Source organism: Phyllostomus discolor, chromosome 13 (genome assembly GCF_004126475.2).
Source record: "Phyllostomus discolor isolate MPI-MPIP mPhyDis1 chromosome 13, mPhyDis1.pri.v3, whole genome shotgun sequence".
NCBI classification, from domain to species: domain Eukaryota; kingdom Metazoa; phylum Chordata; class Mammalia; order Chiroptera; family Phyllostomidae; genus Phyllostomus; species Phyllostomus discolor.
Genome location: NC_040915.2, coordinates 29,044,903 through 29,189,081, shown reverse-complemented (window position 1 = coordinate 29,189,081; position 144,179 = coordinate 29,044,903). Strand labels below are relative to the sequence as shown.

At 38.7% G+C, this 144,179-nt stretch overlaps 1 protein-coding gene across 2 annotated transcripts; it reads right to left on the bottom strand.

Annotated features, from left to right (window-relative positions):
* Positions 1 to 38,679: 38,679 nt before the first annotated feature.
* On the bottom strand, positions 38,680 to 117,863 carry GABRG2 (gamma-aminobutyric acid type A receptor subunit gamma2). 2 transcript variants are annotated; one of them, XM_028527818.2, is made up of 10 exons: positions 117,158 to 117,863; positions 93,394 to 93,545; positions 92,089 to 92,156; positions 89,759 to 89,979; positions 86,628 to 86,710; positions 83,756 to 83,893; positions 47,342 to 47,494; positions 45,021 to 45,226; positions 42,610 to 42,633; positions 38,680 to 41,120 (listed from the first exon to the last, which is right to left on the bottom strand). In XM_028527818.2, the coding sequence occupies exons 1-10, from the start codon at positions 117,262 to 117,264 to the stop codon at positions 40,845 to 40,847; spliced, it is 1,428 nt and encodes a 475-aa protein (XP_028383619.1). In that variant the 5' UTR covers positions 117,265 to 117,863; the 3' UTR covers positions 38,680 to 40,844. The 2 variants fall into 2 exon arrangements, with proteins under 2 accessions (XP_028383619.1, XP_028383620.1); XM_028527819.2 differs by lacking the exon at positions 42,610 to 42,633 and having other exon boundaries at positions 117,158 to 117,795.
* Positions 117,864 to 144,179: the final 26,316 nt, after the last annotated feature.

The window sequence follows — 144,179 nt, the reverse complement described above, 5'->3', positions numbered from 1 at the left end:
ACGTTGGTGCAGCCAGGATAGTCTGTTGTGATTACAGATACACAATATTGCAGACAGGACTTCCTTGTTTCTTTAAACAAGACATCCTTGGTCATTGGCACTAGGCCCAATTCAGGTTGAACGTTGACTATAAGAATGCTCTAGTATTTGAGGGTCATATTGCAACTGAAAATGTAGTAAAGTGTTCAAATATTAGTACTGGGGATACGATGGCCTCAAGAAATAGAACATAAGAAAAGAAAAAAAAAGAACTATTCTGTACATTCATCAACAATTGTGACATTTCTCATTCCTCAACTCCTTGAACAAGTAGTATAAATATGAGCAAATGATATAAATTCTTGGCTAACTCAGCTCCTAAGAATGTTGGCATGTCCTGAGGTTATGAATGTTCCATTATTTCCTTTGATCGCCAATTCCAAGAGATCCTCCAGGTGTTACCCAAAAGCCACCCCCTCTGTGGTGGGCACCACGGATGATGTCTGTGGTACTTTGGTTCCATGTGGAGATCATCACGTGCTTTAGGATAACTATGGTATTCGATCAGAAACACTGACCTTAAGAGACAATAGGCTCAGAATTTCATCCATCCCAAAGTGTTAACTATTTCTCCTTTCATTAGTGTAAATATTGTTATAACAATTTAATTCTGACCATCACCTTGACCCCACCCTGTGATGGGTAGGATGCCTTGGCCTCACCAGGGAGGATGTCGACTATGGGTAAATGTTAAAGAGAAATGTTAAAACATCACCCTTCTTAAGTAGTGAAATTTCTATATCTATCAAGAATTGCCTGAGAATGGGGGAAATTACTATTTAAGGTTACTCTTTCCAGGCAGAGATAAAAAGGAGATACATTCGGGGAGAAAATGGGGGGCATGTAAATGTCGCTATTTATTTTTTTAATATGGCCTAATGCAGCCAAGTGATTAGGAAATCCATAACTCCAGAAATCATCACATCTCATGCTAGATGTTGCTATTAAATGTGAATTCTCAAAAGAAAATGTTGTCAGACTATTAGCAAGCTGGGCTTATAACTATGTTTATTAATGTAAAGCACTATGTATTGGGGAACTGGTAATGAATTGAGAGGTCTCCAGGGCAGGATCGGTGTGGAGAGGAAAGGATGCATTGGAAGGGGGGTCAGGTGTCCACGGGAAGACAGCACCAAAGAGCTGCTGTTCAGGCAGTTAAAGAACTTTGCTTACCCCACAATTGGGAGCAAAGCCAACTCTGCACCTAATTTCAAGATTTTGAGCAGTAACCTTCCTGCTGTTGTGAGAAAATGCTCAGGAGCAAGATTCTTCCTCCAGAGAAATGGAGCCAAGGGGCCATCTGATAAGAACTGGAGAATACAAGCCCGTGGGTTGGCAGGAGCAGAACAGGTACCATCCCATTTTCCGCCAGAGCCAACCGAGCTGTAGCTTGCTGCATCCTCTCTCTGCGTCCCTCTGTGTCAGCGCCACAAGGCCTGTCTGCGGAGCCTGAGGCTGGATGTTCTTTACCCTCTGCTGCCCTTCAGCTAGAAGGTAGCTTTCCCTGTTGAAATTACTGGGGTGAGACAGGTTCCAGACGTGCTAGGAACTTGTATGCGAGGAACTCGTTTCCTAGGGTGCTGGTTCCACAGAGATGCGGCAATTCAACCGAGAAGGGGGCAAGAAAGGATACCAAAGGCAAAGCTGGTGTTCAATTTCAGGAGGCTCCATCATCCTCTGATGGCAGTAGTAACTAAGCTGTACTGAATGCTTAAATAGTAGGCACTGAGCACTGTACTAGGAACTTTACATTTGTGAGATAGAGATTTTCACCAGTTCACAGAGTAGGACCAAGTTCACAGAGCCAGGGCCTTGGAGACTACATTCAAACACAAATCCATGTGAACCCAGGGCAAGGGGTCTGTCAATCACGGTATTCGCTCTTGGAGTTCTCCCTGTTCTCTCTAATCTCAGGGGTCGTGACTCTTTTTCTTCCTTTCCCTTTCCAGCAAATGATACAAGTAGTAGTGAATCCACTCTATGAAGCCCTTTGAAATGTACACATATATATAATTTGAAATACGTATCTCAAATTATGTATTTAATATATAAACATACATATATCAATTTTTTTCTGTCATGGCATTTTTAGGAGCAAGAGGTAGGAAAGCCACAGCAACAAGAACAGATGTGGCTTTGATGACCTGGGAAAGCCAGTTCGTTTAGTTCACACCTAGTACACTTCTTCAGGACGACCCCGTTCCAGACCGTGTTCATATGATGACACAAATCCTTGCTCAGGCATTTAATCATCAAAGGTTGAATTTCATTTTGATGAGACTACATGGTTTGTGAAGATTTTCAATCATAACTATTGAAAGCAAGACATTTATAGTGATATCTTCAATACTCTTATAATCTAATTGCCACACTCTATTTCCAAACCATTCTAGAAAAATTAAAATATTACTGTATATAATTTGAATGATGTGTTTAAAAGTCTCTGCCATCAAATAAAAGGTTCTTTTATTGGTGCGTGGATACACACACATATGTGCATGTATGACTACATCTGTCTGCGTATGTAATAACTAGGAGATCCAGCTCTGGAGACCATCAGATCTCAGCATGAACCCCAGCTCTACCACTTACTTAAATGTAAATTTTGGAAATTGCTTAAACCATGTAAGCCTCACTTTCTCAAAGCTGTTAGAGTTGCTGGAGGAATCAAATAAAGTAACTGCCTGCAAAGCCCCAAGCATAGTGCCCAGCTCTTAATGAGCAAACCCTGATGGCTATTATTACTCTTTGTACTTTTCCCCCGGATTCACATTCTGCTCTACTGGTCCATCTTATTCATCTTATAAGAAGCTGGAAAGGAGTACAAGGGTTTCTGAACCTTGGTGGGGGGGGTTAATTTCATTTGTGATGGTATCATTTCTCATTTTCTTCCTTCTCTGTCATCTGAATGGTCTTCATCCCTCTGCCTGTAGTACTAATGACTTTGGTATTGAGCATGAAGAAAAAAAATATGTATGAGCAGATGAACCACATCTTTTATTTTCTGTGTTGGATGCCTTGGCATCCAGGTCCTGGTTGACTCTGGGGGCACTGCCCGGCCCAGGGTTAGACAATCCCTAGAGATAACCAACGGCTTGTCCAGGAGCCTGCTTTCCCGTGCACGCCAACCATCCAGAGCCCACTCCCTCCACCACATTCTCTATGAAGCTCCCACACTCTGGGCCACTGTGCATTTACCCTTGTTACCTCGGGGCCAGGCTCCAGACAACCAGGGACAGTCCCTGTGCCCTGGAGACCACTAAAGTCATCCACATTATCCAGTATTAAGCATATTCGCTCTGCCTCTCCCATTCCTTCCCTCAAAAACCACTGTGGAGTGTCTTGCCCACATTTCCCCCTCCTCCCTCTGCCCCCTGACCTATCCCACCCAGTGCTTCCCTATGTGGTCTCCGGTGGTGGGACATTTTCATCCTCATGGGACCTTTGAATACGACAAACTATATGTTTTCAGTGACATTGTCTCACCATACCTAAATAACACTAAACCTGTATTTGAAAACAATGAGTGGTTTCAGTCAAGCAACAACTATAGCTGTCTCTTCCAATTGACTGTAGGGACCTTGAGTCCAGGGACCAGACTCAGTAAATATTTGTTGAATGAATGCATTTCCTGCATACCTAAAGTGCCCTGGCATGTTTCTTTATTTGGAGGGCATCTCTGCATTTTTAAAGTTGAATAAATATATACTCTCAGTTTGTATGTCTCCTAGCATGTTCCTTAACAGGTATTTGTTTGGCTATAGAAATGTGTATAAACATGGTAATGAGATATACCAATGCAGATAAGGACAATTCTGGAACTCCAGAAAACTGCTAACGTAGGCTGAAGAAAGGGTTCAAGGTTAGGTGACACTAACTTTTTGATGGAGGACAGAAAGTACATCATATTCTATCAGCCACCTAACGCTGCTGGCGTGCTTCCTGAGGCTGCTTTTTACTAAGGTGTAATTGTGTTTTCTCCAACAATTTGCATGCTATTAGAAAGCTTCTTTGGCAAGAGGCAAGTATTCCAGATGAACCCTCAGCTCAAGGAGTACCGAGGACTTAAGGAGAGGGTAGAACTCGTGCTTTTGGAGTAGCAAACCGTGTGGAAAGACTCGTGTTGGAGAATAACCACAAGGGACCCTTTGAAAGATGAGAGACTAAACCCGATACATCTTTCTTTTTATCTAGCATCTGCTCTGACAGGCTGAAAAATAATATTAGATGAAATTATTTTGCTCAGGCTAATTCTGTTTGCTCTTTGAAGAAACTTGGGCTCAACAAATATATATGTTAACACATGGATCTATCTTTGGATGTGAGGAAGAACAGAGTTTGCCACCCCAAAATATGCCCTGTTTAAGGATATTAGTTTAAGCTGGTTATTTCTAAGGAACAAAAGACTCAGGGAGAACCTTTTTGACCTTGCCCCAACTGCCTAAAAGAATTTAGATAGAGGTCTGCTCTAGGAAGGGAGCTATTACAGATAACTGCTTTCCTAGGAATAGGTGTCATAGGGAAGAACCTAACAGGGATAGGATCGAAGTCCTCTCTATGTCCTACTGTTAAAGCTGGCCCAGCAAACATGTGTTTACCAAATATTTGCTTTATTTAAATCTCCATGCGAATTACCTGAATACCAAACCACTACCCCAACCCTTTCTCCTTGGCCCAAGATGGCATATAAGCCTCAACTGCTCAATCTGCCCTCAGGCCCCATATTCTCATGGAAGCCTAGAATGTACATATGCAGTACAGTTTGGTTATTTCCTCCTGTTCATCTGTCTCATGTCAATTTGATTAGTAGACCAGCCAGAAGAACCAAAAGAGAAAAGAGGAGACATTTTTCCCTCCCTTACAGATGCAGTTCTTCTAGGAAAGTCAACTAAAATAATACTTGATGCATTCATCTTTTTTGCTAAGGAATTGAAATGTTTCTGAAGAAGCAAAACTTACATTAAATGCATTTCTAAAAACATAGGTGCATGAGGACATATCCATAAAATGATCAGCTTCATTTAAAATTAAATTCTACTAGATAAGGACAGATTTGATGTAGACTAGAAAAAAACATAAAGTAGGAATTCAGACGAACCTGTGTTAAGAATCACTGCTGTATTATTAACTGCGTTGTGTTTGTCAAATCAACTCTCTGGCCTCCCTTTTCCCATCTAAAAATGGAGATGATGAAAACAATATCTGTTAGATTTGGATTAAATAAAATAATGTAGGTACTTAACAAATTAGATTCTAATACAGGGAAAAATTATGAAAGACTCTGAATGGACCAAAAAGATTACTGAGTGCCCTGTCTAGTGCTCCTCTCCAGGTTGGATCTAGCTTCTCACTGTTTTTGAGCTATTTTACATTTCTGTCCGTTGTAGGAGACTGCTAATTATGCAAAGACCATTGTCCGTAACAATGTAAATTTTTCCAGGGGAGATTCAGTTGGCGGAATCCCTGAGGAGACTGACCAGTTTTGCCAATTCTGCATCTATTGAAGCACATTAATTTCAGCATTTCTGATAGCCCAGTACAGTCACCTTCCCTTTAGATTTTTCTTTGAGAATCAAAACTAATATATTACTGGTCCTCTCCTCAATTAAAGAGTTAAATGCAAGCTTTGACGTGTTTATTTTATATCTATGTGGTTTTTGTAAATGTATCTTTTGAAAATATATCTTTTAACCCTGGCTGGCCTAGCTCAGTGGATTGAGTGCGGGCTGTGAACCAAAGTGTCGCAGGTTCGATTCCCAGTCAGGGTACATGCCTGGGTTGTGGGCCATGACCCCCAGCAGCCGCACATTGATGTTTCTCTCTCTCTCTCTCTATCTCTCTCCCTTCCCTCTCTAAAAATAAATAAATAAAATCTTTAAAAAAAGGAAAATGTATCTTTTAAACACTAGTAGTATAAAAAAGAGGAGAAAAGAGAGTCCCCGGGGAGGAGATTAGAGAAATAACAAAGGCATGTCCCTTAGGACTCATGCCTGTCTAAATGACTAAGGTGGTGGAGTCACGGACTCTCCTAAGACTCAACTCAGGAGAGTTTCCTGGTACTACACAGTAAAGCTTTTCCATTCTTACAAGAGACGTTAATTACTTCCTCAACAGTTTCCTTCTGAAGGACTCCCTGGAGCTAAGCCCCGTATAGCTTCCTCCCCAGGCTGCAGCATCTCTTTGGTGTCCCTTAAACCACTTCCTCCCAACCATTTGAACAGCTCCTGCAATTACCTTGCATTTAGAGGAGCCCACCTAAAAACATAATGCACTGCATTGCATTGCTTTGTGCACAGCAACACCCTTTAACACTTCAGCAGGTAAGGCAATAATTACCAAATCAATTCCTCCAGCATATTAGTTTCAGAGACGGAACACAGTGGCTTTGTTTCTACTTTTTATAGAGTCTTTTGAATTGCTGTTATATTCCACTCAATTGTGCTCCTCAGCGCCTATGACGATCTTTAATGCTTTATGAAGTGGTTCATTATGTGTTGAATGAAATTTGAAATCTGTTCTAAACAACTTCACAACAGAGTTGCCTGACTGCCTGAAACACGGACAAATATCCCTGTCCTTAGCTTGTACAGCAGGTAATCACCTAGACAGCCACCTCTAGGTAGGATAACCTATATTTCCCTAAAATACAATGTGCTTTTTCCTTAAAAGGACTCAAATAATTGAAAAAAAAAATGAAAACTGACCAGGCTAAGAAAGAGAAGTAACAATGACTTTGGACATGATACGCCAAATAATGCAATATGTTTATTATATTCTGGTTGTGAGTTAGTAGGTTTTGACCTTAGGCCATCTTAGATTTAGTTTATAAGCCCTCTATTTAGTAGCTGTGAAATAATGATAAATTTCTAACTACTTTAAGCATCAGATTCTTCATCTGTAAAATCAAGATAAAATATTAATTCATGAAGTTTTATGAGGGTGAATTTAAGGCACAAAGTGCTTAATAGAGTGTTGACATATACTAAATGTGTAATAACACTAGCTATTTTTATTTTATGTATTAATTAAAAATTCAGATCTTAAAGCTTCTGTGATTAGGTATCTCCTTCGATTTCCAATGCCTAGTCCAATGCCAGTACGGAGGAGACAATCAATAGTATTTCTTGGCTGAATGAATGACTTACTCCATTCCTGAATATAAGGATACATTTTATTCCTGAGTATAAAGAGGTGAAGAAATGTTAGTGAATGAGATTAAAGACAAGAGAAAGTGACGCAAAGTACAGTAGTCCTAAATGTTCTATCCCTTTAATCAAAACTATGTGTAATGAAACCAATTTTACCATAGGCTAACTGATAGAAATCAGAGTTAATTTCCTGTGGCATCTCATTAACTTTATGACAAAACACCTTGAAGGAAGCTTTCCTCAAGGACTTGCTGTACACGTGTGAGAAGCAATCCAATAGGTTCCTACTGGAGCTGGGGGTTAAATTTCCCAAATTATCATCTGAGCGTAATCGCATGTGTCAAAAAGAGTGCCTTCAGAGAGAAGATATAAATATGAGTAAGAAGTGGGTGAAAGAGAAGAAGGAACAAAAATACAAAGCATTTCTACTTTGGGGGGTGAAACACTAAAATAGACAGAAAATGACTAATTAAATTCTTCTAGACTATAATTGGAGCAAACTTCATGGTTTATAAATAAGGCTTGGGTAAACGAGTCCTGTGCATGAGAGCTGACAGAGTTAACAACTATCTGAGAATCTTTCTCCTGCAGTTTAGATTGGTTCAGTGCTGGTCTCATTTCCATCCTCAACAGAACACACAGGTTGGACTCTAAATAGAATGTGAACAAAGAAAGCAAAAGGGTCAGAAGCAAAAGACTTAGGTATAAAGGAATCAGAACTTTGTGCTATGAAAAAAAGTTGATAAAAGATATTTAGCTTGAAAAACAAAAGGTCCAGAATAAAATATCTAAACACTTGAAGTTATTGATGAGTAAACATTGGTTATACTTATTCAATGAGACTCACGAGGAAATTGAAAACCACGGCTGCAGTTGAGGAACAGAAGAATTTATATGAATGAATGTTACTCAGCACTGTAATAAACCTGCCCAGGGCTTAATGGATTTCTCCCTCCCCCCGTCAGAGAGATTCAAACAGAAACTAACTGGACCATCATATCTCAGGGATATCACAGGACTGGAATAGACAATTTTGGAAGGTCCTTGTAACTCCAAGACTCTGTGTCCTGTGATTGCTTAGCTCTAGCCAAGGTGGCCAGATTTTCAGATTCTAAGCTGGTTCCGCATACATCAGTCCAGATTTTCTCCTGTTTGTTCAATAAGACAACAGAATACGTGGTCCCAACATATATTCTCATTTATTTCATGTTTCACAACTAAAACCAAGTTAGGAGAAAGTGCTTGCCTATTACCCTGTCTGAACCCTTTTTGAGAAATTCTCATCCCACTGGGGCCCTTTCTGAATAGGGAAAATCTTACTCTATCATGAAAAACTGAATTTTCCTTTCTCTGTTCCCTCAAATCACAATGACTTTGTTCCTGTAATTATTATTGGTTCTCCTAGAGAGATTCACTCTGCATATCCTCATGCAGCCCTTTCCCTTTTCCCCATGTGTGATATTATTCAATTTTTACATTTAGACACATTCCACACTTCATTTTAGAAGTCTCTGAGCTCTGGTAACAAGAAGAGGTACCAGGCATTAACTGGGGAGGGGGAATAAGAGCCGAACCAAGGGCAATTGATAAAATACAGGGCGATAGATGCCAGATAGAGCCCCGAACCCAGCCATTTGAAAAAGCTTAGTGTCAGACACTTCCAATTTCCTAAACTTCAGCTTATGTCTCTGTAACATGGGATTATTAATCATCTTTGCCCTGTTTTTCTTAATGAATGGTTCGATTCTTAAATAAACCAGTACATTTGAAAACTTCCTGTAAAATATAAATTATTAATAAATATGGATGACAAAGATAATGATAGTTCAGAATATCAAATTAGTTCATGAATTCTTCTGTATAGTATACATACAATATTCCTCAAAGTTATATATGCTTAGTATACTTGTTGCTTCTTTGAGTTGGGATTGTTAAGGGGTTTGCATTAGAACTGCACTCAAATTCCAGGTCTGATTCTCTATGATGTTGGGAGAATTTCTTACCTTTATCAGAGCCTTAGTTTTCTTAACTGTAATAAGAAGAGATTTGGTGGTATCCTGCACAATTTTTGTAACCACTAAGAAAGTCAGTAATGTGAAAGCATTTAGCACAGTACCTGGCATATAATAAGCACTCAGAAAACAATGGTTAAACTTGAACTTGGAATTTTAACATCAGTAGATATAATTTGTAGTAGTGGTTGGCTTACCTCCTTTAAAAACATTTTTTTTCACTGTTAGAGGTGAGATAAAACTATTCTCCCCTGAGGTCACTAGGTTCCTGATGTTTTCCACTACAGTATTGTGGTCGGCTGATAAATGGTAAGATAATTTCCCTAGAAGCACTGTTAGCTTGGTAGCTTGCGTTAGCAGTTTCCAGAAGACAGGGACGCTAATTTGTAATGTAGATAAGTCTCCTCTAACCCCTCCTCATTTATACCTCTTTTTTAGGATTATTTATTTATTTTAGAGAGTGGGGAAGGGAGGGAGAGAAACATGAGTGTGAGAAAGAAGCACTGATGGCTTGCCTCTTCTGTGCACCCCGAATGGTGGCCGAACCTGCAACCCAGGCCTGTGCCCTGATTGGGAATCAAACTGGCGACCTTTCACTTTGCAGGGTGGCACCCAACCCACTGAGCCATACTGGTCAGGGCCCCCAGTTGTACCTTTTCATATGCCTTTGATTTCAGGGAAGACCCTGGCAAGAATCAGGCTCTAGAAAACAACAATAAAGGGAAACCATAGCTATAAAAATATTGGTGGGAAGTAAAACCGCATACCTCTGTGTGGATGGAGGGGATGGCTGACCTCTTGTTTCCTCCACTTTGCCTGTTTAAAGATTCTCACAGCAGAAAGAGACTTTCAGTGCTAATAACGATGGCATTACCACTTCCTTGAGTCCTTGAGATGTGTTAGTACTTTGCATTTCCTCCTCTCTCTCTCTCTCTCTCCCTCTCTCTCTCTCTCTCTCTCCCTCTCTCTCTCCCCCACCCCCACGCCAAACAAAGTGGCCTATTTGGTTCTCTATTATATTTCCATTGCCCACGCCTCGGCCCTAGTAGAAATGCAATTTTTATTGAACGAATGAATGGAATGAATAAAATGGCAGCGCATTGTCTCAAAGCAGATGCTGCACCAAGCAGGAAACCTGTTCCCAAAGGGCTTCAGTAGCTCCTGTTTGTTCACGATGAGTACAGTATCGCTGAGTGGAGCTTCCTGTCAGATCCTTTCCGCAGAAGGGAAGCATAGGGCCTGTGAAAAGAGATTTATCTCCACCCACAACAAGAGGAATTTCCTGAACATGCAGAGGAAAACTTTTTTCTGAAAATGAGTCTTGTTAAAAAACAAAACGGGATTACAAACTTTGAAATTAAAGCAAGCAGATGTGAAGTGGGGGTGAATCTAAAGTCAGAAAAATACATGTGACGAACAACGAAATCGCTAAATTACAAATAAAGATAAAGTCAAGCAAGGAGAGAAGACAAAAACTGAGATATTTACTGAGACCCACAAGATAAAAATAAAGTATATAGTAGTAGAAAGACATTAGCAGACGTAGGAGATCCAGTTTCTGTGTATGAGGATGACCTTATTTGGGCTGGGAGACAGTGTTGGCAAGAATGATCAGAGAAGGACAAATACTCAGTTAAGTGATAATTAATATTAATAATAATAATTACATTTATTCTGAAAGGAAGATTTAAATACAGATTTAAAAAGTCCACAAAATTCAGGCCTAAATATTAAATTCAAGAATAAAATGAATATAACATTTACATATCAACAAAAAGGACAAAAACTGCATACGGGGAAAATAGCGCTCCTAGACGTTTCCTGTGTGGTCTGAAACACCAGAAGGCAATGCGACGAAGCTGACAGTTTTGAAGAAAAAAGAATTGTAACTCAAGAAGTCTATGCTGATTTAAGCTGTCATCTATATGCAAATATAGATGTATACATACATATATGTGTAATATGTAAAGCATGCGTACGTGTTTTTTGTCAGAAATCTTAAAAGTAAACTAAAAGAAAGCCAAAAACCCTTTATCTGTTATAATCCTTTGTAATGGAAATGCACACACGTGCATTTGCAGCTGTCTGAAAGATGAATTTAAAAATCCAAGGTTAGGTAAGTGACAGTACAAAAGGGTTGATAACTTTTTTTGAAGCTACTTATTCAAAGTATAGTGTTCTAAATCTGAATCTTCTCTGGATACAACTGCTGTAAATTCAAGAGGGGAATGGAGGAGGAAGCCTTCTTTCCACTTCAAGCTGAAGCCGCCATTTCCAGCCTTTGCTGAGAGAGTTAGAGAGTGCCGTTCTAGATTAATAGAGTCAAGCCACCTTTCCCATTTGCGTGTCCGTTCTTGAGCATACTCTCTCCTGCTTCAACAGTCCCAGGGAGCAGACGGACTAAGTGCTGACCCTCTTCACCACAAGCACACACCTGCAATGGGGCTGTTCTCCTGGAAACACCAGTGCACCGTCACTACTGCATCAAACCCCTCTCCCTTTCGCTTTCAATGTTAAGAATGAACCAACTTTTTTCTTTCAAAAATTGAGCTTTAAATTATGCGTTTGTAAAATATAGCCTTCCCAGTTTCCCTATAACTCTAGGGGTCTTGCCATGACAAAGGACGCTTGTGGTGGGGAGGAGACGTTGCAAATGCTGCAGTGACCCCGCTCTGGGAGCTCTGTGAAAAGAGAAATAGCCACAAGAGTGCTGTATGGCAAGGGCTTTAAACGTTTATCGAAAGTAAGAGATTGCTATGGAAAAAGAGCTCGTTCACTCCGTACTTCTTAACAGGGACATGCGTTACAAACTTAACCCAGTAGCTTTTCTAAACGTTCTGCATTCGTGGTGGCACCATATGAGGCTACAGAGTGAGAGATTTCAGTCTTCCTTGGTTGAACAGAGAATTTCTGGTTATTTTCAAAGAGCTAAATAAATAGGAGGTACACTCATTTCAGAATCCGGAGAAGGCCATTCCCGCAAAGCTTTTGGCTTTTTAGAGAATTGCTTTTTGAAAAAGATGCCGAGAGAAAGGGAGAGGAAGCAGGGGAAGGAGGAGAAAGGTGTTGAGAAAATAATGATGAGTCCTGTTGGTAAAGGTATATATCTCTTTAATTTATTACCAGACTATGCTGGGTAAAAACCCAGGAAGGAAATATTTTAAAGCTGGGTTTTATTGAACACTATGAAAGTCAAAATTCACTCTAACAGAATACACTAAAAAATGTGAATGGAGGATAATTACACTTCATTTCATGTAATTAATCTTGTTAGTTTTAAAGACAATTCTGAGAATCTTATTCGTAAGTCTTATAAACAAGGTCATCGCTTTCCAACATTTCTTAGCATCTGCTAGATTCAGTTATAGTTGGGCAACACTAAACTCATTGGCAAATAATGTTGGTATATCATGTGCTGTGTCGAATGATGATATTGACCTTCAACCTTTGACATCCATAAAGGTTTTGTGTGCATGTTCATGACGTGACTTTTGCAAAGCACCTAAGGATGGGAGTTGGTGGCCAGGAGAACCAACAATGTGATTAGAGGGTTGAAACTTTCAGTCCCTACCACAGCCCCCAACTCTGGGGAGGGGAGAAGATCTGGAGAATGAGTTCAACTGCCAATGGCTAATGATTCCACCTGTTGTGCCTATGTAATGAAGCTCCATAAAAACCCAAGAGGACAGGGTTCAGAGAGCTTCTGTGTTGGTGGACATGAGACCTGGGGAGAGTGGTGCACCTTGAGAGGTAGCAGAAGCTCCCTGCCCTTTCCCCACACCTGTCCCTGTGCACCTCCCCCATCTGGCTATTCCTAAGTTATATCCTTTTATAATACATTGGAAATCTAGTAAGTGAAATGTTTCTCTGAGTTCTGTGAGCCATTCTAGCAAATGAATCAAATCCAAGAAGAGAGTCGTGGAGACCTTTGATTTATTGCTGATTTGTCAAAAGCACAAGTAACAGCTGGGCTTGCAACCGGCATCCGAACTGGCAGAAAGAGAGCGGGGTACCATCTTGTAGGACTGAACACTTAACCTGTGGTATCCGATGCTATCTCTGGGGGATAGTGTCCAAGAATTGCTTGGTGGTTTGGGGAACCCCCCTCCCACTTTGGAATTTAGAGATAAGGAAACTGAAAGACTCTCCAACAAAGTAAAGAGAACACTTCTCCTTTAGGTTAAGCTTTATTTACTTTATCATGGTGGAAAGAAGACAAGATATGGTAAAGATATAAGAGTAGAAGATGAGCAGGATATGTATAAGGAGGGGCAAATTTAAACTTTGCTATATAATAACAATTAATAATGCTTATTTTGTATTTATTATATGTCAGGGATAATACACTCAAGTGAGCTCCTGGCCTGGACAGGAAATAACTCCCCAGTCTGGACGATGGGACTGTTGGCCACCTTCTGTTACAATAACCAGAATATCCCTTCAAAGTCAGTTCCTATGGTTAGTATTTCCTAAAACCAAAGGGAGAGTGTCTGACATGTTTGTTGCAATCTGTCAATGGCTCTTTAATGTGGGACGGGCACTACGTACCTTGACATTGAACTAGGAACCAACAGATGACGATCAGATTTAGAACATCCAAGTTATCCCATAGAAAATTGTTGCTGGCTCTCGTACTAGTATTTTTCTTGGCATTTATTATTCCTCAAACATGGAATGTCTCCATTTAAAACTGCCTGGCTTTAGTCCATAGGTTGTGAATATGTAATACCTAGTAATAATACCAACTGTGCCAGATCAGTTTTATAGGGCTATAAAACATTTCCTGGTGGTTAATTTTATTGTTTGGTAAGGTCTACAGCATTTTTGCTAAGACATGATAATCCTACAGAAGAGATGAAAATGGACTCAGCTCATCCAATGATGTCCCTGGTGGTGATGAACAGATCAGCTACGTGGCCTGTAATATGGGCTCAGAAGAATTAGACAGGCATGATTGAACCCCCTCACCATACACACACAGAATTCTTTAATAATTGCAGTTCCTGCATAACACTTTTTGTAAAGAATTTGATAAGCAGTGAGGTATGAAAGGTTAGAAGATAACTAAGTGGATGCATGTGAATTGGTCCCCTTTCTGACCCATGAATTACACTGTGCTGGGTAGCTTTCTCACGCCCTCCAGGGCATCTGTGCTGCTGCCCTGTGCTCTGCCTCCCAAAGGCTGACCTTTAAGAATCTCTTTCTCTTTCCCTTTGGGCAGACAACTGGATAGACAGAGAGGTCACTCAGGGTATTTGTTCTCGCCACTGTATGGTTTCTCCTTGGCCTGGCTTCATCCTTTAGCTACAGGTCAAATCTCCTCTCCAGGTGGCCATATCCACATGACTCTCTTTAAGAATATCTATAAATGCTCTGCTTACTCACCCCTTCAGGGGTGCAAACAGCCCCGGTTTTGACCTGACCACATCTTTGTAAATAGTCCCTTTAGTAAACTCCCTTGAGTCATCCTCATTTGAATGTGCCATCTGCTTCTGGCTGGCACCCTGACTAAAATACACAACCTCAGACACAAACTATAGTTTGGTGATTTCCAGAAGGAAAGGGGGGTGGTGGAGGTAGAAGAGGGTAAAAGGGGATAAATGGTGATGGAAGGAGACTTGACTCTGGGTAACACACAATACAATATGCAGATGATGCATTATAGAATTGTATACCTGAAACCTATATGATTTTATTAACCGATGTCATCCCAATAAATTCAATAAAAATGTTTAGAAAGAAAATTCCATCATAGAAAGTTAAAAAATAAAGCTGTATTAAATGAAGTTATGTGTTAAAGGATAAAAAGTAAAGTCTAAGTTATTGGGCATTTTTTTCTGGGTGAGGAAAGTGCTTTGTAAATCAATATATGTATTTATCTCTCTCCAAACAAGATTGAATAGCTGTGTTTGAATAATTCATAAACTAGCTGCAAAAGGTTCCTTCTGTTTCATAGGTCTCAGCTAGTACAGCAAGGATCTGCTGGAACCACTGAATTGCTTTTCCAGTTACATACTAACATCACAGTCCCTTTTACACGGTTTCTGAAAATACTCCTTTTGCAAAAGAATTGAGCAGACTCCTTCATGACTTCTTGTACCATCCGTAGGCCGCAAACACCAACCTTCACAATTTCACTTCCTTCTCTCCTTATTTCAAATTGGTTTCAGTGTCCTCACCTCTGAAAAACCATGCCAGATAGCACAATATTGGGATCTGTGGGACTTTTCTGTGTGTCTTTAATACCTTATATTTGCTTTAGTACAGAATGTATTTTAAAATATTGAAATTACCAATTTAATTGCTACTCATATCCATATATTTATAGGAGATTCTTGAAGACAAGAACCCTATCTTATTTATTTGTGCATCCTTTATATTTATCCTAGTGCCAGCACATAGTAGACACTCAATACTGGGGGTGGATCCGTGAACATAATACATTTGGATTGGGTTCACCTAGCATTATACCTAGAACCCTAGCTATTTCCCTTTATTTCAGAAGACATAATAGGGATTATAGAACACCCCAATCTTATTAAGTACTCTCTCAGACTCCTCATGCCTTATGCAATCATGAAATATTAAATAGTGTGATACCTATGTGTTGAGGGTTCAAGGTAAATACCATGAATAGAGTTCATTGAGGTTTGTCGAAGTAACAGGGAAAGTACTGTATAAAGATTGAGTGACTTCTTTTTATAAGATAGTAATTCTGCTATGATTCCAAAATGTGTATCAGACTCTTATATTTTTCACACACCAATATTTCATAGGGGCTATATTTTATTTTCAATCTCTACATAAGTTTTAGAATACAGGGGTAGATAAAAGTAAGTACAGTTGTACCTAAGGAAAACAATACAATAATTAATACATCATAATACAAGAGTAAACTCTGTGTTTTGCATACTTTAAGCCAAATCCTGTATGTTTAATCCTTAATGGAAGGACTTCCTTCAATATCTCAACAGTTTATTCTGGCACACACTTGTAAAATCTCCTTCTTTTATTTAATTCACTTCAGGAGAAAGCAAAAAAGCATGTATTCTAAGATAAATAGCATTTTGCATTTAGTTAGTCCATTTTAAGAAATAGCTTATAGTGTTGACCTTGAATTTATCCATGAGTAAGTTCCTATGTACCTAAGACATGCTTTAAAAATACATAAATATGTGAATGCAATGGAAGAAAACATATATAAATGTAACGAATGAATATATAAGTTTAGAGATGAGAAATTTGAAGCAGCAGAATCACAGCAAATTGGCATCATGTCATTTGCCAGATCATACAGGAAAAGAGTGAGACAATGAAATACTCTTTCTCATGAATGTTTAGATACCTCTTGAATTGGCTATACTATACATCACGATGATGCCATACCTTCTAAATATTTCCAGCTAAAGGTAACCTAGAAAAAGTTGGCAATTTATAGTGTTTTCTAAGACGATAGAAATTATAACAGTCCTATGCTCACATTTACATTGAGTAAAGACAAGGGAGTACAGCAGGTATTGTGTTGTACAGAGATAGAAAGACACTCATACTCTTAACGTGGAATACTCGTACCTGATAAATAACAGCGTTTTAAGAAATACTTTTTGAATGAATGAATAAAAATGCAAAGAATTATCATTAATAACTAAAATATTTTAATCACTCCTATGGGACTAGCTTTATACATATTTGCCTCATTTTTATTCTTAGAAATTTAAGTAGGCATTTACATTTTAGTTCTAGCAATTAGGAAGCCAGAATTAAGGAGTTCAATAATTCCATTCCAGGCCTAAAGATTGGAAGCCATAGCACCATGGTTTGAACGTGGAGCCTCAGAGCTCGAAGCCTGTGTATTTTCCATGATCTAAGTTGCCTCTAGAGTGCTAGGAAGGGACCATTATAATGGATAGGTCTTGATACCTAACCAAACAACAGGCACACATAATTGTTAACCAAAGGACAGATGTCCTACTATTTGACAGCTGAGTGTGGTGAGAGGACAGGACTTAGAGATGTAAAAGCAAGAATAATGATGAGAACCAGCTAACTGCCTCCGACTCTCTCAGTATCGCCAGGATATTAGGTCCACTGTTGAGAATTCAGCTTGATCCCAGTTGTAAAAATAGAACTAATGACAAAGATCAATGCTACCCATACTCTTCCAGCTGAGTACAGCATAGGAGATTGATTTTAAAGGAATCAAGTTTACATTAATATTAATGCCTTCACTTGTCTCAGCAGAAACGTATCTTCCTTTCATAATAAAGAGTAATGCATGAAGCCACCGAGGTGGGTAATGCCCCAGTGCAGTTCGGGTGCAATAGGGTAGGACTTCACTGATGGATTTGTATGTTACTAGGGCATGGTCAAGGGAGGGTAGGAAGAGAACTAATGGCAAGGGTCAACTTGATCACATTGGTGCATCTGATCACTTGGGTAGAGCACTTATGCCTGCTTGTGGGGATGTTGAGGCATCAGGAAGCAAAAGAAAATAATGATTTAAAAACTTTACAATATAAAGTTTATAATTCTACCACCTTGTTTTATTAACCCCTCTCATATATTTTTCCCAATTCTTGTTACAAATTCTGAGAAGAAACAAGAAGTCACATAAAATTATATCTGCACTCTAACATAGCAGACAGATCCAAATGGAAGATCAATAAGGCAATAGAGGACTTAAACAGCACAGCGGACAAAAATGAACCTAATAGACATAATCAGAGCATTCTACCCAACAATAGCAGAATAAACACTTTTCTTTAGTGAATATGGTCCGTTCTCCAGGGTACACCACATGTTAGGCTGTCAAGAAAATCTTAAGAAATTTTAAAAGGTAGAGATTATATTAAGTATCTTTCTGACCTTAATAGAATGAAAATTAAAATCAATTGCAAAAGAAAAACTGGAAAATACACAAATATGTGAAAATTAAACAATATACTTTTAGACAACCATTGGGTCAAAGAATAAATTGCAAGGTAAATTTAAGAATATCTTGAGACAATGAAAATGAAAACAGCACATACTAAAATTTGTGGAACGCAGCAAAAGCAGTGGCAAAAGGGAAATTTATAGCCCTAAATACTTTCATTGAAAAAAGATCACATATCAACAGCCCAACTTTACACCTTAAAAGAAACTAGAAAAGAATAACAAATTGAACCCAAAGCTAGCAGAAAGAAGAAAATAAAGATTAGAGAGGAGATGAACAAAATAGAGAATAGAAAAAGAAAATCAACAAACCCAGAGTTAGATTTTTGAAAGCATTAACAAAATTGGAAAACCTTCAGCTAAAGTAACTAAGGGGGAAAAAGAGAGGATAAAATTAACATAACTGAAATCAGAAATTAAAAAGAGATTCCTATTGATTTTACAGACATAAAAAATTATTATAAGTGCGTCCTATCATGTGAACATGGCCTCCCTGTAGGGACAGGCTTTAGTTATACTTCAAGAAAAAGCCTTTATCACTACCAAGGATACAGTTTATACGGGACATAAACTCTATGAAGTCTAGTTACTTAGTTATAGAACGATAGTAGTGACTTCAGTAGTTATTGTTGATCAGGCAGTAGTATGATGGTTAACCATTAGAAGCCACTGTCATAGACAATTATTTGGAAAAAATAGAAGTTGCGGATGTTTTGATAGGAGGAATGATAGTAGTAGTAAGCGTAACTCATACTTATTAAATGTTTATTGTGTATGCTCCATGCTGGGGTCTAGGAAGCAACTCTAAGACAGAGATCGGTGTGGCAAACATCGGTACAAATCGATACTTATGGGAGGGAAAACAGCAGTTGTGAGTAGATGAAGAGGTTGAGATATGACATAGGTTCAGCACATGCCTCAGCCAGCTCTGGATGCCTCCCTAGAGTGGGGGATGGCTCTTTGGAGTCACCCCTGTATTGGGACAAGGGATTTGGCCCGGATACCCAGTGTCGATCAGTCAATGGTGCAGATTGCCCTTGAGTAAGACATGACCTTGGGTGAGGCAGTCGGCTTCCACTGAGGCAACCCATTAAGAGGCCTGAAAGCACTGTTAGCAGGGAAGAGAGTAAATTCATTCTTTCCTCTTGAAGGTGCTCCTTGGAGCTTCTACTGCAATATACCAGGATCTGGGCTTATCACCTAATGAGCATTTCCTTGTTTACATTTTCACAGTATAGCAAGAGGTAGGTGTTCTTTTCCCTGCTTTACAGATGTAATTAGGGCCTAGAGAGGTTTCATAAATTGCCCAGGAAAAACTTAGCATGATCCATTTTTATATACAATACATATATTAAAAATAAATATACATATATTAATTACATATAGCAGTAATATTAAGGCTTGGAACATACACCACTGCTTTGGCTCAGTTTTCTATGTAATTCTCTGCTTGTTTATCCAATGTAGTTATTACTAGTACCAACTGCACTCTGAAAAGCACCCCAGTTTACACAATGAAATAAAAGGTCGGTAGGGCCAGCGTGGAAGGCATCAGAGGCAATGCACAGAGACTGGATAGGTCTGAAGTCAGACCCCAGACCAACAGCCTCAGCATCCCCTGAGAAGCTGTTAGAAGTGTGGATTCCTGAGCTCCACCCCCCACCCCGTGAATCACACAGCCTGCTGCTGGGCTACTTCCCCATCGCCAGTTTGTGTTTTAAAAACCCTTCACATGATCCTGATGCCTTCTGTTTCAAGTCTGAGAATTACCGTACTGGGATACATTCATGGACTGGTTTGGTCAAAGTGTTTCGAACTAATTTGTTTTTGTTTTGTAATGCTTTTTGACTGTAATCAAGAAGGACTCATTTCCCAGAAAGTAGAGAAGTTTCAGGAAGAAATGCAAGTTTTAAGGCTCAAAATTTTCCATGGTGTTGTGACTCACCAAGCCCTAAAAAACCTTCAGTTTCTTTCTCTTGTTTCAAGTAGGAGCTCTGTGTTCACTCAGAGTCAGCCGTGTGGCTCTGGAAGCCTGGGCTTTCCTGTGGGCTTCATCAGCTTATCAGGCACCTGCTGTGACAGAGTAGCTGCTCTCTCTCTCTCTCTGTCTCTCTCTCTCTCCCCCCCACCCCATCTTCCTCCCTCTCTCCCTCCCTTCTTCACTCCTCTCTATCTCTCTCTCAACACTAACCTATTCTAAAATATCTTTCAGTTGTCAGTTAAATAAAATAAGTTCTCATGAAATAACTGCTTGTCCCCATTTATGTATAGATGGAAGGGTTAATGTTATTTTACCTCCCCCATAGTCCTTCATGGAGCTGGAATAAAATCACATACACAGTTATTTGCAAGCGAAGTGCTATGCAATGGTGGGTAGAGTGGTAGTATGATACCCTCTCTCTTTTTTAAAGATTTTGTTCATTTACTCTTTGGAAAAGAGGGGAAGAGGGGGAGAAAGAGAGTGATAGGAACATCAGTATGTGGTTGCCTCTTGCATGACCCCTACTGGGGACATGGCCTGCTACTCGGGCATGTACCCTGACTGGGAATTGAACCAGCGACCCTTTGGTTTGCAGGCCAGCACTCAATCCACTGAGCCACACTAGCCAGGGCTGTAGTATGATTCTTAACCAGACTTTTCTTGAGCTCCTCAAAAGCACAACTTTGCTGGACCAATCCATATGTCACACTGTAAGGAGAACTCATTGAAATAATACTTTCTACTTTGAATGTTTTCACATATTAAGAGAAAAAGACAGAGAATAAGATATTACAAAAAGGGAAGAGGCATTCTATTCTTATTTAATAAATTTACTTTCCCTCTGGCCATGAAAATGGAAGCTGAAGCTGTAACAAATATTTAACTGGGAAAAAAATGTCTATGGTGTCTGTTTCTTTCTGGGCACAATATCAGTTTCCTCTGGGGCATTCAAACAACACCAGTTGAGAAAGGGCAGAATGAATAAATAAAAAACTGGAAAACAGTCTAATCATATTTTTATATTGCATGATTGTTAGTGAAATCATCCAAGAAAATGAAAACTGTTCTCTATGAGCTCTTACATCCATCTCAGTCCTCACAGGGCAATCAAAGAGGCTTACTTAGCTGCTGGGTACTGGGACACATATTTCAACAACATGAACTGAGTCAGAATATAACCTAACCTGGTCCTAGCAAGCGGAGGAGTAAGGGACAGTTAGTTACTGCCAGTGGCAGAACTGTGACCCTGACTCCCCACCCTCCCAGAGCTCAGCCCACCTGTGATAGTTTATGTTATCTGAATCATCTAGCTCGCCCATGCACTTTTGGAAACCAGAGTCATTTTACGGATACCTGATCGAAGACCAGGTCCAGCTGAAAGTGGCGGAGGGAGAAAGTCCTCACCATTGGAATCAGTGAGAAGTGTGGCTTCCGGGAGAATATGCTTTTCACTTCTCAAGTGTTGTCTGCAGATGGTATAGAGCAGCAACACTTTGACTTTTTAACGTTTCCTTGACAAAAAAGCTATTTCAGAAATCATCTCAATGCCGCTTCCTCAATCATTCACGCCAGCCAGGAATTCTGTCAGAACATGTCACTGTTATTTAAGCAAGACCCTGACATAGAGCAGCTTTATTCCAATCATGCTCACATTCCATCTGACAGTTTCAGAGTATCTTGTAAGTCCATTGTACACACTCAGCTGGATAATTTACCACCAAACATTTCGCTTTTGGCAATCTGATAGATTCTCACCTTCTTTTAGCTCAGTTTCTGGGGAGCAAAAAAGCCTACATTAAAAATATCACTGTTTTTCGTGTCTCTGTGGGTAGTGTGAGAAGACATATTATAGAGACAAGCACAATTTATTTCATAGAAGTGGGAAAAAGCCAACGGGATGTAGCACAAAAAGATGTTACTGCTCCCAGGGAGTCGAGTCCTGAGCTTTTTGATTTTCAGTTTGAATCTGATTTATTCAAAGGAACAGATTACATTCGCCCAGTTGGTTATTTGGAGTACACAAGACATGTTAAAGTGCAATTTTTAAGTGTCATATTAATATTGAAGGGTTATATGTAAACTGAATCTTCTAACAATATCTAGCATACTAAAAACTAGAGGTCAGCGAAGGACACTACTGAATAATTTGCTTCATTGGTGTTCCATTATCTCTGTAATGCTATTAGCACTTCTCATTTTTTGAATAGGTATTTGGCTCAAATACTCAATTTGTTTTAGATACATTATTTCATAGATACCTCACATCCACCGAGTAGGCATCATCTCTCTTTGTTGAAGAGGCAAATGGACCTCAGAGAAATCAACATCTCCAATGGGTTAGCATTCAAAGATGAAACACTGGGATGGTGACTAGGTTGTGAGGATGGAGCCCTCATGAATGGGAACAGTGCCTTTATAATGGGGGTCCCAGAGCCCTCCCTCGCCCATTTGCCATAAGAGGGTACAGTGGAACGATGGCCAGCTATCAGCCAGGAAGAGGGTGCTCGCCAGACGGCAGATCTGCGGGCACCATCTCCCAGGCTCTAACACTGTGAGAAGCACATTCTGTTGTTTATAAACCACCTAGTCCACGGGATTTTGTTATAGCAGCCCCAACAGGCTAACACGCCAACAATAATTGTAACAGTCTTGACATTGATTTGGGTTGGTCAATATGTTGATTGAAAACTCTCTAAAATGTTAATGAGAAAGTAAAATCTCAAAAAAAAAAGAGGAAAAGTAAAACATAATTCCAGGTATCTCATTTATATATATAGTAATATACATATATAAAATAAATGAAAGATATTTGCATTAAGCCTATGAGACATCATCCTTTCATCCCCAGTTGCCTTTTTCATGGACACAAATCCTTACTCAGCAAAGTTTCAAGGAATCATTTTTGACTTGCTGGAAATGGCACCTGAGGTGTGTAGTGGATTGAATGGACTCGCATTCAATGAGCCTCCAATATAAGTCCATATTCTGGAATCTGTGAATGTGATCATTTTGGAAATAATGGGCCATGTAAAAATGAAAAAAATTAAAGATCTCAAGATGAGATTATTTTAAAATATGTAGGAGGGACTAGAATCTGATAAGAAGTGTCCTTATAAGAGACACATAAAGGAGAGACACATGGGCAAAGCAGAAGCCGCGTGAAGGCAGAGTCGGAGACTGGAGTGGTGCAGCCCCAAGTCAAGGAATCCTCAGAGCCACCAAAAGCTGTAAGAGAATTCTTCTCTGGATCTGTGGAGGGACCATAGGCTTGTTGACAGCTTGATTTTCAGTGTTTGTCCTTGTGAACTGTGAGATAATTAATTACTGTTGGTTAAGCCATCAGGTTGGTGGCAATTTTGTGACAGACCTAGGGAACACTAATACAATGTGGAAACAGCTTCACTTCCGGTGGCCAGGGTCTCGTAAGTGATTAGTGTAAGTGTCTGGACAGGAAGTCTGTGCCTTAGATGCTGGTTAACTTTGCTTCATCCCATAGTAACCAGTCCCATGCATCTGTAGGCAACTAACCCTGACAAACTTATCTACCATGTAAGTGACCATTTACAGCCAGAATAGATTCTAGAAACTCCATATAAATCAGTGAGGTATTTTGGTAAGCGCACTTGGAAGTTCTATGTTAATCATAATTTATCAATGACTAACTTTGCAACTTAAATCAGGTTATTTAAATCTGTGGGTCTCCATTTCTTCATCTGTAATATATAGAGGTGATAGAAGGAAGAACAAATTACAGCAGAAAGCAAGTGAATTAGAACTGTTATGTTGAAAAATCTCTTTGTTTCTGTGGTTTTGTTTATTCACCCATACCAACAAATTTGCTTGGTGAAGTCTGAATTACCTTAAATCTCAAAACCATTGTAGTCAATTACTCCTTGCTAAACTACATGAAAACAGAACCAAATAAAATAAAAACATTCATTGGAGAAGCACGGCTTTCAGTTATGTCACTGCTTACTCTATTCAGTGGTGACATTTACAAATCTTATTGCTCCCCATCACTTACTGGTGAATTAAACATCTGACTTACATCTTTCTCCTCATCCTAAGTCCTTAAAAAAATTCTGTTTCTTCAACATCTGTACGGATCACACAGAGCTTCAGTCCTTTGAACATGGTAATTCTAATGACCTTTGACCACAGTCAATGCCAGTAATCTGCACCTAGTGATTATCGGGAACTATTTCCTCTAATCTTTCCGATCTATTCTTTGATACCAACTAGGTGACTGCCTTTCAAATCCTTCTTCACAAACTGGATCGAGTACTTTTATTTCATAAAAATTACTTGGAAGTTTGTTCAAAGCACAATTTTGGGTCCAGTATTCGGAGAGTCTGATTCTGTAGACCTGGATTGGTGCCTGGGAATCTGCATAATTGAGATTTATTCTGTGACTTTGAACTGCAACCATCCCCATCAGTATTTATTGCCTCCACTCTCCTTCCTAGATCCGTCACTTCCATTATTGTCTTCTTAACAAACTACCTTCACATCTCATCACATCTGCACCAGTTTCTTTTACTCTTCCTTGAGTTATGATATTAAAGGTGATGTTTGTTCCTCCACCGTGCGCAGGAACCCAGTGCAGTCCGTCTCCTGAACAGTCTGGGTCATTAGAGATACAGCTTCTTTTCTCTGCCTTCAACCTTTTTTTCTCTGACTCCTTCTCGACAGCACTTTAGACTCTGAAATTCTCTCCTATCTTTGAAAGGTAAATATTTTCCTTCGCTTCCTTTACAACCCCTTGAGCTGTTTTCTTCTCTCTCTTCTTTTTCTTCAGTACCAAGTGTGCTAAAGGGGTTGTCTACAATTGTTGTCTCTGCTTTTTCACCTTCCATTTGTGCTTCAGACGGCTACAGTCTGACTTCTGTCGCCTCCACTCAGCTGAAATGGTCGTCGATAAAATCACCATTGACTTCTTTGCTACTAGATTCAGTGGAAACTTCTCAATCCTAGTTTTAGTTAACCTTTGTGTGGAACTTGAATTGTTTGTGAAGTTCTCCCTGCAATGCACTCTATTTCGGAGGAGATAGGTAGGGGTGCTGTGACTTTCTGAACCTCCTTGTTGGAATTTCCTCATAGTTACATTCTTTTCCTCTCTCTCATTCTAAACACTTCCCCTCGGTAATTCTATCCATTTTCTGATCATCATGTACTATTTTATATCCTAATCATTGTGGTGAAAAATAGGTTCTACAGAAAGTAACCTCACAGGGTGATCTGATCATAAATTTCCAACTGGCCAGGTCTTGGTGGGTGGTCTTGTCCCAGGGATGTAACTTCTTTAGTAAAAGATTTATCTTTGCCTTAAGCAAATCCTGTCCATTGTTTTTGTGCATCTAGGGTAACACACCTTTGAAATAAGCTAACTGTCCTCAAGAGAGCACATAATCTTATTGACTATACTGTAATCCAATCCCCATCTTGCTTTCTCCCACCTTCCTGTCATCTTCCTTAATTCCAAATGCATAAAAGGAACTACAAAACAGTGATTCTCAGGGCATTTGAGCTTTCTCAGTAGCTTTCTAGCAATTATTGTCAGTTTAGCTCAAATAAAATCTTATAAAAATTGTCCTGGCTGGTGTAGCTCAGTGGATTGAGCGTGGGCTGTGAACTAGGCATCGCAGGTTCGATTCCCAGTCAGGGCACATGCCTAGGTTGCAGGCCATGGCCCCCAGCAACCGCACATTGATGTTTCTCTGTCTCTCCCTCTCCCTTCCCTCTCTAAAAATAAATAAATAAAATCTTTAAAAAAATATTATAAAAATTCTTTACAGGTTTGGATGTTTTTTAAATCAAATAATTTAGATGATATTATGAGTCTATATTTCTCTCTTTGGTCCCAATCTAAGTAGCCAAGTACAGTATCTACTGCATATCATAACCCACAACCGGGATAGTAATACCGTTGTTACATGTAAGGATCGTGATCACTGAGAAACACCTGTGAACCGGCCTCTCTGACAAACACATTCCATGAATTATCCCAACCTTAAAAAAATAGGTTCAAGTATTGTCCCCATTTTAAGATGAATAACCTGAGGCTCAGAGATATTTAATAAATTACTGGACATATAACTAGAATCTAGATGTACTTGATTTGGAATCCCACGCTGTTAAATACTTTGTATAATTCTTCTAACGATACTTGTATAAGGGGTTCTCCATGAAAACTCAAATACAACAGGCCCTAAACTGAAAGCTTTCATTTGACTCACTATCTCAATGATTTTCAAATTCTAACTGAATTTACACAACCGAAAAACTGGACTTTAAAAAAAATCAGGACAACTGTCATAGCATAGTCAATAAAACATGATTTTTAAAAAACTGGACTTTTTTCTTACAGGCCATATGCTAACGAATCACAAATTTGTGTAACATATTACAAAATAACTTCTATTTTCTTAATAACTTAAAAAAACACAACACTTTCTACCTATCCCCCCTGTTCCAAATGCCAGGAACCCTCCCTGCATCAACGCGGCATCTTTCTAACTGGTGCCTCTGCTTTATGCCACGGCCCCACCAATCCATTCTCCACAATGCAGTTTGAATGATTTTTCGAAGTCAAATCTGACCATGGGTGTCCTTGCTTCCTTACAGACAGTCAGTGCCATTCTGCCGCTCTCGGGATGAAGTCCAAACTCCTTACCAGGGCCTGCAACGTCCCCTGTGACTGAGTCTCCCCAATTCTATGGCTTCTTCTATCCTCACTACTCACCTCCTCCGGAGCTGCCGTCATTGGACAGACATTATCTGTGGATCTCTAAGCAGGCTGTTTTAATTTGAGTTCTAAGATTTGTAAAAAACTTTTTTGTCCTGCTGAAAAGCTGTATCTTTCTTACCCCATTCAGTGAGTTAGCTGCACCGCACCTTTCTGCTTACATGGAACTTCCTCTTGTAAAGCCCTCGCACTCCCACCGGAATCCCCCTCGGTCTCCCAGGGCTCACGGGCGTGGTCATTTCCTGATGGCGAAACCCGTCACAGTGCATCATCATCATCACCCATTTGCTTGCCTGACTCTGTCGCTGCGCTGACTTTGTTTTAGCTTCGTTTTCTACATAAGTGGAGCCTGAGGGAAGGATTCAAGAGCAAATAATTTGGTAGATAATCTCTTCTCCGTAAACTTCAGAGGCCAAATAAAGATGTAAGACAGGGAAGGGAAGGTAGGGAATGAAGAGTTCAAGTGCATTGCCACTCTGGGTTCGCCAAGCTTACTATGCCGAGGCGCTCTGGGCCTCAGAGCTGCCCCACCTAGGAGACAGTTAGCATAGTCACACTCTGCCCTGGTTCCCCCTCAAGTTTCAGCCCTGGGTAACCCCTCCATCCTGGACAAATCAGAGTAGTTAATCGCCCTACCATCAGCTCTTATCACTTATGGCTGAAGAAAGCTAAGGGGAGAGTAAGGGAGTGGAAGAGAAAGTATTGATTCTCTGACACCTCCAGCCTGTTGTGTAGACAGCACAATTAACTCCAATGACATGAAAGTCCGCGAGTAAAGAAATGTAAGAGCTGGCAGCTGAAGGTTGGGCTGGTGTACACTGGGCATAGTGTGCACCGTAAATGTGCGTCTCATCCAGTTATAGTACAAAAGGGAGGGGCAAAGGCAGCCGAGGCGATATACTATTACCAAAAGGAACCCGCCCAGGTTCCTTATGTCTGCTGCCAGAGGAAAGATATCTCTCAATGCCCAAGATTTGTGAAAAGGAAAGAAATTCATTATTCATTTGAAATAACACAAACTAAAGTTCCCCACAAACGCACAGTCCTCCCAGCACCCTCCACGTGGCAAAAGGGAGCACCTCCAGAGCCTCGTGGTCCTGACTCTCACCCAAGCCTCATGGTGCCAACCAAGACACCAAAGCCGCATGGTCCTAAACAGATGCATGGTCCTAAACAGAAGCATGGTCCCAAAAAGAGAGACCCCCAGTGGCTGCTGTGCCTCCGTTTAAATCCCAGCACCAGTCTTCCTCTGCAGCCCCATTTCCGGCTCCTCCCACAATTGGCCACAGCTGCAGCATTCTGGGCAGGTGTGGCCCTGTGGTGTGGAGCCAATTATCTCCAAGCTCTTCTGGACCCTATTACAAATCCCTATTTGGGGCTCCCCTCTTGGCTGCACCCTGTTAACAATCATTTGCTACAACCTTGTTTATTATTCCCTGCTTATTGCCTCACAGTGTCTGGTACAGAGTAGGTACTCAAAATATTTATTAAATAAGTGATTTCCTAATAAAGAAGGAGGCGATTTTCTGTATCTTGTTGATAGTTAAATTGTCAGTGTGTAGCATCATTTGTAGCACCTAGTAACCTTAATAACTATTTTGAATGAATGAATAATTGAATAAAGTTCTCACTTGAATGAAGTAGATGGTCTTTAAGGTTCCTGTAAGCTGTGAAGTTGTATAATATTTAAAAAATCAACATGCACCTTACATAGTGTCCTATTGCGTCACTTTATAATCTGGGTGTGGGCACTGCGGAGAGCAGAGCCCACTATTTAATCATCCTGAAGCAGTCCCCCTCAGGGAAGAAGAACGCTGAGAAGTTCTTTCATCAGCCTCCTGGCAGAGCGGTGGTGACTAATTGGAGGACGGCCACCGTGACCCAGTTTAAGGGCCCTGTCACTTGAGAAACTTTTAAAACCTCACGGCGGGATGGTAAAATATAGATGGACTGTTGCCACCTGAGCTCCACTAATGACAGAAATATAAAGAGAACTTCAGTCTCCAGATCTATTATTCTGACACGACCCATGAACATCTTCTGTATTTAAAAAAAAATGGAATTGAAAGTGCAGGCATGGGTGAGGGAGAGGCTGGGTCTTCAAAGCGCGTCCTGAGCTGCCGTCTGAAACAGGAAGGGCTCAGAGAGGAGGCAGTGGGATGGCCTTCAACAACAGCAGACAGTGAATACGCTCGATTTATGGTTTTTAGAACATTTAATAATTAAAAAAACTTTTTTTTGTTTTGGTGAACTGTGTATGCATACAGGTACCACTGAGGTCTACTTTGCTGGTGGTAATTTTTTAGGTAGAATGTCTTGTTCTCTAACCTCTTTCATATGCCGAGCACATACAAAACCATGTATTTAAAAATCCGGATTTTTATTACAGCTGTTTTCTAATTTAATGCCACATCCCTTTTCCGATGACTAAATTAATTCATGTGCACAAAAAAGGGTTTTAGAAAATTGCAGAGGGTTTCTGAAAGAAAAGTACCACTAATCTCTAATACTCCAAACAGTGTAAATATCATTAACATTTTTCTCATACCTATCTGCCTGTCATTTATCTATTTATCTTTTCATCCATCTAATCTATCTATGTACCAAATTTGGAAGTTATCTTCATGATTTTCTGATTTAAAACTATACTAGGTGGTATAATTAAAATTTACTTTTGGAAAGTCCTGCGTTAGAAACCCCAGAGGTTGCAGGCCTCGATCTGTTTCAGACATGAGTGACTTTTGTAGCTTGCTCTCGGGTGGGTGGCAAAAGGCTTCATGAGTCTCACTGGACATTTCTCTTTGAGAGCTGGCTTCCACGGTGCCTGAGATCGAGGCCAGCTGGGGGCCGTGGGACTCTGGCCAGGGGACGGGAGCCCAGAGGCACTGAGACTATAAACTGAGGAAACGGTGATTTCAGGTTACACATCCCAAGGGCAGTTAACTCTCAGGTGCCAAATTCTCACTCGGCAAACGTACGTAACACACATCAGGATAAACGGCATTAGGGATTCCCTCCTGTGATGGGGGTTCATCATTCCGCCAGACAGAGAAATGAAGGCCACTGTAGGGGTGTGAATGCATGGATGAATTAATATATGCACATGTATATGTATCTGTTTTTCACAATTGGATTATTTATACATCTTGCAGAACATTTCCCAACTCCTAAAATATTATTTTAATTCCTTGTACTTGCAATTGCATAGTCAAAACTTGTGATCAACCTACAAAATGCATTTTGCAAAGTGCACTACTGTAAAGCTAAATAAACATAACGATGTGTCTACTGATGCTCAACAAGCTGTCTACATTCTCTTTATTTTTTTGTCAAGGTCTTGGGATGTTTATGTGAAATTTTATACAGAGCTTATATAAGATATATATTTAAAAAAGGTAAATCTGGAGTTAATGTGGTCCCGATCCCTCATGAGAAAATTCTGAACCTGCTGTTTTTTCCCCTGAGTTCACAACGCTGGTGAGTTGCAAAAACAGAGCTAGGCTGAAATTGATTTGGTTTGCCGTCAACATCCTTTTCCCTGTGCCGAGGGCCGCACAGCCAAAGGGCACATTTTACTGTTACAGCAGATTGATAGTGTTTGTAGATGGATATAAATGAACATTGAAAATGTGTATGTGCAAATACATCCCTTAAAGTTTGTATTGAAAAACACACACATATATATACACATATATATTGAAGAGTGCACTGAAAAAATAATTTTTACATAATGACCTACCCGTGTACCCGGCATCCGGGTCATGAAACAATATTATCAGTGTCCTGGAAGCCTCTCCCCCCACACCCCCAACCCCCCCGCCCCACACACACACACTCTCAGAAGAATACTCCCTGTTTCTGTACCATGGATTAGTTCTGATTCTTTTTGAATTTTATGGAAATTGAATCTCACTGATGTTCTCTTTTGCGTCTGTCGTTTTGCTTTGTGTCACGGATTGCTGCATGTAGTTTATCTGGCTGCCGTGGATTCTGCAGTGTAGACTGTGCTGTTGTGAGGATACACTACAACTCTTTTATCCAGTCTGCGGCTCACAGACATTTGAGTGGTGTCACGATACAGGTTATTGAACACTGGTGCTCTGGTGAATATTCTTGTAACCATTTTGTTTTGGTGAACATGTTAATGCTTTTAGGAGCAGAATTGCTGAGCCATTTGATTATGTATAGTTTATCTTTACTAGATTCTTCCAACAGTTTTACAAAGTATTTTGCAACTTACATGTCCACAGAGTGTGGGAGTTTGCATTGCTCCACACTGGCCGACACTTAAATTTTATTTTTTTCCTTTTTTTCCAACCTGTTTCAGCAGTTGTATAGTTCCATGACATTGTAGTTTTAATGTACACTTCAATAAGGACTATATAAAATTATTTGAGTATCCTCATTTATGAAAAGCCTGTTCACTTCTTGCCCATTTTTCTATGGGGTTGCGTTTTCTCATTGATTTATATGACCTCTGTTTAAAATTCAAACAAGCCCTTGGTCATACATGTATATTGCAAATAACTACTAATGTCTCTGTAGACTGCTTCCTGAAATGTGTCTTTTGGGGAAAAGAGTTTTTTAATATAATTCATTTTATTGCTTGCTTACATTGTAGTTAGCACCTTTTTTATTTTGACTAAGACATCTTTTCTTCCTTTGAGAATCTCTCAACTTTTTACAAATTCCATAACACAAAGCTCTACAAGGGATACTTTTGTTAAAGGAAAAATAAAATAGTCTGGAAATATGTAAAAATCTAAAATATCAACGTCTGTGAAGTAAACGGTATAACAACAATGTGTATCAAAACACAGGAACACAGCTCTCTTGGTATGTGGACTTTTGTTATTATTATTATTGTCACTAAAGGAGGCATTTATTGGGCACCATCTAGGAGCAGCATACTGTGATTAAGCTTTATGTCGTAAACAGCAAAACATTTTGAAAAACCATGGAGTATTTTCTGTAAGTATACAAATATAAGCATAAGTGCTGAAATTATTGCAAGTGGTAATATGAAGGCTCATGTAAATTTTAGTAACAAAAAAATCAAATCACAATATGATAGAATTATTATGTTTCAAATTCCAGTTAGATTATTCCTGGCATTAACTTATTTATAGTCAGGAAATTATAAATTATCTGCAGCCTTTTCCCCACGTGCTATTTACTCCAACTTGCTATTCGTCTTGTTCTTACTGTCATTCACTCAGAAGACATAAAGATGACCTGCTTCTTATGTTTTGTATAAAGTGTATGATGTAGTCAAAATAATCCTTTGAATGATGTGGAAGTTACACAAAATAACCATAACCATACTCATCTCTTTATTTTCCTGCTTCTGATTAGATATTAGAAACATGATGTATGAAACATGAGAGGACACAAGATTGGTTACATGATCACTTAAAAAAGTTCATTGAGAAAATTATAAACGACAGCTAAGCATTTCCAGTCTTGCCCTTTGTCGGACAGATTCTTCCTGGAAAAATTTAATTTAAGGAAATTTAAAAAAAGTTCTCCCCCAAACTAAGTTAGTCTATTGGTTGTCATCAATGCATAATTAGTAAATGACAAATCTCATTATGTTTCCTGTAATTTTATTGTCTGTTAGTAGATGTCGGCTTTGATGTTGATCTTAGATTAAAATCTGAGGATTACCTTTGATTTTGTTCTACTTGGTGTGCCCCTCTGAGGGAAGGGTTGTGGGAGGTGCCTTGGGAGACTGTGGAGATATGTAACTATAAATAAGTATGTAAAAACAAATTTATTCTGAATAACCTGTTTCAAAAATCAAAAATATCATGAGTACTTTAAATGAAAATTTCACAAATAATAGTAAGTAGCATCCGTTTTACAGATTTTGTTTCGAAAATTCTGCATCTCTCAAGTGCCTCTTATGGGAAAGGGCTTTACTAGGCAACTGATATTCAGAGATGAAAATCATAGCCCCCACTTTTAAGGACCTTGTGACTTTAGATGAGAGCCGTAAGAAGCTTTATGAGATAGCTTACCATGAGAAATTTTATAGGAAATTGTGTGTATATAGGATCCACATCATGTATTCATTTTACACATTTGGGGAAGGTAAGGATTTTGTGAGCTTGGCTTCTCATTTAATAATTCTACCTACTGAATTTTAAATAGAATACTCTTTTGCCATTCTATAATGTGTGGTTCACGTGCATGTGTTAGTTTGTAACATAAAATCATTTCTTACTGTCAGTCAGTCTGAACCTGAGAGCCCCAGCTGTCATGGGAACGGTGGGACTTTGTTGACTTTAGTAATTGTGGCCAGTTCTTCCGTGCCCAGCTAGGGAGGTCAACAACCTCATATAAAACACTTTTCAGAGCACTTCAGGATTCTCTATTGCTTATTTCCTCAGTGAAAGTCACCATGCCTGACGACCAAGAGAAATGCACGTTGGCTGTATAACTTCATATATACTCCAAAAAAGACCTTTTTGAAAGAAAAGTGAATTCAACACTGTATTAGATATTGACAACAATTCTCTCCTTGACCAAACTTCCATCAGACTTCTCTGAGCCTTCTACCCCACTGGGGCCAACCCCGTGGGCATCTCCACCCCTCACACCCCACTGAGTCAGTTTAGCAAACATCCCGCTGGTGTTGAGGTTTCCCGTGTACTTCCCATCTACTGACCGCACTGTGCTCTTTGCTATAAATCCCCACTTGCCCTCTATTCGTAATCGAGGCCAATCTCTCTCCCCTACTCAGAACCCCACTGCAGTAACCCCTCTTGAGTAAGGTGTTTCCTCATGTCTTTATCAACTGTCATGAATAATTATGTTATAGTGACTTCTTAGATAAATAATGTATTAATCTAGGGAACCCCAATGATCTATATATGTATACATCATTTCTCCATCTGCATATGGGGTTGGGGGGTTAACTATTTTGTGATCACATCTTTACTTATGCAGTGATAATTCTCACCACCTGCTGAATTTTATATGTAGTACTTTTCGGCATTGTATTGTAAACTCTGTAAGGACAAGGCCTGTACCAATAGTTTTTACCATAATATTTCTAAAGCTTAGTGCAGTGCTTGGCATATGGCAGGTTCTCAATATACTTAACTGAATGCAATCACATCGTCATTACCTTATAAAGGCATCAAGCTTTGGTGGGGGGTTGGGGGGAAAGAAAGTGAACAGAGAGAGACAAAGCCTCTAGAGTCTAAGAAGAAGAAAGGAACCAAATTTATTTTTTATTAATTTCATTTTTAAAGATTTTATTTATTTATTTTTAGAGAGGGAAGGGAGGGGGAGAGAGAGAGAGAGAGAAACATCAATGTGCAGTTGCTGGGGGCTGTGGCCTAACCCAGGTATGTGGCCTGACTGGGGATTGAACCTGTGACACTTTGGTTCACAGCCCTCACTCAATCCACTGAGCTATGCCAACCAGGGCTCTGAAAGGAACCAAATTTAAATACCAAGTAGAATCGCCCTACCCTTCTGTCCAATAGAGGTCAAATCTGGTCCTAATGAGGACTAGGTCCTCCTCTGAGGTTTAAGGCAGTAGCGGCTATTCAATGAGGAGATGTGTATTCTGTGGGTCACTGGGTTCATTGTCTACTGAGCTGATCCGTTCTTCCAGTGGTCCAGCCATAGTCACTTTAGGTTAAGTTATAGCAGTTAAGTGTTAATTGTCCCTCTATTCCTTTTGCTTATAAAAACAGGACTCTGACTTTGCTATTTTTAGCCCTAAACCCAGTACAGAATTGTACCCTTGGGCTTCGACTGACTCAGAAGGCCTGCCTCTTTTTGAACTGAACAGATGAGAAATGTTGGCTCAGGAAGTCCGCTCTTTGTGAAGACTGCCCCAGGCTGCTTTTGGCTGCACGTCACTGGCTGACTTGGCACCTTGCGTGGGGCTCACCAGAAGGTCATGGCTATTAACCCACATTAACGGCCAGAAAGAAGTTTTCAGGAGGCATTTGCTTGGCCGTTAGAAAGCCAACTGGAAAGTTAATTCGTGTTGAACAGAATACATGGTATAAAATATATAGCGCTCTAATATTCCAAACAGCTTTCTATCTATACCTGTACCTCTGTCTATCTATATCTTGTAAATATAGAGAGAAAGACAAAAAGAAAAAGGAGAAAAGACGATGATGCTTTTTATTGGTTTATTCCTGCTCATGAAGGATATTTTTTACTTGAGCTATTTTATATTTCTAAGTATTTCTGCAAGGTTTTCATTAGAAAATTTTAAAGCAAGAATGGGAATTCTTCTCATATGGTGAAACCTTTATAGGCCAGAAAAAAAAAATACTCTGGTTGCAGCCACAGTGAGAATAATGATTTCTTCTACCTACAACTAGTTTTATGCGGCTCTATTATACTTACTTGTGTTCTTAGCTGATTCCCCTATCATATTAGAGGCATTTTGGGACAGAAAGTACCTTAACATATATTTTGTCCTGCTCTCATAGTGCCCTATGTGAGGGTTGCAATAGGCGTTCATAGAAAGCTTCATATTGAATTGAAGTTATAGGTGCTTAATCAAAACTTCTTTGATTAGGGACTTATTTCCAAACCCATAAAAAAATACTCATGACAGAAAGAATTATGAGGCGAATTTATAAAGCCAGCAGATACACAGAAGATTCTTAAGATGCAAATAGATATTGAATTATTTATATCATATTCTTGTCATGGAATTGTTCATTTAAAATATGTTTACTAAGATGATTCGTTCAATCTAAGTATTTAGCTGAGGTAAACATTAGAATTAGGCTATTCAGAAATCACCTCAAGTACTAGAAAAAGTAAAAGAAAATAGCCTATTGTACTTCAATGAAATTGGAAAGTCCTCAGGGACCAGGCAGAATCTTTAATGAGTGATGACTGTTCGGCGTGTTGAATGGAGAAAGGCATCCTAGGCACATGGCCCTCTTTCAGAGAGGACTCAAGGAGAAAATAGGACAAATGAGTGAAAATAGCTGTGCGAAGATATGAAAGAGTTAGGAGGGTCTGAATGTTAGATAATAAATCATAAGACATAATAACACCATTATAAAACAGCAAAGGAGTAACAGAATTAATATGTCAGAAGGAGAAGTGACCAAATACTCTCATTTGCATATGAGAGACTGAGCCTCTCAAGATAGGGATTTTTAGGAAAATCCCCAGAAGTGACTTGAATTATCTATCTCGTCTAGTGCCATTATTTCTTTTTTTTATGGGAGCAGTCCTCAATAATGATTAAGCATCCTCATATTCATTTCATTAATGATTTTGTAAACTTAGTTACAAAATAATTTATTGGCTTAGTTACATTGCAAAAAATACTATATTAAAATAGAACTACATATTTATTTATAATGTTATTTATGTTTATTTAGTAATGCAATTAGACATTTCTATATTTTTAAATCATAATTTTTACTTTAAAAATATCTACTTGTACCTTCATATATATCACATATAGTGATTTAAATAATACACTATTCCACTTGGAAATAGTCAATTAGCTCTATAATTTTCTTTATGTACATGAATTCCCCAAGTAAGGCATAATGTCAGTAAAGATGGTTATTGAAATGCATTCATACACAAAGTGGAAAAATGTAGCAATTAACTTCATTAAAAATAATTATTCTTAAGGAAGGTGCACTATGATTCTTGTGCCCTTTCCTTTCTGACACTTCATTATCTGTGTGAAGAACATTTCTAACTTCCAACTACCCCTTTGTGTTAACACAGCTACTCCTTACGATAAAACTGTGAGTTATGAACCATCATTACTCCCATTTTTTCAGATGAAGAAACCGAGGCAGAATGCAGTTGGGCTTCTGACTAGCCAGTGCCAGGGTTTGAATGTAGGTAAATCGAAGGCAAAGCCTCTGCTTTTTCATTTTGTTTTACCAATGATAACAGGGGCAAACATTTATTCATTATCTCAAATACGGCACAAGGAAGTTACAACTGGCTTTTGTAATTAGCCTATAATTCCTAATCCAGGATGAACTCTAGAGATCATTCCTACAACTTTCCAGATGTAGTAGAAAGAATGAGCCTATAGACCAGCCAGAACACACTGTCATTGTCTAATGTCCCAGTCCCTGAGGGACAAAGGCCAACTCTGGTTCTGTAATTTGTCAGGTAATTGCAGATCCCTTTTTTCAAGTAGAATTTTGAAAGCAGTGAGTAACATTAAACATTGATTGGTTATTATATGAGAGAGTAAACAAAATGCAAACTTACCTACGTATTCTAAAATTTTCTCATTTAAATTAAAATAATTGAAGTGAGATCAAGGTCAAAGAAAGAAGAAATCTCCAAGTTTGGCACATCCTAAAGCACTGACAGAAAGCTAAATCGTTTCAGAATTTTGCTTCGAAATCCTGAAACACTGTGAGGTCCAGTAGAAAGAGCAGCGCTCAGGTGGGGTTTCCAGGCTTGCCGTTAACTGGCTGTGTGACCTTTGGAAACTCGATGAGCATTAAAACACTGGAGCAGAGCTGTTGCTCTACACGTTTGACAAAAATCCGTAGTGACAGAGCCCAGAGATGGCAATTTTTGACATAATCCCCAAAGAGCGCTTCATTTGGTTAATTTAATTTGACCTTCAACACGGATAAAAATGGTTACTACTTGTCAGAAGAATATTGGGAATTAAAAAAAAAAAGGAGGGGAGGGGTGAAGTCCATATCATCAATATCTACCCAGCTAAAGATAAGGGCATTAGTTAGAGCAGTGGTCCCCATCCTTTTTGACTTTGGGGACTGGTTTCATGGAAGACAATTTTTCCACGGATGGGAGACAGGGGGGAATAGTTTCAGGATGATTCAAGTGCATTACATTCAAGCTCACCTCCTGCTGTGAGGCCTGGTTCCTAGCAGGCCCAGACTGGTCCCAGTCTGCAGCCCAGAGGTTGGGGACCCCTGAGTTAGGAAACAGACAGAACCTCGGTGAAAACTGTTTTTATACATGTCTGGAGGGTGAGAAATAGATGCTTAAATTGGATGCAGGAAGCCACGAGGGGCCAGGAGAATGACAGGCAGAGGGAGGTTACGGCAGCTGTGTTTGTAAAGGACTGAGCTGCATTTTCCTTTTGAAAATTTCAGAGGACTTCAAGGAGACATCACATGGTTTCTGGAGCATAGCTCCCTATGTGTTTAAGTTTCAGGAGTACAGAGAAGGGTTCTTTGACCTTAAAAAAAACAACTAATCTAATGTGTGAGAATTCTTTCAACAGTAGAATTGGATTTTCAACCTAGATGTAAAGAAGGTTTACAACGCAAATACTCTTTTAAAATGAACCATCATGACAGAGTCACACTAAAGCTTGATTCCTTTAGGAGAGCTGATTGATGGGGGTGCATGGTCAGCAGAGCACCTTAGGCACCAGGAGTGAAGGACGGGGCTTGTGTCCCTCTGTTGAGTGCCACTACCTGAGGTGGCATTATCACACCTAATGTATAGCTGGTAAGATGGAGGCTTATTAAGGCTGAATTGACAATTGTCAAACAGCTGGTAAATGTAGCATTGAGACCCCAATCATGTCTGACATTGTGTCCATAGTCTTAACCACACCACAAGTTTTGGGGTACAGAAGGCTTGAGCTTTACTACTTCATGACATTTCGACCTTCCATCTGCACTCCACATCCCAAATGCGTGTCTCCACTCTTCTGAAGCGAGGAGCATCATGATTTAAAACGTGATCACAAATGCTCACACATGAAGACCACCCAAAGGGAAGGCAGAGTCAGGGCATGAGCCAGGAAAGAGAGGGCACAATCGTCAAGACAAACAAGTCCAACCAGACCACTGGGATGTCACCTTGGATTAGGATGCAGCATTTTTATTGTAAAAGTCCACATATTAGGCAATTCCCCTTGTGAAAAGGTTTTCAAATACATACACAGGGAACAGCTGAAAATTGAGAACTAGATCATATATAATAGATATTCATATTGTCCATACTATGCACACACTGGAAAGCTAGCTTTTTGGAGTATCCCCATTATGGAATACATTTCAAGTTGACAATAATAACATGTTTCCCATCGTTGAAAATTTGCCAACAACTCTCCCAAAGAGTCAACATTTAATAGGTTAACAATTCAAAACAAGAAAATAATTGATTCTATTTACATGTGTTTGAGGTTGTATCCTAGAGCACGGATATATTAAAAGTTTGTCAAGTTGGCAGCTAAATGTGTTTCAAGATTCATCCAGATGACTTTACATGGATTTGTATTTACAAAGTCACTGCCTCTTGTTTTCTCCTCCTTCCAGGTTATCCATAAAGTTTTGCTAGCTGTGACTGAATTCTGACTTAGAGGAATGATTGGCGTAAAGAAGAACTGACAGAGGGTGCTAATTTGGAAAAATAAGGGTTCAGGATGAGTACACAAAGATGAAACTGCACTCGAGATGGTTTGAAGTCTGGGACAACTGCTTCATGTGATTACAACCTAGCTGAATGCGGCCACAGGCATAGACTCAACCTCCTTGTAAGTCATTCATTAGTTATTTCATTTTTGAAATTCAATCTTCCGTACTTTTTAAAAAAAATTCACAGAGTATAGATTACTATATTCTGAGCACGAGTCAGTATGAATCTTGCTTATGTCTGTAATGGGTCCTCAAGCACATGGTCAAGGCTGACTCACCCCTGAATGTGGAGAATTATACACACACTTTATTCCCTAGTAGACTCATTTCTGTATACAAATACAGGACACAAATATTGTTCTAAAGGAGTATGGGCCTTTACTAAAATAAATTCTTGAGAATGAATATAAATAGTCCAAGTTCTTTGGATCCTCCCAGTTATCTCTGCAAGATCCAATATCCTCGGACAATGCTGATGTGAAAAGATGAGTCACTGGTTCCGGGCCAGCACAGAGCTAGTCACTGGAAGCACGTGGGGCCAGCTCACTTCACATCATACTTGTGGAGCACCACCTGTGTGCCAGGCACTGTGCGAGGTGCCGAGGACCCAAACAGGAAGTGACCAGGGTACTGCCCCAAGGCACTCACAATCACTAGAAGCAGATGTTGAGATGGAGACTAACTTCTGTCAATATCTATAATCCTAAAAGGAAGAAAAAAAAATAGCGGCAAGCACATACGATCACTTTATACTCTATGGAACTGGACATATTTAGAGGCAGCAGATGTTGAATATTCAGTCTCTATTTTACTTAGAGTGTTTTAATATGTCATATAAGGAAAAAATAAGCGGTTTCAATCTTCATGCATGAGGGATAAAAATAGTGAAAATTTTCCCCTCCAATTCTAATCCCAAATCCTTATAATTACATTCATGATTCTTTTGTAGCCCGAAGACACAAAAAATAAAAGACAATACTTTACCATGATAAGTTTAATCCATTTATTTTGGCTCTAAAGAGATGCATGCATTAAACTCGAAGCATTCTATGTTATTGAAATATTTACATCATTGTACATGTGATGTGGAGGAAATTTTCTTTCTGTTTTGGGATAGAGGTAAATTGATTTCTTGTCTAGGTTCTTATATTTCAGATGAGTTGTGATTTGTCTCAAATGAGGGAGATGTTCTGCGAGGATCAAATTTATCACAAGTTGACCCCAAATGAACTTAGAGTACAGTCTGGGATGTTTTGTGTCTAATTGTATTTTGAATTGAATAAGGACACCACCACTGTAAATAATCATTGCTTTTACTATATCAGTTCTGTAGCTGGAAATACGTTGTTTGGTTTCAATGTCCTTGCTCTTATTTCACTTTGCCCTGCAGGTTTGCAACACAGAACATTATAGTTGAAATTACACTTACCGAAAGAGAGTTGGGCACAAACAGTATGACGGGAATACAGCTTACCAAGTCAGAACACAGAAACAAATTCAGATGATTGTAAACCACACAAAGGATTACTTAAATGGACTTAGAAAGGACACCTTCTCCCATGAGATTTAGTGAAGAATAAGACCCATATCAATAAAACCAATGCTTCTTCACAGGTAAAGGTAGGAGACCCAATACACCAGATTGAACAAGCAGAACGCAGTGGGGAAGAAGATCCGTGCGTACGAGTCCATCTTGGCAATACGGATGTGTATCCTCCCGTGCCTCCAAGCTCCTGTTCGGCAGTCTTCGAAACAGCAGAAAAAGCTGGCGCAGTCCTTGCCGTCCAGACACTCATACCCGTATTCTTCATCTCTCTCTTGAAGGTGCGTGGCATTGTTCATTTGAATGGTTGCTGATCTTGGGCGAATATCAATAGTAGGGGCCTGAGACAAGGGCAGGGACAAAGAGGGATCAGAGTTCATTATGCTTGGCAAGTCCTAGACTGTGTCTCCACATGTTACCAATGTGAATGATGAATCTGAAAATGAGTACTCAGGAGATTGCTATGACAGCGTGATCTACAATGGTGAAATTGAACTTAGAAGGATAGCACATTTGCAGATTTCAACTTTTGAGCTTAAGCAGTGCGGCTGAAAATAATACCATCAAGCTAACAGCTAGAGCAAGAAGATTAAACACCAAAAGAACTAAAAGTTTAAAGATTTAAATCAAACAACTACATGGAATCTTATTCTAGTAAATATTAGATGTGAGGTTGGTTACATGAAGGCATTTAATGGTTTTGCATGTGAGTAGAACAGAGAAATAAAAATGCACCAATTTTGAAATCAAAGTTTGTGTCATGCTTACCTATAGGCAAATAGTAAACCCCATTATACTGAGCAAATGTCTTAAAGGCTTTAGTATAAAATGCTAAAAAAATATATAAATATAGAAGTTTGCTGAGTTTATACCACAATAGTATGGCTTATGTTTTAAAGGGACATGGTACTTCATGTAACATTCACCATCTAGAAACTTCAGAATGAATGTCAGCTATGTTTACCTGCCTGTGAGTGAAAATTCAGGAAAAAATGTTACTGCCACCAAATATAGTGTTGAGGAAGAAACTAGTACCAATTAATTGAATGCTAATCAAAGGGGGTTTTTTTTAGTATCTCATTGTGATTTTAACTTATCTCTCTGATAGCTAGTGACTGAGCATTTTTCATATGAGTTTCTCTTCAGGACAAATTATAAAATTGCTGTAAGACTCAATGGTCTTTCTCGTGTTAATTTGGATGACTTAGCTTTAGGATAATGTGAATACAAATCCCAGTGTCTCTGATGCAGCTGTCAGCATTCAGCTGGGAGTAGAAATCTTGTAATATTGCATGACAGAGCCCGAGGCTCTTGGCTCACCCTGGAAGGTGGGAAGGGTGTTTTAACTGAAACATTTTAAAGGCAGTGTTATTTTTACAGACCTGACGGGTGGAGCTTAGACCAATAAAGATTATTAAATTTATTTATCCAAAAGCAATCTTGTTTTGCATTAGGATTTACAGAGTTAAATCTTAAGTGCATATTGGTTGTATGTGGTATGTAGTAGATGCAGGCAGTGAAATTGAATTTAGTTTTCATCTGAGAAGAGAGGGTAAGATTTGGCTTTAATGCTCAAAGAGACCCCCTTGACTAATGCCACCTCATCCTGCTTACGGCATTCAGCTTCCTGGAAGGTCAACACCTCTGTGAATTCGTGTAGGGTTGCTGAATCAACTCTAGAAATCTATAGAATTTTCTCATCTTAAACGTGTAATCTTTAGTAGAATGCTTAAATGTCTAATCATAAAAAAAAAATAAAACACCATGTAAGCGTTAATACTTAAATTCAGCAGTTGCATGCAGTGAATTTCCATTCCAAAAACATTATACCTTGAAGGAAAACATCCGAAGAAGCTTTGGGTTTGTAGACAGAAAAGAGAATTGCATTTGTTTATTAAAAGAAGGAAAAAAAGAAAAAAGAGACAAAATAAGATAAATTAAAAATGCATTTTGAAAACATAGTAAGTAAAATGAACTGAAATTATAAACACAGAATGACAGTTCTGAACATGGAACAAAGCATAAGCCTAAAGTTGGAAAAGGGAGTTCGGTGGTTGCTAGTAAAATCTTCAGTAAATTAACCCACAGTTACCTAACTGCAAAAGCTGGTGTTGTTTATTTGGGACAAATCTTTCTATTATTTTATTTCCTAATCCTCATTAAAAAGGCCTTAATAGGTGAATCCTGATAATGAACCAAAGGACATATTAAATGGGAAAATGAAGATTTAGTCCCTCATTCATCACTTAGGCTCTTGCATCTTCTGATAAATCATATAATTTTGCCTTAAAAAGGGGAAATGCATGAAATTCGCAGATAACTTTAGTTTCTCAGTTTCTTTAATTGCCTTTCTCTTCCGCCTTCTTTTCTTCTTCTGTCATCTTTATGACCTCGGAATAAGGAATCCATGGTTTCTATTTCTGTAACAAAATGCACTCTGCAATGACCCATCTGTGAGAGAGGGCCAAAGGGCTTTTTCCAAAGGAGAACAAAAAAGGAAGGAAGGAAGGAAGGAAGGAAGGGAGGGAGGGAGGGAGGGAGGGAGGGAGGAAGGGAGGAAGGGAAAAAGGAAAAAAGAACTCTTCAGACTTGTTTGTAAGCCAGTCCCCTCACACCCTCGTTACTGTTGGCAGGTAACAATGCTGAGTATCAGTCGAACCATCTTCTTGGGGGGAAATGAAATGGAAAGTGAAGGAGAAGAAGAAAACAAAAACACCAACACAAGGAAACTAAAAGAGAGAGAAAATGCTAAAGCAAAGAGAGGCAGAACAGAGAAGGAAAGGACTGCATAAAGCACAGTGAATATTTGGGAAATTAAAGAGAAGCATTTATTTTTTATATCCATCAAGAAAAATGGTGCTTCTTTCTTTACCTGTTATGAATTCTTATATTCAAATGAACATACAATTTAAACAATTTCATTGGTGTTCCTGGAGATGCATCAAAATACAACAGAATCAGCTCAATTTCCTCCTTATCATTCAGCCCCACAAAGTTTATGGGTCAGACAGCCACTACCATTGCCCTCGGGGCCCTTAGAGCAGACAACCAGGAAAGGCTGCACATTGAGTTCATTCCTTTGCCTCTGACTTGGAGGGAATGGACCTTAAATTTCACAGGGGCCCGTGAGCCAGACATGGTGTTCAGCTGGGTAAATGGGTAGCGACTTGCTCCCTTCAAAATTAGTAATAAAAGACAATGGCCTTAGGCATTCAATTTGTGCTTCACCATCTCTATTAAAAGCTTGGTAGCAGGGAGAAGTCATTCTCCCGGTTTCCAAACCCCTGAAATCAATCCAGGTTGGTTCCTGTATAAATCATCAACATCAACCATCACTGTCATCTGTCATGATAAGTACCTTCCATGTGTAAGGTACTATGTAATGCTTTTTACCTCTATCAACACATTTATTTCTCACAGCAGCTCCATAAGATATGTGTTTTTTATAATATTCATTTTATACATGAGAAAACAAAGGGAGGCTAAATAACCTGCCCATCAAGAGATGAGACATTTCTTTTAAATCAAAATAAATAAATTGAATATGAATGAAACCAATAGAAATCCTCTGGTGGCAATACACACACACGTATACACACATTAAACTATTTGCAAAAGTGTGGTGATCCTTGAAATTTCAAGAATCTTGTGACTTCTTAGTAGAAAGCTTTGGGTAAAAATTTTAATTTAGCCCTGGCTGATGTGAGTCAGTGGACTGAGTGCCAGCCTGAGAACTCAAAGGTTGTGGTTTGATTCCCAGTCGGGGCACATGCCTGGGTTGTGGGCTGGATCCCCAGTTGGGGGCATGTGAGAGGCAACCACACATTGATGTTTCTCTCTCTCTCTTTCTCCTTCCCGTCCCCTCTCTCTAAAAGTAAATAAACAAAATAAAATCTCTTAAAATTCATTGAAAACATCAATAATTTACAAACTCTTATAGCAAAGGGGCAGAAAGATGAAAATCAGTGAAATCTAGAATAATAGCAGCTAGCACATAGATGCATTTCTTAGCAATGGTTGTATTCCCCATGAAATGAAGAGAGCAAGAGTCTGCCTTAGTGAACTAGGTCTCTCTCATTGAATCCTATGTTCTGGTCAAACTCACACATTCACTTTTCATTTTGGAGCCCAAAGTGTTGAGGCTTAACCTGTAGATTGGCTAAGTAAAACCAAACCACAACCAAGCCAGGTGGTCTTTCTGCATAAAAATGTCAGTGGTCCCAGTGGGAAATGATACGTACAGGGTTTTTCTTCTTTTTGTCTTTGTCTTTGCTTGGTTTCCGGTTGCTGACAAAATAATGCAGGGTGCCATACTCTACCAAAGCAGAGAAGACAAATATGAAGCAGACAGACACAAAGAGGTCCATTGCTGTGACGTAGGAGACCTTGGGGAGCGACTTCCGGGCAATGGTGCTGAGGGTCGTCATTGTCAGGACAGTTGTGATACCTGAAGGGGCGAGGAGGGCACAGTAAAACAAATCATGTGACCACATCAGTCACCACTGAGGCTGCACTTGTTTTGTGGCACTTGGTAAGCAACCTCAGTGACAGGAAAGGAAGTATAATTGAAATCATTCACTATGCCCACAAATATTTATTGCCTCTTAAATGTCATTTAATTTGGTAGCACCTTTGCTTCTTTAACTCTAAAAAATGTGATCATTTTTTAAACAATCACAACTTCTGCATGCTGTAGTTATGGAGAATAGAAAATGCATATTAGACATGTTTGACTTGAAGTCAACTTTTGGTCAATGATCAACAAACAGGAACGCATACCTGCTCCCTCATTCCTCATTCCTTAGCTCCCCCACCTCGATCCCTTCTCCCACCATTGTCTTTGCCAGTGAGCAGGCATTAATGATTGGTTAAAATGAGCTGTGAGAGCGCCCATAAGAGTGATTGTGACTAGCAGGAATCTGGACTTCAGAAGAAGAAATTGGTATGAGATCTTTTCCTTGAAATATTTGTGGGATGGGTAAATTGGAATATATCAATCCATTTGTTCCATTTATTCATAAGTACACATATATTACTTGAATAACTGTTGAGCTACCAACTATGCACCAGGTACTATACTGGAAATAAAAAAGATATTTACCTGCTCATGCAAGAGACAGACATAGCGTGTCATGCAACACATTCTACCCAGGGTGAGAATTAATTGTTCTAAAGTAATAAGCTCAACACATTTTGGGTTTGTTTCAGCATGTAGCATTAAACACTATAATTGTTGAATAGGACTTGTAACATAAAGTACCACATATAACAGAAAAAGTAAAAATAACTTTATTTTGAAACAGATGGCAGACTAAATTAGGTTTGGAAGAGGATCAATATGCAAATGATAGCTTTAAAAATTTTTTTCCCCAGTAATTGCTTTTGCCCTCAGTTTTAGTAGCTTGGTACAGATCATTTTGTCAGAAAATGACTATAGTTGCTAACATTTCCGAGGTCTTACTATGGTTTGTGAACTTTGCACAGAATACCTTATCCAATCTAATTAAAACCCCACAAGTTAGGTAGGAAACGATACATGTTTTACATGTGAGGGAACTGTGATGTAGAGATTAAAGGGTATTTCCAAAGCTGTACTATAATTGTGGGTTGAAATTCAGATTTGTTGGACTTCGAAACCCCAGCTCTTACCTATTGCACGATACTGCCTCTCTAGCAAGGGCTGAGCAAGGGATGTGGCTCTAATTTTCACGTAGCTGATGGAAGAGATTATGGTTTAATAATCCATTTTTCAGTAGTTTTCTTAGTTAAGTCTTCAGAGAATTTTATCAAGTATAAAAAGTTTATTCGTGGCCCTAGACTCCAATTTCCCTGTGAGTCTGTGGCGTTGTTGTAATCTCCGTGTACCTTGTTTCTCATGTGACAAAATGGATGTGAAAATCTGAGACACATATCAGCCATCATACAACAGACTGAGCAAACTGTAAGTGATCTTAAAAGTGGGGAGATGGGTTCTCAAAATTTCCCATCATTGTGTGTTCCCCCAAATAATCTTTTTAGTGGCTCTTGGGTAAGGAGCCAATTAATATATACGTATGTCTTCAAATGTCATCATGATTATATATGTGAGAATTAATGAACAGCCAGTGGTATGCTGGTGAAGGCATAACAAATGACTAGAAAATATGGAGGCTGTGATTTTCAGTGTTTGACTATTTCTTTGGTGTTAATGCTTTCACCTCGGCTGATGTCAAGCTGCCAGTATGACATCACTGGACACACCGTCGGGAAAGGACAAATGACCAGTTCTCATGAGCCGGTGTAAGCAGCTCCAGCATATAAAACTGCTCAGAGACCAAACAATTTTTTAAATCTATTGAAATTAGAAGGATTTTTCCCCTAATTAACTTAACTTTATTAATAATTTACTAAGAATAAATTCTATGAAGGTGATTAGGAAAGCAGAATTAGGAAACTTTAAACATTGTTTTTTCATTTTTAATATGCTAGTTTTCCTTAACAATGAAAAAGTAGCATGTCTATGTAATGGCTGACTGAATTAAAAGCACATCAATTTAGAAAAAGGAGTAAAGGTGTGTCTTACCTAAGGAGGTCCTGGCTGGAACAGCATCCTTGTTGATCCAGAAGGACACCCAGGAGAGAACGACAATGAGGGTGCAGGGGATGTAGGTCTGGATGGTGAAGTAGCCCATTCTCCTGCTCAGCTCAAAGTAGACGCACATGACCACGTAGTCTCCTGGAATAGAACAAAGACGGCCCCATGTGCCCCCTTACCAAGCACTGGAGAGCATTCAAAAAGCAGCACATAGCCAACCCTCACACATTTCAACTGAGAGTTCATACAGGGGTATGCAAAAACACAGGGCAGGAAGCGAAATCCAAATGAAACGGAAGTGTGATCCTTTCAGAAACAAAGTGACTACTAGACAGAAGAAAACATTGGTGAACATACTGATCATAAGTTCTTTTTTCAGGTGAACTTTGATGGTGCCTTTTCTGCTTGCTTAGTGCATGCAATATACATTTTTTGTTGTGGTTTTCTGGGGAGGGAAGGAACAGTGTTTTTATACTGTGCTTCTCTTGCCTAAAATGAATCCTAAGATTTGTAACAATTTCCTCTTGTTCTCAGGATCTATGTCCTTCCAAACTGGAGAGTAATATGCTGGTGCTGAACACTAGTAAATAACTAGTTTACCCACTTTATAATGAAATCCCTATGCTGAGACATGTTTCCTCAAGGTTTCGTCAAATCATATGGTATTCCTGCAAAGCAGTTACTTCAATTCATAATTTCTCACTTATATGTGTGGCTATGTTTGTATTGTCTGTCTTCTTCATTCAGGCTGTATCTGCATGAGTCCACAAACTGCCTATTTTAGCCCATCATTGCACTACTAGTAATTAGCACCCTACTTGATTCTAAATAGGCATTTCATAGCATTTGTTGAATAAATGGTCAAAGAATGAATACACTTATAAATTTGTATATAAAGAAAAAACAAGAAATCAGGAGGCTGTCTTTTGGGACATTTGGGTTAAAAAAATGTGGTTATATAATAAAGGAATCAAGACATAGCCATGAGAATAAGTTAATGTGACAAACTTTGAGGTCTCTGATTTTTTTACTGTCAAGATTCGCGCATTGCTTCTAAAATTCCATGTCCTTCATTTTGTATGCTTCCAAGTGAAATTTTAGGGAATTTTAAGTTTTGAATTTAAATAATGTACCATGGAGACTTAGCCCAGTTACTATATATTAATATTTTCTTTCTACTCTTAGAGAACATCAGTTTCAAAGACTGTACCTGTTCTTGCAATGGGAGGCGAACAAATAAGAGAATACAGTTTTCAAATACTACTTCTTCTTTTTTACTAAATTATAATGTGCCCTAAAATGCATGGAGAATGATATCCAAACCATGCATTCCATTTTAATTACTTGGCTTCCAGCCCATGTTTCTCTGTTCACTTGGCTGATTTAGAACTGACTTGAAAACAAGGTGCTTTAGAAGCCTTGTGCAGAGAAGATTGACTTTGCGAGATGAGGTATTACCGCTCAGTCCAGTTCTCCCTTCCCTTCTCAATCTTTACTCCACACCCTTCCAAGATGCTGAGACAGAAGACCCTCACTGGCTCTTCCTCATGAAGTCAAGAGTCTCCCCTGCAGTGTTTGCTACGTGGGGTTCTGAGCAGCTCCTCACACTGCCCTTCGGTGGATTAATGTTCTGTTACTTCCCCGAGTGAGGCCTGGTGAGGGCAGCAGCAACGGCATGGGCACTGGGGCATCTGGTTCCACTGGAACACATATTCCTTCTCAGAGATCAATAAGTAGCAATTATGTAGTGATTATCTCTCGAAACTTGAAGGTATGACTTTCTTATCATATTAGCTAGATTTTGATTAGTTCCCTGAGGTTATACTCCTCTGTGTTGATGTGTCTGGATTGAAACTATTTCATGTCAACACGTCTTATAAATTAGTTTGGTCCTTGCTTTTTATTTAATTTAGAATATAGCATACACAGGCTATGATTGAGGATTAAAGTAATTTAATTTGAGATGATCCCTACTAATGGCTGTCTTTTTTTTTGCTTTTTCTCCTGTTTTTCTGATCTGAATACCAAAGGCAAATGCAAGCAAAAAAAAAAACAACAACAAACAAAGAAAGAGGCTTTCTTTTTATTAGTCCAAACTAATAATATTCAGGAGGTACTTTTTCTCCTTATTTTCCAAGACCTTAAGAGTTTTCTGCATATTTTAAATGTGTTAAATGACACTTCACAAATAATAGTTTAATAAATTTGGACAATTTTAGTAACTTTTTATTCCTTATCATATAAATGAATGAGAATCTGCACTTTGGCATTAATGGTCTGACTCTTTTAAAGGTGAATTTTAATTTTGCCTCAAGTTAACAAGGTAATTATCTCGATTCAATTCTCCTATTCCCTTTAGGTCAGATTCTAAACCTCCATAGCCTTCTAATCTATTGATATCTATTTTGAGATAATAGCTTCTGAGCATCTTTCATTTTTACCAGCAAATCCAAAGCTTTTCTACCACTGTAATACAGGCTCAAACTTGGGAACAGGCCACTGAAAAGCAAAGCAGCTTCTCAGTGACAGCCCGATGCCTGTCTTATCTCTAAGGCCATATCCTTTTTGTATTTTAAAAAACTCTTGGGCTGAGGTGCCTAGAAACCAAATCCCCTGGAGGTGCCGCATCAGTGATTCGCCAAGTGCGAAGGGTTCAATGTCAGCTCAGTCAAGGGTGCTGGTTTCAGCCACTTCAAATTTATTTTTCAATTGACTTACTTGAAAATAAATGTTTAAAGCCATAGCATTTTATAAATTAGTTTGTTCCCTGCTTCCCACCTCCCCCCACCCAATTTAGATGCAATAGACACAGGCCATGATAGAGGAGAGAAGACATAGAATTTTAATAACCCCCACTGATGTTTATTCTTTGTATTTAGTATGATTCTCATGCCTGGTTTCAGGAAGAGACTATCAACGTCAGTGAACAATGAACTCCAATTATTATTTCTTTAGTGTGATGTAAACCATATGAAAGCTTTAAAACTTCAGATTTACTAGAGCATTTAGCCTCCATTTCATACATGAACTATTTCCTCTTAAAAACTTAAAGGTCCCATGACAGAGAAGTCTGCCTCTCCATTGAACACCGGAAATCATAAAAATAATTATATTCTAGTCACCAGTAAAGTAGCCCTACTATGTGCAGACACTGGACTAAATGGTTTGCATATATTATTGCTAAACTTCCTAATCATTTTGTCAGGATGGTAAAAAAAAAAGCCCACTTCACTTTGTTCCTTTCTCATGATTCTTCCTCCACTTAAATACAGTGGATAGAGAATGTATCATTCTACCTGGGTAACTTTGAAGGCATAATTATTATTATACTCTTCTTTTCATTCCTTTCTCAAGTCTCATCTTTAAGTTAACACATATTTTTAATCTTTTTATGCACAGAGCACTATATTAGGCAATGTAGAGATTAAGGTATAAGGAATCTTACAACTAATTCTAAATTAAATGGATTAAGTGAGAACAAAATTATCTTCTCTCTGACTATGACTCAGATAGGCAGGGAGATATGCTGAGACAAGGTGTTATATCTACCATTAGAACTCCTTACTAAACTCTTGAATCTGAAACCTAAATCCTTGAGGTTCATTTTGACCACAGGCAAGCAGGGTAGTTGATTGGTTGTACTTTTATTGGGGGAAATTGTTCTCTGAAATTAGATCGATACTTTACCTAATGCACAAAAATAAATTTAAAATGAACCAAAGACCCAAATTTACGTGTGAATATAAATCCTACACATGGAGAAAATATAGGGCAATATCTGTATAATCTCAGTGTGGAAAAGGCTGTCAGGTATACAAAATATAAGAGACACAAAGAAAAAAAATGATACGTTTACCATGTAAAACTTAGAAGTTGTATTATAAATAATTTGCTTTAAATAAAGTATTTCCAAAATAAATAAGAAGTCAAAGTCTAATATCACTGATACATAAAGAGTTCTCATTAATTATTGAGAAAACAAACCCACATTTTCAAGTAGGCTAAACTCTGTGGACAATTCATGGGGTGCTAATTATATGGAAAGAGCCTGAACTTCAGTAGTGATCAGTAATGGAAAATATTAGTTTTTCATGTGTAGCCTGTCAGACTGGGGAAAAAAAAAACGAATTTTCAGCACTGACCAGATGTGAAACAAGAGCAGAACTACACTCTCTTGGTAGGGGTACGCACTGATGTAAACTTTTGAGACAGTAATCTGGAAATATATTTGAAAAAAATGTACTCCTAGATATCTGGAATAAACACTGAAGAGAAAAACATTTTCTAAAATAATGCCTTTCCGTTGACACCAAGCGTTTTTTAAGGCTTGCAGTGTGCTCAAAAAAAGGAAAAGAACGCCAAGTCCTTGGGCAGAATCCAGGTCCCTGAGCTTAAGGAGTCCAGAGCACTGTGGGGGGAGAAAAGACTTTCATATCCAATCAGTTTCTAACTTCTGTGCATGTCACCCCCCAGTGTGTCATCCCCTGCCCACCGTTCCCAGTGGTAGTCTAGGCTCTTATGAACCATTTGGGAACCACAGTCAGCATCCTTCCAACAGCCAGTCTCTGTGGGGTCAAGAGAGGGGAAACATACCTGAACTGTACTCTTTGCCCTCAGAACCCTCAGGCTAAGAAAGACACATAAATATGGTGTCGCTCCTCGATGCACAGAGGCTCCAATGAAACATGTGCAGGCTGTTATCTCACATGCCATGATGAGATGAAGTTGCTGGCAAGCACATTTCTGACAGTTCTCATTAAATAACAGCCACCTTCATGAGCCTTAAAGAGGTCCACGCTCCTCTACAAAGAGAGTCCAAACTCCTTAGCTTGGCATGCAAGGCTGTCTATAATCTGAATTTAACTTAGACCTTTCTTTCTCATTATTCCATGTCCTTGAATCCCTAGACAATGTAGACTAAATATTTTTATATCATGCTTCTGTCTTTATTCATCCTGGCATCACATCTCTGCCAAATCCCTAACTCATTTCCTCACCCCTTTTCTTCATCCCAGCTGCCACCCACTGACCACCAGACATACATACTCTTTATTGTAACTAGACTTGTGCTAAGATTAAATGAAATTTAAAAATGTATTTTCTCAGTTGATCAAGCTGCATTATACGTACACATGTGTGTAGTGACTACTACATTGTGATGGTTCAGATTATAGAAAAGTCACTTCATTGTGGACAGCTCTGTTGGACAGTGCTGGTCTTAATTAACCTTTCTGGAATGCCTTTCTGCTCATTCCCTTCAAGTTCCTCAGGATAAAGTCCACATGTGACTCTAGCCCCCTTGGTCCTGATCCATATGGAACCTTCCAGCTGTGTCTCACATCATTTGTAATTTCCATTTGTCCTCATTTGCCATGTGACCTTGAATCTCTGGACTACTCTCTGTGCTTCTGCTCATGTCACACACATATGCAAACCTCTGAACCCTTCTGGAATTACCCATCAGTGTCAGGACACACTAAAATTCTTTAACTTGTCCTGTGACACTCTGCATGGTATTTTCCCTGACTACACCTCCAGGCTCTATCTGGGGTTCTTGTATTTCCTTCAATGCCCCCTGCTACTTCTTGCCTTAGCGTCTTTTCACATGATGATTCCCTTGGCTCAAACTCTAATGCCACCATCTTAACTCTATTCTTTCTCAGATGTCACTTAACTTAGCTCAACATTGGAGGAACCCTTATTAGCTTAGATGTGCTCAGTAAGAATTTACAGCACTGTATAACCTTCATAGGGCTGATCATCACTGAAAGTATGTGACTGGTGTGAATATGGAATTCACTCGAGTTTATAATTAGTCTGTGGGCTCCATGAGCAAAGTAGCTGCACCTACTTTGCTCACTGATTTTACTCTCAGCATCTAGCACAGTGCCTGATACATAGAAGGAATTCAGCAGTTATTTGATAAATGAATAAATTGAGCTAAGAAGGCCACGAAGAACATTCTGGTTGAACTACATACCAAAAGCATTTAAGATCAAGGCAGAGATCAACATGGGCTTTTAAAATATTAATCTTTTACTTTAGACACTATCGCTTCTGGAAATAATTTTACTGGATACTCGCGGAACTCCGGAGATGTGGACATAAGGTCTCAGAGAGCTGTTAGCAACCTTAACTGCTTGCCAAGGAGAAAGAAGGGGAGGGAATAAAGCTACACCAGAGTGGCTGCATTATGCTTATTAAAGAATCGATCGGTGATTTCAGCCTCTCAGCCAGATCCAATTAGTGCGAGACAGAACAAAGGGCTTAGCTGCTGAAACAGAACCATCCCTGTCTGCCACATAAAGCCTAATAGGTGCATTTTCATCTCAGAACTGGACCAGTTTTGTTTCATCTGTTGATTGTTTAAGCTCATAAGTGGAAAAAAAGAACAAAATCATGATTAGGGAAAAAAACAAAAAGTGTAATTTATCATTTATTTTTCTAGGCTACATCTGTCCCCAGTGAGGAAAAAGCGCCTAGCATTATGATGAGAAACAAGAGCCACTTCAGGCGCAAGTGCCTCCAAGCAGAGCTGAAGTCCAGCATTCTTACAAGGGCAACTGACAGGGTTGATCTGTTGGAAAAAGAGGACAAGGGAGGCAGGAAAGGTGACTGGGAAAAAGCTAAGCATGATTCACGTCAGCCTAAGGAGGAAAGCTTCCGGGATTTTCTGGAGCAAACTGCTCCACAGAGTGAGTTAGCCCCGCCTGGAGGCAGGAGAAGCAGTCATCTGTTCTCTGTAGGCTGAGGTAGGGGGTCTCAGTCTCCTGGCTCTGTGGTGGCCAAAGGCGGTTCTCCAGGAAAGGGGTCTGTGGTGGACTGTTAGCAGCCAACCCTTGCAGCACCCCAGGGAAAAGGTGCACCAGCTCAGAGAGGATCATGGGAAGGAGGGGCATTAATAAAATCCACTGCTAGGACTGTGGTGTCAGACTGGCTGGGTTCAGAAATCCTAGTCCTTCACTAAATGGCAGTGTGACCTTCCTTCCTTAACTCTCTGAGTCCCGACTGCCTTACTAGAACTCACTTCACAGGGTCATTGTGAACATAAAAAGAGTTAATAGTCAACACGTATAAGGTGACTGGTGTAATTCCTGACTCATAGGAAAAGGTCCATTCGTGTCAGTTATTACAACCTCCTGTAGTCCATGTAATATAGTCAACACCGTTCTGGTGCGTATAACCATAGAAGTTACTAAGCATCCCAAAGAAAACTGAAGTTAAAAAGGGTCCTAGCTTTTACCCACGTCAACCAATTCTATCCTCTAAAGATCAAGCCATTGAGATTACTAAAGAAGATGGGTGTTTTGTGTTAGGAGGCAAAGCTGTCTAGTGGCAGACCTGGCATCCCACCTCCCAGACTCCAGTTCTCCTTCTGGAGTGAACAGCCTGCTCATTCCAGTCCAGGGGTCAGGATCATGGGTTTAAAGCAAAAACAGTGAAAGAAGAGTAATTTCTGAGGGCAGTTAATACAGAAAGCTGGTTTGGACAACTGGGAACCCCAACCACAAAGGGAAAAATTCCTTTCATTTCTCCTTGAACCTTATACAATATAATAGACACTACTTTTAAGAGGAGGAAAACTCGTTTGTCTAGAATACCAGCCTGTCTGACTCAACAAACCATACTAGAATTTTTCTTTAGGAGAATAGTTTTAGGCAAAAGGAAGCTCAGTAATTACAACCTCCGGAGAATAGTGGTTTTCCTTAGATTCACTCAGTGAACATGCCTATTTGCTAATATCTCAGTTCTCTACACTTTTACTAGAAAAGTATATTAGTGTAATAGCTTCTCTTCCTTGCCCTCTGAAAAAGCCATCACAGGTTCTTAGCTCAGCGTGGCCTTCTGTAATACAATTCATTATTTTGTGGCCATTGTCCAATTCCAACAATGCAGTGAATAAACTCACCTTGGGATTTATGTAAATAAAACAACTTCGGCTCAGAAATCTAAAGCTGCAGATACAAGTGAGTAAATGCATTTGCCTCTTGGATCCATCCAAAGGGAATGCAGTTTCCCAGCAGAATTAAACCTAACTCCTGCAAACATCTGAGTAGACACAAAAACCTTTTTTAACAGAAAGCGCAGAGTGGTTCCTGATTGCAGGAAGTATGCAGGATTCAGAGCTAGGATTCAAGTGCTAGTGACATTAACAAAACACAAAGACTTGTGTAAGTTGTTTAAATTCTTTCAGTAAATAGGGATGTCACACCTACTGCTAAGGCTGTTGTGAAAACCACATATGCTAGTGGTAGGGAAAGTGATTTGTAATCTTTCAGAGACAATGTATAGAGGAGGTGGTATTTGCAGCTTCCCAAGCACAGCTGTTTGCAGAAGAGCTTCCGTGACATTGGTACGTCAGCTTCCTGTTAAGGGATTTTTTTTTTAGCCTTTGTTAAAAGGCTACTGCAACTGTCAGGAATCTCTTCCAGACCATCACTGCTAGGAATGAGGATGGTTTTTAAACTCTGTCTGTTGAATTTATGAATGTATCTCGCAAACTGTTCCAAAATCGGAAGGCAAAGAGAGACATGTTGATAATGATTATAATTCAAAACCCAGAAACCTCTTCTGGAGAAATAAACTTATATTAGTAGGAACACTTTCTTTTCTTCTTATTTTCCCTGCTTCGATGGGCTTGGCATAACTTTGCGTTTGAAGGGGGACCTGCTTAATGTATCCCAGCCGTTGACATTTTCTTAAAGAAAAGACTCCACAGAGCTTGGGAAACCTAATGTTGTCAGAATACCAAGCTTTCTAAAATGGCTTTGAAAGCAGCTGGAAAAAGAACGTTTAAATTCAGTCAACTGCAGGCAATGGCTGCAAAAGGTCAAATTACAAAATGTTCCCCTAGATGTGAAATCACTCCTGGGGATACTCTACAAAATTATAGGCTTAAAAACTTGACCTCTCTTGCTCTTTGCTCTATGGCCAAGCACTCAATCTTAAAGCTTTTTTTTTTTGTCGTTGTATTTCTCTGCTGGAATTCTCTTACCCAGGAAGTTTTGCATTTTGTGATATTTGAGGTAATTTTTAAGATGTTGTAAAAAACATTTGTAAATTACATCATTCTACATATAGTTGGTTCTCAAAAAGCTCAACTTCTCTGAATAAAGAAACTTTCTCTGTTGCCGAGGAAAGCACTGGACTCAAGTGAGCGGACCTGGGTTCTGATTCCTGTCTGGCTTTGATCTTGAGTGATCTTGGGCAAATCCTTTCTCCTTCCTGGTTCACTTTATTTCTTTTTAAGTAAAATATAACTAATTCAGTTAGATAATGGATCTTCAGAAAAACAGCCAACCACATCCATTGATCTGGTTACATGTGGGATTCAGACCTCAAGGCTCGGTCGGTTTTTCATTTACATGCCACAGAAAGAATTCTAGCATCAGCCTGCTTGCCCCATGCAGTCTTGTGTTTCTTTCACTTTATAAAGGACAGTCTAAAGCAGGGAGTTGATGCCCAGCATTCTCTGTCCACAGAGAAGATGAGGACAGTATATTCTGAGCAAAATGGGCCTCTGGGAACAACTACTTTGAGAGAAGAATTATGTGAACCAATGTATGTGGTATCTGCCTCGCTTGTATCTGGTTTCCACTATTCAGAATCGATATAGGGGATTATCATATGCCCTTTGAACCTTTTCTTTTTTTGAATTGGCACTTGCTCTACTTTTGCAGATGGTATTGCCCATCTACTCAGCATCTAGAGCAATGGTGTTATGCTCTGCTCACCAAAACCGAAATTGCCTTTGGACTCATTACCCAGAGAGTTTTCAGTGCTTTTGTTGCTGGATTAGAATTGGGATTTCTTTTTAAATTTTATTTTAATCATTGTTAAAGTACATTTCTCTGTCCTTTACTCCTATCGCAGCCTACCCACCCATTCCTCCCCACCTCCCTCCCATTCCACCCCCCTGCCCCGCCTAGTTTTTGTCCATGTGTCCTTTGTACTTGTTCCTGTAAACCCTTTCCCTTTTCCCCTGAAATTCCCCTGAAATTCCCTCCCCTCTCCCCTCTGGTCACTGTCAGCCTGTTCTCCATTTCAGTGTCTTTTGTTATATTTTGCTCGTTTGTTTTCTTGTTTAGGTTCCTGTTAAAGGTGAGATCATGTGCTATTTGTCTTTCTCTGCCTGGCTTGTTTCACTTAGCACAATGCTTTCCAGCTCTATCCATGCTGTCACAAAGGGTAGGAGCTCCTTCTTTCTTTCTGCTGCATACAATTCAACTGTGTAAATGTACCACAGTTGTGGTACACAATTTTGTATCCACTCATTTACTGATGGGCACCTAGGTTGCTTCCAGCACTTGGCTATTATAAATGGTGCTGTTAGGAACACTGGAGTGCATATGTTCTTTTGAATTAGGTTTCAGGATTCTTAGGATATAATCCCAGCAGTGGGGTTGCTGGGTCAAAAGGCAGATCCATTTTTAGTTTTCTGAGGAAATTCCATGCTGTTTTCCACCGTGGCTGCATCAGTCTGCAATCCCACCAACAGTGCGCTAGGGACCCCCTTTTCTCCACAACCTCTCCAACACTTGTTGTTTGTTGCTTTGTTTATGATGACCATTCTGACCAGTGTGAAGTGGTATCTCATTGTGGTTTTAATTTGCACCTCTCTGATAATTACTGATATTGAACATCTTTTCATGTGTCTCTGGATCCTCTGTGTGTCCTCCTTGGAGAAGTGTCTTTTGATTCTAGGTGTCAGAGCGGAAAGGGAATTTAGAGATAGGGACAGGTTCTTTGTTTTCCAGGTGAGAAAGTAGAGCTCTGAGGAGTGCAGGGGCTTGCCAAAGGTCACCGTTCACACCACAGAACCGGCGCCAGAAGCTAGGTCTCTCGCTTTACCATGGAGCACTTTATCATTTCCATTAATGCTGTCATTTAAATAACTAAACTCTGAGTGGTAAACTTGAACTATGGTTTTATGCATTAAAATTTTAATTAGATTTTTCTCTCTCCTCCCCCACACTTGAATTCCTGAATAAACTTCAAAGTGAACCAAGCCTTACTAGGAAATAAACTGCTCTTATGACTTACATAGAATAAACTGGAAAAATAATGATAGTCCTTAATTGTAAAGAGGTACATTATTTCCTATAGTATGAGGGTGCTATTGTATTCTCAGCAATGAAACAACACCTCGGCCAGCTGATCAGGAGAAATTTCTCAAGGACAATGTGACAGGGGCAGTAATGACATTGCAGCTTACCTAGCGCCGGTGGTGTTTAATAGTGAAAATAATGGAAGTCTTTTTCTTCCCCTCTAGAGCCTTCCTTGAAGGGAGAAAGAAAACCTCACTCTCTTTCCAAGCCATTTGTATAGGATGTGCACTTTCTAAAATTTATTAACACTAACGTACAACTCTTTCACCCCAACCATTTTCTTGACAACCTATTAGAATTGGTGTGTGGAAGTGCTGATGGGAAATATTTGTAAAAACTGGCATGCAAGCTGTAGGAAGTTGTAGAATTGAATAAAGCTGCCGTAAGTTAAATGTTAGTCTCTCCCATTTTCTTCAGTGACAGGGAAGATGGTCCCAGTGATGTTTTCAGACTGTGTTCTGAAAAAGGAGAAGATCCTTCTTTCCCTGTTTGCCCTGTGTCCTCTTTGGTGGACAGCCTGTAATCTACCCTGAGGACAGATTCACCAGGCTTGCCTGTAGTTCGTCTTTTGTAGAGCAGCAAAGAAAATTCTAGGGGTGAAAACATTTCCCACAAACTCTCATTGCTCTCCTATATCGTTTGGCCCTTTTTTCTCACTAAAAAAAGACACTGACAAATAAAGACTATAGACAGGCTCTTTTTGTTTTTCACTCTAAAATCATTCCTTTAACCACTATCACTTTAGAGTAAATAAGCTATATTAGTGGGAAAAGAAAAACCATATATATAGTTTAAACTATTTAGAATTACAAGGGATCTCAAAAGTCTCCTAATCTAGCTGTAACTGAAACTCAGAGAGTTAAAACTGTATACCCAGGGCCACACCATTGGTTAACACTAGATATAAAATACAAAATTCCACTAGCTTGATTCTTTTAAAATTTGAAATGGAAATTTTCTCATAGTGGCTTTCCATTAAAGGCACGGACAGTTTTGTTTGGTTCGTGCCACTGAAATAATTGCGCGGTAACATCGTCATAGAGATATGCCATAATAGTTATCAACTTGTCCGATTCTTTCAGCTTAGAAGTGAGGAAACCAAGTCCTAAAAGAGGCTTCTCCCCAGCCAACCTCCCTCCTAGAGAACTGACAGCTGCCAGTGGCCTTGTCATGGGTTGCCATGTGTAACGTGGCAGAAGAGGGAGAGCAGAAAGGAGAGAGGAGCTTGGCGTTGGGGAAAGTTGATTATCTGCCTGCTGAGAACTGAGCTTGGAGCGACAGCATTTCCCCAGAGTTGATATATCCTTCCTACGTGGTATGAGATGGGAAGCCGAGGCTGTTTTCAGCATTGTTCCTTGAAGACCTGTGGCATGCTGTTATGTAAAACTAACCGAGACAAGGAAAGGGATGCCAACAGTCGTGCCACGCTCAGTCAACTGCCCTCCAGGGAGAGACTGACAGTGTCTCTGCCTCTAGCAGCGAAAGGACGCCACTTGCTGAATGTGAGTTGAATGACCCAGATGAAAATCTGAGCTGAAATCAATACACCTAGTCCCTGTGTCTTAGCCAAGGAAGGGAACCTGGGACAGCGAAGCAGAAGAGCATCTTGGCTTGGCATGTAGCCACGTTCTTTAATCACCAGGAGAGGAAGGACATTCAGGAAACTGGACTGGCAGTTCTAAGTAAACAAGGTTTCCCCTTTTTTTTGGTTAATTCTGAGTATCTAAGAAAAAGCATGATACAGACTGAATTTATATATCATATTTTTCATTTCTCTGCTTTTTTGCTTTTTCATGCTCTCAGTCCTGTGGGACCAACTATCTCCTCTCCACCCCCTGTCCAACTTCACATCAGGCCTCTGCCCGACTTGCTTGCCCCAAGCAACACTCTGTGCTTGACTCCTGTGTATGCAAGTGTAGGCTTTGAGAATCACAGAAATGGAGATCACATGGAGCGCTATCAGTGGGAAAAGGGAAGGGGGAGAATGGAGGAAAAGTTACAGGGAATAAGAAGCATAAATGGTAGGTACAAAGTAGATAGGGGGAGATTAAGAATAGTATAGGAAATGGAGAAGCCAAAGAACTTTTGTGTCTGACCTATGGACATGGTGGAAAAAGTGGGGGCACCAGGTGGAAGGGCACAAAGGCGAGAAAAAAATGGGACAACAGCATAATCAATAAAATATGCTTTAAAAAAGTGTAGACTTTGAGATCAAATCTGCATGTGCACCTCCACTCTAGTTCTTACTAGATATATAACTTTAGGTAAGAAGATACCTCGCCCCTAGTCGGTACATCAGTTCTTTCATATCTACACTCAACTCTCCTCTGTGTCACGTTCCCTCCCTCTGGTTTGGCCCCCTTGGTTAATCCCAGACTCTCAGGCCAGGCACACCTTCTTGCTGTTCCTTAGACAGTGCAGGCATCCTCTCGCCTTGGTAACTCTGAGGAAATCAGCGGGTGGTGTCTAGAAATCTGGGAGTCCTAACTTTCCAAATTGGTGTCTGGGTTAGCCAACAGACCTTACATATTAGGACGTAAAGTGTAACCACTATGGATATTTGCACTGAGACATCTTCAGTGCCCGTGTCACCGGCCATCTTGGTGGTCAGTGGCTTGATCACTAGAACCCAGGGGCCCACTGATTATCTGTACCTTCATGAGAAAATCTAAAATGATTTGTTAAAACAGACAATAATGGCGTAACAGATATATGAGGAGACTGCAAGATGACAGAGAACACCCAAAGGGTTAAGTAGGACTCTAGCACCAAATATAGTTGGCCCAAACACCCAACTGGAAGCAAATAGATGTAAAATCTAGGAATAAAAAGAAAAAAAAATACAGGCAATAGCTGTTTCTCTACCTAAAAAGGCAAATCTCTGACATCTCAGGATACAGCATATGTATCCCAAGGTCTAATCTTTTCGGATTAATTTTTTCAAACTATTGAACACAGATGAGTTGACCCAAGCTGAGAGAACTCATCCTGCATGCGGTGTTTGGCATGCTTAGGTGAAAATACATATTCATCCCTCCATTGCAAATGAAACAGGGAACAGTGTATCTTACTTATTTCAAGACTGTCCTTATGTTTAAGAAATGCCCTTTCTAAGTGGCTCTGTGAGCTCTGTTGAGCCATTTTGCAGAGGATTGTTTCAGTTCCATCTCAATGCTTTGGGAATTTTTAAGAGGAGCCAGGACTGGATCTCAAGCGGCAAGTGAAGATTAGGACTAGAGTGAAAGCAGTGCCCAGGTCAGGCACAGAGACGTGTGATGAACCAGAGAAGGGAGCCCCAAGCTTACTCAAGCAATTGTGAGTGCTGAGTCCGACGGAGCTCACCAATGACCGGTTGGATAAACAGTTTTATACCTCTAAGTTCACACTCACTTCCACTTTATCAGTCACGTTCTCACTGACACCCACAGGGATTATTCATAAATAGTTCAATAGCTTTGGTTTTTTGGGGCCTAGGAACTTCCTCTTGTGTTGTGTCTGAGGATGCTCACAAGTGCCTTTGGATCTTCTTATCTGATACTTGCCTGGGGAAATTACCCAATTCTAGAATGGGTTGAAAATACAAAATGTCAGGCACTGTATTTTGCCCTCTACTTATTTGATCCAAGTAAGCTTCCAGGTACATATTTTCTTAACTGTATAGCTAAAGAAATGTCCATTAAAAACAGATAACACGAATGACTCACTAAACCGGCCCATTGTGGCTTTGTGGTTTAAACCTCAGTGTTTCCAACTACTGAGCCATGTTTTTCCCCATGCTTGTTTGAAGAACCATGGCCTGACTCTAAGGTAACAAATTAATGTTGATTTAGATGCTTGCTTTTGAAATACTTGAAGCTTTATATAGTATTGTCAGACTTCAGATACCACCACATCACCACTTGCCTCCTAATAACTTTGGTCAGATGTTGTAAGAAAGAATACGCACATTTTGTTACCTTCCTGCCATTTCTAAAAAGAGAAAAAGAGTTTCCTTTGTATCCCTTGGTCTCTCTGGATCAATTTCCCGAAGAAGGTTAAGGCCCTCTCCTTTTCTGAGGTGCTATTTCAAGACCTCTGCTGAGAAACTAAGCCCCAGGAGCAGCCATTGGAAATAAGAAAGGTTCAGCTAAGTCTCCAGGGAACTAAAACCGACATCAGACACAATAGACTTCAGGTGATACCCCTGGATATAGGAACGCAGGATGCATTACACATGCGGGCAGTTGTGGTGGGCCCAAATCACTTATGCAAGAGGAGATAAAAAGGCCAGCCTGTCCTTCATACATGAGACAGCACTTCTCAGACTTGGTTATATGCCTAAGAATCACCTTGGGGTCCTGTTTCAAATCCCGATTCTAAGACCACACTTCTAATTCCCCAGAACGGGTGGGATCTGGCAATCTACACGGCGAATAAGGAACAGGAATGATGCCGAAGTGCCCAAGATATGTTATGAGAACTCATGCTCTAAAAAAATCAGAGTGGTAAAGGGCCAGTTAGCAAAGGATTGGAACGAAGCAGCAGCTGAGAGATTCCAAAGCTACCTCTTCTTTTATGTCCAAGCCCCATCGTCGCTGGAAAGGAGAAGAGAATCAATTGTTCCTCTCAGTCATTTTAATGACTGACATGAGTGGGTAACACAGTCGCCTGGATCGGTGGCAGAGGTTTAAGTAAAGACATAAAACCCTTTATTCTACACCTCCTGCGGATTCATGTTTTTGAAGCCATTTAAAAAAATAATTTAAAAATAGTAACAGTATGCATATGACACAGGTTATGGAACAATTCGGAAAAATCTAGGACAGGAGCCAAAATCAAACGTGTTAATGCTTCCTCAGGAAGATGTATGAATATTCATACTCAGTGGGATCAAGCCTATCACAAGCTTCGTGTCTTTTCAGGTCAGTTCTTTTCTGCCAAGTGAGTTGAGATCAAGTCATGTTATTTTTCTCACAATGAAATAAAAGCCTTACTTTGCACATTAAGACCGTGACTTGAGATTAAATGCTGTGGGTAAGACGCTATGCACTTTCAATAGCTACAGCTTATTGAATACTTACTACTTACACTGTATAGTGTTTCATATGTGATTTTGCTGTTTTTACAATATTCCTACGAGGGCAGGGATGTCTTCCTGCCCTCATTTTAAAGGTGAGGAAACCGAGGCCGAGGGGGTTAAAATGATTTGCCTGGGGACAAGCTGCTGAATGGCAGAGCCAGGTCTTGAGGGTGACGTCCTTTATACCACACCGTCCTGCCTTGACCCCAAATCCTCTTGTTCCCAACTGAATTAAGAAAGAAAAATAAGCCTCCGTGCAATAGAAATACAAAGTCAGATCTCTTTTTATTAATTCCTAAGATGTTTCATTAATTTTTATGCTCTCATGTAGTTCTTCGTGCAGTTCACACATGTTCCCATGCTCCTTTCTGACTGGCCCCGGGGAAAAACCACTCATCCATCCCAGTTGGAGAGAGGTGCGGCCCTGTGATGATGCTCCCGCAGCACAGTCCTGATGGTGGCCGCACCCACTAATCTGCCGCTCCCTGGCTTTCCTGCTTTGCACCTATATTATTAGCTTCAGTTTCCACTTCTAACCTACAAAATGACCAGTGTGAACATCAGTTGATAATGTTGCATAATAACTTTGCTGTTGACATTACCGCCGTTTCCTACCCTGGGTCATTGCCACTCACACTATATGATTAAAGGAATACAAGAAAACATACCCTGATGTGTTTTTGGTTTGACACCAAAAATTGCTCTGAACCTCTAGGGTTAACATCAAATGTTAAGACAAAGTAAGTTTGATGTTCACCTATTTTTAAACAGATTTTTTCTTACTTGTTTTTGCTCTTATTCATGAGATTTCATTCCAATCCTCTCTAGGTTTAAGAAAAAGAACACCATTGTAATAAATGTTTACTGGTCATTTACTCAGTATCTTATCCCTTCCTTCTTCTTTGACCAAATGCCCTAATTTCCCTTTGAGAACTGACTTCTCTCCTTTCTAAGCCATTGAATTTGCGTAATTATCCCACTGCAGACCCTAGAGGCAGGATTCATGTGCAAATCCTGCCCTGATGGCTAGAGCGGTGGGTTTAAGGGTGTGAACCAGATCAGATTTAGAGCAAGGAAAGGAATGTCCCAGGCCCTCCACAGGCAGGTTCTCTTTGATGGTGTGGTGGGAAGATGTGCGGGCTGGCCTCCCTGTGCCATTCCGCTTCCACAGAGTGAGAGGTCGGACCCCTCCGTGGCGGCCCTGAGACTGAGGGCGGAGCCAAGAGTGTGGCTAGAAGATGAAAGACACAGACAGAAGCCAGATCTTTGGTAAACATTTTTTGTTACTGAATCTAATACTTGTGACTTAAATAATCTCGTCTGACACATATCTTTGTGCTGTAAGTAAATTTTGCTTAGACTACATTGAGACAAAGGAACCAAGTATCTCTACATAAGTTGGAAACATTGTGTGAACCATGCTTTCTTGAGTAGAATGGGTGACCAGCTAGGCGTTAGAACATCCCCGAGTGTGCACTGAGCTTCCCTCACATATCCACTCAAAACAGTGCCATAAGGGGGGTCATTTAATTCATCTGTTTTCAGTGAACTTAAAATCTGTTTGGAGAGGCAAGAAACATCGGTGCAGTGATTAAAGACACACAAAGTGCTTAGCTGCATGGTAATGACTGTACGTGCAATAAAAATGTTGCAGATAGCAGTATATGAGACAGGGCAAATGTAGTGCATGCATTGTCATTACATCTTGGGTTTGGAAGGTTGTGTGTGATTTGACCACAGAGAAAGGGGCTGAGTATTTTAAGGAGGGGGAAGAGAATGGTAATGGGATGGTAGTGGAGAAACTGACACTAACCCATCACTCATTGGTGATCGGCTATGGGACAAGGCCCATTTCCTGCAGTGTATCCTTTGGTACCTCATGATAATCCTGTGATGTAGACAGTATCAACTCTGTGTTGTAGAAGAGCTGTCCAGTTGCTTTAGTTTTGATTTGGTTTGATTTGTTTCTTCCAGGCACAGCATTGCACTAGGGATCTAACTCAGAGTTATTAGGATATATAAGTTGCACTTAAATGTTCAACTTCCTGCTTAATTTTAGTCAATGCAACTTTCTTTTAACTCTGTATAAATCAAAGTTACTTAAAAATATGTAAGTACATTTTTGTCAGGCTTTAAAATAAATATTTGTATTTGTGTGTGTGTACCTTTTAAAGTCAGCAAAATATTGCAAGCTCTAGGCTAGTGGAATAAGGAAATATATATATTAAACTTATCTCACTGAATTCCACAAATTCTGTTATGCTTCTTTGTATACTTTAAAGTTAAGAACTTTTGAAAACTAACACTTCCCCTCAGTAACACTAAGACATTGCAAAGCTAGTGAAAGATTAATTTATTCATGCATGCAGGCATGCCTATAAATAGTTCTATATGACCCTTTGATTTCAGCTCTTCCACACTTTTCAGGAACAAGCACTTAAATGCCAGACTAAGAACTTTCAGCAAAACACAGGAATTAATTTTTCTGATGTCATACCCTCAGCCTCTGTCAAAGGCCAATAATTGTGAGAAGTACAAGCCAAGAATTTTAACTCATTTTCCGATATGTCTACAACTCTTGAATGACATTAAACAATAATCCCCTGCTCTCAAGTGGACACACTGATGTTCTTTCTGCTCTGTCCACATCCCATCAAAACCAATTTCTCCCTATTTTCAAGATTCAGTCAAATGTCTCTGTAGCCACAATTCCTTCTTTGAGCTCTCTTCCGTGAATGCTACAACAGGTAGTTATGGAACACCTACTGTGTGCAGGTCCTGTGCTCTCTGCCCCGAGATGACAACCAAGTCAGACTTTGACAGCGTCTTATCTGTATTCAGTCTTATAGAGCAGAAGCCCTGACATCACATACACGGAGTCTGTGGTAGGTCAGTTAATTAGAAGTGCTCTTTTGTCAGGTATTAATAAATATGATTTATGCAATGTTTTTATTTTTTAAATATTTTACTTGTTTATTTTTAGAGAGAGGGGAAGGGAAGGCAGGAAACATGAATGCGTGGTTGCCTTTTGCACACCCACCCCGCCACCCTGGGGATCAGGCTCACAACGCAGGCATGTGCCCTGACTGGGAATTGAACTGGCAACCCTTTGGTTCACAGGCCAGTGCTCAGTCCACTGAGCCACACCAGCCAGGGCTGATTTATACAGTGTTTTAAAATGCATTTTAACCTAAAACCCTACAAAATACATACTTTATCCATCATTATAAAAAAAACAGACCCAAGACTTCTTTTCCTTGAATAAGTGTCTACAAATTTGTTACCAAAGTGTCACTTTTTTATACATAAATCACTTCTAAATGTATCCACTTTAAAAATATCAAGTGTAAAAAAAGTTTAAATGTGGTGATTTTATAATAATTTATAACTAGCCTACAACTAAATATGTGACGTTGGGGAGTATTCAGTATATCATTAAAATAGTTCAGCATGTATGAACGGCTCTGGGCAGGAATTCAGTGGACTCGGGTTGAACATTACATCCAGCAGAGCTGTAAGGACAGGCGCTGTGGGAACCCACGAGCCCCAGGAGCGCGACTTGCCCTGGACGCCAGTCAGAGCTTCCCACAGGGCAAAGGGTGGCCGTGTGGACTAGTTGGAAGTGAATTAAAGAATGAGAGTACAGAGTGCTTCTACAGTTTTATAATGTGAATAACTAGCTAAAATAAGTAGTCCTTAGGCTTCTTGAAAGTGAGGAGCATGCCTCATATTGCTTTTCAACCTGTTACCACTTGGCCCAATGCCTTACTCATCATATGTGCCACTGAATGATGACAGTTATTCCTTTAGTATTTGATGACGAGCTCACTGAAGAATACCTCGGTTAATGAAACCAACGTTAGATTTCTTCTGATGTTTAATAGGAATTCTTAATATAAAGTGGCAAGTTTCCTTGTATAAATGATCCTATAGAGTTATATATAATGCTTTGCAATTAAAAAGCCATTTACACATACTTTAATCTCATTTAGTTATTATAAAGATTCTCTATGGTTGACTAAATAGAATATTTCAACTCTCATTTATAAGCATGGAAACTAGCTCAAAATCTTGCCCGAGTCCGTGCAGGTTGCAGAAATGGCACCAGAGCTCTGGTTATCTGACTCCTCACCCCGAATTCTCCCAAGTCTACCTCTTGGGCGAGAAAGATGCATTATTCAAGGAAAAGCTACAGTGCTGGAGGGGGCTGTCTGCAACTTCCTAATATCGCCGTTGTACAGAGAATCTCAGCAGGTGTAGTTCCATGTCAGACAGGAAAATTCAGTCCTCCAGGGATGAGTGATGGATGTGAAGGTGCGCTCAGTGCTCTCCTTCGCTGTGATTACAGTCTCCCGGGCCACAGAGAGGGCTCCTGAGGGACCAAGGGTGAATTGCAAGGTTGCCCATAATGTCAAAGGGCTATGCTATCTAGAGGGGCAGGCAGATCAGATTTGTCTGGATGCAGAGCTCACCCCTGGTACTTCCACGGGCCAGAGATTGAATGTAAAAGGCAGGGGAAGGCCAGCAGAAGCCATAAGCATCTCATTCCCTCAGCATTATGCTGGCACAGCTATGTAGGCATCACCTCGGCTGAGTTTTTAGTGAAGGCCCCCATCGTGCAAACTCCAGTTCTCAGGGTGCTGGGCTGGCAGTTGGTCTCTGCAGACAGCTCTCCCCCACCAGCTTCTGGCTGAGAGGCACTAGGTGTTGCAGGCATGGGGGTGAGCATTCCTACCTCCAGAAAAAGGCGTGGGCAGAGGTAAGCAACTTGCAAAAATAAGCCTCTGGAGCAGTCCCAATTATGAACTACAATAGCTCTTAAACTGGATTAACATCTGTACCGATACTTTCAAATTATATTCCAAACATATACTGAGGTATTTTAAAAATCTGAGCTATTTTTAGTATAATAATATCTTCCTTCAGAAAAAAAAAAGAGTGAGAATGACATACAATTGAAACACGTATGCATTAATATGCTCTGCTGCGGTAAAAAGTATGGATTTTTGTGCACGATGCTTCATTAGGCTTGTCACGTAGAGATTCATGTAAAAATTATTTAAAATTCAGTTAGATACAGCTCATTGTCATTCCATTAGACTGTGGGCTTCTCCAGGGCAAGAACCATGTCTAATTGATCGTCCTGAATCCTGTTAATGGTGTTTGAAACATAGGAGGCCCTGAATGAATCACCGGTGAAGTGAACCCAGCTGACATCACAGAGAGGCGCTCACCAGGGCTTTCGACCACTCTTGGCAACACAGAGCCGTGTTACGCGGATTTATACCGGCAGGCTTTGCGGTCTGCACTGGGTCTGAACCCGGGCTGTCCCACTCATCAGTCGTGCGACCTTGCACAAGTTGCTCATCCTTTCTGAGCCTCTATTTTTTTTATTTGTAAAATGGCTGTATTAATACCTACTGCATGGGGTAGTTGAGAGAATTAATTAACATTGGCACTGTTATTTCAATAGCAGAATTGGTATTTTTTTAAGTGAGATACTTTATTTAAAACCATAAAAAATACTGAGTCAGTTAAAAGAAAACTATGATGAAACCATTTTTTTCTGTCTAATGTGTTTTACGTGGGTTCACCCCCTAATCGGCATGCATCCCTAACCTATATTGAGTGTCTGACTATTCTGAGTGAGTAAAATTCAACATCAAACAAGTCTCTAAGAAAAAAGGAAGCTGATACATTCAGGTGCCTGTGAAGTGACTTTTAAAATGTTTTTTCTCATTAATTACCATGTGGAGAGGGACCACAGTGGAGAAACTGAATCAGCAACCTTGAACCTGCCTCTGGCAAACTCTGGTAGCATTTTGGCATGTGCCATCTAGACTTGCTGGTCTCAGGCTTCAGTGGTTTCTAAAGTAAATTTCAAGTGCAGAATAATTTCCCCTACCTGTTCATCCCCCATCTCTCATCAAAGGCATACTCATAAGGAACCCTACGGAGCAGGGTGTTTCAGAACCTGGTTCACTCTGATTTCAAACCCTTTCTTTCTCCTACTGAAAGTCTGGTCTTGGACTCCTCACTTAATTCCCTTGAGTTACAGTTTTGTTATCTCAAAGAAGGGCAGTAATCACGTCTACTCCGAGGTTTTTATGGGGATTAAAAGATATGCTTTCTAGAAATGGCCTGGGGCCGTTGTTCCACAATCTGATTTCAGTAAGTAAATCACGTTATTAATTATTACAATATTGGATAAGTGTAATATCTTAAAATAAGCTGCATTTATCCCAAGAGAAACATTCAACGAGGCCATCGGTTTAAAAAAAAAAAACAAGCATTTTTTCCTCTCACTTCCAGCCAGCACAGAGACTAGCACTAATGCCGGGTTTTGTGATTTTTCTTGAATCCACACCTAGGGGCAAGGGACTTCACTGAATGTGTTAAAACGAAAGCATGATTCTCTTACAGTTTGTTTCTAATTTCAAAATATTTTCCACCCTATATTTCTCATCTAAGAGTTTACCTTTTTAGCCCCAGAAATTGAAAGGACTGAGTTTAGCCCTGCTCAGCAATTCCGCAAAGTCTTAGAGCGACTTCAAAACTGTCAGATGCTACAGGTGCTGTATTGGCTTTAGGTGAAAATGTATTCACTGCAGGGACCAGCCAACTTCCATCCCTCTGTCTTCCTCTGAGTATAAAACTTTCTTCATCCTGTCATTTCCAAATTTAGCCTTGAGTTTTTAATAGCAATTCCCCCTCCCAGGAGTTGCCAAAAAAAAGTCAGAATTTTGCCTTTTGTGTTGCTTTAATAACACCCTTGATGGTTATCAGATAGTTATTCTCATTATGTACTGATGACAAAAATCTGATCACAGGAGCCCAAGAGTGAGAAGTGGGAATCTGAGTCACACTCCAGGCTTGCTCCTTCTGGAGCTGGGCGAAGTGATTGATTTTTTTCATGCCCCCTTTTTCAAAGATATATATATATATCTTTGTGCCAGTTTTAAGATATATATTTATATTAAGATATATATATATATTTAAGATATATATATATATATATCTTAAGTCTTAATTCCAAGGCATGACTTGAGACTTCAGATCTCCAGGGGGCTTCACAGATAATTATTAGAGCAATGACAACGATGCTTTGTTATAAAGCAGTTTCACATCCCTTGCCTCACCTGGCTCTCTCTGCACCTCACTGAGAAAGAACACCTGCTAAAGTCACGTGTACCTTCCCGAAGAGACACTGAAGCACAGAGGGCTAAAATCATTTGATCAAGGAACTGCCAACAACCTAGAGGGAGGCCTGGGTATGGTAGGTGGGTTTTAAGATGTACGCAAGTTTTCTTTGTTTGTTTTTTTTTACCACTCCATGATATTCTAACTAACAAATTTACAAGCACTACTAAAAATGTTAAGGCACATGTAATTTATTCTCCAGAAACCACTGAATGCCAAGATCTTCCAGCAAACATAGAAGTAGATATGTGTCATCATTTTAATTCAGTCATTTTTCCCCTCTTGTCTTTTTTTTGTTCCTCAATGTCTGATGGGAGAGAGAGGACCTGCCAAAGTAAGCCTCTGTGTTTCAGAACTTAACAAGGACACTTGGGAGAGGTCTGTTGCAATGAGGCCTGAAAACCCAAAACCAACCATGAGATGCTTCACTTCCTGTGAAAGCAGCCGGGAGGCCACAGGCAAGCCATGTCACTTTTCTGGACCTCATTTTTCTCCACCTAGGAGATAAGGAAACTTGACCAGCAAGTCCAGAGTCTCTTTGATTTGCATGTTTTTGTCTTTATTATATAACTGGGGCATCCAGTATTATTAGTCATGTGGGATGATAAACAGTGCATCTACTAAGTGTGTGTGTGTGTGTGTGTGTGTGTGTGTTAGATTCACGGAGGTAGTCATGATCGCTCAGCAAGTCAACTTAATATTTCCCAAATCCTCAAGCACTTTTCTTCCAAAGCCGCTTTTGGGGACAGCTATTAAAAGAGCACTCTCATGTAATGACTCTGCCTTTTTTGGACACAATTTATCTTTCTTCCCTTTCGTTAGTCTACATGGAAGGGTGCAAAGCAAGCAGGAGTGGACCATTGCATCCGTCACTATCTTCTACAAACCTGCAATAAATTACACACCCCTTTTCTCAGGGTCATTAAATATGGCTGGAGTGTTCATGCAGAAATCCTTTCTTAATTTCAAGGGTTAGAGAAAGGATGAGAAGGAGTGAAAATGCAATGACATTATGATCACATTTTCTATTTCCAAAGCTATGTGTAATTTCCTAAGCATTTTTAGATACTTACTTCAGTTAAGTTCCATAGAAGCTCTGGCAGGGCAATTATAATTCTTTCACCTTACAGATAAGCAAGGTGAGGTCTGAGAGGCTAAACGCCTGCCTGGATGTAAACACCTATTAAGTTCAGCTAACACTTAAGGACGGATCTCCTCTCTGCTAGCCCAGCGTACTTTCTTTTCTAATTTTATCAGAGGTGATGTTTTATTAATATAGTGCTCAGGTGCTTTTATCCAGAGTGTTCCTTTGAGTCACAGATAATGCTTCTAGTAATAGGAAGCATTTTAACCAGTCTCGTTCAAGACACTATTGCTTCCTCATTCTTATCTTTGTAAAGAGAAAACTGGGCCTATCAGGTTAGAGTCAGTTATCAATGCTCAGCTGTTGCCATCAATTTGAATAACAAAACACACTCAGCTGTTACAGTGTACAAGTGGCATAAGGTACTTTGAAAACACGTGTTCTTTATCTTTATCTGTAGTATGTATTGCACACATGGTCACACCTGTTGATATGAATAGCCTTTTTCCTTTAGTAAAAAGAACTTTTTACAGATGAGATCCAATAAAAATGTTATGGCTCACTCTCAGGGCATAGGTTCAGATCTTGGCTCTGCTACTTACCAGCTACATAATCCTGGAAATAAAACTAAGATTTATATTCTAAAGTTGTTGCATATTCACATGAATCCTGTAAAGTGCCTAGCACAGTACCTCGCATGTGTGAAATGCCCGAAAAAGCTGGCTTTAACATCCATATCATCATCATCATCATCATCATCATCCTCACATCATTATCAACACAGCTTATCTGTATTTAAATTAATAGTGGCAGATTTGCAGGACCAAAATATCTCCTACTACTACTTACTTATTCATGTCAGCTTATGAGATGGGAATTCCTCTTTGTATTAGATTAGTCTTGGGCAGTGGCAAGGAGCCAGTGGCTTGGGGTCATGGATGCTTGTTGGTCTGGACACAAGAAAATGTTTTAAATCAGTGGTAGATAAAGTACATAAAGTACTTCATCTATCAAATAGAACATTAATTTGAAGGATGTTTCATAGAGGCAGGAGTTCAACTTTTAGCTCATTGTTTTGATGAAATAAAATGTCTAAGTTTTACTTGCCACTACTCCATTTGCACTCTTTCCCACAACAGGACCGTTAGGGACGGGAAGGATTTCCCCTCTGTCACAAGTAGCAGTGATCAAGAGAGCCTGACCTTTTCATTGTTTTATGGGCACTCTTTATTAAATCATGTTCAATTACTTTCTCCTACTGACAAGAGAATGATTCTGCTTCATTGTATCTTAGAAGCCACCACTGCCTAATTCCTGTAAAATTGAATTTAGTATGGGACCAGTATTTACGGACTTGTTTATTTTTGTTGTTGTAATTAATAAAGCTGTCCCAGCGGGACAGCAGAGGAAATCTTGCCCATGTTTATAAAACCTGACAGTTCCTGTCACCCTGCAGTCACTCGCCTGTTAATGTTGGGTCTTCTCACCTGCTCCTTCTGAAGCCAGTTTTACAGAAATAGGAAATCGTGGCTTTGGGTCATTGACAGAGTGAAGCAGGCTTAAACCCCAAATAGTCTTTTCTTTGGAGAGGATAATTCTCAGAGTGAGAGACACTTTATACCTGGGGTCTGTCTTCCTTGGAAGGAAGGCATTCCTCTCCCTTGCTAGGGATGACATCCCAACACGTGGTCTTGAGCTACACGTACTTGTTTGGCCAGGTAGGTGGGCCATGTATAGCCTACAGGGTTATACTAATGGGAAATTCCAGGTATGATTTTGCAGCTCAAAATATTTGTTCTCTCCTTCTACCGAGTCCATACCTAGAGAGGCCGTCCCTGGGGCCTTTGCTTACCCACGTGACTTGCTTTGGCAGATAGAATGCAGGCCAGGTTATCCGTGCCTATCAAAGTAGAAACTTCAAGAATCGTTTTATTGATTGGTTTTGCTGTCTCCCCCTTGGGCAATGAGAATGGCAAGCCACAGAATGAAAAATCACAGGGGGCTGGGGGTGGGGGAGAGCAATACATCATATGTTAGTTTTAAACCACTGAGATTTGAGGGCTATTTATTTAACTGATCAAGGCAGTCTGCTTCTGCCATACTTGTATACAACCAGCTTTAGATAAACTGATGATAGGAGATAAATAGATGGTAGATAGGTAGATGCCATAACAATAAAGAGGAAAGAGGTATAAGAGATTGTATTAGACTAGTCTTGTGTATCTAGTGTATCATTAGAATGTCTGCAAACCCAAGTTCAGAGACAACCCTAGCTCTCAAGGCATCATGGGATTGGAAAATCAGCCTGCTAGCCAGGAAACGTGGGTGTCTGTTTAGTAACTTAATCTGCAGTTTTGAACAAGATCCTTGCCATCTGGGATGCTTTTCTACAAGATTGGCTGTACGTGATAACCTCACCTGGAAAACAAGCGTCACACTATAGCATTACCGTGAAAACTGAGTGAAATGATGTATGCATAAAGGGCTTACAAAGGCTAGCCTGTCATATTCTTATTGGAGAGGTGTTTGTATCGGTACTATTTTAATGGACTGCCAATTCATAGCACTGTATACTTCAGTCAAGTTTATATAATTAAGCTATTCAAAATAAAGTAATAAGGTTATACCATGCACTCTTGATCGCAAATATTCTTTCCATTTGAGGTCACTGAGTGTCTGTTCTTTCTCTTCTCGAGAGCTGTGTCATAACCATTGTCCTATCCTCACCCTCTCCCGATTTCTCATTCACAGTAAACTCAGTTGACATCCACCCTCGCACCTCACGCCCACAGTGGGCCTATTTCCCTGTTCCAAATTCATTTTTCAGACCTTAACTAATTTATCAACCATCTCTATGGCAAAGCCCTGGGCCTTTTGCCCCCACAGTTGCCACCAGAGCTCTCTCTAGATGACAGGTAAAAATAGATCTGAGTTTCTGAGTCTCACAGAATAAGAAAGCCCAAGGAAATTTCTGTTAGGAACTCGTGGGGACATAGAAAACCTAAACACCCACCAGAAGTTTGCTCTGCGACAGAGCTGCTGCATATCAGCAGAGTGCAACACAACCTTTCAAGGATGAAAAGGACCTTCAATTTCAATCTAGTCTGATTTTTTTTTATTTTGAGATGAAATTGAGAGACAAGAGAGAAAGTCCCTGGCTCAAGGTCGTTCACCTATGTGGTAGCACAGCCACAAGGGCAACTCTTAAATAGCAGTCATCATTTTTTGCTCTGTATCCAGCTGTCCCACTTCATCAAAGAAAATGAACGGGGCTTTATTACAGAACAAAAACTGTATTCATCTTCAGCGAAGTACAACAGGAAAACCTGTTATTTGGCTATGCAAGACTGCTAATCAATAACGTACAGGAAAATTGCAACAAAACTTTTAGCTGTTTGGATGTGAGCTAACAAAGAAAAATACAGAAAAGGCTGGAGACACAGATGTTTGTATACAAAGCTTTGGAACTTTACGTTTACTCAAAGCCCGTCTTTGGTGAAAGAGGATCGTAGAGATCAGCTGAATGACCTTAAAATCCATTCCAATTGTGCACACTAGACAGTTATGATAAATAAACCCAGTTCCAGAATGTAAAGATGAAGTGAGACCTAGGTTGGCCAGGGTCTGGCACTTCTCTGTAACTCACTGCATATTCTCAAACCAGCCTTGGCTGAGTAGCAGTTTTCACGTTCATCTCTTTGAGTGCGGGTGACCGTGGGAGAGAAACTCCCCTTGCCTGTTTCCTAAGAAGAAAGGCACAGAGCCCTGAAGATGCACCTAAGCAGTAGGGACTCTGGTAACTGGAGACCGTGCCTCACCAATTGGGGCAGGAGACAGCTCAGATTTACCCAATCATTTTCAAATGAAAATGAAGACCCGGATGTTGAAGATGGAAAGATGTTTAAGATCTTCCACTCATATAAAATCTCTCAATTGTTCAGTGTTGACTAAAATAGATAAAAATTCAACTCTTTCCTTGTCTAACTATCCATGATCTAGGCTGCAGTTAAACAATTGTTTACAACGGATTTTACCTCTTTGGAATAGTTTCCCTGTAAGTAAAATTAAAATTGGGCTTGGTCTTCAAGATTTAGGCCTAAGTTTTTCTTTTTTAAAAATTTTTTATTGTTATTCTGTTACAGTTATCCTTAATCTTCCCCCTTTGCCCTCCTCTGCCCAGCCCACCCCATCTCCCACGGTCAATCCCCACACTCTTGTCCATGTCCGTGAAATTTTACTTTTCTTTCTTTTTTTTTAAAGATTTTATTTATTTATTTTTTAGAGAGGGAAGGGAGGGAGAAAGAGAGAGAGAGAAACATCAATGTGTGGTTGCCGGGGGTCATGGCCTGCAACCCAGGCATGTGCCCTGACTGGGAATCGAACCTGCTACGCTTTGGTTCGCAGCCTGCACTCAATCCACTGAGCTACGCCAGCCAGGCTGAAATTTTACTTTTCTATCAATTTTATTTTACCATCAGTCACTGATACTAGTAACCAGAAATCACCAACTAAGAAAATGTAATTATTAGGTGGTTATAATTGGTGTGTACGATTGCACTATCTCGTCTCTAACAAGCAGCTATTTATTACACAGCTCACGAATTACACATTGTCTTCTCTATTACATAGCTCTTCACCACCTGGCACTGAACAATTGATATAATGATGAAAATTGAGGTGTGTGGTGCTGTGAAGTAAAATGAGTATAGGCAATATATAGTGAGTATAATATATATAATCTATATAGTAAGTGTAAAGGATAATGTTTGAAAATTATTCCAATGAACTCAGTTTTCTAAATTGAAGCTTTTATAGTATCAGCAATATCACTTAATGCCCTTCAGTATTCATAAATATAGATATATTGCTGATAGAGAAGCACTTAGGGGTAAAATAAGTAGGTTGGTGATGGGGATGAGAGAACTGTAATTTTTTAAAAAACACTCTTCAGCATTTCTTTTTGTCATTTCTGAAAGATGATTTATAGCAAAGAGTAGTTTATGTGGGGGTGGATAAATTGGAAGACAAATGTGAAAAATTAGAATTTATGATGTGGCTTCTATGTTAAATGAGAAGCGTTGCCATTTTTCTTGAAAAGCAAAGACACCTATCTATCAAAGTAAACAAAAAATAATACACTAAGTCACGTTTAACATATCTGTCAATTCTCTTTTCCTTGAGCTCTCTGCTCCTATTGAATGTGCTAATGGATTTTCTACAGGAAATAGATTCCCTACAGGAGTAGCAGGAGAGAGTGGTTAACAAGTTCTGGCCAGTCTAGGTTGTATGCCCAGAAAATTCTTTTCTGGGCTGTCTGGCACGGCTGTATGTTGTCATTTGCATAATATCCTCCTTTTGAAGAAAGAAAATTAAATTTGTAAAAAAAAAAGGCATTGTTTTCCTCACTGCTATTTGCTGTCCATGGTAGTCTCTGGCATTCTTAAATTTGCATGTTTGCATTGTTGAACAGCATTATTTTCTGAAAATGCAAAAATAAGATGAAATATTCAGTTGCACCAAATAGAATGAGTGGAAACTTCAATGAGTTTCAGTGACAGCATGAAATCTGTATACCCAGTCTCCATCATCTCACTCACGTTTCTATATTTTTAAAAATTACTTGTTGTTTTACATTTATTTTGGGGGGGCAACAGCTGGACAAGAGTGGCCTATTAGTTATATCAATCACACTGATAAATGTGTCTCTTAAGGATTTTCAGTTGAGTTAGAAAACATCAAAAACTTGGATAAAAATTAATGTTGTTTTGATCTGGGTGATGTCAGAGTAACCTTGGAATTTAAAAGTCCAGTGTCCGATTCTTAGATGTGACATGTGAATGTTCTAGTCCTGCAACTCAAAGAAAATAGAGAGGGCCTGTGTGTATGTGTGATTTCCCCTGAATCAAAAACCTAAAGGAGTTTTTAGCATTTTACTTTGCTTTAAGAATATGTCAATGCCCTGGCTGGCATAGCTCAGTGGATTGAGCTCGGGCTGCAAACCAAAGTGTCGCAGGTTCGATTCCCAGTCAGAGTACATGCCTGAGCTGCAGGCCATGACCCCCAGCAACCGCACATTGATGTTTCTCTCTCTCTCTCTATCTCCCTCCATTCCCTCTCTGAAAATAAATAAATAAAATCTTAAAAAAAAAGAATATGTCGAAAACCTAATGAAGGCAAACATTCTAGGAGAACATTAGCTTATAAGGAGAGTCACTCCCGTATCAGGCAGGTATAGTATAGCCTTGGTTGCCTCAGAGAGTACGGATAGCTCTAAGGGCAAGGGCTTTAAAGGGACTTGTAGTCAAATGCATTTATTTTAAAAATAGAAAAACTTTCATTCCAATTGTCTTCCCCATGGCTGTTCTTGGCCCAACTCTCTTTACGTAATTCATACATTTTCCTCTCCTGAAACCAAAGTTAATTTTTTTTTATTTCTTTTTTTTTTTATTTCAATCATTGTTCAAGTACAGTTTTCTCCCCCCTACTCCCGTTCCAGCCAAAGTTAATTTTTTTTAAATTGAAGCTAAAAGAAAATAAAAATCTATTAGTCTTCCACTGATTTACTTTAAGATATTATATTGATTCAAGTAGTTTGAAAAGTTTACCATTGACTGAACCAGGCTTACAGCTTGCTGTGACTCAGACGTGCTAGGAGACTGTAGGGCTGATGCTGTATTAATTCGCTACTATCATGTAGGATTCTAATTTTTTCTTTCTTTCAAGCTCCTCAGTGAAAAAAATTACTGTAAACTTGTATCTGTTTTTTTTACACTTCCTTTTTCATGTCTCCGAACTACTTCTCAATGATGTATAAAAGTCGAACGCCATCTTAATTAAAACATAGCCTGGAAGGTGGAAGCTTTTTCCCCCCTCTTCGGTGAGTTATTTGAATTATATGACCAGAACATATACACTCATATAAGCAGAGAAGTTTGGACTTGGGCTTGGTATGAAATAAGGAAAATTGAGCACGAAGACCTGAAGGACAAGCTACCCAGAGAACCTCAGGGGAGATAAAGGACGAGCTGGGAGGAGAGAGGGAAAGGTTGGAAGGTAGAGTGGGTTGCATGGATTTTAGACAGCTGGCCGTGCCCAGGGACTGAATGGACAGAGCTGACTTTTCCCAAATTGTGGTCTGCATGTCACTGTTGAAAAGTAAGATGAATTTAGTGGTATGTAAAATTTTAATGTTTATATGTTTCTTATAATGAAAATCAGGAAAATATAAGTAGAACATGGAATCTAAGCCAAAAATATGTTTAAGACAAAGAGAAAGTAAATAATAATTAATCTACATTGCTTTATTAAAAACATTTATGATGATATTTCATGAAATACTGATGTTTACACTGCTTAAGACAATATGGGAGTTTTAATGGTATTCTAATTTAGGGAGACTAGGATATATTATTTCTGAACCAAAATGATGGCATTTGCATCCCAAGAATATAGGTTTCCATAAGAAACTAATTTTCTCACTTTTCTAGCCCACATTTCACAGTCAGAATACGAAGGAACAAAGTTCTGTTTCATACCAAAAATTGGGTAGATAATTTGGTGAACAGGAAATAGGAATATGACCAGAAAGAACAAAATCTTCTCCTTGAAAAGGAACAATGAGTAATGGAAAAATACATACTAGGATTCTGCATTGCTTATTACATTGAGAAAAAACAGAGTTTTATCAATATAATTGTCATAAGCAATTCTGCAGTTACCTAGTAATTAACAACTCTGAGCAAGCCACCCTGCTACCAGCATCATCGATGCAAAGATGATTATGGAACGGCTTCTGTTGTGAAGTTGGTGATTTATTGGAGTGAGTAGGCAGAAAGGGAGGAAAATGAATATCCAGGCAACACGAGGCAGAAAGTGTTTTCATAAGGTGGGTGAAAAGATGATGAGGGTAATTAATGGAATCATGATTATAACAATAACTAATAATGCCTTTCATCTTCTGAGTCCTTTCTATGTGCCAGGCAAAATTTTAAGCATTTTTATGGAGTAAAAATGTCTCCAAATTTCTATATTGGAGGATCTCACTCACTCCTTAGAGCAAACTGGCAATATTAGTGATATTGAATTTAGATATGTTAAATAATTTATACAAGCCAGTAATCAAACGTGAGCTGCCTGACTCCAAGCACACACATTCGTAAAAACTGTTTGAATTCATGTTGGTGATAAGGTCAGTGAAGGCTTCACTGAGAAAGTGCTGCTATTTAAACCTTGAAGTCATAAGGAGGATGGGGATGAGTGGAGAAACTGTCAACAGAGGACGGAGAGCGAGATTCAACATGTAAATATGGGATTGGCTAGTTGTATTCAGGAAACCAGAGCAGATCATGACACGCTGGGAAATGACAGAAAACAAGGCTAGAAAGCCCCTGAGACTGGTGCTCACATATTAGAAGCAAATCTCTGGTGTGTAATGGCACGTGCTGAACTTGAGATATGGTAAAAGCCGTGCTTCAGAAGGATGCACTGGGCCGCAGCGGGAGTAACACGGGGTGGTATCCACAGCGTTGATGACAGGAAACAAATATGACTTTGATTATGAGAATTAAAGTAGGCCGTTTATATAAAATACTTGCTGTGCGTGTAGTTAGTACTCAGAAAGGCTACCTCTTCTGGTTGGGATGTAAATGATGCACTATAGAAGAGAGGGACAGAGCAGGGACATGACTTCATAGGCCACCAGCACAGTCCCAATCTAAACAGACTAAATCATGAACTAGGCCAGTGGTGGTGGCAACCGAAAAGAGGACAGTTACACAAGATATTTCAGAGGCATAAGTGCCTTCATGATTCATTAGATGTGGGAGGCAGAGACGTGGCTCTCTGAGTGTTCGTGCCTGGCTCACTATTACCAGATATAGAACAATCAGGAAAACATGATGATTTGGAGCAGGAATTATGGGTCCGAAGTCTTGTTGACTATGAAGAAAAGGTATTATTCAAGTTTTATCAAGCTGCCACCAAGGCACTATTTTTCCTGTGTGATACAGATACAAATGGTGGTGAGTGGATGATCTGGTTGGTGGATGCAAGGGTTATCAATAGCATTAATTTCCATGGGTAATAAATTTCTTTTCTGTGAAACACTCCTTCCGCCCTAGTTGCTCAAGAATTTTTGTCACTTTGGTGCTAGCTGTACTCCCCCATTTTTCTGATACCTCTCTTTCTATCTTTTTCAACATACTCAGAGTCTGGGGAACACAAATATAGATGCACTTAAAATTTAAGAAGATTAAAAAAGGTTTTTAAACATTTGTTTTTATGAAATTTTTATATCAATTTCTGTTTATGTCAAATGTCTCTGGTTTATGACTACGACCTTAATATGAATTTTCCTGTAAAAATGTTTAAATGAATAACAATGAATCAAAGAAAAAATACTAAGAAACCAGTAATAGAGTCACTTGGATATAACAAAGTCGTGAAAGGGGAGGTTATATGACTGAAGGTTAGAAACCCCCTGCAGCCAGCCAGGTAACATTTTAAGCAAATATTCTCACCCAGTTTCCACAAAGGCTTCTTAAAGGAGGACATTTACTATAAGCCTAGGAGAAAGCCACATTGCTCTAATGGCTGGAATTGAAAAAGGGCTAAACATTTGATATTCTAACACTTCCCCAAGAAAAATTGTTAACATAACTTCTTAGTAGATATTAACTAATTATGGAGCTGTGCTCAGAAGCAGGAATGGCATCACAAATCCAACAAAAGACCCTGTGGAAACTTGTAGTCATTACAAATCCTACTGTCACAAGAATCAGGCTGTCTCATGGCACTGGCTTTAAGTTTCAGTGCAACCCTCTTCACAGAGACAAGTGAAATAGTGCTGCACGCTAAACACCAACCAGCAAGAGAGCAGGGTGTGGACGAGAAGACAGATATGAAAGCTAACTACCACAGTACAATTCACAAGGAGCTGATGCAATCAGTTAGATGATGCTACTCAATATTTAATTTGATACCAACACAGTTTGGGTTGATTTCCCTACGAAGCTTAATAGCTTTGTGACACCTTGCTGATTTTTCTTACCATGCTTTAAGGGAGTGGATCATTTTCTTCTGGAAGTATCTCTTAATAGATAGTAACTACTCTAGATCATTCTCAATATGAGACAGTGGGAAGGGAGTGATGTTAGGACTGTGATATAAACCCAGCCCTTCCCTCATCAACGTTTGATTTTAATGCTGCTCTGGGCTAAATGGCTGAACAAAAGATTGACTAGTCATGAATTTGTGGGTTCTGTTTTAGGGTGCTGGAATAAGTATGGAAATATAAATATACAGCAGAACTTGATGCTCAATTTCTCTTTCTGGAAGCATGCAGACTTGGGGATTATTTTTACACATGTCCTTTCTCTCACAGATGGAAGACTTTACTCCTAAGGCAATCCTGAATATCTTTCTTTGGCACCAAATGAAACTCTATTCTAGTACTTGGTGGTCAGGATTTCCAGTGAATAAGGGAGCAGAAGGAAACTTTTCAAAAAATGTATTCGAGCATTTCTTTGACCTTCTTTCAGGTTCCTTTTTTCAAAACGAAAGCATGTTTAGGAGAAATTTGCAACTGCTGAAAAATAATATTAGGGCCAGATAGCTCTTTAAATGAGAGAATCTTAAAGGTAGAATTTTAAATTTTTATGGAGGTAGACTCTTAAGTTTCCATCTTTGTGTAGGTCCTAAATTTGCTTTTCTCTGAACAAAAGACCAAAACCTTATTCCAAATGAGTCAACACAAAACCGTGTCTTACAAATTCCAAGGGAAAAATATCAAGTATGTGTGAGTAAATCAACAGAAAACAGCTCAACTAGTGGGAAGACAGTCTGAATAGATGGTAATCTGAGGACACAAGGTTTATATTTGAAATTGGGGCATATTTAAATTGTCATATTAATTTTAAAAGGTGGAGTAATCTGTATGTAGTATATGCTCAGCACTGCAGAAGATTCATACTTGCCACCAGAAGACAGATCTAGTTTGCAAATATGTTTAACTTGCCTCACATGGATTTTTTACATCAATTAATACCATTAAAATCATGGGATTTTAATATAAAAATATAAATTTTTGGCTTCTCTTGAAAAATCTGAAGTCCTGACCCAATTAAGTGTTATACACACTTGATAATTATAATTAATATTAATTATGAAGAGCTACTGTTTATTGAATGTTCACTAAGTGCCAAATGTCATTCTAAGCATTTTACTTTTTTCCCCCTACACCCGGAATGTCTGTGATGCAGATCATTTTGTCCACATTGGTCACCTGTGAAAACCGATGCCCTGAGACATTCAGTAATTTTCTCAATATCAACAGCCAGTAATTGATGGAGTTGGGATTTGAACCCAGGCCTGTTTGATATCAAAGCGCAGTCCCTTATCCAGTGATGGAGTCTGTCCAATACATTAAATTATTGAATGGAGAATTCATCCATATTTATTATGGTTATTTTTGTACATTTGTAGAAAGTTGATTTTTGTGTTATTACTTTAAATGTTTCTATTTCAATATACTAGAATATTCTATTCTATTTATTAAATGTGCAATTTAATAGAATACTCTATTTTCTATAATAGAATATTCTATTCTAATATTCTATTTCAAATATAATATAAAACACATTTCTTAAAAGAAACATTACACTTATACCTAATAAATATTTTTAAAAATAATTGTTACTTATTTTTGCTTAAAGAAATTAAGCAAATAATTCACTAATTCAATTTGAATGTAAGTTGCTTTGAATTGATAGAATCCACTTACATTTATCTATTATACTAGAATACCCATTATATTTTTCTCTAGAAAATTAAAACACTTTAATTTTCTGAGTATCACTTGTACACGGGTACTGGAAAACCTTCTGAATCATGTACATCAGAATTTTCGCTCTTGAAGGGTCGGTCACTCAGAATTCTCTTTAAGTGTATCTTACCAGAAGTCGTCTTCACTACTTCAGTGGTGTTTCTCAGCCCGACAAATGAAAACTGATAAAGCCTCCAAGATCTTGTGTCACCTACTTCAACAGAGCTACGCTTCCACTGGTAGACGATTTCTTCCCGAGGATAGCCATCTGCCATGAGACGGGAAAGCACATGTTGAAAATGGTTGTAAATGAGCATACGTAGCAACCACCTCCAATAACAAGACACTGAGGAAAGTACTGAGAGAGATAAAGTTATGACTTAATGAGGATCCTGGACTAAAGAGCCTCACCCTGGAGAAAATAAGTACAGTGACATCATATCCTAATGGGAAGTTAGATTTAAAAATCATGAGGTCAAAAATCATCCTTGAAAGTCACTTACATTGTGTAGAAGGTATACTATACATGGTTTAATATATACTATACGCACACTTTACATTGTCTGGGTAAGATATAAAAAGTGGTCGGTATATAATAAATAATACATATGTAAGGTATTGTTCCATGGTGAAGGGGAGTCCACCAGGGCAAGACTGGGAGAGTCCTGCAGACACAGAAAATACTGAGAGAAGGGCAGACTCAAACTCTTCTCCAGAGCATGCACGTGGAGTGGAAGGTGGTCGGGAAAAATAACCTCAACCATTTACATTTTGTCCACTCTCTCAATTTCTTGGGACTTTATCCTGCTATAAACAGAAGTCTACAATGAAAGCAGGAGGTAGAAACATCAAGGGGAAGGTACCAATGAGCAGTGCACAGATTCCAAAGGGTCCATCTGGTTCGGCCAAGAGCTCAGAAGGCCTTTGTGAAAGAGGCAGCATACTGATGATGCAGTGACTGTCGGCACCATTTCCAAGCCCACGACCCCAGACAAGTTTAATTTTTTTCTAAATTATTTGATTTCTTATGGCAATGATGATGATACTTATTTCCTAAAACTAATAGTCAGTGTATTTTTAATGGATAAACATTACTATTAAGTAAACTGTACAATAAACTCAAGTAAGAAATAGGTAAGTAGAGAGAGACTGGAAAAAACTAGAAATCATCTCAACTGTTGTCTACTAACGATGTTATGAAACGATGTCTTGATTGTGGAGGCTGATTCACTACTTGGAATAAAATCCCTTATGTTTCTTCCTTTTCCTCATTGTCTTTTCTTTTGGTCCAGCTCTTTGGCTGGTATGTATCTGTTAATTAAGAAGAAAGAAAAAAGAAAGCAGGACCCTCATGTACTGTGAAGCAGAGTGGGGGAGGCAGGATGTGTGAAAACAGAGGAAAAGAGTGATGACATTAGGAATCTCCCTACGGAGCATGTGACTGTGATTTATTTTTTTGGATAGCGATAAGTGATATTAAGTTGTGTTTGGGCTCAGAAGACAGTTGCCAACTGGTGGCGTGATGGGGCAGGAATCACCAGTTCTTAAGCTTTAGCTGATTCAGAAGACGTGTAATCCCAGTTAGAAATTAAGAGAAAATAAATCTAGTCTCCTAAAGCTTGGGGAAGCTTGCACTTAAAAATACCCCAATCTTGGATGAGGCAACACATATGAAATACATTTTATGATGGAACCTTTTTAAATACTGGGCAGGGCCAAAGTAGGTTTACAGTTGTGAGTGCATGAAACACAGAGATTACTCTTGTATTATTATTTATTAATTATTGTATTGTTTCCCATACAAACAGCTGTAAACCTGCTTTGGCCCCACCCTGTATATATGACATTTTTCTTCTAGTTCCCTCTGGAATGGATGCAATGATAAACAAATGATTGTTTCTCTCATCGCTGATTTTTTTATAATATGGTCATTATGACTTCATTGGCTCTTAGGAGCCTCCCTCACTCCCTAGCTGGGCAATTGTATTTACGAAAATAAAAACTTAACATTTATAATCAGTTTTCATTGCTTGATATGCATGGTTGGCAGACCAGCAATAAGGAAGAGGCAAGCAACCTCACGGGCCCTGAACAAGTGTGAGGCCAGCACTTTGGGGAAACTGAGGCTTGTTTTTGATTTAGGCAGGGAATGTCTGTGAAGGTTACTAAAGGGCAAGGTCGTTTGTGTTAGAATCATCATGGATGTTCTTACTGCAGTCTGTTGTCTGGTGATAATGATAATAATAAAACAAATAGAGCTTTTTGGTGAATCCTGAGTGTTGAAGTGGCATATCAAGCATTTTACATACATTACATCAACAAAACAATATTGTGATGGGTTAGATCTTGTCATCTCTGGTGAGTACCTGGGAATGGGGGCTGACTTGGAGATTTAGTAATTTGCTCAACTCCAAGGAGATAGACTCAGAATTTGAACTAGACCCAAACAACACCAAAAATCAGTCTTTTACTCACTGGTGGATAACTAGTTCCAGGTATTACTAGAACTCCAGGAGGAAGAGGTAATTATTGATTTTGTTCTCTTTAACAGGGCTACGAAACTGAAGTATGCAAATGACATTGTTGGATCTGTGCTTGCCCTGACAGGTAGGTGAGAAAATAAGTAGCAAATGTACTGCTATTCTCCTGAGCCCATGGAGGGAGGGGGTGTGTAATTCACCATTACCCCTTTCCGTTCAATCCAGGTCTGGCTTCGTAGTTCTTCTCAGCCCAACAGAGGGCTCCTGGCAACAGCTGCCAATTTATTAAAAGTTTATACTGCAATGAAACTTTTTTATACTTCCTGATAAATTAGGTTCGTTTTTGCAAGAATCACTCTAATAGGGACAAGCTGGTGGTATGATGAAAGAAACTGTCAAAATCTTCATTGTGAACAACACCGCTTAATACAATTTTGCATTCTCTGTGAATCTCCCAATTAATTGACATTGCAATTAGACTACAGTGAGAGGGGATACAGAATGCAAACGAGTACTACTTACAACTGGAGAACTCCAAGGGGCAGGAGTGTTCATCCATTGGAAAATTGTGCAACTGTAATTGGCACTCGGCATCAATTGTCAATCTCAATAGAAATATGAAACATAAGTAGAAAGATTTGAGACATAGTTTTCAAAATGTACATTAGCATAATTTCTAATGCCCATTTTTCATCTTTATTCCTGGAGAGTATATCTCACATTCTTACCTATAACACAAAATGATTTTCACTGAAGAAATCTACCAAGTCCAGGAGAAAAATAAGACTTAAAGTGATCCATTCATTTTCACAGACCAAACAATAGGTTCACATTGACCTCGACTCCATTTTTTTCAAAGCTTAGGATCATGCAATTATTATTTTTTGGGGGGGAATTAATTGCTCACAGGAGGTTGCTCAGTGGAGATATTTAACTTAACAGAACAAACAGTTATAAGAACTTAAGCTCATTTACTGTTTGCATGTAAATGAATGCTGATGATTCTCAGATCTTATCTGCTAATTAAAGCAGAACCTTCTGTTTGTAAGTGCTTATTAGCTGTTAACTTTAAATTACTATATGTGAATTTAAAATTACCTATGTTTCACAATGGAGTATTATGCATTCTTATAATGGAACACGTTGAAGCCATTAACTAGGACGTTATAGAGTATAAAAATATCTAGTGGCAAACAGAAAATGTTAAACATAGATATACTAGAAATATATTTCCAATGAGTCTCAAATAGTTTAAATCTGGGGTGCTTATTAAACATGCAGGTTTTCTGGGTCCCAGTGGACCGGGGTACTAGGAAGGATGAAATTTAAAGGTGTTCAGATGTTTTGATTACCTTTGGAGACAAATGAACATATTCTAAAATTATACTGGTAATGACTGAGGATATCTTAAATTTCATATTTATTAGTTCTATTTTTTATAATGATGTCGATCATGAAGTAATGAAATGTTATCTTATGAATATTTTATTTTAAAATATTTTTCAATTTAGCATACTTTTTAATTGGGGAGATTATTTTTCTATAATATAATAGGGTAATTAATGACCTTAAAACATAACTAATAAACATTGAGACATTAATTGTTTATATGACACTGAGTAAAGGTGAATTGTCCTCTCAGTTTGTACATCTTATTATGGCTTTATTGTACTTGAACTTGCCAAAAGTTACAAAGCTAGTGGCACAGTTGTGATCTAATTCCAAGACCATGTGTCTCCAAAGCTGGAGATTTTAATCATTGCCACTCAATAATTAAATGCTCTTCCAAAGAAAAGATTAGTTTTATTCATAAGTAAAATTATAATTAAATGAGATATTTTAGTGCTATCTTTCTAAATTATACTGGAATTATTAAAATGAAAATGATATAGTTTGCAGAAATAGATAAATACAATACATATAGCTATGCACTGCACATCCATAGCTCATGGATAAGAACAATAAGATCGTCTCTCAGCATAGCCTGGCAGTTCATTCAAAATTTGAATTTTTTGTGAGTGACATTTCTGAGGTGGTTTCTGAATTAAATATTGTATAATGATTCTGTAAATCCATGGAAGTTAAAAAATGGCTATAACATTATGAAACCATAAAGGGACTTGAGATAGTGTGATCGACAATATTTCAAAAGGTAGACTGAGCTCTGATTTATGAGACAAACTTTTATTTTTACTAGATTCTAATTCCAGTCATTACCTTACTCACATTTAATAAAACCCATGATGCGATCAGAATGTATGCAATGACTTTCTTCTAAACTTATAGCCATTTTCCCTAGTTACTGATATAACTGTTTAACTGATATAAAGGTTTGAAGCCATTTTAAAGTATTTTATTTTGTATGTTGAATATTATATAAGGTATAAGGTATATGTCACAAGGGCATTTAACATGAATCATTTTGAAGCTAGAAGTTCCAGGAATACTAAGACCTAGAAGAATCGTATTTATACCTTTCACTAAAAATATACATGAATAAATTTAGTGTCTTCTGTGCTTACTATATATCAGGGTCTAAGCACTTTACACATCACTCTGTCTAGTCCTTATAACTCTGTAAGATAAGAATCACTGTCTATTTTACAAAAATAAAGAAAGAAAAGTTAAGAGTTAGCTCAGTTGGGTGGGCAGTGTGTGGTGAGGTAGTTGTGCCTTGCTTTCCAATAATCCCCTCAATTCCCATCTGATTCCTCTACATAAAAATGTAACCAAGTAAAAACATCAAGCTTACTATTCAAATAAAGCTTGGAGATGTGTCTTTTAGCACTAACACCTGTGCTATCAAATAGCTGGCCCCTAGAAATTTTGGAAAGATGCCCTAATGCATATAGGTAGCATGGTATAGAGCTAAGACCTAAAGCCAGGTATGTCTGAATTGTAAGTGCATGTACTTATCTGTTATGTTGTTTGATAATATGTGCTCACCAATGAAAAACATCAGCATAAAAATATGCATCTAAGTATAAAGTGCTAAGATAATGGCATGTATAAGTAGAAAACCTCCCAATGTTACTTTATTTTTAAGTTCAGAAAATAAAAAATAGCTCCAAGTTTTCCCAAACAATGTCTTTCCAAAATAGCCAATAAATTAATTCAAACAGCCTGTCAGTGTATTGGGGGTGGGTGCTGGGAGACAGAATTCAGTGTAGTTACTTGCCATTGTATAGCTGAAAAGAGAAAGCATACAGCAGACTTCCACATCAAAAAAAAATCTCCTTCTGCGACAGTTTCCTTGGAAACGGAGACATTTCCAAGCATAACAACCGGTGGTCCCAAAGATGACTATGTTTTAGTTTCCATATTTTAAAGTTGCAGGACACACGCACAAAAGCCCGGGTTGATGCAGAGCTCGGGAGGTCTAAGAACAGCCAGGGTTCCATGCCCTCGTGAGAAAGAGAAAATGAGTTCTCACATCAGTCAAAAAAAAAGTTTGACCTATTCCTAGTCCTTTGAAAAAGCTCATTGACAACAGAAAGAAAAACTAATTTTGTACTGTCACATACTGTTTTGATCAAACATGCCAACCCTGATGTTGGCCTGAACTTTTCTCTTTCTTTCTTTCTTTTTTGTCTTAAGAGGTTGATCTTTGTTTTATTCCCAGCAATTACTTATATCTTCTTCCAAAAGAATACCTTAAGGTGTAGAGCACTCGCCCATCATTCCAAATTCTCAGCATCCTGTTGGGGGTGGTAATCCAATGTGCATCGGCCTTTTTTGAGTTTCTGAAGAAAGTGTCTGGAATCCAGATTTTCCCCACCATGTTGCTATTCAGTCGGAGGACTTTAATGGTGCTGTTAAATTTCAAACGTCTGTCATACCATGTTTGGGCAAAAAATATATCAATTGTATATTCCTGTGATAAAGAAAACAGCGAAACACAACATTTGTAATACAGTGGGGTTATCTTGTAGGACGTATTTTTTGTGTTCATCATTTTTTGTTCTCATTGCCATTCTGAGCTACTTTGGCTTTAAATTGTCCCAAAGAAAGCAAAGACTTTGCTAAGGAGACTCACTCATCTCTTATAGATGAGTTGATACTTTTAAGGGGGGAGATAAAAGGACTGGTCTCAATGAATTTTGACAAAAGATCATAGCCCTGATACCATTGTTTGCTTTGGTGCCTACAGAGCACAGTTTCTCTGGTTATTTTTTTTAAAGATTTTATTTATTTATTTTTAGACAGAGGGGAAGGGAGGGAGAAAGACAGGGAGAGAAACATCAGTTTGTGGTTGCCTCTCACGTGCCCTCCACTGGGGACCTGGCCCACAACCCAGGCCTATGCCCTGACTGGGAATCTAACTGGCGGCCCCTTGGTTTACAGGCCAGTACTCAGTTCACTAAGCCATACCAGCCAGGTCTCTCGGGTTATTTTGGGCTGGCAAATTTCTGGTTGTGGGGGCCGTCTTGTACATTTTAAGATGCTTAGTAGAATTCCTAGTCTCCACTCACTAGACGTCAGTAGCGCCAACATCAACCTCACCCCCACCCCAGGCTGTAACAACTCAAAACTTCCTCTGAACAATGCTGAATGCCTCAAGGAAAGCGGCCACCTGGGTTGAGAACCACTGCTGTAGAGTTTAAGCAGTCTTAAACTGGAGCTGTGGAGCCTCTGTCACCTCATAAGGAAACGGGGACATGAAAGAACCTATCTTGTGAGGCAGTGTGAGGATACAAAAAGAGAATACACGTGAAGTGCTTTGCATTGTATCCGGCAGATAGCAAACACCGGCACAATGCATAAGATGGCCTTCCTTTTTTAAAACTACTGTAGTTGTCTTTTCCTCCAAACATGGGGAAATAAACCAATTAATAATAATGTTTAATACTGTACTAATCTCTATTGCACAGCATAGTCTCAAAGTGCCAGAGTGCTATGATGATAAATTACTCTGTAATGAATACGCTCAAGGATCTACCACTAAGTGGCAAGGGATTGACTTTAATCAAAGAGAAGTATGATATGAATTCAGACCATTAGTCCTGGCATCGAGAATGCCTGAGTTCCAGTTTGACTATCATATTTAAGTAGTATATAGTGTTAGTTTATAATTTGATTTTGATCACGCCGATAAATGAGAAAATTGAAAAAAGAAAACTTCAGCATTCTTAGAATGTGAGAGCCAAGGGTTGGGAGTCCTCCACATTTCCTAACCCAATCCGCTTAATCCACCCCCAGTTTATGATGAAGAACAGACAGGAAGATTGTTTCAAAGTTGTAGTTATGTTATATTATGCTACATTACATTATGTTATGTTACATTACATTATATATATTTTTTAATTTTTTAAAAGATTTTATTTATTTATTTTTAGAGAGGGAAGGGAGGGAGATAGAGAGAGAGAGAGAGAGAGAGAGAGAGAAACATCAATGTGTGGTTGCTGAGGGTCATGGCCTGCAACCCAGGCATGTGCCCTGACTGGGAATCGAACCTGCAACACTTTGGTTGGCAGCCCGTGCTCAATCCACTAAGCTATGCCAGCTAGGGCACATTACATTATATTAAGTTATGTTAATGTTCTACTCTATTCTATTCTGTTATAGACTCCAATCTAGTTTCTTATTTCAGATTTGGATAGAAAGGGTTATAGAATAAAAAGTTACATTTATTGTTACATTTGATCAATTATTTCCTCTGGGAGACAATTCTAATTTAAAGCAAATGATACCTTCTCTAAACCATTAATATTCTAAAAATTACTAGAGCACTGTATTTTAATTTGTAGAAAGCAATACTTACAAAGGAATGATTATTGTTGAATTTCGAGTATAGCATTTTACCCAAATTAATTTTATAGATATGATCACATTTAACTCTCCTAAAAAATCATCAAAATTATCTTCTTATTGCAAGAGAGAAAAAAGTTGAACTGAAAGATTCTCGCTTCTGAATTTTTTTATTGGCATATTTCCTGCTATTTTCCTCATACCACATGTTAATAACCAACTATTAGAATCTTACCATATTGATGGCGTTCACTGGACCAATGCTATTCACGTACATGTCTGTGTGAATCAATGTCGGTTTCACTGCAGAGATGAGCACAGAGATATGGACATGTAGAGAAGCACAATTTTTAGTCTGCTTTTCTAGAAATACACTTATTTTTCCACTTTAGAAATGGTTTATTTGCAACTAACGGGGTGCCAGTGACTAACTTGCTTCCTTTAAATAATTTAGTTGTCAAAGAAGTATCTCTGCTCAGCTTGTAAATGCCATAACTAAACATCCTTTCAAGACTTTGTGCAAAGATGAACAGACCAGAAAAAGTCAGATTTTATCTTTTTTTTTTCAGATATCCTGAATTTTACCATTTTTCCTTTAAGCCCTGAAATTTATTTGGGCATTGCAACCTGACTTGCCCCATATAGAAATAAAAATATTTGTGACCCAGAAAAATATGTAAAAGAAGCATGAAGTAGATAAAAAAGGCAACAAGTATTGTGAATTGTTTTGGAATAGCTGCACCTGTTGATTTCTCTTGTGCCCACTGTATCCACGTATGCCTCTAGCCATCATTAAATCGATCTTCCTCGGTGACTTCGTGGATTCTGTGACTAATCAGACAACACGAGGGAACCATATGGAAACCCAACACACACCTATTTGTCAAAGAGGTCTGACACTGAAAGTAATGGAGTGTTACATCTATGACCAAATGCACGTGCTCCATTTTCATTTTGCATTTAATGAACAAAGATTCATAATGTCATTCTGGGCTTCAGTTCAACATTTGTCCCGTCTGTATCATTTTCCTTGAAGGGGTCATGCCCTAACTGTCTGTGATGGAATGAGGTCGTCACTATTCCTCACACCTACAACCTTGCTGTCACCCCAATGAGGCACTTCTGTCCTCTGAACTTTGGACTTGGCCATCGGACCTGCCACTAGAATTTGTAGTTGTTTGTTTCAGTGGGCAATGGATATATCTCCTTTCTCCTTATTGGCTTGTTTGTTTTTTATGTCACTTCATAAAGAACTTGTCGATTTTCTTCTACAGCCTTTGCCTGGGCTATCTAGCCAAAAAAATGAATGTTCAGTTCTCATGTAACACTTGAAAATTATCTTTCTTCATTTGTACTTATCGGTGCCCCTCCTACCTTCAAACCGGAATGCTGTTTGTATATTTCTTTGTCTATTTTATAACATATAATGAAGGTATCATTTAAATGGCTATGGTTTTTGAAATATGCTGACTTTTTTCTAACGTGGTAGGCTTGCTTATGAGTGTCTGTCTATACCACACTACAGAAGTTTTGTACATACCTCCTATATCAGGTCGAAGTTTATTGTCATATCCTTCCAGAAGGTTGTTTAAGATAACAGTGACATCACCCTCAGGAACTTTGGGTGTCAAGACCCATGTTTTGTTAGAAGCATAATCTTCATAGTCATCATCAGATTTTTGGCTAGTGAGGCTGAGGAAACAAAAATAGTGGTTAAGAAACACATAGGCTGCATCCAAGTTAACTCTTACTCCCAAAGCACTGGTGGAAAAGGAGAAGTGAAACCAGGTTACAGGAATAAAAATTAAAATGGATTACAGTGAAAAGTCCTACCTGAGGATTAGTCTAGATCATTAAACCTCACAGATGTAGGCTACAGTCTATAAAAGTGTACTCTCCAGGTTCTCAGAAGGCTCTGCCTTCCCATCTATACGTAGACTATTTCTTACCAGTTATTTTTGCCTTTTCTGTGGTTGATATTCTTTTTGTCCATCTTCCCAGCCTCATGAAGGACCTATTGATGAACCTATTTTTGTGAAAGTGGTGCTTAAACGATCAGAATGTAGTCTAAGAATTCAGGCATGATTTCTACTTCTTTTTCCTTTGAGGCGTTAACTCGCTCCCACCTATTAATGAAAGTAAGAGACTGATAATTAGATTCACTCCCACAAACCGCCAGATGAGACTCTCCCCCCTAGATTGAACTACTGAGGAGAGCTCAGTCTTGCTGCCTTTGCTTCCCCCAGGGTGTGTGTATGTGTATTTTTCCTCTCACTTGCACTGAAGCAAGGGCGGTTCATTTATCTTTGATTGTTAAGAGCCTGGTACTATGAAGAAAAATGTAGTTGCAGACTTTAAACCACTCTTTACTACAGCAAAAGCTCCTAAACTGGAAACTCATACTATTGCTTAATGTATCACAATCATAGAAATGAAATTACATATTTTGAGTGATCAGAATGCCACAAAATACGCTGCAATTCAGTTTCCCATGCCCAAACGTATCAGAAAATCCCCATGGTTGGGCCAGAAGCTAAGGTTGACTTTGGAAAGATTACAGTAGAGTTACTGTAGCTTGTCTTTCCCCTGCTCCAAGTTCAATCCCCCCTCCCCCACTCCCACCTACCCCACAACACACAAGACAATTATATTTTTCATATCTAGAGGTAAGGCAAAACCTTACAAAAGCTGCCATTTTCATTTTTATCAGCACTCAGTGCATACTGGTTACTTCTGTGCTTTGTGGTGAGAAACATAACAAATGTAAAACATAAAATGTCCCACCCCATCTTCACTTTATTTTCCTAAGTATATGGTATAGACTGGATCTTGTCAGAAATCAAATCGCTGCCACATTACCCTAATTAAAAAAATATATATATTATGCTCATTAAAAAATATATGTTTTTCTCAAACCACATTTATCACCTTTCTTCAATTATGCTCAGTCATATACATATGGCTCTGTTTTATATATGAAGCTTGGAGATAGATAGACAGGTAGATAGATAGATGATAAAGCTAGTAAGTGATTAATCTGGCCTGAGAATGAGTGAGGGAGATGAACTTTTAAGAGAAATCACTGGCGTGAATCCACTTAGCAAGCGAGCAATCTCTTTTTATATTCCTTCATACAAAAGAACCATGTAAACTGAGCCACACATCTGCATAGCACCCAACAGAGGTAGTGGTTTATACCCTGCACTTTAGTCGCAGGGGAGCTTTTCCATAGCTGCCTATGGAGTGGGGGGGAGGGGTTGGAGGAGGGGGGCCCGACCAGTTTCATCTAGCAGAGACCAGTTCTCCGTGAGGATAATCCCTCTCCACCCCCAGTTCCTCTTTTCTTTAGAGCCCCGTGAACCCTGCGTAATGGAACTCTAATCCTGTGACCCAAATCTTACTACTTTAAGAAGAAAAACAATCTCTCTTAAGATATTTCTAAATCCTTCCAATAAATCATTGAGGGGAAAAAAAAAACGTGTTTGGCACATGAGATGTCATCGTAAGGGAATTTTACTACTGTTTCATTTGGTCATACAAAAGGGCCATTTCACAAAAAAATTATCCGTCTTTCTTCCCCTTTCTTCCCTGTGTGTTTGTCTCTCCAGCTTCTCTCTGGCTCTCTCTATCAGACAAATACACCCTATTAAAGTTTCTTCAAGGGAAGATGATATGTATTATTCACTTGTTTGGTTTGCTTGCTTAAAGCACTTCCTCATACTAAGAAATAAATGGCCCAAGCCTCACGGTGCTGCATTACTGACATTGCTATTGCCTGGTGAACAAGAAGGAAACGCAGTTCGAATGAAATGATGAGAGAGATACTTGCTTAGAAGAAATGTTACTTTCCAGAATTGCACCAGCAATTCTCTTCATCTCATCCCCTATTGGATGCCAGAACAATAATCATATTGATTTCACTTAAAAGTGTCAGTCATGCATTTCTTTTCACACTTTAAGATGCCTACTTAGCCACAGAGAGTTTAAACAGAGTAGAGAAATTAAGGGCATATATTTAGGAGTTAGGAATTACCAGGTGTGTGTGCTGGCTTCTTGTCCCTGTCGTTATTTTATGACCTTGTGCAAAGTATTTAACCTGGCTAAACATCAACATTCTCTTTTTAAAATAAAGTTAACACTAGTATTCATATCACACTTTTGCATAAGGTTTAGAGAATACTCACTAAATGCTTAGCCTAGTGCCCGGCACATAGTTTTGAAAAGAGTTTTATTACAGTTATTACTATCAAGAGCCCACCGTGGTTGACAACAACAGCTCCAACTGTGTCACTAAGCCTGATTCTACACATGCTGCTCCCCGGCTTTTGTCTAATATAGGCTACGAAGGACTCAAAACAGATGTTTTCCAGGAAGAAAAATAATGAGCCCCTACAAATGAAGTTTTTATTCTCTAGAGCTTTTCCAGCTGATGTCTAAATTAATAGGGCCGATGCATAATCTGGGATTGTGCCCAGATTTGTCTTAAAAAAGGGAAAAGGAGCCTCTCTCATTCAACGTTGGCCGTTTTTATCCTCTGTGATTCTTCGGAGTCAAGAATGGTCACATTTCTAGGTGAACAGTCAAGGGGTGAAGAACTCGGACCATTCTGTACAATTGTGAGCTCCACGAGAACACGAGTATAGAAATAAATTGATAAAGACTCAGGAAAATTGACTTAACGGTTGAACGGGCTAAGAGCAAACAGAAATTTAAACTTCTAGCTAAAGGCACCTATTTAAATAAATAGACTTTAGAAGTGATTATTCCTTCTTGGGTCCTTCAGTTTTTAAAAAATGATCTTTTTTTTAACATTTTTAAATTGCTGTTCAAGTACAGTTGTCACCATTCCCGCCCCCCAATCTCATAAGAGGAAAGAACTACAATTGATATTACTCTTAAATTAATTTACCATAATGGAAACTTTTTTTTCAGTTTGAGTAATAATTTCTGGAAGACAGTGCCAGAAAATGTTCTAAAGCTTTCATAAAATTGTTAGAAAGCTATCTGACCAAGAGCTTTGAACAGCAAAAGGGGCATGCACCTCTGGGAAATTGCTAGAAATACTAAATGCAGAACCTTGAACCCCACCCAGGCTCCTAAATCAGATTCTTTATTTCAATAAAACCTTCAGGTGATTCATGTATATATTAAAATTTGAGACTCTCAGGCATAGAATGCTTAAATCAGTGGTTCCCACTCTGGTGTGTGTGTGTGCACATGCTGGGGTGAGCACTGGTAAAATACAGGTTCCTAGTTTAGACCTCAGTCAGAATCACCATGTTGTGAGTTAGGTTATTCATTTTAATTTTCATCTTTACAGTTTTATTCATGGTTTAAATTTATGCATGAATACAAACATGTAGTGAATTTGTGTTTGCAATCAGAAATAAAACTAATATTTAGGAGAAATACTCATAAGTGGCTTTGAAAAATAATGAATACTGGATAGACATAGTTTAATGAGCGATTGCTCTCATTAATATAGGAGACTCTAGCCCTGGCTGACATAGCTCAGTGGATTGAGCATGGGCTGCAAACCAGGCATTGCAAGTTTGATTCCCAGTCAGGGCACATGCCTAGGTTACAGGCCATGGCCCTGAGCAACTGCACATTGATGTTTCTCTCTCTCTCTTTCTCCCTCCCTTCCCTCTCTAAAGATAAATAAATAAATAAATAAATAATCTTAAAAAAAAGAAATATAGAAATTAGAAAATCTTTAATAGAAAGAAAAAAATATATAGGAGATGCCAAATATTTGAATTTGGTCCATATTGTGGATATTTGGCACTGTGAAGATTAATCATGCAGTTATGGGATTATAAACTTTAATTCAGGCATTTCAGATTCCCACAGATGCAATAAATAAAACCCAGGGTGTACAACAGCAAACGTCTGGATGAGATATAAAGCATTTCATTCAGATATCTTTAAATCCATTGTTTGGCTTCATAAAGACTGAATTTGTGTATTATATACATAATACATAGGAATATATATCATATTCCTATATTCCTATATTATATATATATTCCCTGACATAGGTAGGTAAATAGTAGAATAAACAACTCAATTTATTTTTTAAAATTTCATTGTGTTTTTTCCATTATCATTAAGTCCCCTTGTACCCCGTCCCTCCCCCCACAACCACCCACTGTGGTCCATGTCCATGAGTCCTTTTTCTTTTTGTTCAATATGGCCAGAACTGGAAAACTCATTTGCTATTTTTTATACTTGAAAGATTTTTAAATGATTAGTATTTGATTCCTTTGAGCCATTAATTTTATTAATACTTTTTCATTGGTATAAATTTTGACTTGCTTTTATTTCACAGGTGCAATGAGTCAAATGTGGAGTGTTTTAGATGTCAAAATAAATCTCCCAAGACATATATGTCAGCAAAATAAGATCTTTTCAAACTGTTCTATTAAAAATTCCTGCACATTGGACTTGCTGCTCTGTGGTCTCCGCTGTATAGTGTAAAATCTATTCCTTCCTTGTAATGCACTCACAGGGATCCCCTGCTCCCCCAAATTCTCATCAGGCTGTAAAGTCTGGTTGGGAACCTCACACTCCCTAAGCGTCAGTAACAGAAGAATACATCGTTCCTTACATCCTGGTGTTACCTGAGAGTTTGTTGAATTTCAGAAAGCTGGCCGAATTCCAGCACCTTTGCCTGTATTGTTCTTTCTGCTGACAATCTTTCATTCTCTCCAGCTTCCAAAACAACACTCAGCTTGGCTTATTCCTTCTTGCCTTTCAATTTCCCACATAAACACCATCTTTTCACGAAGGTCCTCCCTTACCATTTATCTACCTTTGTCCCCCACCCCGCCTTCGTGTACCCTATTCAGTCCTTAATTTGCTTCTTAGCATTTGTCATAATGTGTATTTAGTGATTCGTTTATTGTCTGTCTCCATTACTAGACTGTAAATTCCATGAATACATGCTTAATTCAGATTTGTGGAAAGAATCTTTTTTTTTTGCTATCTAGTTTTTCTAAGGTAAATAAACCAATAGTGACTACTGTTAAATATTCACTGTGTTCTAAGAATAACTTTAGGGACTTCATCTACATTACCCCACTCAATTCTTAAACTACTGTAGTTTCTATAATTATCCCCTGTTTACTTGCCCGTGTCAGAATATATATATATATATATGTATGTGTGTGTGTATATATATATATATATATTCTATCTTTATGGTGCCAAACACCAATGAAGGAAAACAATAATATTTACCGATAGTCACTTTAGGTTGCCAAACCAAAATGCTAAACCATTATACCACAAACCTTTGAAACAGGAGTCGGGACCAGAGAATCTGCCACTGTACATTCATCAAAAAATGGGATCAACCAAAATAAATGGTTGCTCAAACTCATTTTTCCCTTAGGACAAGAAATTAGTTTATGCCTAAGCTCAATAAAAGTATGGCACCTTCAGCACAAAGTTAATAACTTCAAATTTCATAAGCCATTGCAGATACCAGTGATTTGATTTCCCCACGCTGAGGAATAAAGCAAAGCTCACAATTTAACTTAATGAATGTGATAAGCAGCCTCACTTAAACAATTCCAGGCTCGAAAAGCAATGCACACTGCAGGGGCAAGGCATGTGCATGAGCTAGGCTGTTTCACCAGGTTCCCCGAGGGACTGCCAAAGGTGGACTTCAGTAAAAGTGTAGGAACAGCTTTGTAAGGTGAATACATATCACCAGAGGTTATTGGGACTCAAAACCTGGTCGTGGAGGAGGAGACTCTGTATTGTCGGGAGGACTGGGAGCTCTTGAGACACCTTGTGCTGGTGTTCAGTGACCAGGAGCATCAGCGCACAGAAGCCGTTGGGACAGGTGCTCTGTGCACAGGTGTGTACAGACAATTGTGTATATGCAGATACAGTAGAGTTAGGGCAGGGAAGTAAACTCCGAAGTATCGATTCTGATAGTGAACTGTCCTACTTGTAATGACTTCCTTAGCTCTTACCTAGTTCATTTTTAAAATATTAGGATAACAGCTGTTGGCAAGTGTGTTTATTTGCCTCAGTCCATCGTTATCAGAACTACATATTCCATTGTGTACAATGCAAACTGTTATTTTACTAGATCACCAGTGATCCATATTAAATAAATGTATGGGGTTTTATTAGCCAAGATGAATTTTATTGCAAGAATCAGAACATTCAAACTAAATGAGGAGGCACCGGTATATATAACTATAAAGCCTAAGTCTCATTTTGTGTATCATTAGCCTGAATACTTTGAAATCGACATCTAGGGCCACAGAGTGGGACTATGTTAATTATTTTAGTCTAATTTTAAGCCCTGCCTGCTGTAGCTCAGTGGATTGAGCATGGGCCTGTGAACCAAAGGGTTGCCGGTTCAATTCCCAGTCAGGGCACATGCCTGGGTTGCAGGCCAGGTCCCCACTTGGGGGCACGTGAGGGGCAACCACACATTGGTGTCTTTCTCCCTCACCCCATCTCTTCCCCTCTCTCTAAAAATAAATAAATTCTTTTAAAAAATAATTTTATGTTCTACCACTAGTATCAAAGATAGAATTGGCTTCCCAAAAAGCATGTGGGCTTCACAAATACCAAATTAGAATTGGGATGATCCAGAAGGTGAGGAGGGAAGATGGGGAGGAGGCAACTACAGCGGTCACTGGGTCCAGGGCTGTGAAAGGAAAAAACCATCAAAGTCAGGTCACCTTCTGGGTTTGCCTCTAAAGTCCATTTTCTGTGGGTCATGTTGCTGCTGTTAGTTTGTTCTAACCCTTCTTAAATAAAAGTGGGGGCATGTGGAGCAACTAGGACTCACGCACTGCTGGGGCACAACATTTTGGCATCATCACTTGCTAATGATGAGCACTGGGGTATCCCATCATGTGGAAAGGCCATCCCTAGGTTTATTCCAAAAAGAAATGCATACATTGGTCCTCTCGGAGACATGCCCAAGGATGGTCATTATTGCATTATTGGCAACAGAAGTGAACGGGAACTAAATCAACAGAAGAATGGTTAAATGAAATGTGGTATGTGTACGTACTGAAATATTGTAGGACCATACAGATTAGTGAACTCCTAATGCCAAGTGCAGCAAAATGAATCTGAAAACTGAAAATTTGAAAAAGATGCTACACATTACATGCACAAACACACACACACTATGTTTCTCTTTTTGTAAAATTTAATGTCAGGCAAAATTCAACCCTAGAGCTCAAAGTCAGAATCATGATGACTTTGAGAGCCAAGCAAGAGGCAAGGGGTTGAGCTGGACATGCGGGTGTTTGCCAGGGTGTTGGTGATATTGTATTTTCAGACATGGCTGGTGGTTATACGGGTTTTTATTTCAATTTGTGATAATTCATTGAGCCATAGTTATGTCTTATGTACTTGCTATACATTTGACCTCATTAATAATAACCACGAGTGTTTTAAAAATTAGGTTTAAGGTGTGAGCGTTAAAAGTAGAACGTTGTTAGGTCCCTAAGGGCAAGAAGTGGTTTGGTTTTCAACAGTATTGTTTTCCAAGCCTTTGCAAGTGCCTGGCACTTGATAAGACATCAAATGAATGCTTTTCAAAGTATGAAATGAATCAATGAGAGTATGAGTTATTTTTAAAGATTCAACATTTGTAAAAATTAACTTGGCAAAACTTAACTCTTTACAAGTATGCATACGAGTTGTAGCTGATATTAAAATGAGCTATCTCTGTAACATGCCAAAGGATGACTGCCACCCATAGTTATGTCCTATTAAGATCACCCCCATTCCTGTTCCCCAAAGCTCAGGAGACCTACCCCTGGTTCCCAAGACAGTTTTAAGTGCCACACAGGCACAGCATTTAAGAGACTGGAAAACAAGTAGTTAGAAAATTTTTTCCTTTTAAATTTTTTTCAGCACATCCAATTATATCAAGGACAGAGTCTCATTTTATTTGTAATTTGGCTTTAACCGCACTTTCCGATCGGCTAACCTGATTTCTAAGGAGAGCAACATTATGCTCAGAGCTGCTGGTAGAAAACAATATATAATTACGACATGATAACATTGCTCTGGTTTCATTGTATTTACTTTATAGGTGCCTTCTGTTATGAAAAGTAAAACTGATTTTACAGGTTTTATTATTTTTATTAAGTATATTAACTCAAACAATTGTATTGTTAAAAATGCTGGCTTTATGATAGCAATTAAGTAAAAAAAAATAGCCAGATGTCTCTTAGACGTGGCAAAAACTGTGAAAGTGGACAAATTTGGGAAACAGATCTTTATAGATTTAGATTTCTTGATTCCCCAGCTAATCAGCACGTATTACAGACTCTTTTGCACAAGGCACAGTTGCAGACGGAAGGAAGTGCAAACCGCAGTGTTGATATTAAAACACCTCTCATCTATTTGAGGAGACAAATACCCGAGCAGGTAGCAAGATGCAACACTGAACTAACAAAACAAGGCAATGCTGAAAAACATTGTCACAGGGTGGAATGTGACTAACCTCTGTCTACCAGCATCTCCGCCTTGGTATTTAGGTTATTTCTATCTGTGTGCCTCTGTGTTCACTTGCAAGTTTCAATTTCTGACATAAGAATATTTTTCTCTGGAACATAAAACATTTTGGGCAACTAATAAAACTTTTGGTTCCCTCTTCTAGCAAACAGAAGGTAATACATGTAAACATGCAAAATAGTTCACTTATGTCGAAGGAGGCCACAGATGGATCTAAGGATCTCTATGTACTGTCTCGTGGCCCATGAACAAAAGGCAAAATTATCCCAGATTTAGGATAGTTTCAAAGTCACGGAGAGCCAGAAAACCAACAGGAAGGTCAATTCTATTGCATGAAGTATCTACATATCTTCAGATATGTATTCAAGTCTATCAAATTGAAATATATGAAAATTTATTGGAAATGAGTAATATGTTAGGTATAGGCTTAATCTTAAACAAAATTGCAAAACTTTTCTCTATTTTTTATCCCTATTCACAATGTATGAAAGTTCTAGTTGCTCCACATCCTTGCCAGCACTTGGTCTTGCCAATATCGTTTTCACTTTGCTCATTCTGAAAGGCATATAGTGGTATCATATTACGCTTTTAATTTGCATTTGCCTAATGGCTAATCATGTTGAACATCTTTATTTTTTTTCGTGAAAAGGAAGGGAAATGTTTATCTAATGCTGTACAGACTTAAAATAGTGACCTAATGTCTTCATCAAACTCCCAAAGTCCCTTAAAACACCCACAAATACACACAGCCCTTCCTTCCCTCTTTGCCCAGTCTGGGGTACAATATCTCAGGAAAAGAAATAGAAGTCCGTGGCTCAGGCAGCCCCCGGTTCTTCCCAGTAATCCATCTCAGCTGGTAGGCCTCCCTCAGTTCCCGGCACCATCAGCTGCGTCACCAAGATCTCTGCTAAAGCCAGGTGGTGGTTCCCCCTTCGAAAGCTGCAGGGGTTCCCACTCTGTCAAAGCCGAGTGGTTCTCCCTTCTATTGCCACAGCCGCATGGTTCTCTGCAGTGCCACAGCTGCGTGGTTCTCTCTGTACAATGGCTGCAGGAGTCTCCACTCTGCCAAAACTGTGTGGTTCTCCCCAGGTTGAACATCTTTTAATGTGCTTATTAATACCTCAGTAACTTGTGCATCTGAAGGCACTGTGCTGAGTCAACTATATGATTCCACTTATATGACATTCTTTTTTAATTTAAATTATTTTATTGTTGTTCAGTTACAGTTGTCTGTATTTTCCCCCTCCCCCTCCCTCCTTATATGACATTCTTGAAAAACTACAGTGATAGGTGACTCACCAGTTGTTGTCAGCATCAAGGGTGGGAGAGGGTATGAGTATAAATGGGTGGCAGGAGGGAACTATTTTGGGGGGAGATAAGACTCTTCAGTATCTTGACTTGGGATAGAGAATTACAAGAATTTACATGTGTATTAAAATTCACACAACTGTACACCAGTAAAGGTCAACCTTGCTCTATGCAAACTTAAAAATAAAACAAAAAAATCATGCCCTGACTGGCGTAGCTCAGTGGATTGAGCACAGGCTGTGAATCAAAGTGTCGCAGGTTCGATTCCCAGCCAGGGTGCATGCCTGGGTTGCAGGCCATAACCCCCAGCAACCGCACATTGATGTTTCTCTCTCTCTCTCTCTATCTCCCTGCCTCGCCTCTCTAAAAATAAATAAATAATTTTAAAAAATAAAACAAAAAATCAAAGCTATTACATTGTAAAGTAAATTATGAATTTGAAAATATTTTTTGACATGAGATTTTTTTGGTGAAATTTTCTCATACTAAAGGATGAAGTAAATGAGTCTAAAAGTGTTTAAATCTCCTGGTAAAAGAGAAAATAGTATTGTGGTTTCCTTTCAATTTGGTGAGTAGATTTTTGTATCCTTTTCAGGCTGTAGATGGGACATTACCCTCCCTGTTTCTGCCACACACAGATTAAGTTCAACGGCTGTGTATGAATAAGAGATAAGCACACTTTTGTTAATTCTCTGAAAATCTGTTAAAATTTAAAATCAGTTTCCCAAATAATTACTCTCAAATTATATTGATTAATTTGGAATTTCAGAACCTTCTCTGTCATTTCTTCAATGCAAAGTATTAATCTTTATAAAAATGTATTTGTTGAAATGTGTTAGAGTGCAATAGCGTCATAACAATGCTATAAAATAGTATGCCTCAAATAATTGACATAATAGCAGAATCAATAACTAATTCATGATCCTGATAAGTTTTGTAACACAGTGTGTGTGTGTGTGTGTGTGTGTGTATATATATATATATACTGTATAAAACCATATATACATAGCACTATATATAACTCTGAAGAAGCCAGAGGTCATCCGTTAAGGTAATTGCCAGGTAATTGAATATAGGTAGGTAAATTGCAACTCTAACCATTTCCCAAACCATAGAGGCACATCCTTCCTTCAAAAGAACACCGGCGGTGTTATATGAAGTACTCGTCATGATCCAAACTTCTCACTGGGACACAATTCACAGTGCGCACTGTGGCTCGAGGTCATGCAGCCTTCTGCCTCCCAACCCCTGCATGCTGGTTTCTTCATTCATCACTGTCTTACAGCCATCTGGGCCCTTCTTCAGCTCCCTCACCAAAGCAGGTTCTTACCCCTTTCATGGTCCTTGCACCTATGTTACCAATGCTGAGAAACTCTCCCCTTCAGTCTTCTCATGGCTGAATTTTTCCACCCCCTTCCCCTTCTAGTCTCAGATTGTTATTCATCACTCCGGAGTCTCTCCTGATCACCTCTCTGAAGGAGAGGTTTTCTTCATTTTCTCCATGACTCCACACTTAAATTTAGTTATTGCTTCAACTTGGATCATATGTAGCAGTTTCTTGTTTACTGTCTGCCTGCCTCCACACTGCTCTAAGGGGATTCAGAAGATGTCTGTTTTTCTCACTGCTCTACCTCCAGTCCAGTGCAAACCAAGTATTGGAAATTCAGTAAATATTTATGGCAGGAAGGCCAGAGGCATGAGGAAACAAGTTCGTCCACTTTGCATTTATTTTTATTTACATTTAGCCTAGCAACTTAGAGCTCAACAAGAGTCAAATGGTATCGCCTGTTGGCCTGTTTCAAGGGGAAAAAAACAGCATCATGTAAATTTCTGGGCTTAAGAAAAGGTTGAATGTAAAATGTGTATCTGGTTCTACAACTTACTTAAATCAGAGGTAATAAGTGAAACAAACCAACACAAAGGTAGAATACTGTTGATAAGTGAAAGTATGGTTACAATATATATTATATTACTATAATACAGTGTTATTTTTTTAAAAAAATGTCTCTGTTCTACAATATAAGTTCCACAAGAACAAGGACTGTGGTTGCCTTGTTCCATGCTGTATCTTCAGAATCAGGTAGAGTGCCAGGGGCATAGTGGACAGGGATTAAACAAAATGGGATTCACACAATAAATAGGAATGAAGCGGGCCACTGTTCAGATCACCTAAATCAGAGTGTGTAACCCCTATCTCCCATCTTCAGCTTTATGTGCACGTGCATTTTTATGATCAATTCATCAGTACTTAAGCATCTATTAAGAACCGGCTCGGGAGATTACTTCGAGTCTGAAGTCAAGGAGAATAAAATTGAATGAGGAAATCTCTCCCTCCCCATGTGATTCTCTGCAGAGTTTCTCTTGATGCTTATTCATCAGGGAAATGGGTCTGTAAAATGCATGTGGCCCCAGGTCTACAAAAAGGAGCTCCCATCATGGACTCTGGAAATTGGTAATGGCCTGCTGACCACAAGGGCACCTGAAAATCATAGTCACTGTGATGGATGTTTCGAGAAGTATTTGAGTGCCGACATGTCCTTGGTGTTATAACACCGAGTTTGATTTTATTTGCTGTTTACCTTATTGTGTAAAAGAGTTTAGGCAAAGTGACATGTGATATCTATCACTGGAAAATAATCTATTCAGAGTCACTGTTCTTGGAGAATATTTTCATGCTTTCAAAAATATTAGCTTAAACTTATTCACTGTGATCTTTCCTTTTAACCACAAGTAGAAACAATGTATAATAAAAATATTTACAGGTCTTAAAACACCTCTCAGGTGAACACTCTGTGTACGAAAGACGGGAAGACTTAAAAGAAAATGGAAGAAGGATAAAAAGCCCTGAAAAGGGCACATGGAAAGGAGGGAGGAAATAAGACTGACGTTCGTAGGAATCTACTGACATGCAGTGCGGTAGTCGGCCTGTGTCTGGTGGAGGGCAGGAGCCAATGCTGGGGAGGCCATCAGGGACCAGGGCAGGAAGGACCGTGTTGAGTGATCATATGCCCAGTTTGCCTGGGAAAGTTCCAGTTGGCACCTGTGGTGCTGACATCATTATTCATAATTATGCCCTCTGTCACTATAAAAAGGTGTCCATTTTGCACAATAAATATATGGTCATATATACTGTGTAGGTAAGACAATTGTATCTTATGGGAGAAAGAGGAGTTATTGCAAAACTTTAACCTTATTTATATTTTAGGAACTCCTTCTGAAATGAAATTGTCTTTATTTGCAGATGACAATACTATATATAGTATTCATAAAGAATCTATAAAACTATTAGAATTATTAGAACTAATATCACAGGATATATATTAATATACAAAAGAAATGCTTTACTATATAATGGCATACATTTGGAAAATAGATGTTAAAATAGAATAAAAGACACAAAATACTTGAGCATAAACTTCAGGAAATGTGCAAGATGTTGACTTTGAAATAAACAATAAGTCAGAGAGAAGAATTAAAAGAAACCAAAACAAATGGAGAGAGAAGCCATGTCTGTAAATTAAAAGACTTAATTTAAGACTGTAAAAATGTCAGTATTGTCTAAATTGATCTATATATTCAATACCACTTCAATAAAGATACAGTGGGACATTTTTGTTTTGCTTTGGTATAAATTGGGAAATTTTCTAAAACATATAAGGATATGAAAGATTTAAAATAGATAAATCTGTTTTACAAAAGAAGAACACATATGAATGTGCTTCATATTTATTAACTGATTTTAAGATTTCTATAAAATCGCAAAGTTCAAAGTCATATAGTGCTGGCATAGGCATAGACAAATAGATCAATGGAATGGAATAATTTCCATTCAGAAAATTTCAGAAATAGGCCTAGACATATATATATGCTGATGACATTTTGTCAGAGTTCCTGAGGAATGTCCATGGGAAAAGAAAAATCATTTCAAAAAATGGGGCTAAAACAATTGGATAAATGCATGAGGGGGATGAATATCAGCTTCTAACATGCACTAAATAAAAATAGTAATAATTGAAAATGGATCACAGAGCTACATGAAGAAACTATAACTACAAAGCTTCTAAAAATATATGAAAATATCTTTGCAAACTTAGGGGAGTTAAAAATTCCTTAGCAATACAGAAAAATGACAAATTTTGCTTTACAAGTAAATAAATAATCACCCCAAAATGGGAAAAAATATTTTTAATATATGTGTTGAACATGGATTTTTTACTTAAAATTCATAAAGTACTTCTTCAAGTCAATAATACAATAAAATATAATAAAAAAAAAACATAAACCTGAGAGTCACAGTTTTAGTCCCGCTATCATGGCTAAAATGCAGAAGACCATAGAGCTTTAAATTAAATGTCTAAAAGTTACAGATTAGTGTGCATGTGCACAAGGACAGGGCAGCTTTGCTTTTAGAATGGTAATTATTTGAGAGGAACTAAATACTCCCTTGCTTATTCTAAGAGAATATAATGAAGTGGCATACTGGAAGAAAATAGTTAAATTTATCTTAAAAAGCAGTTGGTATTTTATTTGCATATAATTACTATGATCTATACTCTTGCCAAAGATTATAGTGTATCAATGTTAAAAAATTACTGAGGCCCTAAAATCTTATGTTGTATCTCTATAGGCCATACACAGTATAGTTTGCACGTAATTTTAAAAGCTTCAAAATATTCACTGTGTTTTTTTACGCAATTACTTCAAGTTTTCAAGACCTAATATTTTTTAAATTAACTGAAGCACACACTGGTATGTGTATTTAAGGTGGTTCTGTCCCCCACCCCTGCCCCACCCCTTTGACTCTATTTCACTACTTATACTGGACTGTGAATGGCTTAGAGGAGTTGAATCAACCACAAGTGATGGTGAGAAAATAGACCATTATCATGCATGTAACTTGAGAACCTACAGGATAGGGAGTAAGGGGAACAAAAACCCATCAACTGGCCGTTGATTTGTAAGTTTTGTCTGTGTTAAAATAATGTCATAGATGACCGTGTTTCTTTAATTATATTTAATATAATCTTTATTACATACATTTTTTAAAATACTGAAAAAATAGTTTTCAGAACATTTGAAAAAATCTATACCACTTTTCCTCTTCTAAAAAAAAACCCACGTTCATTTTCAAGTAAAAAACGCTCCAATTGAGGGCAACAAGTTCAGCAAAACTATTATGAACAAGAAAACTGTTGGAATGTTAAAATCCACCGGTTGGATGACTGTAGGTCAGTTTCAGCTGGACTGGTGTTCTCAGTTTCTCTGTCCTGTGCTCTGGCTGTGCCAGAGAGCTATTGTTCTCTCTCATGGCACCATGTGGCTTTTCCGTGTGGCTTTTACCTGAGTTAAAATTTAATAATTATCTGCACACCTCTTTGGTCACTGCTGTCCCACGAGGTTCAAACTCCACATGGCAGACAGCATGACTTCAGCTGCCCCATAATTACACGCCCAGTCCCCAGCACAGACCTCGTTGAGGCATGATACCTGAACGTGTTTTGTGTCTAGAGTAGTTTTCCTCAATTATGTATTTCAAAGGTGCTTTCAAAAAGCACTTCATACAAAAAGGACTGAGAACCCTCAAAAAATAACCTAAGAGTCAATCATTTATTTCTTTCTACCAAGATTACACTGACAAATTACATTCAGTTTGTTTTGGCCATTTTATTTAAATGTATAATAAAGTACAGAACTCAGTTTATATTTGTCTCAGTACATAAACCTTGGTTGTACAACTGAACAAGTGTATGGCAGGGTTTCAATGATTACAAAGGATCTTTGCTTAAAAAAAAAGAATTCCTTGTTTTCCCCACTATTATGTTATTTGCTATTCATTATGGTTTTCTTTATGAATGGGTGGCAAGCGTATGATCAGTACTACTTACTTAGTATTTACATGGCACTTTATCTGTAGAGGTATACAATGAGTTTTATAATGATATGGAATTACTAACAGTATTTTGGACTCATACCATAATGTTATAGAGATTAATATAATTTGAAGTTAAATTTTATTTTTACCCTAATATGTAACTTAAAAGAACTTTTCATTTCCTTCCAAAAGATATTTATTCTCTAGAATAAGAAACAAATAGCAAATCACACTCTCACTTAAGCTAACTGAAGAGGCCTGTAATATCTTGGAACAATCCAATTATTTTTGGATTTCAAAGTAAGAACAACCCTTCTTACTTTCAAAGAGAAGAAGGGTGACTACGCATGTGTGGTGTGGCGTACAGACCAAAGTGAGACTAGGGAGGCTGAACCCTGCCTCACAGAGGATGTTCGGGGAGCCACGGGTGAGTCCCTCGGGTTCCTCGTATCTCATTTTGTACAGCTTTTTGAAGGGTGACATACCTTCGTTTAACTCACAAGGCTATGGAGAGATAAGAATGCGCATGCAAACATTCTCAGGGAAAATTGAAGCCCCAGCTTCTAGAAATTACATCTTCTTCTTCCTCTAGACATTAAACTTGACATTAAGTTATCACATGCCAAAGTCTTCAAAGAAGTTGCAAATATAATTGAGGTGATTGAAAATGTCAGCCTTACATATCTACCTATTGAAGATATAAACATCAGATATTGGAGTAGTAATATTATTTCTACTTTAATATTCGGTACAGTAGCCTTGATTTTGTCTTTCACTTTTCTAAGAATTTTTGTGGGAACACTGCAGCAGATTACTCCATAAATTTACTCAGTGGAAGAGCAAGTTCTCTTCTTGGAAAATGGAATTACATGCAGAAGCTAAATTCCTGGGTAATGACTGAATTGCAGATTGAGCTGTATTTATATACAGAGACATAACCATTAAGAAAATGTATTGTGTAAGCATAATTTTGGTCCATGGTCTAAATAATGACATTAACATGTTTTAAACTCACAGAACAACCAAATAGTGGATTAATTTTAAGCATTTCTGCTTAGAGGTTTCAACAAAAGTAAGAAGATACATTTAAGAATGGTGTGATTGATGGAGGCTGAGGCCCTCAAACCATACTACTATATAGATTATTTAATTTGCTCAGTGGGCTCATTGGAAGCAAGATGTGTGTTCTAGACTCTATTGTCTGAAGATAGGGCCAAATAATTATTAAAAATTGATGCTGGTAAATCTAGATAATCTATACTAATTAGCTACTTTAGTGAGAAAACAGTATTGATGGGGTGAAACTGGCCAAAACTTTCAGAAAATAATTAGTGACACATCTAAAATATAACCAGTTCTTACGATCATTTGTGTACATATATTTGTTAAGTCTTTTTTGAGACAACCCTGAATCATCTTTTATTTATACAGAAAACAAGAGGAGTATTTAGAAAGGGACACCCTGAGAAAAGAGTGGCTCTGTCCCAGGAGGTAAAGCAAGGAGGTGGCAGCCTCTGAGGCCCTCCTGGGGAGAAGGAAGGGGTCTGGGGAGGATGGTGAGCAGCACCGGGGAGGGAGGGAGTGGTGCGGCCACAGAAAGGAGACGCTTGCTTTGGGTCAGCTCCGTTGGTGGGTCGGGGGTGGGACACACAGTGACCTTGCTGATAATTATTTTGGAAGATGCAATTAGTGCTGCTGACTGGAATGAGAGCTGCCTCCTGGTTCCTGGGGGGCACCCTTTAAGGGACACAGGACAGGAGGGGCAAGATGGGATATGCACACAGACACACAGACACACACATGCACTATTATATATGTATATATGTTTGCTTATCATTATACATCCATATCAGTGTCTAGCCACACACATACTACTTTGTCACTTTACTATTTTATGGAGTATATATTTTATATTTCTAATTATCTATTGCTTGTAAGCAGGTCATTGAATCTCTCCATAATCTTGATTTCCCAACCTGTCAAGTGTGGTTGACAATAACTACTTCACAGATATAGTAAAATATATATATATTCTATATATTATATTAATATATTATATATTAGTTATCTATATATATTAGTTAATGATATATTATATATAATATATTAGTTATCTATTAACCCATTAGCATATATTTATATATTTTAAATATATGCTTTATATAGCAATTAAAATAAACATATTAATATTTATATTAAACTTTTGCTTCATTGTATATGTGTGCATGACATGGGTAGATCTGAAACTCTGAAATTGATATTAGGTTTTGACTATTTAGTTTCTGATGTAGGGGTTCAGAACAAGTCACCCCCAGATGTGCTCCTGGAGTATGTGGATTATTCTGAGCTAAAGGAAACTGAGTGGGCTCAACGGAAACTTCTGTACCCCCCGCTTTTCTCTCCAGCTACCTGGAATAAGTTGGGTTAGAGGCCTTGCCCGTAATAAGAAATTACCAGAGATAGCTTTCTGTGATCTGCTGTACAGCGGGGCGCACTGCCAGTGACCGTACCTGCTCTTCTCGTCCTGCAACGCCACTCTGATGCCCCAAGGGCCTTTTCTCCTCCTTAGTTCAGGATCTCACAGAAACCACGTTTTCCCTCCCTGTCTCTGAAGCTCTCATGGATGTGGGTTGCTATACGCACTTATCTAATTAAATTTGCCTATGTTCTCTTCTTACCTGTCTCACGTAGATTTAACCATTAGACTAGCCAAAAGAACCTAGAACAGTAGAGGAAATCTTCACTGCCCACACTAACTTTGAAGATGTCACATAGATCTCTTATGACCCAGTAGTGGAGGGATAGATTTTCTCTTTACCTTTATCTGAATAGGTCATCGTATCTGGAATGAACATCCCAACTGAAATCCTGAATTTTTAAGTGCTGAAAATGTGCTGACACCCACGGTGGTCAAACAATTCCTAAACTGTGCTGGTTAGAACTTTTAACCAGTCTTCTGTGATCTGTGCATTGGGCAGAAGCACTTTGGAGAACCATGCAGGGGAGGAAAAGTAATTTGCTCTCTAACTTTCTAGGTTCTTGTCCGTAATAAAAAAGGCAAGTTAATGGGAGGAAAACAAACAGAAGTTCGATAATATATATAACCTCCCATATACATGAAAAATGACCAGGAAAACTGCGTAACTCCTTTGAATGCCCAGTCCACCGCCTTAATTACCATCTTCAGCTGAAGACAAAAGATGACATTGGAGAGAAGGCAGACTTGGAAGGCTATCATGCAAAGCACAGTAAACTGAAGATATGGTTATTGTGGAGATATAAGGCCCTGCCTTTGTCATTGATAAGCGTTTCTACAGACTTAGCCAGACCCCTCTGCCTGTTTATTAGTGGGGGGGAGACACCCTTGCAAATGGAAATTTCCCTTGTAAATGCAAATGTCTCTTTCAAAAGGGTAACTTCTACTGGCTTTGAGGTTCTCCTGTGCGTGCTGTTTCTTAAAAATAACCAGTATAAAATATTCCTTACACCAAAGAGATGATTTCTTTTCCCTTCAACTACAATTATATGTAATTTCAGTTGTACTCGAACTGTGGAAAGTCTGTCTTGGAATGGCTAGGAAACTGTAACAGTGAGGAATAACCACAACCTTGGTAATGTGATACTTACAACAAAGATAAAGTCTAAAGTCTCTAAAGTTAGTCTTCATTTCAGGTGGAGAAGAAATCCTTGCATGAAGCATATTTTAAAACAGAGACCTCAATCATTAAACATTCTGTCATTGAATTATTTTGAGGAGATTAGCTCTTAGTTCTTCCAAAATGTGTCTAAGATACCAAGCAGGCATTTATGTAACTAATTATTTAAATTAAAAGCCAATTTTTAACTCCTGCCTCAGATCCAGATGTTTTGTCTAGAGGATGGTAGGCAGCTGGATTCCGGAAAAATATTTAGTAATAAGTTTTTTTTTCTTTTCTTTCTGCCTTTCTTTTTGATTTTTTAATGTAGATATTTGCCTCAGTGTAGACTATTTGCAATATTATGTCTACAACTAAGCAATGAAATATGCTGAGGAAACGATTTTTTTCTAAATAAAACCAGGTGGAACACTAGGAAAGAACAAACTTGTCTGTAGAGGCTAAGTCTGTAAACAAACAGGGTTATAATAGAGAGTCATGATATTGCCCTCCATGCATGCCCATAGCCTATAAAACTCTGAAAAAACTAGTTATGGGATAAAAAAATTTCAGCACCTCATGAGAAAAATTACCTGAAAAGAACAGAAAAACTATATTTACAAATTTTTGTCTTAATGTATATTTTAAGTTAAGTGTTAGGACTTCAAAGTAAGGGTTAGATTGTCACAAATTTCTTCAGATTCATCTCTGCTAATCTGTCCTTGAAAATTAATTCTTTATCCCTTGAAGTATACTATGAAATCTTATTTTATTTTAAGAAAAAACTAAAATATCTTTACTTCTAGCACATATTCCTATTTACTCTAATTTTCTGTTATATCTCTCTTTGTTTCTTCTCCTTAAGGCATTTTTACTCTGAAATGAAATGTAGTTATATCAAAAGAGTTTATAAAATTAAGAAATTTGTTTTAAAACCTGTATGTATGAATATTTCCACATGGGTTATATATAATTTAAAAATACAATTATATACACAGGCATACATATCTTTAATGAGAGAAGTCTCTATTTTTTTCAACCAATGTTTTCTCTTATATAAGGAGGATTTATTAAAATTCTTTTAGCTATTCCTAACCCTTTATGATTTCTATAATACACTCAATGATTTATATACAAGTAAAAAATTCTGAGATAAAATTAACTCACTGTACTCAGCTGTTCAATAAAATAGCAATAATCAAAATGCCTGTACACATTAAATATGGTGATAAGTAAAACTTTGGATGTTAGCAAGGCATACACCCCTTCTCTTCAAAGTGAGGTCCAGGGTGTTTGTTGAAAATGCACATTCCTGGGCTCCACCCCGGACGTACTGATTCCGAGCCTTCCAGTGTGTGGTCCAGGAATCTCCATTTTAGCAAGTTCTCCATGTGATGCTATGACAGCACTGTACACAAGACAAGTGACAGTTTAGATCATTTTGAGTTTTCCAAATTAACTCTTTCACACACAAGAAGAGATATTAGCTATTATATATCTTCACTTCAATGCTTTCTACTCCTCCTTGCTTTACTTTTTTGTAAACACAACCTAATGAGTTTAGTCAATTTAATCATGGGGAAAACTTACTCTTTGGAGTTATGTAAGTGGAAAAGTCAAATAAATTTTTTTTATAACTTCTCTTGAACTTTGTACTGCCACTGTTTACCTGGAAAACCTCTTTCTGATTACCTCCTAGGATCCCACATATTTTTCTGTAATTTGTAGTTCTTCTTTAGGACCAACTTCAGATCAAAGCTTCTATTTCCACCCAGCCTGATTTGGCCAGGCAGATAGCTTTTTTATGGAATTGCAGTGAACTGAAGCTCCGATCACATTCTCTGCACAGAACTACCACTTGTTTCTGTCATTCCTGAGATGTGAAAATCTTCCCATTGGAGAGTTTATGACACATAAGTCCCATTATTTAGAGCTGTTTAAAATACTCATCTAGGCTACTATGCTAAGAATTGAAGATTAAAATGTATTTTTAAGTTTTACTTTTTATATGATATTCGAAAGAAAAATGTGGGACTCCTGAAAAGAGTATGATACTCAGATATGATACTATCATGAATAACAATAAAATTACACATTTTTGGTGAAGGTAAGACCATTAAGATAAAATACATAAGAATGTCCTCATCTATTTAGTTACAAAGTTGTTTACTAAGACGGATGTAAGGTGAATAGTAAGGAAAGACATGTTTCCCTGTTTTATCTGGATTTTAATCCACAGGTTTCATAAATGGTAGGAATATGTGAATGATATTTTCTACCCATAAGCAACTATCAACTCTCTAATCTGTGAGGCAAATTAAGAACTACACATATTGGACAGGAAAACATGTCTGCAAATTTTGAAGAAAAATTTTGGTTTTCTAGGATCCCACTAAAATGTATTTGCACACAAACCATTCCCATTAAAAGGACCTCTCCTCTTCTAAGATATCTACTTAATCTTATATTCTTAATGAAAGTGTGTACTCTATTTTTATAGTGAAGGAGGAAAGTATGAAAAATACTGGAAGAATTAAGCAGATCCCTTCTCTGCTTAAAAACTCCAGGAGAGCCTTTCACTCCTTATTTTGCATGGGTCTGTTTATCAGAAATTGGCATCTCCCATTACCTCCCTTAAAGAATGAAGGATTGGAGTAGTTGACTAGTTAGTTTTAACAAAACAAAATAACAGTTAACCTTTTATCTCCCTTTGTTACAACTACTACATAAAAGTGTCAACTCCCACAAAAATTTTAGGGCAATGGCTTGATATATGCTATAGCTAGTTTTTCTTTTCTGGTCAGGGAGGAAGTAGAATTACCCTAAATATAGAGATTTACTTCAAAATGACCCTATTGGAGAGTTCAAGCAATGTAGATAGGGGATCTCTGACCTGCCTTTGATTCTTGCTGGAAACCCTGAGGTGTGCGTTGGGGGTGGGGACTGTTTAGGTGGGTGGATAAATGGTGAACTATAGTTGGAGGAATATTCCTCTGATTCTTTTTGTCCAAGGAAGTTCAGAGCGCTTCAGATCACACACCTGCTCAAGGGTTTGGGAGTCTGTCCCCTCTTCCCATCTTTTTTATTTAGTGAAGCAAGTCTCTAGGGCATGGAAGCATACTTCACAAATTTTGCATCACATTCCCCTGGTTCAGCATGTTTTTCAACACTGCATCAAGGCCAACTGTTTCCCAGGCATGTATTCCTCCACGCATGCAAGTAGGTTCTCCAAGCCCATGCCCCAAAGTCCCCTGCTATCTCAAGGAGGGGGTAGAACTAATCAGAATAGGGCCCCTGGATGTCATCAGTGCTCCTTGGCTCTCTTGGCCTTCTATCTCCACTCTACGGACGTCCTGTGTAAATTTAGGGGTGTCCTATAGGGTTAGACAAGCTTCTTTCCATTTGGCCCTAAGCGGAACTGCTGTCCCTGGTGCTGAACCATGTTTGCCCGTCAGGGAGCCCGCTGCCAGGTCAATGGGTCTGGATAGAAAACCTGGCTGACTGATCTTATGAACGCCAAAGTGCAGGCGCAAGCAATACTCCGATGTACGCGAACAGAACCCCTCCCCCCAAACACATCTCTCCTGGGGGTGCGCCGGGACCTCATTTGCAGTTTTCTCCTCCGGACCCCCACCCCAAACGCCTCCAACATGGCCTCAAATGCCCACATGTATCAGCACAGCCCACCCAGATATAATTTTGCAGTAATATCAAAATGCTACTCCTCAAACACAAAGTCTTTACACTGACAGCTTTTCCATTCTAAAACAAAACAAATCAATGGAATGCATTAATAAATAAATGAAAGCGACCTTCCTCTTTCCTCCCTCCTTTTTCCTCCCAACACATTCACATTCCCCCAAATTACAAAGCCCCAAATCCTAGAAGAGTGTTTTACATCTGGGTGGTCTCCCTAATGCCACATCCCCACCCCTTCCCCCACCTCTCTGGAACAAAACAAAGCCAGAACTAGCACATCTTACCTTGGGTAGAGCGATAGCAGGAGCAGGATCCACGCCGTCATTTTCTGGGAAAATACAGGAGTCCTGTAGACCGAGCTTCCTGTGCTCCATATATTTGGCAAACTCATCGCTTTTTTTTCCCCTCTGCTTCTTGCCTCTCGGTTGCAGAAGAATCCCTCCCCTTTGTATTATTATTATGCTTATGATCTGATGGTGGCTCCCCCCACCTGCCTCTAGTAGGTCCCGTCACTGGGGAGATGTATTGCTACCCGCTTCAGGAATTAATATTCAGGGAGCAGAAATAAGATCAGCACACGGGCTTGCAGATACCATCAAAGCGTCAGCTCGGGGAGCAGCTTCCACGTCTGGGGGAATAATATAATTGAGGCAGGGGGAGGGTTCAGGGAGAGACACACAGAGACAAATAAGGGGGAGAGAAAGGCGTGCATGCTGGTACACACACTCATGCCGCTCACATTCGCACACTCACACATACTCCCCCAGGTCCATCACTGTAGGTCTATTTGTTTGTTTTGATTTTTCTGTTCGAGGGGGCAGGGCTGTGTGTGTGTGTGTGTGTGTGTGTGTGTGTGTGTGTGTATTTAAAAGAGATAGAAAAATCACGAGAATCTCTGCGTGATAAGTATGAGGTCAAAGTGGAAGTGATGCTCGCTGCAGCAGCACGAATTAACACATGCGTGGTGTCTCTCCAGCGCTTCTTAACCCTTCACTGCACGCGCAGGCACGCGAGGACTGCCTTTCATCCCCATGGAAGCCAGGAGATGCTCCAGCTAGCTCATAAACTCTACACCAATGGCAGGAGGTTTGCCTCCTCGGGTCTGCCAAGAATCCTTATTTAAAATCGCGCAGCCTTAGAAATCACGATCACATTGTGGGAAAGGGGAGAGCAGAGCATGCAGGGGAGGCAGGGCCGTGTCTCTGCAAAACCATCCCATTCGAAAACAGATTCGATGGCTTTTCAGTTTGACTGGAGGGGGAAAACACTGACGGATTTAAAAGACAGGAAGGAATTCTGCGTTCTCCAGGATGCACTCCTCCCCGTTCTGCTCTCAAAATGTAAAGACACAAACTGCTGGAAGGCTGGAGGATGCAGTTGTGTGGAGATGGCTGCCTAGTAAAGAATATAAACCACAGAACCAAAGGGGGCTTTTAGAAAGGAAGTTGGACAAAGGGAGAGAGTTGAGAGGACATCTAACAATATAAAGGGAATTTTATTTGCTGCGCAGAGTTGACATTTTTTATCCCTTCTTCATGACAATCCTGAAAATTTCTGGGGTGAGTGAGTGGTGTTAGCATGCTTCCTTCTGGCACAGAATGTTACCATGGATACTGATACATGAGAGACATCCCTCTATTTGAACCTAGTTCATCCACCACAGGGGGAACTCCACTCACTGAGCACGGAGAAGAAGGTGGAGGAGTGTTTCGAGGTCTCTGCAGAGTCAAGACCAGAGCAAAGGTGTTCACGTAGAGATACAGGTGAAGAAAGCCAACTGGACCCTTTCCAGGAACCTTTGACTTTTCTACATACTCTGAATCTCCCAGGAAGGCAACATGAAGAAGGAGTCCAAGAGGCATAGGAGTAGAACCAGACAGGGGGAGGCCTACTCTCCATCTCCAACCCTAAAGTATACCCAAGAAAAGCAGAGAGAATTACTGGTGCCTTCTGCTCACGACAGAGGCTGAGGAGACACATTCTGACTCGGTAGCAAAAAAGGCCTAACGGACATACCTGGACACCTGCGTGACTTCAGAATTCTACCTCAGACCGTTATTTTATGGGGTTAGGGAAAATACAATAAAAGCAGCGACAACATTCCCTTCCGTAGTCAGTTGATGTCTTTCTATTATAATTGAACTGGAGGCAAAAGAAATGTCAACCCCTATCTTTGTAATTTCCTTGTTCCTTGCTGCACTGTGAGAAAATTTAGCCCTCTTTATATTTCTGATTTTTTTTGAACAAAAACAACTAGGTGGCCTACAGCTGTATATTTATACTTAGTGAAGATATTTTATCATGTTTTTGTAGGCCAAGGTAATTATATAATCACATACCTATAAAGACTGCATGAGATAAATTATACAAATGGGCTGGTTGTGAATCAGGCAAGTGATTTATTTATTCTCTGCAATTGCTTACTGTATACTCACTGATCATATAAAAATTATGACCATTCTTCCTTTAAGTACTTACACTATTAAAAATAGCTAATTGAATGTCCTTCTTTGCTAACTTCATTTCAGGTTTGATTGGTTTATATCAACTGCTATTTTTTTAAAGATTTTACTTATTTATTTTTAGAGAAAGAAGGGAGGGAAAGAGAGAGAGAGAGAGAGGGAGAGAAACATCAGTGTGCAGTTGCTGGGGGTCATGGCCTGCAACCCAGGCATGTACCCTGACTGGGAATCAAACCTGTGACACTTTGGTTCGCAGCCCAAGCTCAATCCACTGAGCTACACCAGCCAGAGCTCGACTGCTATTTTTTAAAGTGTCTTATTATGCTGTACTTTGTATATCTCATTATTTTTTACCATGTATCACATACATTATATATTACCAACACTCTGATTTTCAATATTCCTCTGAAGAATGACAATACTTGTTCCAACAGGAGTTAAATCATTGACTAATCACCCTAATCATGTGCAGGATTAGTTTTATACTGCTTTCAGGTTCCTTTCAGTTTTGCCCTTAGGCTTCCAGCAAATTCTTAGTTCTAAAACAGAGAAGCGTTGTGGTCCTTCTAGGGTTTTAGGAACCCTAAGCCCTTTCCTTCTAGGGAAGCCTGAATTGCTTACCAAAAGTGGTAGACTTCAAACTCCAAACTCAGTATTTTTGCAATGAGTGGTGGCTGACATGTTGGCTCAGCTTTTTGAGTATTTCAGTTTTGCTTTGTGCTAGGGCTTCTTGGTGCCTCCCTCCTTCCAGCCAGAAACAAACATCTAAGGGAAGTTTGCCTGTGAATTTGGAGTTTTAGCTCTTTGTTGTTACCTTGTTTCTGGGACTTCCCCCTTCAATCTGAGCTTCTCCGGCACCCCCACACTCTCTGAAAACTCCAGCCAATCACATGGCTGCCTTCTGCTGATTCGAGCCAGCCTGCACTGCGGGTATTGAGGGTGATACTGGGCTGTGGGACTTTTCATACCCAAACCAGTCAAGTTTCAGGCGAATGGAAAAAAAAATTGGTCATTCTTTACATGTCCTCATGGGAAAGCTACAAAATCTTAGATCTCATCCAGTATAGTTTTCTCTTTCTATGCCCAAATCTTCATCACGTTCATGTGCTTTTGGTAACTTTCTAGTCCTTTAGCTATTTAATATTCTGTCCATTAGTTATAAATGTTATTGCAGAATAATTAGCTTACTTCATAACTACCAAACCAGAACCTAAGTAATGTATTTTAATTTCCCAAATGATAAAAGATCTGGTATCAAAAACCAAACAGGTCAAGATTTTGACCTCATAATTCACTCCTGGGCATAGTAATAATGATGAAGATGATGATGACGATGATGCAATACCAAGTTAAAATTTTAAATAAAACTTTTTTCTGAGAATAATAATCTGCTAAACAATCCTCCAACATACTGAAGATAATTAGTTGGATGAGAGGATATCAGTGTTAATTTTTGTCTTCCTACTTTTTCATATGTTAAATACAATAAAACAATTATGTTGTTTTTACAACAATAAACAATTTATATTGTTTAAAAACAATATAAATAAATATATACATATATTACGTAGAATGAAAATACAAACATCATGTTTATCAAATGGACAATGTAATTTAAATGTTTTATAAACATGTCTTATTAAAAGTGGCCAGTAATAAATATAGCTATGAGTACCTGAAAAACAAACTTTAATCTTGTATTATTATTCTTAATTATTATATTATTTTCCATATGAAAAACTGTAAACCTACTTTTGTTCCACCTTATATGCATTAAAAATTTTTAGAAAATACATTAAAATACTTTTTTTCAGAGAACAGCCCCCAGGTGAGAAAGAGCCACCAGAAAAAGAATTCTGTGGAAGATTTATTAAGTATTGACATATCCAAATGGAAATATTCATAGAATATTCTGTGAAAAGAATTCTGTGGAAGATTTATTCAGTATTGACATATCCATATTCTGTGGATATTGACATATCCACATCAATAGGAAAATAGATAATCAGATCCCAAGGTATTTTTGGACAATGGGAAAAACATAGTATTCTACAATAATGTTATGAATAACTTATGCAAATACACACACATATAAACATATAATATATATACATACATTCAACAACATAGTCAAATTTTTAAATATTATGTTAAGCAAAAAGAAAAAAAGCCAAGCAAACACTAGTGCATACTGTGTGATGCTGCCATTTATATTATCTTCAAGGGCAGCAGAAGAATTATATGTGATTAAAATAAGCATGGATTTTGCCTATAATTTTTGAGGTACAAGAGAAATTTGTAGGGTAAATTAAGTATTCTCTATCTTAATTAGGAAAGTTACTACATAGTCTTATACACTGATAAAACTGATGAAATTATACACTTAAGATCTCAGCATTTCACTATACACTAATTTCACCTTAACAAAAATTCTATTATTAAAATAAGTATTATCCTCGTCAATAAGCATAATCTGTGTCAGGCACAGTGCTGCATGACAGGCCTTATTGGATCTTCATTAAAAAACTGCAAGGTGGGTACTGTTAATATCAACATTTCACACCCAGGAGGATTCCAGTTCAGAAAAGCTACATTTCTTGCCCGGTATAATCTATAGAGTTGATCATACAGTTCATGGCAGAGCAGATTTTAAACCCAGACAGCCTAAGATAAGAAATTGAACTCTTAAGCGTTGCTGTAAACCGTCCCTCAATAACATGATTCTGGCAATAAGTAACATAGTTATTAATTCACTTTAATCTCAGCAATAATAAAACTTCAGAGTCAACATGATGTAATACAAAGAGCATACAGTTCAGAGTCAGAAATCATGGCTTTGTCATTAACTTTGTGACTTTGGGGAAATTACTTCATCTCTCTATGTCTTATTTTCTCATCAGTAAAATGATGGATGGTACAGGTGATATACATGGAACCCTTCATCTTTAACACTCAGTGACTATAATTTGAATAGCATTCCCTTGTGAGTGACGTGGGAAGAGATATCTATAGCTCTTTCAAATATGTTAGCTCCTTTAATTGTAACACGGTGTTACAGGGGTCAATGTTCATGTTATCGCACCTTAAAATAAACTGAAAAAAAAAAGTTTGGCTTAGTTATCTCCGTCTTAATCTTAAATCTCATGGGAGAGTGGTAGTGCGTCATTGTTCGGGATACTAGATGAACCAGATGTGGAGGTGGGGTGTCTTTTCCCAGGCTTGAGTTGGGGCTGGCCTTGTGATTTGCTTTGTCCAGGAGAACATACATATGTGTGAGTTCTGAAGTCTGAGCCGTGAAAGGCATCTCCACCTCCGTCTTCATCCTCTTGCAATGCTCCTGCCATCCTGTAACAGCATCAGTTCTTTATGACAACAGGCATTGACTTGCCTTACCTAATGCGCTCCCCAGCACCTAGAAGAGGGCCTGGCACATAGTACGTGCTCATTAAAAATTTGCCGAAATCTGAAAGTTGACTCTCGTAGAGTATCTCCCAGAAGCATGTCAGTATACTTTTGCAGTAATAGTATATGGATCGCAAGTTGGCCAGTCTTTTGAAATCACTGGGTATAAGTTTTGTTTTTGTTTTTGGAATGTCAAATTATGGTCTCTGAAAATCACAGGCATCTCAACATTTACACATGATCTAAGAACTTGATCGAGGCTGTAAATTATCTTGTAATGACTCTCAGATGTTCTGTGCAATCATGCCATGGTGAAGCCGAGCTTCCCCGGGCAAATGTCTCTCATTGCTAATAACAAGTGCCTCCCAGGGACTTTCTTTTACACTTGGGAGCCACAGGAGTGTCATTCGGTGTGACACTGTTAGCAGGTGGGACTGGTGGGACGGGCAAGCCTGAAACTATAGTGCGAACTGCCGCACTCCCCTCCTCAACACCGCTGGCTTCAGGATCCTGTCAAGTACTCCAGAAAAGGGGATTTTAAACTTCAGGGTCAAATAAAAAAACACATGAAAATGACAGCAAATTATTACAGTGCTAATATTCCTGGAATACATTTAAAATAAATTCTTGTGTGTGTGTTTTGGTTGACAGGTGAATCAGTTCTTAAATGATCGATCGCATTTTTTAAAATTTCAGTTGTGGTAAATAAACACAACTGTATATAAAATCATTATGGCGACCATTAGAGTTTATTTGATGTAGTTTGCATCAGCAAACCACAAATGTGAAAGTAGAAATACAATACGGATCTACCAAACTGTAGGAAGACTTTCAGTTTAAAATCTTCAGACCATTTTATTGAGGAAACGAATGTCAGCCCCTCACATTAATACTTGAAAGAAAACAAACAGGGCTTCTTTAAATTTACAGAAGTGTGTTAAACAATTCTACTGCCTTTGTCAAAAAGTGAGAGGTCTCAGCAAGAAAATTGATTCACTTTTTAAGTCTTATCAGAAATTTTACTGGCATGCCTGAGTCACAACTGATAAAGTTTTTTAGACATATTTTTCTCATCTGCCTATAGCCTAATAATAATACTGAGCTCAAACAGCTCCATGGATTAAATGAATTAATAGATGTAAACAATTTATAAGATTCCTGGCCCATGTTAAATACTCAAAAATATTACCCATTATTATTATTTCTTGTTCTAGTATTTAGGAACATTCAGCAAAATTTATCAGTGCCTAATTGTTACCTGGCCTCGATCTAGGCATCACTTAAAGTTTCATTAAACGCATTTCTTTCCCTTGGAAGGGATACTAGTGTGGTGAGTTAGTTTTCTACCACTCTTATTTTTACAGGAACAGGAAGCAAGCCTTTTTCCAACGCTCTTCTGTGTTTCACAACCACACATCCAACTGCCCAGTAGACCCCTTCACTTCAAAGTCTCCCAGAAAATGAGCTCAGTGTATCTAAGGCTGAAATTCTTCCAAGATCTTTCCCACAAAGATTCATTTCAAGTCCCTCTGTGTGCTCATCCTCTGTTTTCCCACAGGACATCCCAGGCCCATCTCACAGCTCTTCCTGGCACTGTCAGCTAACGAATGAGCAGGTTGTTTACTAAGTATTAACATGTGGAATTTCAACTTAGCCTTAAACTCTGTTGAGCACTTTGCAATTTTAAAGCATTCCTGTGGCACTGAAAAGATGTACTTCATGATAAGAAGCCTGATAAGGGAAGGGAGAAATAAAAACTGACATTTCTTATTCTTGGTATAGCTTCCCTCATTCTTTCGCTAACCCAGAAACACCGCCACACACACACATGCACACACACACACACTCTATGGCTGCTTTTAACAAGGGTGGGAAGGGAAAAGATACTACTTGACTGGTACATTATGATCTGGTGTCAGGGCCTTAGATACACAATTACTGACTGTCTCTCTCTTCTGAGGCACTTTTGAGAGGTCCTCTGAGATCCCCACTAAAAGCCGCCAGAATCAGTTTCCTGGTGCCAACAATGCAGCTGAGTGTGGGTGATGATCTCCTGCAGTTTCTGCGTCTCTAGGAAGATCTCAAGATCTTTGTACTGATCAGAAGTCCTTTCTGTGGGATCTATCAGGATGGCCCATAGCCAACCCCCTTTCCTGAAAGCTACCTCTGACTCATGGTGAACCCCCAGTTTTGCTGCCAAGCTCTGCAAGTGCAGAATGCTTCCAGTGCCCCGGGCCCCTTCCTCTGTTACCAGAAAGCTCTAGTCGTAGCCTCTTGCTGTGTTAGACTGTTAACGGTTCTGAGTCACGTGTAGATCTCTGTGTTCTCCACATTAGCCAAGGAACACCTCCTTCTCTTTGAGCGGTTCTCTTGAACTCCAGATCTGTGGTTTGAAATGAGATAAAGAATTCACAATAACAACCCAAGTGTTCATTAATGGATAAACGGATAAGCAAAATATGGTATATACATGCAGTTAAAATTTTATTCAGCATTAAAAAGAATGAAGTTCCGACATATGCAACAACATGGTTGAAACCTCGAGGACATTATGCTAAGTGAAATTAAGCCAGTCACCAAAAGACAAAGACTGCATGATTCCAATTACATGAGATGCTTAGAGCAGTCAGAATTCTAGAGACAGGAAGTGGCTTGGCGACCAGGGACAGCAGTGAGGAGGGAATGAAGACTTACCATTTAATGGGTGTATACTTTCAGTTTAGCATGTGAAATGTGTTCAGTAGGCGGATGGAGTTGATGGTTGCACAGCATTATGACAATAAATAAGACAGACAATTCCATTGTCATTCACTCAATCATATTAGCAAGGCAGCTACTTACTTCACTTTTATGTAAAGTTTATTTCTACTTGCTTGAATACTATTTCTAATAGAAATCCATTTGATCTTAATGTCCAGAAACCCAGGCAAACCAGATCAAGTCAATTTGTCAATTCATTCATTCGCTCATTTAACAAATACTGCTCATTGTCACGTGAGCCGTTGGACACTGTGCCAGGTGCTGGGGGTAGAAAAGTGAGTAAGACGTGAATTTTGTCCTCAAGCCTCCCACAGCTCCATGAGGAAGGCAGCCTGGTGTTCACTTTCCAGGTGCTACATTCACATTTTGAAAAAACGATTAAGATGGTGAAATATTTAGCCCTGGCCGGAGTAGCTCAGTGGATCGAGCGTGGGCTGTGAACCAAAGTGTCGCAGGTTCAATCCCCAGTCAGGGTACATGCCTGGATTGCAGGCCATGACCCCCAGCAACCGCACATTGATGTTTCTCGCTCGCTCTCTCTATCTCCCTCCCTTCCCTCTCTAAAAATAAATAAATAAAATGTTAAAAAAAAAGATGGTGAAGTATTTGTTGGCATTCTAAGAGATTATGTGTGGCTGGTTGTGGGATTTGACATTAGATAGAATATATCAACTAAAAAGTTTTGACATTGTTATAGTCCTTTGATGTTATACTTGTGACATTAGATACTTTCATACTTCTGTTGCGCTCTCCACATTTCCATTAATCATACCAAATTAATTATTCAGGGGAAAAAGTTACAACAGTAGACCTGATATTGACTTTAGAACATATTCGACCAAAGGTTCTCTTTGTACAAAAATGAGAAATTAGGCCCAGAGATATTTGAGAACTGACCCCAGTGCACTCAGCTGATGAAGAGCAGAGCCAGGATAGGAAATGCAGATTTTCTGTCTGCTAGACCCTATCTCCCCAGCCCCCTCTCCCCCCTCACCCCCATGAAAGCAACCTCAGTTTACAGTTCAAGACAAAGGTAAAGATTGCCACTGCAAAGTATTTATGTTTCAGTTCTTATGGAATACTCTGCAATCTATGAGATGGGTTTTTGTTTATTTAATCTGGTCTTCAAAGGGTGATTTACTTTGTTTAAATCCTGACACTGAACTCTTCGATAACTGATAACCATCCCGGTTCAGTTATGCAACCGAGATGTGGAAGATGGGAGTGCTCGCTGCTGTGAGGCATGGGGTGGGGGTGGGGATTCAGCGAGAAGGTGTTGGTGGCTTACGGTTTCGTTTCATGGTAGAACTTGGTTTGAGCCACTGAGTTGGTGGCATTCTCAGCCTCCTACTCTCGTCTTCAGGCAGCCTGCTTCTCTTTCTGTTTTCGAATCTTGATTCTACCCAGGTAGTTAGTGAACTGACAGCCAACCCTTTTATTTTGGATACTTTTCTTTTTCAAAAAAGTCCTTTGTGTACCCTACATCTACCGAAATGTAAGCAGTGATTTTAAGTTTTATTTCTACTTGAGAAGAATTTGTTCATTTCAACTCTGGCATAAAGCTGTTAGGATCAGCAAAGAAAAATGAAAAACAAAATGTTCTTTTGTGACATAAAATGCATGCTTTCAAACATTCTTCATTTTCCTTTAGATTGTATTAACCTTGTCATCTCTGTCTGCCTGAGGAGGACCTGGTTAGTCATTTATCATTTCATTTTACACTTGGAGTTTCACTTTTAAATAAATGAAAAATTCAGCCCTGGCTGGCATAGCTCAGTGGATTGAGTGCGGGCTGCAAACCAAAATGTTGCAGGTTCAATTCCCAGTCAGGCCACATACCTGGGTTGCAGGCCACAGCCCCCAACAACCGCACTTTGATGTTTCTCTCTCTCTCTTCTTCTCTCTCTTTCTCCCTCCCTCCCCTCTCTAAAAATAAATAAACTCTTTTAAAAAAAGAAAAAAATTCCTGGAAAATTCAGCTATTTAAAGGGACTATTTTTTTTAATGAATCATGTATACATACATTTATACTTAACGTATGAATACAGAATTAAATTCAGGGCCACATTTGATTTGGTTTATAAATAAATCTTGAATAAAATGCCACATATTTCTGGGTCTTCTAAGAAGCTCAAATGTTAATTTGTGTTGAGAGAGGTTAAGTAAAAAGAAAATAAAAATATACAATCCACTTTTGATAAAAGAGGTAAGATAATCTTTAAAACAAGGAAATATATATGTTTCACCAAGACTATTTAATAATATTAATAGGCATGGAAAATGCTGGCCATATTTTGCTCAATAAATAAATAAGATTAGGAAGGCATGTATTAATGATTTTATGTAGATATATAAGTAAATAAACTTGGTGCGACATGAAATACCATGGGCTTCTATGGACTACCATATGAAGTTTACAATGAATAAGGTAGATCTATAATATCTAGGTTAAAAACTCTTAATGTCAATACATGCATTTATTTATATATGCATAGCGTGACCCTGTTTGCCCAAAGAGTCATGCATTAGAAGAGTTTTAAAATCTTAGGCTTAAAGGGAAAACTGTGAGGCAATTTTGAACAGTGTTTTATCTGCAGAGGATCTTAAAGATCACCTACTGTAACCTGCCTACTGTATGAATGAGGAAATTCAATTCTGAAACAGGTGACCTGCCTCAGAGCGCAGCATCCTGGATTCCACGTGGACATATGGCTGCATTTGTCCCCGATGGTGAGATAAACGTGGGAGGGATGCCAGACTGGCTCTCCGCAGAGGGGAGAGAGAGCACAGCAATGTTATCGCAGGGCCCCAGAAAACACCTCTTCCACATAGGTGATGCTTCTAGTTTCTTTAGAGAAAACATGCCTAGTGCTTACGATTTCAGGTGCTGAAATCCAGGTTTTTAAATCTCTGCTAGTTTACTTAACCTGTCTAAGGTATTGTTTCTTGTTGTACATAATAAGAACAGCCATCGGCATATTCTGTAAGGACTGTTTCAAAGGCATAAGTAACACGTAAACATAAGAAAGCATTGGAATCGACCATCCTACAGTTTTGTGGTGCCAATGTCCGCTTAATTTTTTTTCCTTTACTTTTTTTCATTACCATTTACTCCCGTTCCACCTTGTTACAACCAAAGATTTGCTTCAAGTTCTCAGTTGGCAGAGCCATCTCAGCACAAGATAAGGAACAGATATATTTTCTTTCCCTGTATTTTTCTTACTTTGGCTGATACTTCAGTCTCAACACCTGATTATCCTTTGCGCATGTGTACTGACAAGCTATGTGGAAGTTGCAAGAGTCATTGTCAAATACACTTGGCAGATTTTACCCAAGAGCTGACATTACCACCAAGCTTCATTTTTTGCGACTCCACAGCACAAACCCATCCCCTTGAGAGTGGGTAAAATGTAAAAGAACCATTGTGAGTGACAGTTTTCCCATTCTGCCAAACTGGAAATCTATCTCACCCAATCAAGAGACCATGAATTATGAAATCAGATGTTCCATTATTTGCCTTATTTTTATATTTTGAATGCATTCAATCTATCCAGCATCTGAATGTGTGATTTTGTTGTTTGCACTTGCAGCAGGAAGGGTTCCACCTGGACCAAGGGGTTATAATATCCATCTACCCTTCCCAGGCAGGTAGGGCACAAATGAACCCCAGGCCAGTCAGCAATATGCTCTCACATTTGACCCAAAGATTAACGGCTGATTTGGAAATTAATCAAGGTGATGAATGGGAAGGGGAACGGACTAGTCAAAGAACATGTACGAATGACCCATGGGCATGGACAATGGTGTGGGGATTGATTGTGGGAGTGGGGGAAGTGGGCTAGGCAGAAAAGCACAAAGGCAGAAAAATTGGGCCAACTCTAATAGAATAACAATAAAAATACATTAAACAGTTACCAAGACAATTCCTGAGATATAACCTTGGTTGTATTCAACATTGCCATATCTCCTTGATGTTACTAGAATATAGCATGACCAGAAGAAACATTATTAAAATTTAAAGTTCAAGAATGTTAAATCTAAAATCAGATCTTAAAGTTCATTTAATCCAACCCTCTCATTTTATGAATGTCACACTATCCCCTGTGACTATATGCAGGTTATCTAAATTTTCTAGTCATTACCTAGAAACCAAAATAAGAATCCTATATATGCATGACCTTGATAAAGTTGTGGAGGATTTCGGTGGGTGTGAAATAACTTCTGAAAACCCATTTGGTAATAATAAAAGCATGATAGGTTATTTTATCCCAGTTTCGCACTTAAATAAAGCCTGTTTCCATATGGAGTGCAAAATAATGTTTTATTCCATTCCATTCAGAACATTCACCTGACTTTTCTCACCCCTTAGTCTGATCCTATTATGAAGACCAAGAATCTAAAAACAACCGAGTATGATGTGGGTCGCATGATATTTGTGCTGAAGCTTGTGTGAGACACGTTTCTATATTTAAAGTGAAAATTCTTTGGCCTGATTAAAGAGATGGTGAATCTATCAAAAGATTTTTTTTCTTTTTTTTTTTTAACTCAAGAGGCCAGATTAAATTTAATTAATTTATTTAGGATCTAGATGGGGGCAAGTAGAATAGGATGAAAAGGTAATATTTAAAAAGGCAAAGGGAACCTTTAATAGCACCTTAAGTGATCAAAAGATATAAAGTATGCTTTTATAAAATGTTTTATTCTAACAGTTTTATAGAGTATCTGTGTAACCAATTTTATTTCAGTCTGCTTCTCTGCCCACTCTGCCATCTGATGATAAGTTCGAGTCTATTGACACGGCCTAAGTTCTCTAATTACTGTACCTTTTCAGGAAAAGCAGAGAACAGAACAGAATAGGTCTGAGCAGCATTTGCCAAAGTTTATCAGACCAATCACCAACCCCCTATTACAATCCTCCAAGGAGGAAAAGTCATCATAATCAAAGGAATTGGAGGAGCGACGTGTTTCCCGTTCAGAGGAGAATCAAGATGCAGTTTAGAGTTTCACATCCTCTAAAACGTACTGTAGTGAGCTTCCTGTCTCTGTTTGACAACGTTTTTCCCAAACATATTTGCCCATGAAAACGTATCGTGCAGAACTTGCGTCAGACGGAATCAGCTGACGGCAGGTAAAGATGTAGCCTTGGCTGGTTGTGGCTGAAGAGGTAGTGAGGTGGACCCTGGGCATCGGACAAGTAACATGGGAAGGAAAACCTCTGTGAGTTGACTTGACTACTTTCTAGTTCCCACAACCTTTTCTGGCGGCCTAATAGTCGTGCCTTCCCTTGTGAGAGATAACTCGCAATGTCATAATAGTGATATTTGGTTTTCATATGAGTCCGTGTTGAACTGGTTAGTTTTTAGTGCCTTGCATGCTTGTGGTTGTGTGTGCGTGTGTGCATCTGTGCACGTGTGTACATGCACACCCACCCGCTGAAAATACAGACTTAACTTGGCTAAAAACCTGGCTCCTATGAGAGACAAAATGATAGCGATCCTAATTCTTAAGAGTTCTCTTTGTAATGTAGTACATGCCAGAAATAAGGTCTAGAGATAGGCAAAGTTGGAGTCTTCAGCTCAGCCCCATCACAGCTGACAAAAGCGGTAATGATTGTAGCTAATGCTAGGAATATCAAGAAATAACGTTTGATTCATTTTAGCTGTTTTTTAGGTTTTGTTTGTGGTTTGAATGTTTATTTAATAAAAATAAATACCTATTTTAAACACCACTATTATATCATTTCCTATCATTCTTTATTAAATGTTTTTTTAAACTAAGGAGATACAAAGGAATAGTTACAAAACAGATATCAAAGATAAAGAGTAAAGATGCGGTCATCTCTTCAGGCACAGAATTCAGTTTAATTTAAAAATTACTATCATTAGCCTGACGTTCTTCGTGTACCCAGTCCCTTCCCCACGTCCTTGTCTATATTCTCGGAGTAACCACTATATTGAATATCCTTGCTTTTCTTTAGTTGTATATGTTTATACCCCTAAAAATTTTCTGTCTCACTTGAAATATATGTTAATGGGATTATACTGTATATTCTTTGCTTTTCACTCAATTTACATCGTGTGATTCATCCATGTTGTTTTATGTAGCTATTATACAATTGTAGTCTCTGCTGTAGGACAGTCCGTCGAATTAATATATCACAAACTATTGACCTCTTCTAATATTGGTGGTTATCTGGATACATAAATCACCGTTTTTTCCAACTGTGAAGTATTATTTTGTAAACATTGTCACAGGTTTGTCTGGGTGCACATACATGTACAATGATCAAGAGTGTCTAGGTACTTAGGCATGGAAGTGCTGGGCCTCGAGGTCTGTGCAAACTGGACTTCATCAGATATTTACCGAATTATGTCTCAGAGATATTACATCAATCTACTCTCCCGCAAGCAATATATTCTAGCAGCTCAGCACTGTTGCTGACATTTGATATTATCTACTTACAATTTTTTTTAAAGAGGTATTAAGATTACCCACTTATATTCTGTAAGCCATGATTAAGTACATAATCTTTATAGTTTCTAATCAGTGATTGAGTACATAATCCTTATCCCCTCATTTAGAAAACATTTACACTCATCAACACACATTCCTCACAAAATATTCATACAGAAACTGCTGTGAGTGCAGGGCGGCTAACTTCCCATCATATACGTATAGCTTTTGTTCATTTAATGAATGAATGTATCATATATAATGATTGAGATATATTTCATCATTGACCACTAAATATGCCCTAAAAATCAAAAGCCACAAAAGGAGAAATGAAAATGCGAGGTTAACAAGCATGTATACTTAAAAGGGGAAAAATCACTATTTGTATTCCTTTGTATTTGCTTTAAAAACCTCTGTATTCAAATATATTTAAAATTATGTTTAACTGAAGTCTCTTTAGCCATAAATATATTCTTAAATGAACTGATGGTTCAGTCTGGCTGGTATACTTTATAATCTACATATGTTAAGAATATTCCCTTCTTTCCTTCTTTCCTTTCTTTCATATATTAATTTACTAAATGATAAATATAATGCTAGGTCCTAATGTAAATAAATTCCTACTTAAAATATTTCTGTATTCTAGATCTACTTAATGTTTCAAATCTATATATGTTTGATATATATTTTAAAAATTTTCTGTATAGACATACAATAATGGAGGAGGGTAAGATATGCTGACCATCGATCATGATTTTTAGTCGGATGACCAAAGTCTCATGTGCATCACTCTCCTTCATGGAATCCCTATTTTTCTCATTTACAAAAAGAGAGCATTTACTCTTTGATGTTCATAAAACATCAGAGATGTCTTATCCTGATGTTCATAAGATAATACAACAGAATCTTTCCTTGTGGAAGGAAGTAAAAGTTCATCTGTTATTATAAAACATATAGTGTTTTATATGCAATGCACTTTGCATAATGGCAGACAGTCCACCTAAAACACCTTGGGAGATGGACAAATGGGTGTTTATCCAATCTCCCTCATGATCCATTCATTCAAAAGCAATAAAACACCCCTGCAACTTAAAAGTACAGTTACAGTGAACATTTCTACGTATCAATGTATCTATGTATTATTTATGTGTACTTATGTGTTTGCATATGATTTTACACTTTATTTCCATATGATAGATTTCTGGTGTTAGTAGTTAGGTCAAAGGAAGTGTACATTTAAAAATATTTAAAGTTACTTTCTGACGCATATACAAAAAATGTTGCAATGATTTACATTACCATTGATAGTGTTTGAGATATAGCAGCGATTTTTCAACCTATTTGTCTCATGGCAAACATAAACTAAGTACTAAAATTCTGCAGCACACCCAAAAATATATTACATTTTTTGCCAGTCTGACAAAACTTTGGTGTAATTTTTATTGATTTACAAAATAAATAACAATAGTAATTATCTACTTTTTTGCTTCAAATTAACTTTTTTTCTTTTGGCTTCCTCAGTTTCAGCACAGCAGTGTGGGATGAGAGCACACGTGTGTGTGTGTGTGTGTATGTGTGAGCAGAGAGGGGTTACTAGTAAAAAACACGCTGGACATCTAATGGAGGGTGGACCAGAATGTTTTTTCTGCCTGTGGACTCAAGTGTATTCTTGAACTGTCCAAGATTGTCTTTAATGTGGTCACTTCCCATAACCCTTTTTCCTTATTACCCCTGACCCTGCACTCTGGTCCATAGGCCTCTAGAGGGGGTTGCTGGCCTGAGGCTGCTGTCAGTGCATGGGCTCTCCCTACCCGCCCTTCCTGTTCTTGCTGATCCCACACTGGCTGAAAGCACTGGGTGCTCAGCCTACCAAGGGTGGCCCAGCCATGTCTTCTGCCATGGTACCATCTTGCAGGTGAGATGGAAACTAACTGGATTTTTTAAAAATATATTTTATTTATCATGCTATTACAGTTGTCCCATTCCCCCCCCCCCCTTATTCCCCTCTGCCCTGTACACATTCTGCATTCCGCCCCCCAGCCTTCGTTCATGTCCATGGGTTGTACATATAAGTTCTTTGGCATCTGCATTTCCTATACTCTTCTTAACCTCCTCCTGTCTATCTTATATCTACCATTTATTATACTTATTCCCCATACCTTAAAAAGTGACTTTTAAAAGATCAGATGCCTACACTTGTGTATAAGGATTTCTGCTACCAAGAATTAACCAATCAAACACAACCTTATTATACGATGTGACCAGTAAGATGCAACTCCATTGTATGACCTATATATTTATGGTTCAACACAGGGCATTTCACCAGAAGGCGATGTTGTGTTGACTGTTGTCATTTTTTATTTGGCAATCGAAGGGAAAAGAGGTCAGTGCCCCTGACTCAACAGCAGGTATTACGTGTCTTAAAATTCTTGCAGCATACTAGTTGAAAATCATTGAGTTATCATATCAGGCTATTTTAGACTGCAAGTTAACAGAGTATTGATTTCAGTTTATTTAATAATAAAATTCATAATTTCCCATAATGAAGTCACAGAGAAATAAAGGGTTGTTTCCCACAATAATAAAAATATTTAAATGAACACCTTAATTTCTCACTGTATTTACTGGATTGAAATTCAGTGTTTTTGCTTTAACCTCTGTTGTGAATGAGCGCACAATTGTTTTATGAGGTCGAGGGATACAAACTCAGGACTATGTGTAGATAATTCTGAGCCCATTGTCAGATTATGTCCATCCAACTATCTGCTTTACCCACGCCTCTCTGGACACGCTCCGGAGTTTCTGTGTGTGTTGAGAGGTGCAGAAAGTGGCAAAGTGACTTTTCATATCAATGCTGATGAGACGCTGAAGTGTTCTGGAGATCTCAGGTAATTGAATAAATTAACTGAAAGTACTTAGCAAATTAAATCACACCTGATTCTCAGATGATTCTTGGTGAAGAAAGCATCACTGTCTAATACCATCATGCAGAGAGAGCAAGTAGGGGGAAACAGGAAGCATTTATTCTTTAAATAACCATCCCTAGGGGACTCTACAAAGGAGGTTCAAGAGCAACAGGGGACTGAACATCAGTGGAGCAAACTTTCAGGGAGATATAATGACTATTTAGACAAGATATAAAGGAGTTAACAGGAAAGTAGTTTGGGTTACCAGATCTTGCCTTCAGCAATCATACATTGTATATGGCACCTTTCATACCTTGTCTCTTTTATAGATTTTGAGCTTTATTTTGGAAATATAGCTGTTTCAAAATGATATACAGAAGCTACAGAGGTTTAGCCATGTTTACACAATAAGGCCTAAGTGCCAGTGAATTGAAATTCTTTGCAATAAATCCCCAATAACAGCTTGTCTAAGCTAACACAAAATAATTAAAGGAAGCAAAGAGAGCAGATGGCTGTATTCTCACCTTTACAGATTATATCACTTCAATTAATAAAAAGCAAAAGAAAAAGAGTGCTGTTCCATTTTGGCAATAAGAATATAAATACTCTTTTAATCATAGTTTGCCATAGAAGAACAATATGTAACCACAATTTACAATGCCATTTCAGCATTTTCATAGGCATTGGATACCCTGTCCTTCAAAGAATCTTCTTAAAGTCTTTCTCGTGAGTGGCCCATTCTCCCCACTGTTAGGCAAGTTTCTAACTGCCTTTTACACACATGGTTTTTATTTGATGCTATCAAGAAATGTTGCAAATAAATATTTAACTCAATGGTTGCCTTAATAGAGCGAGCAGATAATTAATATAGCCATGTATTATTATGGTGACAGGAATTTTGTAGTGTTTTTATTTTTTGTAATTTTAGCCTGTATTATTTTTCATTATACTACAGGTAAACAAGAGGGAGTATCTGGTTCATTCAAGCTATGAACAGTCATTCAATTCAGGAAAACCAACTAAACAATAGTGCCCCCATGACTATCAGGGAGCCTGACTACATTTCTCCCATTCTCCCAGTTGACTAGTGGGTTTCCCAACACATTAGGTAAGAAAGGAACTCACCGCCACGTCATGAACAGACACAGCCCTTCCTCCAAGCACACCACTCTGCTCTCAGTGTTAGAACCGTGCTCAACAAGGCTACCAATGGGAGGAGAGGTCCTTAGAAATGATAAGGAACAAGCAATAGAAAAAATATCATTTTTTTTAAAGTTACACTGTCACAGGAGCAAATTTTTCTTTTAAAAAAAAATGTTCTCACTATAAAGCAATACCTGTGATTAAAAAGAATATTAGCCCTGGCTGGCATAGCTCAGTGGATTGAGTATGGGCTGTGAACCAAAGCATCACAGGTTCAATTCCCAGTCAGGGCACATGCCTGGGTTGAGGCCACGGCCCCCAGCAACTGCCCATTCATGTTTCTCTCTCTCTCTCTTTTTCCCTCTCTTCCCTCTCTAAAGATAAATAAATAAAATCTTTTTAAAAAGTTTAAAAGATGAAGATGGAATTTAAATAAAAAGAATATTAGCAATAGAAGGATGCATCTCTCTCTGAGGAGTTCAATGATTCTCCCTGTGAAGCAACCTTCAAGGAATGGAGAGGAAATTTGAACTTGAATTCGAATGACCAAACTCAAGATCTGACAGGTATGGCATTCAGGCTTCAAAATATTGAGGGTCAGTTTTGCATTTTTTCAACTTCAGTGTTAATTCTGCAACAAAAAGGGAACTATCCCTTGACCACCATGGTTAAATTTACCCCCCTTTCTATTGTACATAGCTTGGAGGCAAAATGGTAGAGGCATTGAAGTCCTTAGCCTTCTTAGGTATCAGTTTAATTTACTACAAAATGGAGATATTACCTTATAACATATTGGGTAAGTTAAAACAGGACCCTATGTAATAAAGTGTTTGACACTATTAAGTACTCCATACGCAGTAACTCAGGATTTGCTACAGGACTCTGTGGGACTCCCCCTGTACAAAGCGAATTCATCTCTCCATAGGTAATGAGTAGCAACAAATGTCGAATAGGATTTGCCTTGATGTCCTTTAATCATCATTTCTACATGTCAGAGTTTATATTTAGAATGAAAACATCAGTTATATGACTAGGAAGGAGTTGACACTATACTTAGAGAAATTCTAAATACTTTCTGTTTCAGAGACAATTTATCCACCTATACTTTGGAAATACTTCAGAGCTTTCTTCTGCATGAATGTACCTCAGGCAGTTACAGCAGGGAATGTCTGTGTGTGCCAATTTAGTATTCTGTATTCCATATTGGATTGAGTTCACTGGCAGTAAATGATAAATCAAGGACATTCACTTGCAAAATGTTTACAATTTTACAGACACAATTCTGGTAAATACAAATGACTTGGCTTTATTTTCTCATCCACAAACATCGCTTCAGAGTGGAGAAAAGGATGTGAGCTGAATGAAGTCAGAATCTGAAAGCCTGCATGACCTTGAGACATAATTATTGTCTCTAAGTTTTGTGCATTATTTCCCCAATACTTCTGGCTACTTAGGGAAAACTGTCACTTATTTTCTTTTCTTTGGGTTTAGAAAATACCCTTTTGAAAGAAAATAAATTCTGTCCTAGAATATTTGAGCTTTAACTGCATTAGGTAACTTTCTCCCTCAAATGTTATTAAGTCCTAGAACAGAACATTCTCAGAAGGCAGTGTTCAATGTATTCTTAAATACAGATACACTTTTGCGAAAAAAAAAAAAAAAAAGATCAAGCAATAGTATTGCAATAACTGTATAATGGTACCAGGTAGATACCAGGTAGATACTGGGGGGATCACCTCATAAGTTATATAGATGTCTAACCACTATGATGTACACCTGAAACTAATGTAATATTGAATGTCACTTGTAAATGAAAAAAAAAGTTTAATTATTTAAAAAACTATTATGAAGAATAGAGAAGAGTTTTAAGCATGGTAGGTATTAATCTAACTATAGTAATAATCATTTGGGTGTGAAAGTTCTAAAAACAGAGTGTCAGAGTAAAAGCAACAATAAAGACGCAAGATCCTGCTATAGCTGGTCTAATAAAAACCCATTTTTAACATGGAGATTTAGCTGGGTTAAAAGTTAAAAGACAGAGGGAGATATATCATGCTGACATAATGAAAAGGCAGCTGAAGTAGCTATAATAATTTAAAACAATGCAGACTTTACAACAAGCAAAATTATGAGGGATCAAGAGGGGCAATGCGGATGCTAAAGAAATACATTCTGTAAGAACACTTAATAATCTTAAATGTGTGTGTACCTAGCGATAGATGTCAAATTACATGAGGTAAAACTGACAGCAATAAAAAGAGAAAAAGACAAATCCACTATTATAGTTGAAACTTCAACCTCCATTCTCAGTAATTCATAGATTGAGCAGGCAGAAAATCAGTAATACAAATCAGGATACAGTCAGGATACAAATGAAGTGAACAATACTACCTATTAGTCTGCTATAACTGACATTTAGGGAATACTCCACTTCATAACAGCAGAATATACATTCTTCTCTAGCTCATATGGAATATTCACCAAGATATCATATGTTAGGCCATACAACATACATTAACAAATTTGAAAAATAGCCATCGGACAAAATATGTTCTCAAACCAACATGGAATTGAACTAGAAATTAATTAAAAAGATAATTAGTCCCTGGCTGGCATAACTCAATGGATTGAGCATGGGCTGCAAACCAAAATGTCACAGGTTCGATTCCCAGTCAGGGTACATGCCTGGGTTGCAGGCCATGACCCCCCAGCAACCACACATTGATGTTTCTCTCTCTCTATCTCCCTCCCTTCCCTCTCTAAAAATGAATAAACAAAATCTTTAATAAATAAATAAATTAATTAATTAAAAGATCATTGAAAAATCCCCAAATATTTGGAAATTACACAACACACTACTAAAAACCCATGGGTCAAAGAAAAAATTCCAAGAAAAATTAAAAGAATGTTTTGAACTAAATTAAAATAAAAATATAAATAATCCATATTTGTAGAATGCAGTGAAAACAATTCTGAGAGGGGAATTTATAGCTTTACATGCATATATTAGAAAAGAGAAAAGATCCGATCAATAGCCTTTACCTTAGAAAATTACAAAAAAAAAGATCAAACTAACTCTGTAGGCAATAGAAGAAAAGGAATATTAAAAATTAGTGCTGAAATCAATGAAAAATTAGAGAAAATAAATAAAACCAAAGGCCGGTACTTTGAAATGATCAATGAAATGGCTAAATCCTAGCCAGGCTATCAAAGTCAAAAGGAGGCAAGATGCATTCCCCATGAACATTAAAAGTATAATAAAGGAATACTACAAACAAATTCATAACCACAAATTTATTAAAGAGATTGAATTAATGATTAAAATAGTTCAATAAAGCATCAGGCTCAGATGGTGTTACTGGTGAATTTTAGTAAAATTTAAGGAATAAGAATAATGCCAATTATCTACAATCTCTTTTAGAAAATAGAAGCAGAGGGAAGCTACACTCAACATATTTAGTAGTAAGAAGCAGAATGGATGCATTTACCTTCATCAGGAACAATGCAATGATGCCATTTCACTACTCAAATTTAACATTGTTTTGGAAGTCCTACCTAATGCAATAAGGTATCTAAATATAAAAGGTATACATACTGTAGAGGGAGAAATAAAACTTTCTTTATTCATAGATGACATTAATTTTTATGTAAATAACCTTAAAGAATCTAGAAAAGAACACAACAAAAACAAAACCTCCTACAAGTAATAAACATGCATAGTAAGACTGTAGGACACAAGACTAATATACAAAAGTCGGTTGCTTTCCTTTCTGCCTCAGTGAACAATGGGATTCTAATATTAAAAAGCCAGTATCATTTATAGTATCAACAATAAAAAATGCAGTGCTAAGGTGTAAATCAGATAATATATGTAGTCTATACGTAGAAAACTATAAAACACGGATAAAAGAAATCAAAGATCTAACTAAATAAATGGAGTTATTTCAGTTCATGGATTGGAATTAGAATTAAGATATCAATGTATGTTAATTTAATCAGTAGACTAAACACAATTCCAATCAAAATTCCAGTAAACTAATTTTGTACCTTCTGTTGACGTTGATATGATATTGAAGAAACAGGAAAACATTGAAAGACGCACACTATCTTATTTCAAGACTTATCTGCCAAAGTATTATAATCAGGACAGCTGGCATTAGTAAAACAGTAGACAATAGATGGATGGGAAAGAATACAGAACTTCATACAACAGACCAACAAACAGAGCCAGCTGATGTTTGATAAAGGCAAAAGGCAGCTCAGTGGAGAAAAGCAGAGTCTTTTCGACAGATAAAGACTCCGCTGAAACAATTGTGTATCCATACATCAGAAAGAACCCAGACAAGATCTTGTACCTTTTATAAAATTTAACTCAAAATGGACCATATGACTAAACTTAAAATATGAAACTATAAGACTTCTGATAGAAAACAGATGAGGAAATCTACTTGAACTTTGGGTGTGGCGATGAGTTTTTGGATGTAAAACTAACAGAACAATTCTTGAAAGAAAAAGGAATCAGATATTATTAAAAAGAAAACTTTCTGTTCTACTGACAGATTGTGAATAAAATGAAAAGTCACTGTGACAAAGTGTTTGCAAGATATATCTGATAAAGAACTTGTCTACAAAACATACTAAGAAATCCTAAAACTCAAGAATAAGAAATAACTGGATTTTTAAAATGGGGAGAAAAACATCCGAACAGACATTTTTCCAAAGTGGATAAAGACGACAAACGAACATACGAAAGGATGATCAAAATCATTTGTCCTTAGGGAAATGCAAATTCAAACAGAGTCACCACAGTGCACTTGGTAATGGCTACGAACCAAAAAACTGACAATATCAATTGTTGGCAGAGGTGTAGAGTTCCAGAATCTCGTTTATCGGGGATGTGAGTGCAAAATGGTACTGAACATTTAGGTAACAGTGTCCTAGTGTCTCACAAGGCTAAACCTAGTCTCACCATAGGTTCCAACAATCACATTCATAGATACCTACGTGATTTGAAAACATGTCCACACAAAGCCTTCATGCAAATGTTTACACATTGTACTCATAATTTTCAGAAACTCGAAACCAGCAAGTTGTTTTTTGATAGGTGAATGGATACTCAAACTGGTGCATCTATTCGATGAAATACCACCTACCCATCAGCATAAGTAACAGAGCACTAAAAATAATTTAAAAAAATACTAAGAGAGCAAAATAGCAAAGCACTCCTAGCCAAGAGAGACAAAAAAAATCAGCAACATGTACTGAAGAATTTAAAAACTAGTTTTTAATTGGTCAAAGCCTAAAATAAGCACTTTTCAAGGTTGTCAATTGATGGACCAACAGGAAGTGAGCAATATCATTAATTATCAGAGGAACACAAGTACTTAAACATCAGCTGAATAGATAACCCACAGCATGGGAGACACATTTGCCAAGTGTAGAACAAATACTATGTTTTCAAAGGGACCAGAGGACAAACGCATTGCAATGAAAATGGGGATGCAGCGAGGACCAGTCCCATCTCAGAGAGAGGAGCATCTTTGCGAGGAGCGAGGGAGGGAGGCTGGGGAGGCAGGACTAAAGCACAGAGGGCATCTCCGGTGCTCTGACTAGGATCAGAACACAGAGAACCCGCGGAGGCCAGCCGCCAGCTCCCAGCGTTTCTTCCTCGAAGCTGTGTAGGGTGAGAGGCTAAAGAGCTGAATTCAACTCCCCCACCCCTGCCCAGGGCTAAATGAAATCTCAGGATTATGTGAGTGACAAAAGGATACAGATGCACCAAATTTCCAATAAGAAGCCAGTGGAGATGGTGGGGGATGGGCACATGCTCAGGCTAGGGATGATTACCACAGAATTCAGCACAATTCAGTATACTACCCCCAGGGATAGCAGGATGATCTGATCCAGGAAGGGAGCTGGGAACCTTCTAAGAAAAAAACTTTTTTTAAAAGATTTTATTTATTTATTTCTAGAGAGGGAAGGGAAGGAGAGAGAGAGAGAGAGAGAGAGAGAGACATCAATGTGTGGTTGCTGGGGGTCACGGCCCGCAACCCAGGCATGCGCCCCGACTGGGAACCGAACCTGCGATGCCTGGTTCGCAGCCCATGCTCAATCCACTGAGCTACGCCAGCCAGGGCAGGAAATTTTAATAAGCATCTTCATACTGGTTCTATGCCTGTTACTTTTTAATTAAACACAAATGATGTAAGTATACATTCATGTTTGATGCATTCTTATGTAGCCAAAATATGTCACAATAAAAATAATACAACAAATAACCTCGGTTCCAGTAAACATCAGAAATGTAACCAACCCCAGGTCACTTACACAACAATTTCAGATCATGGAGAGGTAACATAAAATGATGTTAGAAATGCATGCGGACTCTTTCAATCTTGCAGATAAATTCTAAACTTGCACTTGGTTTGCCATTTCTCAGTATTCTGGTTTGCATTTGTTCCCCCAAAAATCACTTTAGAAGAAAAAGACAAATTGACAATAATATTGTAATATCACTTCATTATAACCTAGCAAAATAAATATAAAGTAGTCCTTCAGAAGAATAATTTTTTCCTCATTATCAGCCTAACTATGCCTTTTGGAAGTAACCTGAGGTTATTCGGTGTCGGCGAGGGTCTGACTAGGCTGCCATAACAAAGTACAACACACTGGGTGACTTAAATATCAGAAACATGTTTTCTCATTGTTCTGGAGCCTGGAAGTCCCAGATAAAGGTCTGGCAGAATCAGCTTCTGGTGAGAGTGCTTTGTCCTCACACGGCCTACCCTCTAAGCAAGCTGCAACAGGGAGAAAGTGAGCTGTCTGGTGTCTCTCAGAAGACTCCAGTCCTAATAGTCCAGGGCCTGGCCCTCGGGACCTCGTTTTACCCTAGTTGCTTCCGTAAAGGCTACATCTTCAAATATAGCCACACTGGGTTAGGCCTTCAACATGTATTTGGGGGGTATGCAACCATTTAGTCCATAATACCAAGATTTTTTTTTTTACAAAAAATGACTGTACTAATAAATAAGGAATAAAATCCTTAAACCAAAGTAGCAGCTTACATTTTATGAATGACTAGTTGCATGTCGGTCCTTGGAGTACATGAGTGATATTCACGCTTCTCTCAGTTAAAAGTTCACTTCTGGTTAGGAGCATTCCTCACTTGCTTGCTCAGTAAATATATCTCTATAAACAAATCAGTGAGAAACTTGATTTTGTCATGTTTAAAATACTCTAAGGAAGCTGTAAATGATACTTGCTTGGGACCCATAGTCTAAAGAACAGACTGCAGTGCAGCAGAGCCTGCCAGAGTCTAGGATGCGAAAATTTGGCAACCGCTATTCCCTTCCCTCAAGCACATCATGGTGCCAGCTGTGAGGCGCTTAAACTTCCAGACAATTAAAGATGCCCACCTTTTTACATGGAGATTTAAAAGCTATAAAAGTCATGTGGAAGGAAAGAGGACCATTGCCATGGATAAGAAAGAGGGGTTATGTGAAAGCCACCGTCCACTGTGTCCTACAGAGCCCTGACATTTGTCTCGCTGTCGTCACAGTGAGCCACAGCGTGGTCCACCCCGGACCAGGAAGGTCTCTTCACTGTCCAGACGCCCAGTGCAAGGGTGGGTTCCGAATGGTGTTTCTCTGGGGTTTTAGTGTTAACATTTCTCTTCTTTAACTTGCCATGCTTCCGTTGTTGTTGTTGAGATGAATGGCAAGGAAGATCATAAATGTCATGTTCTAGCAATGTGCTTGTATTTCATATTTGTGGTTTTGCTCGGAGTGAAGAAAAGAAAGGGGGCCAGGAGATGGTGACTTCACGAGATGAATGAAAAATCAATCCAATTAAAAAACACTTTTTTCCCCCTTGAAGCTTTCAACCAGTTTGGAATTTCCAGTTCATTCTTTAAACTATGAAAAAACGCTTTCAGTAATTTGGGTAGTTAGCCAAAACTAACGCCATTTTCAAATGATGTTGAGAAGGCTCTATAACTTGAAACTTAAAAATGAACCATCAATTTGAGTCTCCCTGTTGTTTTAGGATTGCAATTAAACATGCCATATGGCAGCTAATCTGCAAATAATACGTCTGTGATCATTTGTGGAATTTCCCTCCTCCAGACTTCTATTCCAAGCTCCATTTAAATAAAGAAGCATCTTGAGAGTTACAGTTACCAC

Bases quoted from the DNA above. Each gene is read 5' to 3' on its own strand.
- GABRG2 (XM_028527818.2), bottom strand. From the start codon at position 117,264: ATGAGTTTGCCAAATATATGGAGCACAGGAAGCTCGGTCTACAGGACT. The intron at 86,711-89,758 runs GTATTCTTTTGG...ATTTCTATTGAG, and splicing joins CGAGTGCTCTACACCTTAAG to ATTGACAATTGATGCCGAGT. The intron at 83,894-86,627 runs GTAAGTAGTACT...GTCTCATGGCAG, and splicing joins CCCCTTGGAGTTCTCCAGTT to ATGGCTATCCTCGGGAAGAA.